The sequence below is a fragment of the Camellia sinensis genome, chromosome 11 (genome assembly GCF_055761805.1).
Source record: "Camellia sinensis isolate YWXY chromosome 11, ASM5576180v1, whole genome shotgun sequence".
NCBI lineage: Eukaryota > Viridiplantae > Streptophyta > Magnoliopsida > Ericales > Theaceae > Camellia > Camellia sinensis.
The window spans coordinates 98009618-98153796 of NC_138971.1; the positions used below are offsets into that span (position 1 = coordinate 98009618).

General features: G+C 42.1%; 1 protein-coding gene and 1 pseudogene across 1 annotated transcript; one reads left to right on the forward strand and one right to left on the reverse strand.

Annotated features, from left to right (window-relative positions):
* Positions 1-53272: 53272 nt before the first annotated feature.
* LOC145802496 (transcription termination factor MTEF1, chloroplastic pseudogene) lies at positions 53273-119559 on the forward strand (annotated as a pseudogene).
* Positions 119560-134469: 14910 nt separating this feature from the next.
* LOC145802497 (uncharacterized) lies at positions 134470-135894 on the reverse strand. The gene is made up of 2 exons (XM_082895221.1): positions 135514-135894; positions 134470-135018 (listed from the first exon to the last, which is right to left on the reverse strand). The coding sequence occupies exons 1-2, from the start codon at positions 135892-135894 to the stop codon at positions 134470-134472; spliced, it is 930 nt and encodes a 309-aa protein (XP_082751347.1).
* Positions 135895-144179: the final 8285 nt, after the last annotated feature.

Sequence of the window (144179 nt, forward strand, 5' to 3'; positions counted from 1 at the left end):
GCCTATCTTAGTTGCATTTTGCATGTGTTGCATTAGGCACTTCTGTATAGTTAGGATCATGCATGGATTTCTAACATAGCTTTTGTTTTGGCTTGGAGTACTCGGTAAGTGTTTATGCTTTAGCATCCTTGCATGTGTGTGAGTGACTGCCATGATAGTATGCTTACCATGAGGCTATATGCTTATGTGATATAACTGCCTGAATGCTTGTGGGTCAAGGTTGGATTATTTGAATTGGAATAAATGCATTGACTATGAGTTTTAAGCCTACTAGATAGTGGCAAAATCATGCTTTTCTAAGCCCACCCGAGGGTGGCAAATCCACGTCTTAGCCTACTTGCGGGTAGCACCATCAATCCACTTTAAAAAATAAACATGAAATGTTTTGTTCCAATTCAGACAATCCAGTCTGTACTTGTATGTTGTGCGCATCACATAGTAAATCTAGGCTAATAACCGGAATAAGAACGCATAAAGTTTTCAAAACTAGATATCATGGTTAGTAGAGGCCGATCTTTGATCGGGCGAGCGGGGGTGCTCACAAAGTGACCTTTCCCAATCGTACCCAAGTTCCCGAGCCGAGGCAACTTTGGTGATGACGGACATGTGGCCTTAGGCAACGAGTCAGGGTTTCCTAAATTTCCCAAAAATAAAATATTTAGGTGGTGAATCTGTACCTGAAAAAGCAGTCCATGTTTGGCACTTTTTTCAAAAAATCTGTTTTCTCAAAACGATTTGCCGGATTTGGACTCTTTGGTTCAGATTAAGAACCGTAACAATTTGAGTTCGAACTGTAGTGAACCCCAATACAAACAGAACGGGACCTCATCCTCCCGGGGCGTTCGGGGACGTCTACAGTTGGCAGCCTCGACCGCTCCATTGGTCTGCGGCGATATGTGGATGACTTATGAAAAGCCACGTTGTATTTCTCCAACAAGTCAATCATTTCCTTCTTGAAGTGGGAACCATTATCTGAGATAACCTCGTTCGGGACCCCATAGCGACAGATGATGTTATTCCTGATAAACTTTGCAACGTGCGACGCCTTTAACACCGCATAAGATTGGGCCTCAACCCATTTTTGAAATAGTCTATCGTGACCCGAATGAACTCATGCCCATTGGACCCCTTTGGAGTGACAGCCCGATCACATCGATTCCCCCAGCTGAAAATGGCCATGGCGAAGTCATATTGTGTAGCTTCGACGGCGGGATGCTCATGCGGTTTGCATGGATCTGACATTTGTGGCATCACCGAACAAAGCCGATACAATCCTCCTCCATGGTGGACTAGTAGTAACCCTGTCTGAGGATCTTCCGAGCTAACATTACCCCGTTCATATGTGCTCTGTATTCCCCTCCATGGATGGCCTCCATCAGGCGCTTTGATTCTTCGGCATCAACACACAGCTTATGCATTCCCAGATGACCCCTCTTATACAATTTACCCCCGCATATGATGAACTGAACGGCCATTCTTCTGATTGCCCTTTTATCCTTGGCATTTGCCCCTGGTGGATACGCCTCTTTTTCCAAGAAGTTCCAAACATCGTAGTACCAGGGGTTCTCATCTTGAACCTCATCTATGGCAGCAATCGACTCGTAGGCTGGCGCAAATTTCTGGTCAATGATGATCGGACGCATCCGGACTCCGAAAGGGATGTCTATCATGGAAGATAGAGCTGCTAGTGAATCTACAAACCTATTGTTCTCTCTTAACAGATGAGCAAAGTTTAGTTTCTCAAACTGATGAATTAACAAGTCCAAGGTCTGGTGATACATTAGCATCTTTTCTTCTTTGACTTTCAAATCTTCTTTCGCTTAAGATACAACATGGTTTGAGTCCCCAATGACGTCCAACCGTTTTGCCCCTAGTTCCAGGGCTGCTTCTAAACCAGCAAGGCATGTTTCATATTCGGCTTCATTGTTCGAAACTTTGAACCGGAGTTTGAAGGCTAGAGGGATACGGGAATTGTCGGGTGCTATTAGCAACACTCATATCCCATACCCGTATTGATTTGACGCTCCATCAAAGTACATCGTCCAAGTCTCATCTTCGATATGCAAAATGGCCTCATCTGGGAATAAGTACTCAACTGCTTCACCTCCTTCTACTAGATGATCGGCTAAGAACTCCATTACCGCTCTTCCCTTGATTGACTTGTACGTCACGTATTTCAGGTCGAATTCGGAAAGCAAAAGCAACCAATGAGCTAGCCTACCCGTAAGTGCCGATTTCTTGAAGAGATATTTGATGGGATCTAATCTTGAAACCAACATTACAGAGTGAGCTAACAGGTAGTGCCGTAGCTTCCTGGTAGCCCATACCAAGGCTAACCAAGCCTTTTCCAACAGTGTGTAGCGGATTTCATACTCCAGCATCTTCTTGCTCAGATAGTAGATAGCCCTCTCCACCTTGTCCTCAGACTCTTGTGCGAGCATGCAGCCCATTGTAGTCTCAGTTACAGAAAGATACAAAATCAACGGTTTTCCCGGCTCGGGCGGTGACAGCACGGGTGGGTTCTGTAAGTATTCTTTGATCTGTTCAAAAGCAGCTTGGCATCGGCCGTCCCATTGGAACTTCTTTCCTTTCTTCAGGAGGCCAAAAAGTGGTTCACAAGTCAAGGTTAATTTTGAGATAAACCGTCTTATGAATTGCACTTTACCCAGAAAGCCTCGTACCTCCTTTTCAGTCCTTGGTGGTGGCATTTCTAAGATGGCCTTGATTTTGGAAGGGTCGACTTCGATGCCTCTCTGGGTAATCAGAAACCCCAGCATTTTTCCTGCCGTAACCGAAATTCTCTGATCCTTTGAAAAAACTTTTGCAAGGCGGTGTAGTGGCCCTCTCTTTCTTTTGACTTGACAATCATGTCGTCCACATACACCTCAACCACTTTGTGGATCATGTCGTGCAGTATTGTGGTCGCGGCCTGTTGATATGTGGCTCCAGCGTTCTTTAACCCAAATGGCATCATCCTGTAACAATAAGTCCCCCATGGGGTGGTGAAAGCAGTCTTCTCCCGGTCTTCAGGTGCCATCACTATCTGATTATACCCCGAGAATCCATCCATGAATGAAAGCAAAGCATGCCCCGCTGTGAAGTCCACCAACTCATCAATATACGGCAAGAGAAAGTCATCCTTCGGACTGGCTCTGTTCAAATCCCTGAAATCCATGCATACCCGGATCCTGCCATCCTTCTTCAGCACCGGAACAATGTTGGCCAACCAAGTTGGGTATTCGGATACCAGCAAGAACCCTGCGTCAATTTGCTTGGTGACCTCTTCTTTAATCTTGAGGGCCTAGTCCGAGTGGATCCTTCTGAGTTTCTGTTTAACGGGTCGGGCCTCTGGGTCAAGAGGGATCCGATGCTGTACAATCTCAGGATCGATTCCAGGCATGTCTTCGTAGGACCACGCGAAAACATCTTTGAAATCTTTTAATAAAGCGACTAAGCGCTCGCGTTCCTCTGAAGACAACATGGACCCGATTTGGACCAGCCGTAGGTCCTCCTCAGTACCAACATTAACAGTAACGATTTCATCAACTAAAGGTTTAACAAATCTTTCCTGCTCTTGATCAATTAAGCGTTGCAAAACCGGAGGAATTTCTTCCCCTTCATTTTCATCAAAATTTTGATAGTCCTGATTAACACAATAAATCAAGGGCACAGAAAAGTACTCAGAAACCACATCCATTCCATTCTCATTAAGCATTTCCAAATTGTCCGATTCTTCTGTTACAACAGACTCAAAAGAGAATGAAAAAGACGACCTAGACAGGACGGTGCCCTCCGGGTTATCACCCCCAGAAATACCGAACTCAGACTCAGATGAGCTGGAACCTGATTCCGACTCCACAGACTCGGTGGAATCAGATTCCGGCTCACTACCTGACCCAGTGCTACTTGACAAAATTCCCTCCTCGTACTACCAGATGAGAGAGGGTGCGATGGATGCATCCAAAATACTTGTAGGTAGGCTCGCAGCCATTTCATTCCCAATCATGGACACCGAGAAGTTATCCCCCGAGCACTTCTGTACGATCGGAGGATCTGAAAATAGACAAACCAGTGCTACCCCCATTTCAATTTCAGCGCTCTCGGAATCCACATTTTTACACTGCTCCACCTCAGTTGATGGGTCTGTCTGTTCCTCGGCAACATCATCCCCGGATAATTGTAGGCCGAAGAAGATCTCAAAACCCGGCACGCGCTTCCTCTCCGCATTCAACCATGGCTCTGGGAAGCCGTAGAATGGAAAATCCTCCCCCTCCCGGACGAAGCGTCCGTTTAGGGTACCCTGAATGGGTCGGTGCATTAACTCATATGGCTTCCCTGCCTTCTTTGCTCTGGCCGTCCCAGCCATCTCCTTGCCCTTCCTCACCCAATCCTCTTTGGTGGGCAGATAACCCAAGCCAAAGGTATGTGGGTTGTGCGGCACTTTGGCCGATACTGTGATGCCTTTCCGACCACTCTTTCCCAATCCCATCCTAGGGATGTATTGAAGCTTGTTCATGAGGTATATTGATTGTGCCCTGACATACACCCCCTTATCAACAGCCAAGATGTTTTGCATGACCCGAGCCTCAGCCAGAGTAAATCCCGATAAGAACACATCCTTCGTGTCGTGCTCGATTTCCAAGACTGGTGTAGACACCTCCGGCGGCGGATGGATTGATGAATTTCCAAAAACTATAGCTACCCCCTTCCCGTGAGGGTATTTCAACATCTGGTGCAAGGTGGAAGAAATTGTTTTTACCTGGTGCAACCACGGTCTCCCCAATAGTAGGTTAAAGGTTGCGGGAATGTCCAAGACATGGAAATCGATCTTGTGTTGTCCTGGACCAACCTGGGTCTGAATTTTGACAGTCCCCATCACCTCCCTGCTTGTGTTATCATACGCCCGAATCACCTAGGCAGTTGGCACGAAGTCCGCGGGCTTCAACCCGATTGCATATGCCTTCCTTGACGGGCACACATTAATGACAGATCTCGTGTCAACAAGAACCACTGGTACCCACTTGCCTCTACATTCCACAGAGATGTAGAGAGGTTTGTTGTGATTTGCGCCCTCAGGCGGTAGTTCCTTGTTAGAAAAGGTCAACGTTGGGGAACCTCCTCCCGGAAAAACCAATCCAACTAGCTGCTCCGGCGTGGTGTCTATTGAGAGTTTGGCCTTGTCCATGGCCGATAAGACAGCTTGTCTGTGAACACGTGAAGCCATAAGCAGTCCCAAGATGGAGATGTCTGCTTGTATATTTTTCAATTGTTTCAGCACGGCCTCATCTTTGAGTTGCTTCTCTTTCTGTTTCTCTGCCTCCTTGTCCTTCCCGGATGCTTCTGGTTGATCTAGATACTGGGGCTTGAAATACCGCCCGCTCCTGGTCATATGATCGACTTCGCCGATGTACCAGGTATCATCAGGTTGATTGCTCCCCCAATCCTCATCCGTGTGGGCAAGACATAGATCATCGTTCTCCCACCACATTCCATCGGCAACCAACAGACACCTGTCCGGCTCCGTTACCACTGTCCTTGTACTCACGGTACCTTCTGTCCATGTGTTCACAGCACCCTCTGTTCTTGTGCACACAGCACTTTCAGTCCCCACAGGGGCCTTGGCTTTTCTGGCTCTCTCAGAGTCTTCAATTCCTTCCCGTTCTAACTGCGTCAATGCAGCCTGTTGTTTAACATCTCTTATATTCAAAATGCCCAGATCCCAAGCGAAATTCTTGGCAACGGCGCTCTCCGGCGATGCATTCTGATCCCCGGCCCTTCCGGCCACAATTGATGTCCTTGCCCTTGACGGGCCCTTTTCCAGCTGAGATTCTTCAACAACATCTGGTTGGTCGTCAAGCCACCCTGTAACCTCTGCTGACTCCTCAAAATTGAACCAGTTGACTATCATGTCCCCCGGATCTTGTTCGTTAAAAATCTGAAGGTTAGCAAAGTCCCCTTCTAGAGTTGCTAAGTCATCCTGCCTCTGATCAAGTCCATCCCCCCGTAGTACACAAATTTCACCCCCTACCGGTAATTCAACATCTGGCCTAAGCTGACTTACTGACGCAATGTAGCCACTCGGATTGTATCCCTCCTCAACAAAGCTTCCCAGTTCCTCAGTCCCCGAATCTACTGTACCACTTTTCTCCGAAATTATCCCTATTCTGTCTTCGACAGTGACCACCATTGGTTCAGGTTGGGTTTGGGAGATGCCCAACATGCACAAGTCAATGCTGTCGGGAATGAACACCTCTGGCTTAAGTAGGTGAGAAGGAGTGATATATATGCTAGGATCGTAAGACACGACCCCAGTCTGGATAAAGTTGATGCGTTTGGGAGGTGGGGCTTGGTTGTGTGATGGGAGAGGGTTGGTTCTGACGTTGGGTTTTTCTGGAGGCACAATCACCCTGTTATCAACGAGATCCTGAATCTCGTGACGCAATCTAAAACATTGGTCGGTGTCATGACCATGTTGTTGGTGATGTGCGTAGTACTTGGCTGGGTTATGGAGGGAGGAAGTGGATTTGGCAACGGCCTCGGCTCCAGGGGCTTCAAGTGCCCCTTCCTGATTAGTACCCCCAGAGCTTTAGACAAGGGCATATATAATGGGGTGAAGGTTCTTTGGCCTCGAGGTTGGTATTTGGTTGTTTGTACGTTACTTCCGAACGCATTGGAGAATGGTGTAGCTGTCGGGGTTCTTGGAGGTGTGGTGGTGACCATGCTTACTTCCGAAGCTCTAGCGGTTGCAGCATTGCTTGTGCCTGCATTGTTGTTTCGGTTGAAAGTTCTCCTGGGTTGCTCTTTGTCTTGGTCAATTAGACCCTGTTTTATAGCATCTTCAATTTGTACCCCCATCTCATGTAAATCTGAAACGGTGGGGAAGGGGAGTACGATCATTTTTTGTATGAGCTTAGGCTGGAGATTGCGTACAATCATCCGTATTTGATCTTTGTCAGTTGGCCTAAAGGTCATCATCGAGGCCTTGGCCCTTCAACGGGTTACGAATTCAGAGAAACTCTCGTTAGGCTCCTGCCTAGTCGTCTCGAGATCACGGGTTGTAATCTCGATTTACGTGTTATAGGAGTACTGTGCAATGAAAGCCTCGGCCATCTCATCCCAGTTCCGCTTGACATCGTCTTCCAATTTTGCGTACCAGATGGCTGCCACACCTGACAGGGTCCGGCCAAACAATGAAAGCTTCTGTAGTCTGGTGAGGCCCATCGGCCTTAGTATGTCCGAAAACAAACGTAGATGCACCATGGGATCCCCGGACCCGTCAAAGCGGTCGATTTTGTGGCATCTTGAATCGATCTGGCAGCGTCACAGCCGTGTTGGTATACCCGTCCTCAATGTCTGGGATGGACTTTACCCCTTGGGATTTCTTGAACAACTTTTCAAGCTTGCTCAACTTCAACACTGTAGGGTCCACCTCGAACTCAAAGGGAGAGTCCGATTGATTGATAGGCATAGGTGCCTTGGATAGTTGAGGTAGAATAGGGGGCAGAGCCGGCCCTGTCGGAATGTCCATCTCTCCCTGGACATTTGGTGCCTCCCCGAGTGTCGGAACTCCTGGTGGGGAAGGAGCTTGATGTGAGGCTGATGCTGCGGCTTGCTGTTGTAGCCGGGTAATTAGCTCTGTCTGTTGGGCCATGACAACGGCCTGCTGTTTGGCAAATTCGGCTTGACGAACAGCCTCCTCTTGCATGGCTTTCATGCTCTCCTGGAGCTGACGCACCATGTCTTCCATCCCTGACATACTGCCCTGATTTATCTGAACTGCCGGTGTATCTGCCTCTGTAGTAGACTCGAAAATCCCAACCTGGCCGTTCAAAGACCACTGATTTGGCAATCTCAGTACCAATACACTGTGCCTCACTGACCTCCGTCTAGCAACCGGGGGTAAAGAGTAGAACACTGGTTATCCATCTACCAGATCCTCAGATCAATGGAGTCGACGACCTCTAGTCCAGAGTGCTTGGGGAATATCTGCTTGGTCGGAAGCAATTGTGCTAAACTACCTAGCAAAAAGATAAATAAAGCGTAATAAGGAAATAAACAACCAGAAAAACGGACAGCATAACAGTGTAAATAAACACACAACACACAGTTGATAAGCTGAATAGACTGTTCTCAAACATTGATCATTGTTCCCAAATCACTGCCCCCAAAACTGAATCTGATATCCGCAGATAACTGACTTCCAAAATACTGAACTGATGCCCGCAGGCCTGATACCCAAACTTGTAAACTGATACATGCATTCCTGTAGAGACGCACTCTAAAGCATATAGTAAACAAGTGAGAGCCAAAAACACCCCTATGTTGGGGTAAGGCTTGCCTATCCTGTTTTGTCAGGAGCTAGGGTTTCACTACGCACACAGCGGTTTCAAACAACCTATAATCGGGTAAGCAATCTGTCCTAGCTTGGAATGGTCACTATGGATTCTGAATATGCACTAGGTCGAATGGTCAAAAAGGGTGCCCCGGTAAAACTGGGGATTGTGTTCCCGTCGTGGCGGAGCCCGTAACCGGTCATTCTTATGGCACGCTTCTCAAAGCGAGCCTTCGACAAATTGTTCAGGAATAGCAGACGGCAAACACTGTGTCCTAGGCGCACCAATGCACATGCAATGCAAAGAAACACATAAGTGTAGTCAAAATAAGATATCATAAGTTCGAGTCAAGTTCTCTAACTCCCCAACAGAGTCGCTAGAAACTATAGACGTCCTCGAACGTCCCAGGAGAAATCCCGTTTTGTTCATTAGGCTCACAACAGCTCAGGACTCAATGTCACAGCCCTGTATCTAATCTCGCAGAGTGCAATGCAAGGCCGATGAATCATCAAAGAGTCCAAATCCGGTGAATCGTTTTGAAAACCTAATTTTTAGAAAGAAGTGCCAAACATGGACTATTTTTCCAGATGCAGAGTCGCCACCTAAATATTTCATTTTAGGAAAATTTAGGAAGCCCTGACTCGTGCCTAAGGCCACGTTTTCGTCATCACCAAAGTTACCTCAGCTCGGGAACTTGGGTACGATTGGGGAAGGTCACTTCGTGAGCACCCCCGCTCGCCCGATCAAAGATCGGCCTCTACTATCCATGATATCAAGTTTTTGAAAACACATGTGCTCTTATTCCAGTTTATTAGCCTAGAACTACAATGTGATGCGCACAGCAAAACAAGTATAGACTGGATTGCCTAAGTCGGAACAAAGCATCGCATATCCGTTTGTTTCGAAAATGGATTGAAGTTTGCTACTCGCAAGTAGGCTAAAACACGAGTTTTGACGAATTATTCCAACTCAAGCAACCCAACCTTCACCCACAAGCATTCAGGCAGGTATATCACATAAGCACATAGCCTCATGGTAAGCATGCTATCATGGTAGTCACTCACACGCATGCAAGGATGCTAAAGCATAAATACTTACCGTGTACTCCAAGCCAAAATAGAAACTAGTTAGTAATCAATGCATGATCCTAATTCATGTTAAGATGGCTAATGCAATACATGCAAAAATGCAACTAGGATAGGCTCGGCTATTCTAAACATGGCATATGAAATGCAACAGATAACATGTATTCAACTTAGAATTGAAATACAATGCAGTTAGAATGATGCGCCGAGCCCGGTGCATGCAATACAGATGAATGATGCAAACATGCGAGCACAAGTATGCTAATTGAAACATGCCCTAAACTAACCATCAAAATCTAGTAAATAAAAGGGAGAAAGATGTGGGGTTGGAAGACATACATCACACACACGCACACTTATTACAACATTGCCCTCCTCGGAGGATCCGAATAATACAAAACCAGATGAATAATGAACTACAGCTGATAATTACATGACATTTAACTAATTAACAAACTAGCCAAGTAAGCATGTAAACTAAATGAATGTGACTTCCTCGGCTCTGTTTTGGATGACAATGGATGCATACATGCTCGAGTCGCCTCGTCGGGAAATCCATCGCGATGCTTCATGCTGCCTTTGTGTGCAATTTATTTCAGAAACTTGCACGAAGCTCTAAGAGGCTGAAACTCCACTCTGGGAAGTTGTGGGAGGGCTGCTGACCAGCCAATGGCATGAGAGACCACCTGCCAACCACCCCTTTGTGGTGGAGACCAAAAAAGGTGGTCGGCCTGCTAGAAAACCTAGTCGGCCGACCACTTTCTGCCCATGGATTCTGGTTTTCTGTAACACAAAGCAATAGGGAAGCATGGCAAAGTATTTTCAACAAATGTGTGCTCGACCACTCTCCCTGTCATAGCATAGGCTCTAGGGAGTGTAACCCTCGATCCTCGGACCACCAATCACGCATCTCGATGCATGATGGCTGAGGAGTCAGATTGCACGACTTAATGTGACATGAATGCACAAATAAGCATCTAAAGCCAACAACTCTATCACAGATAGTCAAGAGTGTCGGGGACCGGGAATCGAGGAACGTTTCATCACTTGGATTATGAAACGGTCCTGGTTTCCCGTGTTTGGACTAACTCCTATCCCAAACATGATGAAACAAGAATGGCATGCTCAATGCAACTTCTAGCATGCAATCCTAATGTAATGCAACTATATGATACGAAGATGCAAGGAATGACATGCAAGCATGGAAATGGCATACACAATGCTATGAACTACACATGACATACTCAATGCAGATGGACTAAACTATGGCATACACAATGCACATGTGAAGACTAACAAACACAATGAGATGAGCAAGGCATGCTCAATGCACTTATCAACTCATGCGACAACATGGACTATGTGGCATACACAATGCAAGATGGACTTAAACCAAAGTGAATGGGCCTCGGTCACACCCAAATCAGTGGCCAAACATGATGAAATCAAAGCAACAAGACACACATAAGCATGCACAATGCAAAGGCTCGAACCTAAGGCATCAAATGCCACTCTACCAAAGCATGGTAAGGGATGAAATATAGCATACAATCATACATTTTTCAGCTCTGAAATGATATGCAAGATGGTCCCGAATCATGCAAATATGTCACACAATGCATGCTAGATGGCCCGAATACCGAAACTAGTGAAGTGCGTTACACTAGTGGTATACAAAGCAATGCACAAATGGAAAAACTAGCCCCAAATAGACCCTAGGCAGGTCCAAGACAGTGGGAAAATGGCCTAAGATGATGGCTCAAAATGTATAGAAATGAAGCTCATGCTAAGGCTAAAAAATAAGGCATACAAGCACAACTCTCAAACATATTGAAGGAGTGATGAACATGAGAATATGGCAACGTTATATGCTCTGAAATATCATGCTTGATGATGCCAAAACATGTCAAGGGCCCAAACAACGCATGCTAGTGGATCTGATATGCAAAGCTAGTGAGCTTAAATTGAACTATGGCCATATACAGCAATGAATGCATGACCCTAAACACTTCAAAAAGAGCTAAGGCAGCCCAAAATATGAATAAAATTAGTTTGGATCATGGCGAAAATATGCTAGGAAAGAGGGTCAAAACATCATGCAATACAAACTAGTGAACCATGATTTACACTACACCCATATGAAGCACATGAGAGGCCACCAAACCAGTCAAACACAGAATCATGGCATGTCAAATGAAGCCCAAAAACCCACTGAAACTTGACCAATGCATGCAAGAATGATATGCCACTTTGATAGGCTATAAAGAGGGTTGTTCTACACATGGCAAAAAGGGCTTTGGACAGAGCCTATACAGGTCCTAAAACCCACCAAAAATGGCCTAAAACATGGCTTGGAAGCATGCAAATATGGGCTCCTTTGTTAGGCCGAATATGCTAGTAAACAAGACATGGGGTGAGAGGGTCACCCCTCTCTGATTTTGGTGCTCAAAACAGCATAATAACCACTGAAAATCTGCTAGATTTCAGTGGTCAAAAGGGCCAACAAAGCTCAACACAAAGGCTCTAATGCATGACTCAAAACAAGATGAAATGAAGCATACAAGGGGGTAGATGACCCCCAACAGAAAGATGGCCTTAGACAAACATGTTAAGGACATCAAGACAAGACTTTTTTTAGTTTATGACAAAACCCAAATATGCTCGCAACTATGGCTAAGAGATGAAGCAAAATAAAGACCAAAAGAGGGAAAGAAGTGTTACCCTTGAAGCTCAGCAAATCCAGCAGCTTTGAAGCCAAAAATTCAGACCTTAGGACCTCTCAAGACCTTCCAAGAAGCTTAGGTTGGTGTTGGAGGTGTTGGGCTAAGAGGTGTAGTGTAAATGTGCAAGAACCATGGACTTTAGAGACCAAAATAGAGAGATATAAAAAGGGAGGTGTATATGCCTTAGACAAATTTTCTAAACCTTTGCAAATGAGGGAGAGGGTCTCTCTTATAGAGGAACAAAGGTCTAAGCTTCTTGAGGAAGCTATAGCAAAAAGGGTCAAGCTTTTTGAGGAAGCTAGAGCCAAAGGGTCAAGCTTCTTCAAGAAGCTAAAAAAGGTTCAAGCTTCTCTTAGAAACTTAGAGCAAAGGGCCAAGCTTCTTCAAGAAGCTAAAAAAGGTTCAAGCTTCTCTTAGAAACTTAGAGCAAAGGGCCAAGCTTCTTTAAGAAGCCAAAACAAGGATGCCAATCCTCCATGTATGGAGGATGCAGTCTGTGCCTTCCAGTTGGCACAGCTGGCACACACTCACAGAGACAGAAAAGGGGGGAGTAGGCCGACCAGTTCAAGTGGTCGGCCGACTAGGGCAGGGTCAAAAGGTTCAAGCTTCAAAAGCTGGTCGGCAGCCTTTGGGGGTGGTCTCCCAACTCAATGCAAGCTAGTGGTATGGTGGGAGACCAGTAATTGTGGCTCAAAAGTCAGGGAGACCAGCTACCTGACAAGAAAAACCGGCCAGCTGGGAAAAGTGGTCTCCAAGAAAAAAAGGTGGTCTCCCACCCTTGTACCACCTTCCAAACAATGAAAACAACGTCCATGCAAAAAATGAACCAAGACGGATGCAAAACGAGGGTTCGGGCGCAAAAACGCACAGTCGGGTGCCCCAAAAACTGATTGTTAAGCATCGAAAGTGGCGTGCGACCACAAAGGTGGTCTCCCGGGCCACAGTGTCCCTCTAGAGAGAGGAAACAAGGTGTGTACCAAAAACCGGAGCAAACAGAGAAAGTTAGGCGGTCCTGAACCGAGGCGCACGGCCGACGACTCCGAAAACCAGAAACTGGTCTCCAAACGGGAACAGTGGTCTAAGACCATGAAAAGTAGCCTACGGCCACTGAGAGATGGTCTACGAGACCTCTCCCTCCCTTCGAAAAGAGAAAACGGAACCTGGTTTGCAAACCGAGGCAAAGCACAAAAGGGTCCCGAGGTCCGGGGGTAAAGCTTTCAGCCAAAACTCTGAACCCTTAGAACGAGCACAACATGCACCATCACCGAGCGCTCAATCGATGACGTCTGAGTCTTAAGGTTGGTCAAAAATGGGGTGTCTACACTGCCCACCACAACCTTGCAAGCAACCACAACCCCCACTTGTTCCTCAAGGCAACTCGGCCTTTGTGACTCAGGTGTTGAAGGTTTTTTCAGAGCTTAAGGGGTTAGCACCAGTAATTCACTCCCACACTCACTCCATTGCCAAGCTAGAGGACCAATTAAATCAAATGGCTAATAACATGAATATGAGACAGGAGGAAAAATTACCAAGTCAGATTGTGGCCAACCCTAATGGTCAATATGGGATAGAGGGGTCGAGTGGGAATGGAAAGCACCATGAACAAGTTCAAGCGGTTATTACTCTGAGAAGTGGGAGGAAGTTAGAGCCTCGGCCAGTTGCATCTGATACAACTAGGGCTAAGAAGGGTGACCACGGTGGTAAACCCAATGAGAGCATGGGTGAAGGAGAAACACGCAACGGGGATGACTTAGTCCCTAGTACTTAACATGAGTCTAAGGAACCATATGTACTTAAGGCACCCTTTCCTTAATGCCTTGATACACCGTCCATTTTTAATAAGAAGGCGGCATCCATAGAAGCAATGATGGAGGTCTTTAAACAGGTTAAAATTAACCTCCCTCTGTTGGAGGCGGTTAAACAACTACCCCCCTATGTAAAATTTTTGAAGGACCTATGTATGCAAAAGCATAAATCTAGGACAAACGTATCCTAAAATGTCATACTCACGGAGCAAGTAAGCTCTATCTTATTGAGTGACACACCCCCTAAGCTTAAAGACCCAGATGTCCCAACCATTGCATGCATTATAGGGGACCATTTCATTGATAGAACCTTGTTAGATTGAGGGGCCAGTATCAATTTGTTGTTGTACTTTGTGTACAAGAAATTCAGGCTTAGCGAGTTGAAGCCTACTACTATCACACTCCAATTAGCTGACTAGTCCCTCAAGGTGCCACGTGACATGATTGAAGATGTGCTAGTAAAGGTTGATAGGTTTTATTTTCCTGTTGACTTTGTGGTTTTAGATATGGAACCGATAGCCAGTTCTAGGAAACAAATCCCGGTGATCTTAGGCCGATCTTTCTTATCTACGGCCAATGCATGCATAAATTGTCGTACTGGGGTTATGGATGTTTCATTTGGGAATATGCAAGTGAAAATCAATATTTTCCAAGCATCTCAACAACCCCCTGAAAGAGAGGAGTTCTTATTTGTGGATGTTGTGGGTAGGATAGTGGATGAGGCTTTACCCTCCATTCTCATAGAGGACCCTTTAGAGGCTTGTTTAGCTCATTTTGTGTTTGAAGATTTTGATATTGACAGGTCACTTGAGGAGGTGAATGCCCTACTTGATTCTTCTTTTACACCAAATTTTCCTCCGTGGAAAGCCCAGTTTGAGTCCCTTTCCCCTCTGTCTAGAGAGCCTGCCATACCATCTTTAGTCACACCACCTACACTTGAGTTGAAACCACTCCCAGCTACACTCAAGTATGCATTTTTAGGGCCTCAAGATACTTTACAAGTCATTATTGCATCTTATTTAGTTGCAGAGCAAGAGAGTCAATTAATGAGTGTTCTCGTGGCATATCGGAGTACTATAGGGTGGTTTATGGCCGATTTGAGAGGGATAGATCCCTCTGTATGCATGCATCATATACATTTAGAGGACGCCAAACCTTCTCGTGAAATGCAATGGAGGCTTAATCCTAACATGAAAGAGGTAGTTAAAAAAGAGGTGTTGAAGTTGTTGGATGCGGGTATTATATACCCCATCATGGACAGCAAGTGGGTGAGTCCCACACAAGTGGTGCCTAAGAAATCAGGCATCATTATTGTTGAGAAGGAGCAAGGAGAGTTAGTCCCCACATGAACCACCACCAGGTGGCAAGTGTGCATTAATTGTAGGAGATTGAATTCCATGACTAGCAAGAACCATTTTCCATTGCCATTTATTGACCAAATCCTTGAGAGGTTAGATGGGTAGGGTTTTTATTGTTTTCTTCATGGTTACTCAGGGTATACTCAAGTTCCAGTGTGCCTCGTTGACCAAGAAAAGACGACATTCACTTGCCATTTTGGCACTTTTGCTTATAGGCGCATGCCCTTTGGGCTATGTAATGCATCGGTGACTTTTCAGCGGTGTATGATGGCTATTTTCTTCGATATGGTAGAGAAATTTCTAGAGGTTTTCATGGATGATTTCTCGGTGTTTGGACTATCTTTTGAGGAATGCCTTAGAAATTTGACTAAAGTGTTTGAACGATGTACTGAGGCAAACTTGATTTTGAGTTGGGAGAAGAACCATTTTATGGTTCGTGGGGATATAGTGTTGGGACACATTGTGTTTCCTTCAGGTATAGACGTAGACAAAGCTAAGGTTGACTCAGGTCTTCCTCCACCCACTTCTATGCGCTAAGTCTGATCTTTCCTAGAGCATACGGGTTTTTATCGTCAGTTTATCAAAGACTTTAGCAAAGTCCTTTGTGTAGTTTACTTGCTAAGGATGTACCTTTTATCTTTGATGATTCATGTGTGACAACTTTTGAAACACTTTGGGTAGCCCTTATTTCTGCCCCAGTCATGAAATCACCGGATTGGTCGCTCCCATTTGAAATCATGTGTGATGCCTCAGACTATGCTGTTGGGGCTGTGTTGGGCCAAATGATGAATCGAGCACCCTATGCTATTTATTATGCTAGTCGCACTCTCATAGATGCACAACTGAACTACACTACCACCGAGAAAGAGTTGCTAGCTGTGGTGTTTGCCTTAGATAAATTCCGGTCCTATCTCCTAGGTTCCAAGGTCATAGTCTTCACTGATCATGCCACTTTGAGGTACCTATTATCAAAAAAAGAGACCAAACCTAGGTTGATTAGATAGATTTTATTGCTTCAAGAATTTCACCTAGAGATCCAACATAAGAAGGGATCTGAGAATGTCGTGGTGGATCACCTCTCCCGAGTCCTCGTTGAGCACACTAGTGACCCTTTAACCTTTGCATGATTTGTTCCCGGACAAACAAGTTCTTGTGGTGTCACGAGCGAACCTCTCATGGTTTGCTCATATTGTGAATTACTTGGCTATTAGGAAAATTCCTAAAAATTGGTCTAAGCAAGGAAAAGACCAATTCTTTTCATAGGTCATGTATTATTTTTGGGAGGATCCGGAGGTATTTAAATATTGCCCTAATCAAGTGATCCGACGGTATGTGCCAGAGAGTGAGGCATAGCATTCTGACATTTTGTCATTCTTCTACATGTGGCAGTCATTTTAGTGGGCATAAAATAGCCACCAAGGTTTTACACGGTGGGTTTTATTGGCTCACCATTTTTAAAGATGCCCATCAATTGTAGAGAACTTGTATGCGCTGTCAACAAATGGGTTTAGTGTCTCGTCGTGATATGATATCAATGTCCCCTATTCTAGTGGTAGAAATTTTTGATGTATAGGGTATTGATTTCATGGGCCCTTTCAAGTCATCATTATGTTTCTAAATGGGTGGAGGATATAGCTACCCGAACAAGCGACCATAAAGTAGTGATAAATTTTTTGCATGAAAACATTTTTAGTCGTTTTGGGTTTTCTAGGGCCATAATAAGTGATCAGGGTGCACATTTTTATAATCAGTTCTTTGAGTCGGTAGTCAGGAAATACTTCATCACTCATAAAGTTGGCACTCCATACCACCCTCAAACCAGTGGCCAAGTAGAGGTATCCAATAGGGAGGTGAAGCACATTATAGATAAAATGGTTAGGTCAGATAGAAAGGATTGGTCAAAACGTTTGATTGATGCTTTATGGGCCTACCGCACTGCTTATAAGATACCCATTGGGATGTCACCTTATAGGGTTGTGTTTGGCAAAGTATGTCACCTCCCGGTTAAACTTGTGCACCGAGCGTTGTAGGCCATTAAGAAGGTTAACTTCAATATGGCCACAACTAGACTTAACTGAAAATTGCAACTCAATGAGTTGGAGGAGATTATAAATGATACATATGAGAGTTCAAAAAATTTTAAGGCTCAAACTAAAGGAATTTCGTGATAAGCACATTCATCGAAAATCATATGAACCCCCCAAAAAGTATGGCATTTTAATTCGAAATTGAGGCTCTTTCCGGGTAAACTTAGATCAAAATGGGATGGTCCCTTTGTGGTCATTGAGGCATTTATTCATGTTACTATTGAGGTGCAATATCTATGGAATGGCCACACCTTCAAAGTAAATAGCCAAAAATTGAAACCGTAGATAGAGGGGATTGGGAATGGTGATATGATTGAGTCCATTGCTTGGATGGACCCATTATATTCTGATTGAGACATGGATTTCTTATTCTATTTTCGTTGCTTTCTATTCTAATTTTTATTCTTGCTATTTTGTACATGATGTCTAGGAGCTTTAAATCCTCCAAACGTATAATTCATTTGGTGTTATCCGTGCCCGAACGACATCTGACGGTCTGGTATAGCCACCTAACTGTGTTTATAGTGAGTTCCTAGGAGACCAACTACGATGGTGGAAACTAGAGTTCGAATGGCAAAGCCTAGAATACAAAGGTTTGGAATATCTGAGACAAAAGTCTGGTTTCAATACCCAAGGGTGTGGGGATTGCTTCAAAACCACCCTGGCTTGAACTCTGTATGGCAGCCCCATACGTCGGGTTAGCTTTAGGCGCCTCGATTCTAGATACCAAATCAACCTATTCTGTCACCCTGTTAGAAAATAAGGAAGGTTACAAACATGGTTAAGGAGAAAACTAGTACCCGTGATTTTCGCGTGAAGATTGTACCTTTATTGAGCTTTTATATGTTTTCAAAGTGCTATTCTTATTTTGAATGTGAAATAAAGGTACAAGTTTGGCTAGGAGAGTAATGGTTATAACAGTGTCCTTTCTTAAAAAATAAAAAATAAATAAAAAAAGAAAGCAGATCGCACGTACGACCCATATCACAACACGAGTGTCCAGTCCATAAAAGCTACTGTTATCAGCCATTGGAGCAGCCCAAAATTCACCGCACGAGCAGCCCATGTCGGTGCACGCGCAGCCAAAAAAAAAGTGTGTGTGTGTTTTGTTCATCGCTGCCTCGCTAAATGTGCACGTACACTGTATGGTAATATTCCTCTCTCTCTCTCTCTCTCTCTCCTTTTATTGTCTACTTCACAGTTGCTTACATTGAGGACAATGTTATATTCTAGTTAGAGAGTGAGGGTGTATTTGTACTTGTTGCACTTGATTGCACCACTTCACTTGATGTTAGCTTTTTGCTAGTATGGTGGTGATATAAGCATATGTTAATTAGGGAATATAGTGGACTTGTATGAAAAGGGTTTATTGGGTAAATACTCACATGTGATGTTTGCACCAGGATAGTTGTTTGTGTTTGTGGTATTCATAGACTTGTTATGAGTACGCGTTGATTCACATGACCACACTATCATAGCAGTAATCTCTCTATTATAATCCATGGTGTACATCAATGACAATTGCTAGTGTTGCAGAAAAGTATAAATCAATAGCCTTGTTTCTCACACAACAAAAAAAAAATTCTTAACTTGTTTGGGTTCATAGCCTCTTTGACTCGAGTTATTAAACCCGTAGGGGTGTCTCTACACCTTGTGCCCTAAAACTATCTGGCTTGGGAGTCATTGGTCCAATACTTGCTACATGGGTTAATTAGAAAGCTTAAGCGGCCTAGACATTGCACAGTTAAGGAAAAATAATAAAAATGACTTGTTTAGATCCATAGCCTTTTTCAGCTCAAGTTATTAAGCTCGTAGAGGTGTCTTCACACCTAGTGTCCTAAAACCATCTGGCTTGGGTCACATGGGTTGCTTAGAAAGTTTAATGGATTAGGACATTGCACAATCTAAAAAAAAAAAAAAAAAAACGATCTTTTTTTTTTTTTTAGAATCAAGGTTACAAAAGTTAAGTTTTTTTTTGTATGTGTTGGGTGTTATTATGAGTTACACTGGGCTATTATAGTGGACAGTTAACTAGTTATTGGGACTGCACTTTACACCAAGGGCACTGATGATATATTTACTAGCATTCACAAGTACATGGGACTTAACTTTTGTAATACTGAATTGTGGTTCTTGCTCAATAGACTCTTTCATGCTTATCCACTGTGCCTTCAATGACTCATCATATCTTAATATCACACTGTAGTTGGCACATAAGTTAATTGTTAGGTGGAGTAGTGTGGTTAATTGTTGTTGGGTAGATGTGAATATGTTGATGGATATGGGTATCATTTCAGGAAGCCCTCACGAGACTATACTTATGCACTCAGGGTAACCTTGTGGTTTAAAGGCTTATTGCACATGCTAAATGCAATAGTCATCCCTACAAAAGTGGCTTAGAGGTATTTTGTTTTTCTTATTTCTTTTGTTTTGCTCGAGGACTAGCAAAATTTAAGTTGGGGGATGTGATGTAGGCCGAAAGGTACCACATTGAGGCCGATTAAGTTACATTTATTGTCTTTGAATTTTATTTATTTGGCGAAGATGATGTGTTTTGTGCACTTGTATAGATTTGGTAGGCAACATGAAAATTCAAGCGAAAAGTGGTACAAAAGTAGATTCTCCGCGCAAGCAGTGAAATTTCTCGGCATACCATCTCACTGCACGTACAACTAGACTTCACACACGTGCGGCCCACCACCACTCGAGCGAAAATTGTAGGTGCTCGAGCGGCCCACCTAGGGACACGTGCACAAAATTTCAAGTTTGTTCTATTGAGAATAAAAAGAGAAAGAATGGACTGCACTAGGGTTCCGAAATATTTCAAAAGAACGGAAGGGCTAGGCTTTGAAGGGAAGGATTCCAAGCTTCAAGAAAATCTTCCATTGTTGTGCTTTCTTCCTCTACCTCTTCCCACTCCTCCATGAGCGGTTAGTTCTTCTATTTCTAGGGTTTTGATGAAACTCTAGCCAAGTAAATAGGGTTTGCTTTTTGGTTTTGATTATGTAATGGTTTGAACAAGTTGTATGGTATTCAAGAAATTTTTAAATATATTCTCCATTATTTCTTTCAAGTATTCTACTTCTATGATTGTTGAATGCTTTCCATGCAATGATTTTCTTTTCTTTCATATTCAAGATATGAGACGAGCCATACTACAAGAGATGAGTCATATTGCTATCTTAGTTTAGAGCAAACGACTCGTGCTACTTGAGATGGTTTGTGCCTATACATTGAACGTGATAATTCTCTTGATCAATGCTTCAGAGTTGTAGTTGCAAAGTATCATTTGGTTCAAACCGTAACACAATTGATTTTCAAACTGAGACCTTATTTATGTAACTAGTGGTGAATTCATTACCCTAGGTTTTTTTTTTCCAAAATCATACCTTCATCTTTACTTTTAATTGCTAGTTTAATCTTTTTGTTTAGTTTAATTATCATTAGTTTATGAACAATCATCTCTTTGATCAAAATTAATTTAGGAATTTTAACAATTAAATTAGTTTAATTTCACATTTGTGGCTGTGGATCGATACATGGACTTACCATTATTCTAAGGAATTTGGAATAGTTTAGTGTTTATTTTTGGTGTGTAAAATAACCCATCAGCTCCTTTTCAATACCTCGTCTATAGATAGACATGTGGTAGATGTTTATTGCATTAAATAATATTTATTATGGATTTTTGTGAAAATCATGAAAGAGGGATCCAGGATTTGATACTTGCAGGTTGAAATAGTTCATTAGTAATTGTTTTGGTTAATTGGGGAGTAATTAAACATGTTTGTGTCAAGAAAGGGAAAAAGCCCTAATGTTCTGCAATTGGCTCGATTGGAAAAGGGGTAAAGTTAAAGTAATAGTTATGTTATGTATTATGTGGATTGTATTAATGTAATAACTGCTAAAAAGGGAGTTAACCGAGATATTGAGATTGTTTTGAGAAATATATTTGAAGTTGAGTTGGGTTGTGGTTTTGGTTAACCATGGATTTGGGATTCATAAAGGAAGAAAATGAATTATTGGAATATGGTTGGAGTATTGTGAATTGGAAAAATAAGGAAATTGATTTTGGGAAGAAAATTAAAATTTAATTTTTTTGTAAATTGAGAATAAACAGGAGATTGGACTTTTGAACATTTCATATATATTATTGTTAATGTTGGGCTTTTGTTCCATGAGATTTGGATGGTTGTAGTTATATGTGATTAGAGGTTTTGTCCTTGGTCATCGGTAGAGGATGACACTGATGTGTTAATAGATTATGTGTATGTATTAAACTTGTGTTATTATGCTTTTAGCATGTCGTGATGATTGGTAATGTATAAAATGCTAAGAATGAGATGTACTATTACCTTCCAGCTAGTGCATGGAGAATTGGCTGCGCTTAGAATGAGATGTATTAGTACCTTCCAGCTAGTGCCTGGAGAACTTGGCAGAGGTACCATTCCCTTCTAGCTTGTGTCTAGTAAATTAGCAAAGGTACCATTACCTTCCAGCTTGTGTTTGGTAAATTGGTGTTTCATGGTGGAAATATGTGTCCTTGACTTACCATGCCTGAGATAGGCAGAGCATCGATTGGGGTTTTAGTGTTGAACTAGTTTATCTGCGTATATTACATGTGGGCGGTTTGGTTGATAAGGTTGGGTTGTCTCATATCATTGTGTAATAGTCTTGGCATGTACATTATTTTCTTTTCGTGTTAAAGGTATCATATGTACATTTGTGTGTTGAACAGATTATAGAAATGTTTCATTATCCTTGGCTTAGGGCTTGGAAATGTGGTTCATGTATTAGTAATGTATGTTATGGGTTGGGAGTGTAAGGAATGACAAATAATTGGATTTTGTGAACACGTTATCGAAAACACGTTGCTAATATGTTTTTATTTTTTCTTTTATGAAATGGATAATATAAGAGAAGAAAGAGAAAACATTACGTATCGTGGAATAAATTGAACGATTTTTGGAAAATGTTTATATATGTGTGGGGGCCGAATAATCATATATCAAGGAAGGCCAAGATATTTGAAGACATCTAGCCGAAGTCAATTCGGTTATAATTTAAGGGCTCTTCAAGCCGAATGTACAGTCAGCCATATGAAGAGCCGAATGGGAACCAGTGTGCAATCAAAAGGACGAGTAAGCAATCAAGTGCGAGATTAAGAGTGGACCCAACCCTTGGGCCCAAAGGGTAATATAAAAAGAGGAACGTTAACCAAAGAGAGGTATGTGAGAATAGATAAAAATAACTTGAGATAGAAGTAAACTTGAAAGCATACTAACTTGTCTGTCGGAGTGCTAATTCCGGCACCTCCGACCGGAGTGTTTATCCATTTTTCAGGTAGCAATCAGAGGATCAAGGACGTCTGACTGGATCCTAAAGTATTTCCAAACCACATCTCCACAATTGGTGTCGTCTATGGGAATACTCAAGCACATCCATGGCGGGCGTAACAGATGATCCTCCGGTAGTCGCTGACGACATTACGCCAAGAGATGTTATCAATCCAAGAAACATGCTTGGACCGGAGAATATCACTACACGACGGGCCTTGAACTTCGACTCAATAGCCCAGACCTCACCCTGAACTTCGGTGCAAGAGACAATACAGACAATCATGGATAAAGTAAAGCAAAATGAATAGCGTCTGGAAAACATGATGGCTGAGAATGAGCACCTGTGCCAGGAGTTGACCCTGGAGCTAGCCAAATTCTAGCAGGCCGCATGCCATGACCAAGGTCGACTCCTAGGAAAGAAGGATAATCGACGACGTCGACTTTGAAAACACGATAATGATAGTGATTCTAACTCACCATCCCAGGAACCCAGAAACAAGGGACAAGTCTATATATCCAGCTCATCCGAAGGAAGTCCGTATGTACGACACAAGCGAGGGAAAAGAAGTGATGATTCGGAAGAAGAAGACAAGCATGACCCTTTTGTGCGACGAATCACAAGGGCTGTGCTACCCAAGAAGTTCAAAGTATCATCGTTCACTTGTATGACGGAAAATTAGACCTCACTAACCATATTCGTCATTATAAACAAGCGATGACACTGCATGCAGACGATGAAGCCCTCGCGCGTCGAATGTTTCCGAGGAGTCTAGGACCACTTGCCGTCAGATGGTACTATAAACTGGAGCCGACATCGATAAAAAGCTTCCATCAACTCTAAAAATCTTTCAGGGCAAGATTCATCACCAATGAAATCCAGCCAAAGCAAGCCGATTCTCTCTAGGCAATGCAAATTAAACCTGAAGAAACCCTTCATGAATATTCGGCATGCTTTGGGAATGCTTTAACCTGGTAGATGATGCCTGCAATGACTCCGTGGCCATCACCACCTTTAAAATGGGATTACATCCTGATAGTCCCCTCCGCAGTTCGTTGACCAAACGACCCCCCAAAATAGTTTGGGCGTTAATGAAGAAAGTTGAAGAATATTGTAAGGTGGAAAACGATGCCCTGCAGGTCAAAGCCGGACAGAAAGCCATTATAATGGCTCCGTCTGGAATCGTTCAGCCGATAAGCGTCATGCCATCAAGGAGCCCTAAACCGTGGTATCAAGCTAAACGAGACAAAAGGCGCGACTCGCGCCGATTAAGTGATCAGTGTTCACACCAATCAAATGGACAATATCAAGTGGATAGTAGGTGCACAAGACTCGCGGGCAAGAAGTACATGGAGTTAGCAGAGTCGATCAACAAGATTTTGTCAAAAGTTCAACACCTTCTGTTCTTTAAATGGCCGCCCAAAATGATGGGACCTCCCGATACAAGGAGAACGGACAAGCGATATGAGTACCACAAGGACCATGGTCATGACACCGATAGTTGTTATACACTAAAGGACCACCTGGAAGAGCTGGTACAAGATGGCCAGCTGGTGCAACACGTCTGAAAGAATAATCCATCGAACACGATAGCCCTATGGCTTAATTCACCTCTATTTGGTGCAATTCGCATGATATACAGCCTACCGTCGTCAGCCGAGGTACATACAATTCAGTTGCAACCTAGCCTGTATAGGCCAATCACACCAGTAAAACGGCCCCATGAAACTGGAAGGATTAGTTTCGACGACACCGACTTAGTTGGAGTAACTCTCCCCCACACCGATCCCCTCGTCATCGAGCTACGTGTGAATAGATTCACCATTGAATGTGTTCTCATTGATCAGGGAAGCACTTCGGAAGTAATGTATTACAAAACGTTTGTTAAACTCGGCTTCACTGACTCGGATTTGTCGCTGGCCGATTACCCATTATTCGGCTTCAATGTTAACCCCGAGTATCCTTTGGGCAAAATCACACTACCTGTTCGAGCGGGTGCCAAATCAGTAGACATAGAATTTCTGGTTGTCAAACTTCCTTCACCATACAATCTCATCATAGGAAGAACTTGGTTAAATACCATGCAAGCTGTGCCGAGCACCTACCATCAATTACTTCATTTTCCGACTGAGTATGGCATTGAACAAATTCGGGGTTCTTAGAAGTCGGCACAGGCATGCTACCTTGTTGCTACTACAAAGAGACCAAAAGATCTGGAAGTAAATTAGATTGAAGTATCGGATCAGGAGAGCCTCAAGGACAATGGGAAGATCCCTAGTAAAAAGGCAACTGGAGACCTGCATCAGGTCCAAATTAATGGGAGTCCTGACAAGTTTTTCGTGATCGGCACTTTCTTGAACGAAGTTGATAGGCACGAGCTTGTATCCTTCTTACTCGGCAACCTCGATGTGTTTGCGTGGACACCATACGTGATGCCAAGGGTGGATCCATCTGTGGCCTAACACCACTTAAACGTTGATCCAAAATGTAAGCCAATCATTTAGAAAAGTCGACAGTCAACCGCGGAGCATGCTTCGGCCGTTGTTAAAGAAGTTAACCGATTGCTTGATGCTGAGGCAATTCGCGAAGTAACCTATCCTACATGGTTGTCCAATACCGTGGTTGTAAAGAAGAAGAATGGATCTTGGCGTGTTTGTGTGGATTTCATGGATTTAAACAAAGCTTGTCCCAAGGATTGTTTACCCCTCCCCAGAATAGACCAACTCGTAGATGTAATGGCACATCATCAACTCATGAGCTTCTCGGATGCCTGCAGAGGCTATCACCAAATTGCCATGCATCCGGAGGATCAAGAAAAGACCGCATTCCTCACCCCAAGAGGAACCTATTGCTATAAGGTCATGCCTTTCGGGCTAAAGAATGCGAGGGCAACTTACCAGAGACTAGTTACTGCTATGTTCAAGGAACAACTCGGCCGCACCATGGAAGTATACATCGACGACATGGTGGTCCAATCCAAGGAAAAGCATACCCATTTAGTCGATTTGCCAAGTACATTCAGCATTCTTCGAAAGTACAAAATGAAATTGAACGCCTCAAAGTGTGCATTCGGCATCAGATCCGGCAAATTCCTCGGCTACATTGTTAACCACCACAAAATATGGGCCAACCCGAGCCCGATCACAACAATTCTAGAACTTGGTTCTCCTGTGTTGGTTAAAGAGGTTCAGAAGCTGATAGGAATGGCCGCCGCGCTCAACAGGTTTATCAGCTGTTCCACAGATCGCTGCCGACAATTCTTTCACACACTTCGGCAAGGCAAAGCTTTCGAATGGACCCCCGAGTGCCAGGCCGCTTTGGACGGCTTGAAAACTTACCTTCGATCAGTACCACTCTTGGCAACCCCCTCGGCAGGTGACCTGCTCATTTTGCATCAGGCGGTCAGAGCAGTACTTTTAAGGGAGGAACTCGGGGAGCAACAACCAGTTTACTATGTAAGCAAAACAATGGCTAACGTTGAAACACGTTATCTACCACTGGAAAAGCTCATCCTTGCTCTCGTTATGGCTGCAAGAAAACCAATGCATTACTTTCAGGGGCACACCAGAGGTGTACTAACGGACTATCCCATCTAGTTGGCGCTCCGTAGCGCTGAAGCATCAGGGTGAGTTTCAAAATGGGCTTTGGAACTCGACCAATATGATATCTAATTTTTGCCTAGAGCTGTCATCAATGGGAAAGTGTTCGCCAACTTTGTAGCCGAATTCACAGGATGCCTTACCGACTTCAAGTCCGAGCAAGTGCAACCTAAATCCAGCTGGCGAATATACGTTGGAGACATTTGGCAGTTGTACTGTGACAGGTCATCCAACCAACGTGGCAGTGGGGCAAGCATAGTAATCATGACCCCTGAAGGGGCAATAATCGAGTAGGCGGTTAAACTGGGCTTTGATGCATCAAATAATGAGACCGAATACGAAGCATTGCTAACCGGCCTTCGGAACACACTTCACCTCGGTGCGCGGCGGTTGCTTATTTTCTGTGACTAGAAACTAGTCATCAACCAGCTGAAATAGGAGTATGCAACTAAAAATAACCGCATGGCAGCCTACATGATAACGACGAATTCCTTACTCGCGAAATTTGACCACCACAAATTGAATCAAATAACCCGGTATCAGAACACGCATGCGGATCGCCTTGCTTGTCTAGCCTCTGCCATCAATTCAGAAATCAAACGGACAATCGAAGTAGGATTCATCCCTGAGCCGAGCATTACCTCTTCTAAACCAATCCAGATTAACGTCATTGAAACAGGACCAAGTTGGCTGGACCCTATCGTCGCATTCCTTTGCTCAGAACAACTCTTAATGGACAAGAAAAAAGCCCATAAACTGTGAAATAAAGCCCTGTGATACTACTTGGATCTGCATGGAAAGCTTTACAAAAAATTCCTTTCTAGGCTGTACTTGGAATGTGTTCACCCAGATAAAGTTGAGGAACTCTTAACTGAAATACATGAAGGTAGCTGTGGTGCCCATTCTGGAAGATGCTCATTGGCCCACTGAGCCGTAACACAGGGGTATTATTGGCCGACCATGCGAACAGATGCTGAGAATTATGTCAAGAAATGCGTATAATGCAAGAAATTTTCCCCTTTAACTCATCTGCCTACCGAGGAATTATACTCTATCACTAGTCCTAGGTCGTTCGCTCAATGGGGACACGATATCGTCGGACCACTACCACGAGCTCCAAGGAACAAGTGATTCCTGGTTGTTGCAATATATTATTTTTCAAAATGGGTTGAAGAAGAGGCCTTAACACATATTCGAGATGTCGATGTTAAGCGTTTTGTATGAAAAAACATCATAACATGATTCGGTATACTAAGAGCACTCATCTTAGACAACGACATCCAATTTGATTGTGGCGTATACCGATAATTATGCAACACGTATGGTATCCGGCCTTACTTTTCCTCGCCGGCAGATCCACAAAGCAATGGTCAGGCAAAGGCCTCCAATAAAGTCATCCTGGATGACATCAAGAAAAGGTTGGAAAAAGATAAAGGTAGATGGGTCGAAGAGTTGCCCAGTGTGTTGTGGGCTCATCGCACTACTCCAAGGCGATCCACTAGGGAAACACCATTCGCTTTGTGCTTTGGAACCCAGGAAATTATCCCCCTAGAGATCGGCCTACCCACGCTGAAATCCAAGGTTTTTGACATGGGCTGTAATGACATGATGTTGGCCTTGGAGTTGACTCTAATTGAAGAATGTCGAGATTGTGCCCTTGCTTGCATGGCACGGTATCAACAACAGCTAGCTAAATCTTATAATTAGCGCGTGCAGTTGCGTCGTTATACACCTGAAGAATTGGTCCTCAAGAAAGTGCTTCCTGCTACTAAGAATCCAACAAAAGGAAAATTAGGCCCCAACTGGGACGACCCTTATCAGGTTGATTCAATCGCCGGAACTAGGCATATCGGCTCAAAGACATGGCTAGGAGAAGTTTGCCACGCCCCTGGAATTCCACACAATTGCGCAAATTTTAACACTAAGCCAACTTGTACGGTATGCTAGTTTGTTTCGAATTTTTGCTGATATGTTATGCATACATCTTTCAATTTCCCAGTGCAATGCCCTTTCTTATCGCAATCTTGTTAATAATGGTTTAATAACGAATATAAGACTCCGAATTCGGAGTGCCCTTCGTGGATGTCATGTTTGGGCCGAATAAGCTTCCGAATTCGGAGCGCCCTTCATGGATATCACGGTTGGCCAACACAGTAAGCCTCCGAATTCGGAGCGCCCATCGTGGATATCACGGTTGGCCAACACAGTAAGCCTCCGAATTCGGAGCGCCCATCGTGGATATCACGATTGGCCAACACAATAAGACTTCAAATTCAGAGCGCCCTGCATGGATGTCATGTTTGGGCCGAATAAGCCTCCGAATTCGAAGCGCCCTTCGTGGATATCACGATTGGCCAACACAATAAGACTCCGAATTCAGAACGCCCTCCGTGGATGCCATGTTTGGGTCGAATAAGCCTCCGAATTTGGAGCGCCCTCTGTAGATGTCACATTTCGGCCGAATAAGCCTCCGAATTTGGAGCACCCTCCGTGGATGTCACGTTTGGGCCAAATAAGCCTCCGAATTCGGAGCGCCCTTCGTGGATCTCACGATTGGCTAACACAATAAGACTCTGAATTCGGAGCGCCCTCCGTGGATATCATGTTTGGGCTGAATGAGCCTCCGAATTCGAAGCGCCCTTCGTGGATATCATGATTGGCTAACACAATAAGACTCTGAATTCAAAGCGTCCTTTGTGGATGTTACTTTTGGGAAAAATAAGTCTCCGAATTCGGAGCACCCATCGTTTGTAAGCACGAACGGCCGAGTAATCCTCCGAACTCGGAAGGACCAAATTTGACAATACAATGGCATGGATCAATATACGATTGTCACAAGTAGATACAAACATTAATTGAAATGATACAACAAAATTTATTTCATTAAATAAGCACAAATACATGGCTTTTGATGAATTCAAAAGTACAATAATCTGTATTGATATCTAAATCTATTCGGTACCCTCTTCATCGTCGGATTTCTCGGCATCGTAAGCTTCAAAAGGAAATTTGTAATTCTGATACAAAGGTGACGCCGAATCAATACCCGCAGCCTGCAGAGCCTTAATCCATCCATGCTTAAATCCACGATTTTCGCACCAACAGACATCCTTAACTAATTTTTCCTTTGTCTTTTCAATACCAATTTTTCGGCCGTCATGAAAACCTTGTTTGTAGGCCTTCATTCTTATTGCTTCTTTTTTGAACATGCTCTATGTATCTCGATTGGCAATCGCATGATCCAGTAGACGCTGGTTTACTCTTTCTTCCACAATCAGGTTCATTTGACTCGCCGACTGCGTTTCGGAAGCCTTAGCTTTCTTCTGCTCGTTCTCAGCTTTCTCTGCACGAGCTTCCAAGCTCCGAATGCGGCTGTCTTTCTGCTCTATCTCTCTTCGCGTGACATGAAGATGCATGCCGATTTGATAGGAGGTGTATAGTCCTTTTACCGCTCCATGGACGCCCTCCCGAAAAATTTCGTAATCAGGCCGACCGACCATTGATTGCTGGACTTTGACCGGAAAAATCTGTTGAGCAAACTCAGCTGCCACATTTGGATCGCAGATAATCGAATCCGCTTTAGTCATCGATTTATTCCTAACGAAGACCAAAAAACTCAACGGGCATGGTGTCCTGGTGGTCTCATTTCGTGAATAAGGGGAGCTCCCTCATTGCTGCCTCTCCTTCTTGGGAGACTTCTCTACCCGGCCCTCTCTTGGAGACCTACTTCGACGACAGGGAGAGCGACGCCTCTCATGCTCCTCCGACATCCTGTTTCCCATTCACGTAGGTTCGCCACCTCGATTCATCTCTAAGTCTAGTTCAACTAGTGTCCTACCTTCCCCTCTGCTGTTGAAGAATATTCTTCTTGACATCCAAATTTCCTCAGTTTGACACAATGCTCCTTTCCCTCTCGCAATCTATTGAATTTGAACACAGTACAGAACCCACGACCAGCTAGCCCCCACCCTGCTTATTAATTACGGGTGCAGCATTCCCAAAGCGATTGCTTCAATAGATTGCGCCGACAAGTTACTGTGCCCCACCCAATCCATGCTCTATAAATATTTGGCAGTTCTGTTCATTAATCAGCTGGGGCAAGGGCAGATTCATCAATCTATTTGGCTCAATTGCAATGCATTGCGCTGACAAGTTACTGTGCCCCACCTAATCTATGAACTACAAATATTATGCGGTTCTGTTCATCAATCAACTGGGGCAAGGGAAGATTCATTAACCTATTCGGCCCAATTGCAATGCATTGCGCCGACAAGTTGTTGTGCCCCACCTAATCTATAAACTACAAATATTCGGCGGTTCTCTTCATTAATCAGCTGGGGCAAGGGTAGATTCATTAATCTATTCGGCCAAATTGCAATGCATTGCGCTAAGAAGTTACTGTGCCCTACCCAATCCATGAACTACAACTATTCAGCGGTTATGTTCATTAATCAGCTGAGGGAAGGGTAGATTCAGTAATCTATTCGGCCTCTATTGATAAATATATTAATAATGCCCCATCTGACGTTGCAAGCTACATGTTTTATTCGGCTTTTCAATGTTCAAATTGACACAAGACATGATTATTCTGCTTTGGAACGACTTGTCCATATGATTATGATTACATCACCCCACTTGGCCAGTCGAGTTTGGCATTAAGCCGTATATTTAATTCGGCAGATTATGGTATAACCGATTATTTTATTGTCGAATTAAGTTACATCACCGTACTTGGCAATTAATTAGCACATGAAGAAAGATTATATTATAGCCGATTATTTTATAGCCGAATTAAGTTACATCACCCTACTTGGCTATTAATTAGCACATGCAGAAAGATTATATTATAGCCTATTATTTTATCGTCAAATTAAGTTATATCACCCTACTTAGCTATTAATTAGCACATGCAGAAAGGTTATATTGTAGCCAATTATTTTATCGCTGAATTAAGTTATATCACCCTACTTAGCTATTAATTAGCACATGTAGAAGACAGACGAAAAGGTGATTTTCAGTAATAAATTGAGTACAAACAGTCGTCATTTTACATATGAAAATTGCCCTACATTTAACTTCCAAACAAAATAAATAAGCAAAAATCTACAAAAACTATGCATAGAAAACACCAAACAAAAAGAAAAATTACATTGACACTACTCATTCTTCAGGGTCAGACTCCAGCAGCTCAACCTCTAGCTGCTCGTATGGAATTGGATGCTCCAATGTCACATTAGCAGCAGCCAGGGCTTTAAGCCAGCTATGTTTGAAGCCTCGATTTTCAAACTTGGGTACTTCCTCCACGTATTTTTCTAAGGCGGCATTTTCTCCAGCTTGGAATGCCTTGGAGATCTCAGAGTCGGCGATTTCTTTTGCCTTCTTCGATTCTTCCAAATCGGCCTCCAGTTTGGCAATCACCTCCTTGGCCATCTTGAGCGGATCCTCACTTGTGTTTGTCCTTTCTTCGGCGGCCAGCCTGAGTTAATCAGAACATTTGGCCTACTCTTCCTTGGCATTGGCCCTTGCTCGCTCTTTCACTGCTATGTGCGCCTCAGATTCGGCTCTAAGAGAGGCCTCTTCAGCCTTGCCCTATTCAGTTTCAAGTTTGACTTTGAGCAAGTCGATTTGCTTGATAATGTCATAATGACGGCGACCGATTTCTGTGATCCTGCCCGCTGCCTGTGAACAAAGGATTAATAAGATAGGTGGCATAAAAAGGAATGAAATATTTTTTCAAAGTTACATACCAATATCTCTGATTGAGCGACTAACGCTATCGACACCACATTCGACTCTGCACGGAACACTACTTTGTCAATCGACAGAGAAATCAACAAGGCCACGCTTAATGCCACGGCGGCGTCCTTCAAAGCCGAAGCATCAGAAGCAACCGGCACGTTCTTTATTTTAGGTTGTATGATAAACGACGCAACCAAGTCCTGTGACTCTTCTATGCGCGGCCGTTTATTAGTTTGGTTTTTAGAAGAGTCCACTTCATGCTCGGCGGGGTGTTTCTCCTCCTCTGTTTAGCCACCAGATTGTCCAATTGATCAATGACAATTTGCTCCGTTTCGGCTATAACAATCTTCTCTGTTTCCTCAACAAGAGTAGGCGGCGAAGACTCAACCCCAACAGGAGCAGGTGGTAGGGGTTCAGACCTGGCAACTTCGGCCCTTCTTCGGGCTGCCATCTTCTCGGCATTTTTTCTTCTAGCCATCTACGCGAGCGACTCCCCAGCCATGTTCTCAGGATCTGTGCTTGGAAAGTCTCCTAAGTTGGTGAAAATATCGTCTTCTAATGATACGTCGACTCGGCCTAAAGTGGATGAAAAATTAAAGCCAGCTTCCTTAAAGGCCAAAGTAAGAGCCGCGTCAACTTCCTCTTCTAGACTATTAGATCTATCCAAGTTGGACTGATTTGACTGTTCAACGACTTGTTCGATGACCTGCTCGGCGACATGCTCTGAATTCAAAACTTCAAAACCAATCTTCCAAAGGTTCTTGAAATTTGGGAAAATGAGTGTCATGAGCTGATGTTCGCCCTCTGGAATCGGAATGTGATCAGCGGCCCTCCCTTGGTTTTGGAGTTTTGGACGGTCGAAGAATTGGAGCGCAGTTTTGATTTACTGGAACACAGCGTCTTCAGCCAAGATAAGTACTTTTTTCAAATCATTTCGTGCACATAGAAATGGGACTATACGGTCACCTGGTTCACCTTTTTGTCTAGGCATGGGATCTAGGCGATCTTCCCCTTTGCCGAATTCTCAGTTGCCTCGGACAACAACCATGACATCGTCAACACGTTTACCAGAGCTAGCAAGTATAGTCACCAGCTGGTGATCAATGTCCTTGGCGCTAAGAAAGTAGCATCCCTACCAACCAGATGATTTCGCCAAGGCATAACGATGCCGAATAGCAGGGATTCCTAGATTAATCCTAAGTCGGCAGTTTAATTCTACTATTCCCATTATGATTCGGTAAAAGTTTATGTTAGGTTGTGAAGGGAGTAGACCCCAGTAACGAAGGATGGCCCTCGAAAATGGATGAAGGGGGAAATAGACTCCACCCTCAGCGATTGACAAGAAATAAAAGATGATCATACTCTCATCAGTCCTCTCCATGTCGAGTACGTTATCTGCCAGTGGCGTTGAAAAGCGGAAACACGGTCCGCGAAAAGAAGAGCTTTCAAATGTTTCGTCATCCGAATCAGAATGGAAAATACGCTAAACTAAAAACAAACAAGAAAATGGGAGTTGGAATGAAGAAGAAATGCAAGGAAATGAAGAACGTATAGGGTAGAGAGAAAAGGACAATGGGGAGCAGATGGAAGTTGCAGAGGTCGTGAAGTTGCAGAGGTCATGAATTCGAAAGAGCTTTGCAAATTCAAAAAATATTCGAAGGGACAACGCGGCTTCATATCACATTAAATGAACAACGCGTACAAGGGCGGTAAATTGTAATGATTTCTAAACCATGGTCGTTCTGATGCTTTGGTATTGAAAGGAGTGCAAGCGCCGTATTTTTTACTTTCCATATATTAAAACCAAACATGCCGATTAATTGGCGTTAATCGGATATTTGAGAGGCAATTATGGGGGCTGAATAGTCATATATCGAGGAAGGTCAAGCTATTTGAAGACATCTGGCTGAAGTCAATTCGGCTATAATCTAAGGGCTCTTGAAGCTGAATGTACAGTCGGCCATATGAAGAGCCGCATGGGAACCAGCACGCAATCGGAAGGCCGAGTAAGCAATCAAGTACGAGATTAAGAGTGGGCCCGACCCTTGGGCCCTAAGGGTAATATAAAAAGAGAAATGTCAACCAAAGAGAGGTATGTGAGAATAGATAAAAATAACTTGAGATAGAAGTAAACTTGAGAGCATACTAACTTGTCTGTCGGAGTGCTAATTTCGGTACCCCCGACCGGAGTGTTCATCCCTTTTTCAGGTAGCAATCAGAGGATCAAGAACGTCTGACTAGATCCCGAAGTATTTCCAAACCACATCTCCACAATATGTAAGTATAGTTTGATTATAAACTGTCACATTATTTATATTGTATAATATAGAGCATCAATGATCATAACTATCTGTACGTTGTTATTGTTTAGGATCATGTTGGGATTTCTACTAGACTTTATGTTCATTCCACGTTGCTAATCCTTTTTCAGGTGACGTCAAAAAGTGTTTTAAGATTGAAGATCTTCCTTATGTGTTGGCCATGGGGCCTTTTGCTTGTTAGCTGAACGCTGATGTTATAAAAGGGTTTAACCCTTTCTCTTATGTGTAATAATGTAAGCCTGTGGGCAATTTATTTAATTGTAACTCATGTAGCATTCATTATGTATTCGAATGAGAGAATCTTTATGTTTTTTGTCCTTGTTAATGAATAGAATTTCCGCATGTGGTCTCTGGAATTGAATTATAATAATGAAATTGGTAATGGTATCCAAATAATTAAAAGTGGGGCGTTACAATAATGGTCCCAAAACCCCCTCAAATAAAATATATGATGAAAAGATTGAAATGCCCTTCCATATAAATGGGAAAATACGAAACAATTGAACCCTTTCTCTCCCCTCACTCTGTCTCATCGTTCAATGCTTGAAACCCTTCTCGAAAAACCCTTCTTTGAAAAGCCTTGCATCCAAAACCTTCATTTCACCACCGCATCCTCCACGTTGTCTTGTACAGAATTGCCATGAGCGACGATGCCATCAGCTTCTCCTCTAGCCGCCGTTGGTTTTCCACCACCTTATCCGACAGCCTTGGTCACCGTTGACGATGATATTCTAGCATCCCTACAGTATTCTCATTGCCTCTTCCCTTCCTTCTCTCTCTCTCTCTCTCTCTCTCTCTCTCTCTCTCTCTCTCTACATTGTTATATATGTATATATACATGTTTGTTCAATGTGTGTATTGTGATGATATGTGCAAATTTCATACTGAGAAGTGTAGTCTCTAACTCTATTACTTTTAGATGTCTTATTCAGAAGTCATTTCAAATGATGATATTTGAATTCATGCAGAGACTATTGTGCAATACACACTGTATTTGTTTTGTGCGCTACATAGAAAACCATTGGGATATATTGGTTTTTGGAAAGATTTAATAAATATGTTTGGTTTTGTTTTGTGGTAAATGTAGTAGTGTAAACAACTTGTTATTTTTAGGAATTATTATTGGTTCTAAAATTTTCGTAGACTCATGTGGATGGTTTTTGTTTATTTACTAGGATATATTGTTCAGAGTAAAATTTTACATCCAATTAAAGTAAAATTTTACTTTCAATGAGAGTAAAGTTTTACTTCTAATTAAAGTAAGATTTTACTTTCACAGTAAAACTTTACTGTTTCATTACAATGTTTGTGTGTTTTTATGCTTCCCCTTTCCACTCTAATTTTTTTTAAAATGATTTTTGCATTTTTCTTCATTTTTTTAGTGCTTATTGTTTTGTCACTTTGTTGGTTAAAGTAAAATGTTACACTGTTGACACAAGAAATTTTTTTAGTATTCTAAAATGGTTGTTACCAGAAGCAAACGCGGAGATGCTGTTGATGATATTTTAAAGTTCCACCTATGGTCGTACAAAAGAAGAGACTCCTTCAAAAACCTAGTGAAAGTGGTAAAAAAAATCCATGAGCACCACGGATAATGAATCTGATGATGATTTTGAGCTTCCATAAACGGAATTGAGAAAGGGCTCCCCTAATGAGGATGAAGGCTCTCGTGAAAGCAATCCAATGCCTTCAACAACAAAACCTTCAAAGTTGAAGATTGCACGTGGAGTACGGGAGGGGGAGAACTATGTGAAACAATATAGGTCGAATATTGTTTCATTGACAAACCTAATGCGAGACACAAAGTTCACTGAAATACACATTACTGCCCTCGAGACAACACCTTTTGGAATGCTATTCAAATCTTTTTGGAAGTGATGTTGAAAAAGTTCAAGAAAGTTAACGATAATGTCATAGATGTGATCAAGTCTTACGATTTTCATGCGAAGGAATTCAAGCTTGGGGGGAAATGTGTGACATACGGGATAGTGACGTTACTTTCATTTTTGGGATAGAATTGGGAATCGAAAAAGTAAATGTCTCATATGGGAAGAAACAAGAAACAACTTTTGTGCAGAGATGGTTTCATAAGATGTCAAGAATATCCGTAAAGATTTTACGAGAGGCTTTAGGAGATGCATTGCAAGGCACAGTGACAGTTGATATTGAAGATGTTGCATGAATAATGTGCTTATTCATTTTGGTAACTTTGTTAGTCCAAACAATCGGTCCAATAGTTGGATGGGCTTTTGTCGCCCTTGTAGAAGATTTGGAAATGATGAATTCATATGCATGGTCAACAGCAGTTCCATCCAAGTTGACTACTTCAATCCAGTCTTCATTAGGAAGTCCTAAAAATGTAACTAGATCAATGTGTATTTCTTCTTTTGGTAAGTAAATTGAACTACTTGAAATATAACGCAATCCATCTTTAAAGAATTAACTAGTTTTGATTTTTTATTTTACAATATTGGTTATGCAAGCACACTACCCTTATTCAACCTGAAGGAAAAAATTTGTGTCGAAGGCTCCTTCGACGGGACTTATCATAGTTAAGGAAAAAGTTGATGAAGAGGTCATTGCAAAAACTGAAGCCCGAATAGGTATCATTTTTTCAATCTCAGTCTTATTAGTTCACTTTGTTTAAAATTATACTTACATAATAAAATGTTACTCTTGAATAGAGTAAAATTTACTTATAATCAGAGCAAACTTTTACTTTCAAGTAGAGTAAAATTTTACTCTATCGAGTAAAGTTTGTTTCATTGCTGACTTTTTTTCTTTTCCTTTTTTTTCAAATGCAGGTGAATCATAATCAACTGAACCCCATTTCCAGAAATAAATGAACCTCACTTGCAATCATGAGGAAGAAGATGCAATGGACATAGAGGAAAATTTGGAGACTTAAGAAGATGAGTGTAAGGGAGAAAGTAATGATGAAGACCAAAATGATGGAGATGATAATAGGAATGGTGAGGAGGAAAGTGATCAAAATAATCAAACAGAAGAGCATGAACCTGAAGTTATAGAAGCTGATTAACCTCTAAAAGACTTCATTGATCTTGGAAAATTAGAATGAGTTAAAAAAATAAATAAATAAATAAAAAAAAAAGGCTGAAAAGTGAGAACATGGCATTGGTCGAAGAACTAAAGAAAATAAAGGAAACAATACAGGAGGATCAAGAGGGAAAAACAAAAGAAATGATGGGAAAGATAAGCACTACTGAGAAAGAAATGGAGAAACTGATAAAGGAGTTTGAAGTACTCAAATCTAAAAATAAAGAGTTGGTTGAACAGATTAAAGAAAATGCAGTTCATGCGGTTACCCAAGCTTTTGCTTCTAAAGAAATGCAATAAGCTAAAGAAGTGCAACAAGAGCAAAGCATTGGGATTTAGGCTACATTGAAAGAAACGTCTCTAGTCATAGAACCATTGCAAACATCCATGGTCAAGAAAATCAAAATCAAGGCGAGGAAGAAAAAAAAAGATGTACAATTTTGAATGTGAGACAAGAGAGACAAAGAAAAAAAAAGACCACAAAACAACAAATTGAAATGATATCAAATGAAATGATTTATGTTGAGAACTCGCCTCTAAGCTAACCAAAACCACTTGAAAGGGTTTTGTATCCAGATAAGGTCGCGATATGAAAATTGCTTGATAAGAATAATCAGCGTTGTAGACACCCAATTTTTGACCACCCCTAAGACTTGGGAGCTTCATTCTGAACACCAGATGATAAAACATTATGCCATGCAATTTTTTGAATCTTCAGCAAAGGAATTTAGTTTTGAGATTCAAACCCAAACCTTGCATCCCATTTGGACCAAAACTTGTTTTTCTAGCCTGACCACTCAAAGAGCAGCAAGACCAAAAGATGACGGGCATGGCACGTTTTTGGGTCGACCGTACATCCTCTTGGCTGGCCAGCCATGTTTAGAGCCAAAGATACTTTTGTAGTAGCTAACTGCTCCCATGCACAGGATTTGGCCGCTGTAGACCGCCCAAGAAATCCCGGCTCCCCGCGCGAGGGCGTGAAATCGTTGTTCTAGGCTACTACAGTTCGGACTCGTGTCACGGTTCTGAATCTAATCTCACAAAGTGCAATGTGAGACCGATAAATCACCAAAGAGTCCAAATCCGGAAAATCGTTTTGGAAAATCGATTTTAATAAAGAAGTGCCAAACATGGACTGCTTTTCCAGATACAGAGTCGCCACCTATATGTTTTATTTTTGGAAAATTTAGGAAACCCTGACTCGTGCCTAAGGCCACGTGTCCGTCTTCACCAAAGTTGCCTCGGTTCGGGAACTTGGGTACGAGAGGGGAAGGTCATGTAATGAGCCCCCCCGCTCGCCTGATCAAAGATCGGCCTTTACTAACATGATATGTTGTTTCTAAAAACACATGTGTTCTTATTCCAGTTATTAACCTAGAATTACTATGTGATGCGCACAACATACAAGTATAGACTAGATTGCCTAAGTTGGAACAAAACATTTCATGTTCATTTGTTTGAAAACGGTTTAGAGGTGCTACTCACAAGTAGGCTAAGTCATGGATTTTGCCACCCTCAAGTGGGCTTAAAACTTGCATTCCGATGAATTGTTCCAATTCAAGCAATCCAACCTTCACCCACAGGCATTCAGGTAGTTAAACACTTAAGCAGTTAGCCTCATGGCAAGCACGCTATCATGGCAGTCACTTACATACATGCAAGGATGCTAAAGCGTAAACACTCACAGTGCACTCCGAGCCAAAACAGAGAACTAGTTAGAAATCATTCATGATCCTAGTTCACGTTAAGATGGCTAATGCAACACATGCAAATATGCAACTAAGATAGGCTCGGCTATCCTAAGATGTCATGTGAAATGCAACTTGATAACATGTTGTTGAACACGTATTCAAGTAAATGTATTGAAATACAATGCAGTTAGTATGATGCACCGAACCTGGTGCATGCAATACAGATGAATGGGTGCACGCATGCGAAGCATAAGGATGTTAATTGAAACATGCCCTAAAACTAACCATCAAAAGCAGGTAAGTAAAAGGGAGAAAGAAATGGAGGTTGGAATACATGCATCACATATACGCACGCTTATTACAACAATGTGCCCTCTCGACGAAGGGTCTGAATAATAAGCTAATCTAAGCTAATTAAACTAATTATTACAAGCCAACTAATTAACTAACAAGTTAACTAATTATTACAAAACAAGCTAATTAACTAACAAGTTAACTAACTAGTTATTGCAACACAAATTAAATAGCTAAACGCATTAACTACTTAAGTACAAAACCAAAGCATAAGCTAGCTAAGGAAAGCATTTAAGTAAAGCAAATAGAAGGGGCCTCGGAGCGAGAAGCGCATGCATGCTTGGTCGCCTCGTTCGGAAATCCATCGCGATGCCCCTACTTGCCTCTGTTTTCAATTGTTCTCAGAACCTTGCACAAAGCTCCAGATAGCTTCTACTCCACCATGGGAACCTGTGGAGATGATACCGACCAGTTGTTGGTGTTACCGACCACCTGCCGGCCACCTACCATTGCTGTAGACCAGAAAAGGTGGTCGGCCAGCTAGTTTTTCTGGTCGGCCGACCAGTTTTGCTGCCACACTTCCAGTTTGCTGCAACAGAGAACAAGAAGGGACATGGCAATGTATTTGCAAGATATGTGTGCACAGCCACCCTCCCTATTATTTCCTGATCTCAAGGGAGTGTAGTGCTCGACCCTCAGGCCAACAATCACACAACTCAATGCATGATGGCCGAGAGGCCAAGATTGCACGAATCAATGTGAAATGAATGCACACATAAACACATAAAGCCTTAAACTCTATCATGCATGATCAAGAGCATTGGCGACCGAGAATTGAGGCACGTTTCATCACTTCAAGTATGAAACGTCCGTCATTTCTCGTGTTTAGACTAACACCTAATCCAAACAAAATGTAAAGCAACAACAAGCATGCAAACATGCAATGCAACTCAAACATACTAAACACATTGTAAGGCATGCATACTCAATGCAATGCAACATGAGCAACTTATCAATGCTAAGGACATGCATACTCAATGCAAGACAATATAAGCAACCTATCAATGCTAATGGCATGCATGCTCAATGCAAGGAAACATAAGCATTCAAACAACATGTAAACAAACATGCTCAATGAACTTAAACCGAATATGGATGGACCTTAGTCATGCCAAAACAGTGGCCATAATGCTGAAATAAAGGCATGAAAGCAAGAGAAATGCATGCACGTGTATTGGCTCACCAATTAGGCATAAGAACACAACTCTCACAAGTGCTTAAGAGGTGACAAATGTGGAAGTGTAGCAACACTATAAGCACTGAAATTAGGTATGAAATGATGCCAAATCATTCAAACAACATAAGCATGGCATGCAATGGTCCTTAAAGCACAAAGCTACCAATGAGGACTGCTCTAGAGACATGCAATACATGGCACAAATGCATGAACCAACCATGGACAAAGCTCAAATAGGTCAAAACAAGGACCAAATCATGCTGAGATGGGGGCTCAAATGTCTAGGCATGCATGCATGCACACTAAGCCACAAACAAAGCAATAATGCACAACCCTTAGAGGCACTCAAAGGGTGAAAGAAATGGGAACATGGCAATGCTACATGCTCTGAAATGTCATGTTAAGTGATGCCAAATCATCGAAACAACACAAATGAAGCATGCTAGAAAGCTCACAGCTTGAAACTAGCATAGGCACTTGCACTATTGCTATGCAATACATGAAGCATATGGAAAATACAACCCAAAACAGTCCTAGAGCATGTCAAAATGATGCTAAAACATGTATGGAAGGAAGCCAAAATTAGCTAGCATGGTGAGTATGAAGCATGAAATATGCGAGGCCAAAAGGGAGGATTACACTACACCTACTAAGACCAAGCATGAGATGGCTTTGCCAACAAAAATTAGAGTTATATCATGGAAAAATAACCCCAAAAACATACTGAAATGATAGCTCGCAAGCTTAGGCATGAAGGCATACACATATGCTCATACTTAAGGCATAAAGCACAAACTCTCCAATGCATTGAAAGAGTGACAAATGCGAGTGTATGACCACACTACATGTGCTAAAATCACATATCATATGATGCCAAATCATGAAAATAGCCCAAGCAATGCATGCTAGTGGACTCAATACACAAAGCTAGTAAGCTAGAATGCACTATGGCTACACAAAGCATGGCATGCATGACCAAAACAACATAAATCAAAGCTTAAACATACTAAAACATAAACAAAAGTTTCCTAGAGTTAAGCCAAAACATGCAAGAATGGTGGTCCAAACACATGACGCACATTAGGCTATTGAATGGAATTGCACTACAAGTGCATGGAGCATGCATGGGGCTATCAAACCAACCCAAAAAAGATCTAAGGCATGTTAAAACAACACCTAAAACCCATTGAGATGGACTCAAAACATGCTAGAAAGACATGTTACTTCATGAAGCACACAAGGCTAATTTGCAAAATTTACACTACAAGTGTATAAAGCATGCATGAGGTGACAAAACCAAATCAAAACAGTGGTATGCCATGTCAAAATAACCCCAAATACATGCTAAGATGGAGTCAACATAAGCTTAACAAACATGCTCAAACATGAGGCAAATGAAGCAAGCATACAAGACACAAGGAGAGGGGATGACCCTCTCCTATTTGGGACCTCAAAACACCATTTCCACCACTGAAATTCCTTTGGAATTCAGTCGTAGAAAAGTCAAAAAGAGGTGATCCCAATAGCTTAAAAGGAAAGCACAAAACAAGGCCAAACAAGGCACAAGAGGGGGTGGACCACCCCCAACATGAAAGAGACCATAAACAAACATTACAAACATGAAAAATCAAAACTTTTTGCAGTAGAAAGTTAGGCCTAAAACAACATGCAAGTAGGGCCAAAAGCTTAATCAAGAACAAGGGATTAAGAGGTTAGAAGTTCACCCTTGTAGAACCACTTTAGAGCAACAACTCCAGCAGCTATTTTGGATCAAAACCAGTCCAAAAACTCCAAAACCAACTTCAAGAAGCCTCAACAACAAAAGGATGGTGTTTGAGTGTGTGTTTATGTGCAATAGTATGAAGAATAAGCATTTTAAGGCACAAATATGAAGAGCAAGAGCAATATAGAGATAGATGGTATATGTATAGCTCAAGCACAAAATTCTAAACCTAAAACAAGGAGGAGGTTCCCTCTTATAGAAAAACAAAGTTTAAGCTTGTTGAACAAGCTTAAGGCTCTAAGCCATCCCTCCACACACGTGTATGGAGGATGATTTTTGTGCCTTCCAGCTGGCACAGCTGGCAAGAAAAGATCTCCAAAAACGTGCTGGAAAGTGGCTGACCACAGCTACTTCCACTGGTCGGCCAGCTACTTTTTCTGGTCTACCAGAAGAGAAAGTGGTCGACCAGTGGCTTGAAAGGCCAAAAATTGGTTGCTAAGTGTCCAAATTGAAGCCCCAGAAGTTAGCTTTCCAATGGCGCCAGCCTTGGATCAAAATTCTAACTGTACAAAAAGTTATGCTTGTTTTGGTGAAGCCGCGCAGTTTCAATCCAACCGGATTGATGCCCTACTTCAACCAACCATATCTCCCCCATCTAGACTTGGATTTAGGAGATTCTTGAGTGCAAAATGAAGCCCCGGAAGTAATATTAACAACGGTGGTGGCCTTATAGATGAAATCCAAGTATTCAAAAGGATAGGCCTGATTTAGCGAGGACTGCTCGATTAAAAAACCAGCTGGCCAACCAGAAAACTGGCTGGCAGGGAGGAAAAGTGGTTTCCAAGGGGAAGAACTGGTCTCCCACCCTTATTCCACCCTCCAAGCAAGGAAAACAAGGTTTTTAAGGAAAACAAGGTTTTTACCAAAAACAAACCAAAAAGGATGCAAGACAAGAGTCCGGGGGACAAGGCGCGCAGCCGGAAGCTTCGAAAACTAGTCTACAGGCACCAAAAATGGTCCACGTGGGAAAAGTGGTCTACGACCACAAAAGGTGGTCTCCCAGACCACAGTGTCCCTCTAGACCAAGGCAACGAGGCATGGTTCAAAAACCAAGCCAAACGGAGAACGTTAAGCGGTCCCGAGACAAGGCGTACGGCCAAAGACTCCGGAGACCGGAAACTAGTGTCCAAGCAGGAAAATTGGTCTACGACCACGAAAAGTGGTCTACAAGACCTCTCCCTCCCTCCAGGGAAGGGAAACAAGGCTTGGTCCACAAATCGAGCCAAAGCATAAAGAGTTCAGAGGCCCGGAGGCAAGGCACTCAGCCGAAAACTCCGAAAACTCGAAATGAGCACAACATGCACTATCACCGAGCGCTTAATCGATGACGTCTTAGTCTTAAGGTCTGTCAAAAATGGGGTGTCTACAGCCACCTATTCTCTTTTGAAGATATTTCCGACGTGAGAAGTTGAAATTCTATAAACACATCACCTCCCCTTTGAGTTTAGGGTTAGAAAAACTTAGTGATCATGCATTTGCAAAGGCGTACAAAGCATTCTTTACCCTCTTGAATATAGATATACTATATATACAACATTGAAGTTCAAACTTTAAGTTTTTTGCTGAAGTTTGTAACCTTATTTCAAATATTGGGGGTTGTTTGGAATCAAGTTTGTTAACTAAGAACTTACCTCTCTTTTCAAGAGGTATAACATTGCATCTTCTTCTTTACTTCTCTTTCACTCTCTTTCTCTTTTTTTTTTTTTTGTTTTTTGTTTTTTTTTTTTACACACTGTTTCTGAGTTGTTTTGAGGGGCTAAAATAAGTGATTAAAATTTACAAAGAGTAAATGGGTTAGCCACCTTTCCTTAGGCTTGATTACTATAACTTATTCCTTACTCTATATATATATATATATATATATTTTTTGCCTCTCTTAGTTTTAACACTTTTTTTTTTGGTGTTTATGGGTTGTTTCATGTTTAACTTATGCTTTGAATATTATAAATTGTACTTTTATAAGTCCTCACAGATTTGGCGTGCTTAAGATATAACGGCTAATCCATTTGAGTTGATCACTTTACTTTGATCCTTGTAGCTTTCTTTATGTATATTGGAACCTTGTGGTTGTGGGAGGGTTAAACTTAGCCACCCTGCCACAAGTTTGATTAACTAGCTATAAATTTCTAGCTTTCTTTATGTATATTGGAACCTTGTGGTTGTGGGAGGGTTAAAACTTAGCCACCTCGCCCCAAGTTTGATTAACTAGCTATAAATTTCTTGCTTTCATACTATTGTTGTACACCTTGAAGCTAGGTAGTAGCTTCCGTGTAAAAAATGTTGTAAGCTCTCTTCTAGTTCCATTTTTGAGATATGGAAATGGATTTTTCATCCTTATTCCATGACTAGAAAGAAGGGTTTACAACAATTTTTGAGTCATTTTTTATTTTTTATTTTTTTTTTAATCTTAGATGCTTCTATGATCATCACATACTATCTTGTGATGTTTGATGATTTATAAAGTATGTCCATCTCTTCCTTGAAGTTCATGATAGGAAAGAGGTAGGTAGAATAGTCTGTTTTTCATTGTGTTTAGTAAAGCCTTTTCCTATCACTTCTAAGATCATCATGCAACAACTCTGTGATAGTTGATGATTTGAGAAACAAATCTATCCCTCCCTTGAACATCTTCATGATAGGGTAGGACAGAAGGGATAAACATCCTTTGAAAATCTTTTGTCTTGCTCTGTCCCAGTTCTATTGTAGCAAGTTTTCCTCAAAAAATAGTGGCCGGCTGTCCATTCTCCTGTACGGCTGACCAGTTAATTAAGTTGGCCGACCAAACCTTTTGTATGGCATTGTTGGTTTTTCAACAAAGCAAAGCAGATCCTGAGGCTAAAACAGAACTGTTTTCTAGCTGCGAACAGGGCAATTTCTGGTAGCAAGCAGAGAAGTTTTCCAAATGATGTCCTTGTTTATGAGCACGCGATTCCTCGACTCTCTTTCAATTCCTTTAGATTATTTGCTTTGAAATTCATATTTGTAATAATTAGTTAATTCATTTGGGTATGTAATAATTAGTTAATTAGGACATTCAAACCCTCTTGTAAGAGAGCAAATTTGTAACACTTGATATATGTCTTCCAACCTCCATTTCTTTCTCCCTTTTATTTATATGCTTACCGTGGTTGTACAAAATATCATGCTTTTGTTTCATATCATTTCCATGCCTTGTATCCATTTTTCCATGCATTAAAGGTTTGGCTCATCATACTTGATGTTGTTATCAATTCTTACTTGATTATGTGCGCTACCTCATGCTTGGAGTTGATTCAGATATCATGTTAGTAGCCAAATTTAGTAGTTGTGTTTTTGTATGTGTTGCATTAGCCATTTTGTATATTAGGATCATACATTTTTTTCTAACCATCTTTTTTTCTTTTGCTTGCCACAGTGGAGTACTAGGAGAGCATTTTTGCTTTAGCATATCATATGTGTGTTTGTGTTACCATGTTGAGCATACTACCATGAGACTACTTACTTACTTGAAATATCTCTATGGATGCCTGTGGGTGAAGGCTATTTTTCTTAAATTGGAATGACTTTGATTATTGTACATATGAGCTCATTTTTTTCATAGAGTTGCACACATTCTAAACTCTTTCAAAAAAACATGAAATCAAAGCATTCCAAAGTAAGTGACGTGGTCTATACTTGTTTTCCTCGCTTAGTAATGTTAGCACATTAATAATCAAAATATGAGCATATGATGTCTATAAGATTCTCATCATGATTTAGTAGAGGCCAGTTTTTGATCGGGTGAGTGGGGTGCTCAATTCATGACCTTTCCCTCTCATACCTAAGTTCATGAACCGAGACACTTTGGTTATGATGGACAAGTGGCCTTTGGCACGAGTCACGGGTTTCTTAATTCTCCCAAAATTGTTAGGTGGCGATTCTGAAATCTGGCAATGCAATCCATTTTTGGCATCTCTTGTGATTAATAGATTTTCTAAGGATTTAAAGGATCAGGACTCTCATTCATTTTTCTATTTCATATGGCACTTGCGAAGCTAGATTTAGAGCCACTGGAGTCCGAACTGTAGGGAATCGCATCCGAGGAGACTAAACCCCTCTGAGGAGCGCAAAAAATCGGCTACAATTTTTGGCAACTCTACTGGGGATCTTAGAGAACTTGACTTAAACTTCATGATGTGAAGTTTTATCTGCATACGTATGTTCTTCGCATTGCATTTTCCTGGTGCTCATAAGTCACTGTGTTTACCATCTGATATCTTGGACAGCTTGCCAAAAGCTTGCCAAAAGGCTGTACGGACATAGGCAATGTCACATTGGGAATACTACCCTTGGATCTAGGTTACCGTCGTACCGTTTGATCCTATTTTCACTTTTCAGTGTTAGGAGTGAGAGGTATATTAGGTAATCTTTCTGAGGTATCCTTTTTGACCAATTGGCCTAGTGCATGTAGTAAAACTCTAGTGAACTTTCAAATTACGACATGATACTCTCCCATATTCAGGATATTGTGATACCACTTGTTTGAATAGTGAATTTGTAGATCACTCCAAAGCTAGGACAGGGAAATCCTAACCTCTCATAGGGGTGTTGTAAATGCTTTTGTGCAAAATATGAGATCTTTGGAAATGTATGATGCAATCCTTGGAGAGTCTTAATCTTAAGATGATTCCTTTCAAACTTGAGGGTCATATCAGAATCAGAATTTGGGTCAAAATCCAAGTGTTTGTGATTGATAAAGAGGGAAAAATATAAGGATCTAGGGATTGTATTTGAGTGGGTGAATTTTCAGCAAGACCAGAACCAAGGCCAAAAATTGTATCTTGCTTTGTTTTGACTGGCATACCCGGTACCCTGATCTGATGGGGCATTTTCTTTTAAATGTTGGGTTCGTCTAAGCCAAAAGAGTTTGATCCTACATTTTTGGTAGGTCGCCAAGAAGAAGTAGTAACCAATCCAGAAAAGGCCCAGCCCAATCCAACTCGGAAGAGCTAAACCCATCACAGTCCATCCAATCCCAGAAAAACCACTCAGCAATGGTCCAGTCCATCCAATCCCAAAAGATCCAAGGCCCAATTCAGTTAAATCCATCTATCTAATTTAGAAACGTCAAGCATAACCGGTTCAAAATCCTTATTAGTTGTCTCTCAGGTTACATCCATCCATTTCCCCAATTACCAATTCAACAGACCCGTGATGGCACAGAGTCCAGAAGAAGTTGTGGCCATGATGACATCATTTCAAAAAGCCATGGATACAGTGAACAACAGAATCACTGCTCATGAGGACACCATTACTGAAATGCGATGCCCATCTGGGGCATTTACCACATATCCAGTCCCGGCTACCCAGCTGAACCTTGATCCACCTCCCCTAGCTGAAGACTTACAGGATCCAAGTCCTTAAGAAGGATTGGCTCAAGCTTGAGTTTGCAGACCCCTGGTGCAGCCTAATAAGGGACTTTTCCCCCTTGATATTAATGATCTCGACCCGGCCTTGGTAAAAATTGCCAAACCTGAGAAGCAGTTCAAAAGGGCACAGAGGATCAACTCTATTCCAGACATTGAGGATGTGTACACAGAGGCTCCCGTAAGGTTCCCAGACAAATTCAAATGCCAAATATTAACCGTTTCGACGAGTCTGGAGATCCTATGGTATATATCTGACTTTTCCCGGACGTCCTAAAATTGATGGGTCTGACTAGGCCTCAGAAACTCTCTCTGTATGGAAGAACCCTATTAGGCATAGCAGCCACTTGGTATGCCAAGTTGGAGGATAAAGTGAAGCAAATTTGGAAGACTTGGCTCAGGCGTTTGTTAATCAGTATTCTTATAACACACAAATTCAAATAACGACCCGAGAGCTTGAAATAACCCACCAGAATCCTAAAGAAACTTTTGTGGAATTTGTTACAAGGTGGAGAGTAAAGACAACACAAATGATTGATCGACCTTCTGAGAGAGACCAAGTTCAGATAGTGGTACAGAATCTTGAGCCTGATATGTTACAAAAGCTAATAGTTGCTCCACTGTTCACTTTCAAAGATTTGCATGAATTCAAGGTACAGATTGAGAGTGCATTTAACAAAGGGATCCTTCCAAAGGGCATTTACCAAAAGTATCAATGCAAGTAGTAGCACTATTCCCAAACCCACTGAAATCAATACCATCGCCGTCAATACTAAAAAAACCAACCCCTTTGCCAATGCTAGCCCACAAACAGTCAGCCTGACCCGAGCTCAAGACAGAACCTTCACCCCCCTCGATATGAGCCTAACTCGTGCACTAAATGTTCTAATGAAAAAAGCGTATCTCAAACCTCTTGATCCCCAACCTCTTTTTGACCCGCTCCCTGCTAGACATAACCCCACCAAATACTGTGCGTACCATCAGTAGTGCAGTCATGACACCGATCACTACTATCGCCTTCGTCATGAGGTTTAGAATCTCATCATAAACCAGACGATAGCTCCACCTCAAGAACCAATGCTACCACTAATCCACTTCCCATCCATGACTAAGTACCTCCTCCTCACCTTAACCTCATCCATACACTACCTCTTACCTTCGACTGCAGTATATATATTACTCTATCCCATCTGCTCAGGCCAGAGGTGCTCATTTTTTAAAACACCGATTTGTGCATGATGGATGCACCCAATCTGGTTTGGATGCACCAAGAGTGCCAAATGGCCAAACCTACTACTGCTGAGATGTTGAGAATGATTAAAGACCTTCAAGGAACAGTGGCAGATTTAACATTTAGGGTTTTGAACCTGTCATTTAGCACACCTCATGTTGGGGATTTTGTACCAAAGAATTCTCCAATCTTGGGACAAGCCAAAAGAGGAATGGGCCAACCCAAAATTAAAATTGAGATGAAGATTGGTGGTGATAATAGAAGGGTAACCCAGTTAGGTACAATGTTCAAAGACATCTCAAGCCTAGGAGATACCATGTCAAAAGCAAATCAGCCTTGCCCAGATATAGCCGTTCAACTCTTAGACAGGGCCGAAACAAGTAGCAAGAATGAGCCTAGGGTGGCAATTGACCCTTGTGCACATCTCCGATGGGTTGTCGAAGCTCTGAAGACCAAATGCCTGAACAAATGGCAAGTCCTTGCAATTGTTGAAAAGGTTGTAGATGAAACTTTCGCCACTCAACACATCAATGGTCAAGTGGGGGTTACAATGGATGAATTCAATGAAAAGCCAGGTTGCGGGTACTTTGATGGGGGTTACTATGGATGAATTCAATGAGAAAAGCCAGGTTGTCGGTATTTTGAATCACAGGTTGGCAAACAAGGTAAGATCAAACAATGAGGAGAGATGTTTTACCAAAAACACCCATCCTCATTCTAGTCCCAAGCCCATGAATACCCAGCTAACACCCGCTGTGAGAACCTGAATATACAAATCATGTAAATAATTAAATAATAATAATTTCACAATCTCAAATATTTTGATGGTGAATCCTAAAGTGAAAATTAATTATTACTGAATGATCTTTTAATTAATTTTAAACTTAAAATAAATTTATGGTGAAAGTATTTAATTTAGAGGCAAGATTTATTATTTTAAAAAAAAAATATAGGGCAAGTTAGTAAGTATATTTTGTCATAATAATAGTCGTATTTTATTTAAATTAATGGGTTACAAAATAAAATAATATAAGGAGATAATAATTTAGAACCTTTTCTTTAGATATATAAAGTAACCCTAGGTTGCCTAATACAATATATAACAATAGCAACAGCAGCCATGGGGAGAGAAAGGTTGAGAGAGAAGAAGAAGAAAAATGGGTTGCAAACAAGGAAGAACTTGTGGGTGTGTGGTAGGTCTTTATGTTTCTTCTTCTCTTTGTTTTTGTTCTTTATCCTTACTCCATTATTATTTAGTTCATTGATGGAGAGGTTGTAGGTTTATGTATTTGTGTGTATATATATATATATATTGTTAAGAAATCTGAGGACTTAAATTCATGTATAAAGAATGGGTGTAATTCTTAGTCCAAAAATTCTGCACAAAATCACAAACTTTAAAAATCAAGAAACCATATCAAACGAATGAATTTTGAAGTAAAATTTTCACAGTATATTAATTACATATTGAATTGCATATCTGATTTTTCTCATAATTTTTGGGAGTCGAAATCTATATTAACTGGTGCATTCAAATCTGTCCAGAAAACTGGTTTAAAGCAGTAACTTCGGAAGTGTCGTTCTCTTTGGATATAAATCCAAAAATTATCAAATCAGCATCATTAGAACCGGTTACGAGTCTAGTTTCTTAATTTTGGCCTTGCATTGATTGCTCGTGTATACTAAGAGAACAATTAATTTCTTTAAAGTGCTGCAAAAAACAACCTATTTGGGTGTAATTAATTGTAAATAATTATTTTGATAAGCAAATCAAGTAAAACCAATTGGGTTTGAAACTTAGGATATATTAGTTGATATCTGGAGGGTTTTGGAATTTTTTGAATAGTGTGGAGTGGGTTTTATAATTTTCAAAGTTAGCGAATATATTGGGAAAACTTGTTTAAAACTCTGTTTTATCTTAAACTTACTTTTAGTTAAGTTTTGATCGGAGCCCATGTCTTGGGTAATTTTAGACCTTGAAGAACATTAACTTAGGTATTATTTAAGAGTAACGGTGAGTGGGGTTGAGCTGTGTTAGTACGCTTTAGTGTGGGGTACTTAGTTTATTATTCTATTTAGTATTTTTTAAATTAGTAGTGACGTATAGTCTTCATACTTGGTTCAGGGCACTAGTTGGACTTTCAAACTCTATTCGAGGATTATATTATTTCATTTTCAAGTGAGTAGTTTTATGCTACATATTTTTATAAATGTTCCCCTACCCTGAACTGTTGGAAAATTTAATTATTGTTTCAGGACTAAACTGTTTTGATAAATTATTATATTATCAATGGAATCAAATTATTTCTTAAACATGTGTGAACTTGGCATACTGTAAACTATTTGTTTTGGTCTCTTGTTTATAATGGTGAACTACCATGTTTTGCGAAACTGATGTGTATTGATTATTGGGACCATCTATATATTTTAGTCCAGGGAAGTTATCCCATTGTGTGTGGTGACTTTGGCCACTAGGGAATAGATTCGGGTTGGGTCGTAATGACTCTAGTGCTCAACAATTGTAAGGAAAAGACCTAGGTTAAGCTAGGTGACTTTCAATCGGATCGTTTTAGAGAAAAGGCCCGGGTTGCCACCTTGAGGATGACTTTTTAGTTCCATATTGGATCCAACGGGGCTTATAGCCTTGAGAACTGTGTGGCGTGTTACTTGTTATTTCGTGGTACCTAGAAAATTATTGGTGTTCATGTTGTAATCTGTTTTAAGTGGAAAATGTCATTTATCATATTCTTGAGAGACATGAGTATTTTAACTATTGAACTGTGAAACTTTCTTTTTGAAATAGATTCTCTTTACCAAACTGTATGCCAATCTAGTTTCTATGATATATGTCTTATTTTGGAATTGATCCCTGTTTTCAAAACTGTACATACTATCCATGTTGCTACTCACTGAGCTATCAGCTGACTTGGTTGTTTATCATTTCTGGGTATTAGAAGGACTTAGAGTGGACTCATGGCGTAGTGAGGACTCAATTGCATGGACCTCTAGGACATTCATTTATTTTGTTTTAGATTGTCATGTCCAGTTTGTGCATATTTATTTTTATTTTTATTGAGGTTCATTTAGGATTATTTTGATATGTGGGTTGTTTATATCCCATAAGTTTGGATGGTATTGATTACGATTGGTTTTTCCGTTTATACTTGTGACGTCACTAGATTGGGTTTTGATTTATTTATTTATGAGCTATCATCACATTTATTCTTCGTAATTTTGGGTTCATGTTTAGGCTTACGTGTGCCTTGGGCTAAGTCCTTGTGGGCCACGGCCAGTCATGCCCGAATTTGGGGTGTGACAATATTGGGGTGTGACAATTGTGGTATCAGGGCTATAGTTTATTAAGTTACATAACTTGCATTGCATCATTTAGACGAGGTCCGAGTCCCTATAGTCCTTAGTAGTGTGTGGTTGAGTTAGTTTTGTTTAAACTTATGTTGAATCTTTCTTGATTTAATTTTGAAGCTTAAGAGTTAGTATCTAGATATCTATTTGGATTGTCTATTCCTTGTGAGCCTTATGATGTTTGTATTGTTGTGTCTACTCCATTAGGAGAAACAGTAGTATTGGGAGATGTTTGTAGATCTTGTGAAGTAAACTTGGATGGTAGGATTGTTCTAGTGGATTTGATTTCCTTAGAGATAAAGGATTTTGATGTGATTTTGGGTATGGATTTGTTAACGAAGCGTCATGCCTCTGTTGATTGTTTTAGAAAGAGGTTAGTTTTTGCTATGCCGAGACAACTTGAGTTTTTCTTTCCGCGAGATGGGAAAGGGTCTTCTATCTGTTTTATTTCTTCCCTTCAGGCTAATCGAATGTTGAGAAAAGGGTGTCATGGTTATTTAGCTTGTGTGGTGAGTACTGAACAGCTAGAGCAGAAGTTAGAGAAGTTGCCTGTAGTGAGTGAATGTGTTGATGTTTTGTTTCTAGAGGATCTACCTGGACTTCCTCTAGATCGTGAGGTAGAATTTTCTATTGACTTGGTCTCCAATATAGCACTTATCTCTAAAGCACCCTATATAATGGCACCATTGGAGTTGAGGGAGTTACAAACTCAGTTACAGGAGTTGCTAGACAAAAGTTTTATTAGGCCTAGTGTTTCACCTTAGGGAGCACCTGTGTTGTTTGTGAAGAAGAAGGATGGGTCTATGAGATTGTGTATTGATTATAGAGAACCGAATAAAGTCACAATGAAGAATAGATATCCTTTGCCACGCATTGATGACCTATTTGACCAGTTGCAGGGAGCTCAAGTATTCTCTAAAATTGACTTGAGGTCAAGCTATCACCAGTTGAAGGCAAGGGATAAAGATGTTCCTAAGACCGCTTTTAGAACTCGTTATGGGCATTATGAGTTCTTGGTGATACCTTTTGGTCTCAGAAATGCACCAGTCGCATTCATGGATTTGATGAACAAAGTATTTAAACCCCAACTGGATAAATTTATGGTAGTGTTTATTGATGACATCCTAATTTATTCGAGGAGTGAGGAGCATGAGCAGCATTTGAGGGTAGTACTGCAGATCCTTAGGGAGGTGAGACTGTATGCAAAATTTAAGAAGTGTGAATTCTGGTTGAGCAGTGTATCCTTTTTGGGTCATGTAGTGAATAAAGATGGGGTATCTGTGGATAGCACGAAGGTGACAACAATTGTTGATTGGCCACGACCTACTTATGTGATAGAGGTACATAGCTTTTTAGGGCTTGCTGGTTATTACAGACGGTTTGTGGAAGGATTCTCCTGTATTGCTTTGCCACTTACCAATCTCACCAGGAAAGGGGTAAAGTTTGAGTGGAATAATGATTGTGAGCATAGCTTCCAAGAGTTTAAACAGAGATTGAAGAAGATAAAGGAAGAAAGAGAGAGACAAAAATAGAGGAGGAGAGAGATATGTATATGTATGTGTACGTATGTTTGAGTGTATTATATTATGTAGGTATATGTCTGTGTACATGTAACTATGTATATATTTTCTCCGTATATGTATATGTGTGCATCCGTATATGTATATAATTTTCCTGTGTGTATATGTATACGTATGTAATACGTATTTTGTATATCGTTCGTGTGTATATGTAACATTCACCCTCTCCGTATGAGATACGGTTAGGTATGCATGTTGGTTACACCACCTTTGCTCCTTTCACATGAAACGTGTTAGGATTTGATGTTTACCTGTTTAAAACTTTCCCCCTCTCCGTATAAGATACGGTCAGGTATGCCTGTTGGTTACACCACCTTTTCACCTTTCACGTGAGACGTGTTAGGATTTGAAGTTTACCTGGTTAAAACCTTCCCCCTCTCCGTATGAGCTACGATTAGGTCCACATGTTGGTTACACCACCTTTACTCATTTCACGTGAAACATGTTAGGATTTGAAGTTTACCTGGTTAAAACCTTCCCCTTTTCCGTATGAGATATGGTTAGGTATGCCTGTTGGTTACACTACCTTTGCACCTTTCACGTGAAACGTGTTAGGATTTAATGTTTACCTAGTTAAAACCTTTCCCCTCTCCGTATGAGATACAGTTAGGTACGTCTGTTGGTTACACCACCTTTTCTCCTTTCACGTGAAACGTGTTAGGATTTGATGTTTACCTCGTTAAAACCTTTCCCATTTTCGCATGAGATATGGTTAGGTCCGTTTGTTGGTTACACCACCTTTGTTCCTCTCACTTGAAACGTGTTAGGATTTGATGTTTACCCGATTAAAGCCTTCTCCCTCTCCGTATGAGAGACGGTTAGGTATGCTATTGGTTTCGCCACCTTTGTTCCTTTCACGTGAAACGTTTTAGGATTTGATGTTTACCTTCCTCCTCTCCGTATGAGATACGATTAGATATGCCTGTTAGTTACACAACATTTGCTCCTTTCATGTGAAACGTGTTAGGGTTAGATGTTTACCTAGTTAAAACCTTCCCTCTCTCCGTATAAAAATATGACTAGGAACATCTGTTGGTTGCACCACTATACCTTCTTCTGCGTGAAATGCGTTTGGATTTTAAGTTCATTATTTTCTCTTCTTATGTAAGATGCGTTTGGATTTCAAGTTCACCTATCATTTGTGTTATGGCACATTTGTATGTAATCTTGTGGCACATGTAATGCGATGCACCCCCTGTTATATTTCATATCATTTGCACGAAGCTTGCCTCTTATGTTGCCATCTTCATATCTTTATCATCACTCCATGACATTGCATTGCATTGCATAATCATGAATTTTCAAACAACTAGCTTCGCGAAGCGTGTAAGTCCAACTTTCAAACTACATTTTGAGCATGTCATTTGTATTATGTCCGTGGACTACGCTGGTTTGATTCCTTACAAAGGGATACATAAACAACCTTCGGGTTCAACCAATTGCATATGCATTTTGTTTGTTTGCCCAAGTCTTATGGCCTTGTCAAAAGGGTCGTCTTTGGGCTTTAACATTCACTCACGTCAAGAAATGACTTTGAGCTCTATCAAAGAGGGGCAACTGTAGACACCCCATTTTGACCGGCCCTAAGACTTTGGCATTTTTTTTTAATTACCCGATAATGAAACAAAAAGGTGTATCTCACAGAATTCTCAATAAGAAAACTTAGAATTTGAGCCCTATTTCCAACCCTAAATAGCCACAAAATTACCTTTCCAAGGGAATATTCTAACCTCACGATTGCATCCAGAATGGTTCGTTTAGTTAGGATCAACCTTCGCTGCACTTCTAAGGCCTGACTGAAAAATTCTCTTCAAATCTGGGTTACAGCACAAGTATTTGAAACTTTTGGGCCAAATTACAATTTTCAAAACTTAGGGAATATTCTGTTACGTGAGGGAATATTCCATCAATGCTGATTGTGACGCTGACTTGGCGATCTTGTTGACGTGGCATGACTGGATTGATCCTTGCTGATAATGTGGCGCTGACTTGTCAGTACCCAAAAAAATAAATTTAAAGAATGCTGGTGAAGGGGTTTGAACCCACAACCTAAGACTCCACACCCAACACCTTAACCTCTCTACCAAAGCTTTGCCTTGTGTTATATTTTCCCTCAAATAATATTTGATCATTTCAAACCAACAGGCTGAGAAGATGTATTTTTTGTATTTTTTTCTTGTGTAAGACACTCACTACCCCATTGGCCAACCCATATATCACCAAATAAATACCAAATCATCCTCCATTGTCAAAAAGAGGTTTTGTTTGCATCTTTAAAAGAGTATCCTATGCAACCACATTGAAAATTTGTCCTCCTGTCACATTCTTGTCTCCCACCTTCCTTTTGATCTTCACTCTCCCTCATTGCCTATATAGAATGATCATATTGTAAAAGAGAGGGAGGACCACGAAATTGAAGAGAAAAGAGTGAGAAAAAAAGTGAAAAAAAGAGAGAAATTTTGAGTTTTTGAGCTAAAAATACTCTTATCTTCCATATACACCCCATACCTTCCATACCAACTGAAATTTCATCTTTTCTATACCCAAAACTCCTCCAAAAATTCTGAAATACTTGAATTTCAGTAGATTTGATCAAGAGGAAGAATGGGTGTTGGTAAAAGTGAGCAAAAACAAGAGAGATAATCACTTTTCCCCACATACACCTCCAAGCCATCATTTTAGCAAGGATTCCAAGCTTTTAAATTGAGGATTGAGAACACACTTCCTAAACTTGAGGGTGATCAAGAGGAAGTTTGGAAATCAAGAAGTTCAATCTTTCTTTGGAAAGTGAATTTCTAGTCTTCCATTTTCTTATATTTTCTATCTCATATTTATTTTCTTGCTTCTTATTTCATAATGTTTTGTTATAATCCAAGTGGTTTGTTTATCTCATATTTATTTTCTTACTTTATATTTCATAGTGTGTTGTTATAATCCTAGTGGTTTGTTTAGCTCATAATTATTTATTTATTTATTTATTTTTATTCACTTGCTTTAATTTCATATTTGTGTTGTTATAATCTTGCATGTTCTATCTTATATTTATTTTCTTGTTTTAGTTTCATAGTAATTATGTTGTAATCTTGCATTTCCTAGGTTATATTTTTCTTGTATTAGTCTCATATTGGTTTTATTATAATCTTGCATGTTCTACCTCATATTTGCTTTCTTGTTTTAGGTTCATGTTAGTTTTGTTGTAATCTTGCAGGTTCTATCTTATATTTGTTTTCTTGTAATCTTGCATTTCCTAGCTTATATTTTCTTGTATTAGTCTCATATTAGTTTTGTTGTAATCTTGCATGCTCTATCTTATACTTGTTTTCTTGTTTTAGGTTCATGTTAGTTTTGTTGTAAGTTTGCACTTTTTTTTATTTTACATTTGTTTTCTTGTTTTTAATCTAACCGGTAGTTGTTAGTTGAGCCACCTACATATTTCTTGTTTGTTCATTTTCTTGGTTTTGCAATAAGACAGGTTTTGCTAGGCCTAGTTGGCCGGCCGACCTAGTTGGCCGGCTGGTGTAGACTTCCCCGAACGTCCCGGGAGGAGATCCCCTCCCCCCCCCCCCCCCGCCGTTTTGTTCATTGGGTTCACTACAGTTCAGGACTCAATGTCACGGTCCTGTATCTAATCTCGCAGAGTGTAATGCAAGACCGACGAATCATCAAAGAGTCCAAATCCGGTAAATCATTTTTGAAAACAGATTTTTTGAAAGAAGTGCCAAACATGGACTGCTTTGCCAGATACAGAGTCGCCACATAAATGTTTTGTTTTGGGAAATTTAGGAAACCCTGACTCGTTGCCTAAGGCCATGTGTCCGTCATCACCAAAGTTGCCTCGGCTCGGGAACTTGGGTACGATTGGGGAAGGTCACTTCGTGAGCATCCATGCTCGCCCGATCAAAGATCGGCCTCTACTAACCATGATATCGGGTTTTGAAAACATTATGCGTTCTTATTCCGGTTATTAGCCTAGATTTACTATGTGATGCACACAGCATACAAGTATAGACTGGATCGCTTGAATTGGAACAAAACATCTCATGTTTGTTTATTTGAAAGTGGTTTGCTACTCGCAAGTAGGCTTAAAATGCAGATTTTGCCACCCTCGGGTGGGCTTAGAAAACATGGTTTTGCCACTATCTAGTGGGCTTAAAACTCACAATTGATGAATTGTTCCAATCCAAATAACCCAACCTTCACCCACAGGCATTCAGGCAGATATATCACATAAGCAATTAGCCTCATGGTAAGCATGCTATCATGGCAGTCACTCACACACATGCAAGGATGCTAAAGCATAAACACTTACCAAGTACTCCAAGCCAAAACAGAAGCTATGTTAGAAATCCATGCATGATCCTAACTATACAGAAATGCCTAATGCAACACATGCAAAAATGCAACTACAATAGGCTCGGCTATTCTAAAGATGGCATATGGAATGCTACAGCTAACAAGTATTCAATTTGGAATTGAAATACAAATGCAGTTAATATGATGAGTCGAGCCCGGTGCATGCAAAACAGATGAATGGATGCAAACATGCTATCATACTGTATGCTAATTGAAACATACCCTAATCTAACCATCATAAGCTAGTAAATAAAAGGGAGAAAGACGTGGGGTTGGAAGATATACATCACACGCACGCACACTTATTACAACATTACCCTCACTTGGAGGGTCCGAATAAATAATATACAGTCCCAATAAATAGTACAATCCGAATAAATAGTACAGTCTGAATAAATACAAAAACCCTAATTAATTGACAAATTTAACTAGGAAAGCAGTAAGTTAGCACGCAAATCTATGGACCGCCTCGGCTCTGTTCCAAATGGTGGATGATGCATGCTCGAGTCGCCTTTGCGCGGAAATCCATTGCGATGCCCCAATTAGCCTCTGTTTATAATTAAGCCCGGAGTATTGCATGAAGCTCCAAAAGATTGTCGGTTTCTGATTTGCTGCAACAGAGAGCAAGAAAGGGGCATGGCTAAGTATTTCTACGTATGTATGCACGACTACCCTTCGGGGAGTGTAGTCCTCGATCCTCGTGTCACCAATCACGCATCTCGATGCATGATGGCCGAGGAGTCAAATTGCACGTCTCAATATGAAATGAATGCACATGAAAACACAACAAGACCTAAACTCCATCATGGGTAATCCGGAGTGCCGGCGACCAGAAATTGAGACACGTTCCGTTACTCGGAGTACGAAACGTCCCTCGTTTCCCGTGCTTAGGCTAACTCCTATCCCAAACACAATGCAATATGCATGACATGCATGAATGTAATCCTAACATGCAACCTAACATACACAATGCTATGGAATGGCATACACAATGCACGATGTAGAGAGACATACACAATGCTCTAACATACAACCTAGCATACGCAATGCTATGAAATGAAATGGCATACACAATGCACAATGGACTTACACCAATATGAGTGGATCTCAGCTACACTCACGTTAGTGGCCATTAGATCAAAATGAGACTATCGAAATGCGTTCACACATGCACGCAAACCGAGAACCAAACCTAAGGCATAGTATGCAACTCTAACAAGGCATGGCAAGGCATGAAATATGGCATACAAGCATGTAATTTCCAGCACTAAAATGTGATGCAAAATGGTCCCGAAACATGGAAACATGGCACCCGATGCATGGAATGGTCCCGAAACACAAAACTAGGCACATGCATTGACCTATAGCTCTACAAAGCATGCATTATTTGATCATGAAGCATGAAGACAGAACCAAGGCAGTCCCAAAACATGAACATTTCTAGTTCAAAGCATGGCTAAAAGATGCTAACAAGACGGACTAAAATAGCATGCAACTTTAACTAGCAAACATGGGTTACATGGCATGTGCATGAAGCAGGTGAGAACTCATCAAACCAGAAAAAATCAGTGAATAAAATGTGCCAAAATATGCCCAAATAAGCATGGAAATTCAGCCAACACATGCACAAACGAGGGGTTCCTTTGGAAGGGCATACAAGGGGTTATTAAGCACATACATCAAGGACACTTAGCATGGAAAAATTAACTCTGGAAATCAAATATTGTAGCCCTAAAACTTACCAAATTGGCCCTGAAATCAATCAAAAAAGCATGCAAGATAGGGCCTCTTTGGAAGGCCAAAATGACCATCAAACAAAACAAGGTGAGAGGGGGTCACCCCCCTCTGATTTCAAGGCTCAAAAATGCATCAAAGCCACTGAAAATCCATTGGATTTCAGTGGCTAAGAGGCCAAACCATGGCCAATTCAAGTGCTCTAATTCATAGCCCTAATCATGAAAGAATGAAGCATGCATAGGGGAAGATGACTCCAAAAAAAGAATGGACCTTAATCAAACATGAATATGATGTCAAAAAAAGACTTTTTTCAGTTTAGGTCGAGGTCCGAAAAGGCTTACAAACAAGGCTAATATATCATGCAAAAACAGCCCTAAAAGGGAGAATGAGCAAACAGGGTAGTAAATGATTTCAAACAAGAAAGATCCCTTCAACAAAGTTGAAGAGGGGCTCAATAAAAGATACTTTACAGTTTATAGAAAATCTCGAATATGCTCACAAGTAAGGCTAAAATATGATGCAAAAATAGCCCTAAAAGAGAGATAAAGGGAAAGGGGCAGTATCTGGCCCCAAACAGTGAAGAGCCCTTCAACAAAGTTGAAGAGGGGCTCAAAATAAGGCACTTTTCAGTTTGGTTCGGAGCCCAAAAATGTTCAAAATCAAGGCTAAAATATCATGCAAGAAATAGCCCTAAAAGAGAGATAAAGGGAAAGGGGTAGCAGGTGGCTTCAAACAGAGAAAAACCCTTGATCAAACATGAAGATAAGCTCAAAATAAGATTATTTCTAGTTTGGCTCGGAGCCCAAAAATACTTGCAAGTATGGCTTATAAATGAAGCAAAAGAATGTAAGTTTAAGGGAAATAGGTGCTTACCCTTGAAGAGCAGTAAATCAGCAACTTTTGGACCAAATTTCTGAACTTTCAACCTCTTCAAATGTCCTCCCAAATGCTGGAATGAGTGATGGAGGTGTTATGCTATGGGTTGGTGTGTAAATGGTGAAGAACCAAGGTGTTTGGAGGCTTGGATGAGAGAGAGAGGGAAAGTTGTATACAAAAGCTCCAAGAGGATTTTTTCTAACCTCTCAAAATGGAGGTAAGGTGTTGGCTTATAGAGGAGAGGCCAAGGGAAAAGGGGGGGGAAAAACCAATTCAAATTTTCCCCCAAAAGGGCAGCCCCTCGGACAGTGGGTCAAGTGTAGAATAGCTGGCACAGCTGGAACACACTCAGGAGGGCAAAAATGGCCGACCAGGTTCAAAAGGTTCAGGTGGCCGGCTGGCCAGGCAAGGTGGCCGGCCGACCAGTTCAGGTGGCCGGCCGACAAGGTCAAAAGGATCAAGGTGGCCGGCCACCCCCTAGGATGAAGCCCCGGAAGTTATCTTTCCAATGCCACAAACCTTGCATCAAAATTCCTCCTGTGCAAAAAGTTATGCCTGTTTTGGTGAAGTCGCGCAGATTCGGTCCAAACGGATTTCAACCAACCATATCTCCTCCACCCGGACTTGGCTCTAGGAGATTTTTTGAGTGAAAAATGAAGCCCCAGAAGTAAGTTTTCCAACGGTGGTGGCCCCATATCTTAATTCCCTCTGTGCAAAGAGTTATGCCCATTTTTCTAAAGCCGCGCAGATGTTTTCCTCCTTCCCAGATTCATGTTGAATCACTTTTGACCAAAAAAAGCTGGTTTTTCAGAAAAATTACTGGCCTCCCACTCTCCTACAACCTTTCTAACAATGAAAAGAAGGTCTCCACCAAAAATGAACCAAGACGGATGCAAAACGGAGGTTCGGGGGCCAAAACACACAGTTCGGGGCCCCGAAAACAGGCTGTTAGGCACCAAAAGTGGCTTTCGACCACGAAGTTGGTCTCTCGGGCCACAGTGTCCCTCAAAAGGAAGGAAATAAGGTGTATGCCAAAACCTGGAGCAAACGGAGGTGGTTAAGCGGTCCCGAACCGAGGCACACGACCGACAGCTCCGAAAAACTAGAAACCGGGCTCCAAACGGGAAAAATGGCCTACGACCACGAAACGTAGCCTACGGCCACTGAGAGATGATCTACGAGACCTCTCCCTCCCTTCGGGAAGAGAAAACGGAGAAAACGAGACTTGGTTCGCAAACCGAGGCATGGTATAAAAGAGTTTGGAAGTCCTGAGGCAAGGCTCGCAGCCGAGACTCCGCAACCTCAGAACGAGCACAATATGCGACATCACCAAGCGCTCAATCGGTGATGTCTGAGTCTTAAGGTCGGTCGAAAATGGGGTGTCTACAGTTTCCCCTCTTTGACAGAACTCAAAAGTCAAGAAGTGACAGGAGTGAATGTCAAAGCCCAGAGACGACCCATTTTTGACAAGGTCGAAGACTTAGACAAACATACAAAGTACAGACAAATACATGGTTGCGCCCGCAGGCTGCCTACGTATCCCTTTGTAAGGAATCAAACCAGCGTAGTTCAGGGGCAGGATAAAATGATATGCGGGAAGATTTTGATGATTGGACTTATACGCTACGCGAAGCCGGTTTAAAAATTGAGGATTTATGCGATGCACTGCAATGTAGTGGCTAAAATGCAATGTAATAGCTAAGAGGTGAAGGTACCTTACAGGGGCAATTAGCAATGACTTACCTCATGCCGCTGGGGATCTTTCGCTTCTTCTTGGTTGAACTGTAGGTACTAGTTTTCTCCCTGACTATGGTCGTAGCTTTCCCTATTCTCCAACAGGGTGACAGACTAGGTTGATTCGGTATCCAGAATTGAGGCGCATACATATGCTATCTCAATCTATGGGGCTGCCATACAGATTTCAAGCCGAGGATATACCCTTGGGTATTTAAACCAGACTTTAGTCTCGGAAATCCCAAACCTTTGCGTTCTAGGCAAGAGCCATTCGAACTCTAGTTTCCACCGTCTCAATTGATCTCCTACGAACTCACTGCTAACGCAGGCAAGTGGCCATACCAGACCACTGCAAGTCGTTCGGGCACGACAAACACCAAAGAAATTGCACCTTTAGAGGATTTAAGGTCTCCTAGACCCGGGAGTGCACAAGACAGTGCGAATAAAGATACAGGATTTAAGGTCTCCTTAGACCAGAGGATTTAAGGTCTCTTAGACCAGACAGTGAAATAGATACGATGTAATAGATGTGATGCAATAGATGCAAAGGGTGAACACACGCCAACCACGCTGGACTCGTGAGTGGAGGAAGAACAAAGAAAATCAATCAGGAGCGCGTTCCATGCAACCTAAGATAAATTTCAAACGCGCTGAAATTGTGTGAGGAAGGGGAGGCTCCAAAAACAACCCGCCCAGCGCGTCTACAACGCAACCTGGGATAAATTCCAAACACGCTGAAATCATGTGAGGAAACGAACACTCTAACCATGCTGAAATCGTGAGAAGAGGTCCGAAAACAGTTGCTCAAGTGCGCACACAACGCAACCAGTGATAAAATCCAAACACGCTGAAATAGTGTGACGAACGGGACACTCAAACCACGCTAAAATCGTGAGAGGAGGTCCAAAAACAACCCGCCCAGCGCGTCTACAACGCAACCTGGGATAAATTTCAAATACGCTAAAATCGTATGAGGAAGAGAACACTCTAACCATGCTGAAAACGTGAGAAGAGGTCCGAAAACAACCGCTCAAGTGCGCGCACAACGCAACCTGAGATAAAATCCAAACACGCTGAAATCGTGTGAGGCAAAAAACACTCTAACCACGCTGAAATCGTGAGAAGAGGTCCGAAAACAACCGCTCAAGTGCGCGCACAACGCAACCTGCGATAAAATCCAAACACGCTGAAATCGTGTGAGGAAGAGAACACTCTAACCATGCTGAAAACATGAGAAGAGGTCCGAAAACAACCGCTCAAGTGCGCGCACAACGCAACCTGAGATAAAATCCAAACACGCTGAAATCGTGTGAGGAAAAGAACACTCTAACCACGCTGAAATCGTGAGAGGAGGTCCGAAAATAGCCGCTCAAGTGTGCGCACAACGCAACCTGAGATAAAATCCAAACACGCTGAAATCGTGTGAGGAAAAGAACACTCTAACCACGCTGAAATCGTGAGAAGAGGTTCGAAAACAACCGCTCAAGTGTGCGAACAACGTAACCTGAGATAAAATCCAAACACGCTGAAATCGTATGAGGAACGGGACACTCAAATTACGCTGAAATCGTGAGAGGAGGTCCAAAAACAACCCGCCCAGCGCGTCTACAACGCAACCTGGGATAAATTCCAAACACGCTGAAATCGTGTGAGGAAAAGAACACTCTAACCACGCTGAAACCGTGAGAAGAGGTAAACAACTCGGGAGCGTGTTCCACGCAACCTAAGTTGAGTCCCGGGGGACAACGATCCTAAACGCTGCTCAGTGTAAAAGGATAAACAATAAGAGATAACACAAGATGCAAATAAATGCAATAAGTGTGATGATACGATACATGTTGCAAGCAATGCGGAGCGTGATGTTTAAGGAATGCAATAAACAAACAAAGCGACACTTTAGAAAGAACCTCATGGAGTGAGTGGCAGTAAACCATTTTACTCTCGCGGGGAATGGTACTCAGGGAAAGCACTTCGGATCACCATTCTGGCTTGAAATAGTGAAACAGTCAACACAGTATTCTATTCACTTTGAACACACAGCTCGTATCGGCATACTGCTTACTCTGAACACGCAGCTCATAACATAATATTCTACTTATTTTGGAACATACGGCTCACGCAGGACACCGCTGATTCTGAACACACGGTCCGTTCTGAACATAACTCATTCTGAACTCACAGCCCATAACACAGTATTTTGTTTATTCAGCACACAACTCATACAAGACACTGCTCATTCTGAACATACAAGATGCAATGACGAAACTTGCCGAAGTTGAAACAATCTCGGATGCCCGACATTTTCCCTCTTTTCTTTCGCTTTGTAGCCCGGAACTTTCATAGCTTCAGATGGGTCCTGGTTTTACTGTTTTCACATGACCTGGGTTGAATCCCACGGCTTTATGAAAGAACCAATCCTGATTTGCACAAATGTGGAGAACAACACGGCACTCTGAGCACAAAACGATTTTTGAAATTGAAATGAGAAAAGGGTTCTCAACCGGGTATTGAGCCTACAACTGACCACAGCCAAAATGACTCAACAATGGAAAACAAAGGTAGAACAACCTAAACACATCTATTGACACTTAAACGACTCAAAACAAGAATCGAGACAAACAAAACACACGAACACAACACTCAACTGTGTTACAAAGACAAGAGACCTCTTGGTGCACGAGGAGCCAGTTTCTCTGGGTATTATTTCCCACCATTTTCTTTTTTGTGATTCTCACATCACTCGGCCCTCAGGCTCTGTTTTTCTGAAAAAGCCCTTTCCTCACTTTTTCTCTCAGCGCACATCTCTCTATTCTTCAATCTCTCATTTTTTATCCCTCCCCTGGGTGGTTGATGGATAAACAGAAAGTTGTGGGCTCTTGCCCAACATAATCAGTTCGCGGCTATTTCCTCCAGTGACATCTGTCAATGCGCCGGATGAGGGAATGGAGTATCTTGATCCATTCCAATCTTGTGCTTCACACTTGGCTTGATATCTCGCTGCTTGGAGGATGAGAGAGCTTTCAGCCCTTTTGTTGTCGCCTTCAGTTGTGTCTTTTCTGGCAGGTAGAGTGCCCTTCTTGGCAAGTATGGCGCATTTTCTGGAATGTATGTTGACAATGGGGAAAAGACAGAACACCTGACTCAATTGTGCCCCTAGTTCATCATCTTGACCATTTTTTATTTTTGGCTTTCTACTAAAACAATTTTAACCAAAATGAGAGTTAGATTAACACGCTTGTTCGATTTTCTGATTCAAAATCATGCAAGTTAGGTTATGAGCACTGAAAATTTTCCTTTTTTGGCTCCAAGAAAAAGGTCCAGTTTTGGAAAAATGGAATAGTTTTCGAGAGAAGATCAGTTAACCTTAGTAAAAATTCTCAAAAACTATTTTTTCAAATGACCACTGCTCAACAAGCATAGAACCCACTCTCGAGATGCACAACCTCAGATTCGAAGGAAAATTGCCCCTTGCTTGAGGGGAGCTGCATGGCAACGGACAGTCGCCCCTTGTTTGAACGGCACTGCAGCGCATTGAACGGCAACGGAAAGTTGCCCCTTGTTTGAACGGCACCACAGCGCATTGAATGGCAACGGAAAGTTTCCCCTTGTCTGAATGGCCCCGCAGCGCATTGTAGTCAGTCCTCAGAGTGACGAACACAACCAAATTCTCGAATACAGAGAAAGCGAAGATGATCAAAACCATTACATGGGCACAATCAATTTGAAGTGTTTTACGGCTGGACTTCAGAATGAAGTTGCCTACGTATCCCAAAGATGGGAATCAAGCCTTACGTAGTTCGGGGTTAAGGTACACTCGGGTATTTAACCTCTCCTTTTTATGCTCTAACTTTTGCCAAGGCCACCCTTTGCGGGTTTTCAACCTTGCGAGCTATATTCTTTAATTCTTTTTCATTTCTTTTCTTCTTTTTTCCATCTTTTTCTTCTTTTCTTTTTTTGTTTTCATTTTTTGCATTTTCTTCATTATTTTTTTTTTTTTTGTATTTTTCTCTTTTGTTCTTTTCTTCTCTTTTTTCACGCTCTAACTTTTTCCTGGGTCGCCCTTTCGGGTTTTCGGCCTAACGAGCCTCTCAAGGGTAAAAGTGTAGCTTGGTCCATGTCAAATGGTTCTGAGATCTCGAATCCGTCTAAATCCAGGAGAGTGACTGTTGTTCGCTGACGATGTAGGAGTCCATCCCATGGGGGCTAAATTTCCCCTAGTGTTGTGGATAGGAACTCAGTTGTTCTTCAGCAATACTTTCTTCTTTCTTCTCTTCTGGGATTTGGCATTCTTGCCAGTCTTCATTGACTTGCAGGATGATCCATCTTCGGCTCTCCGAGCACATCTGACATTTTTCTGCCCCCTAGGTCGAGGGCTGCTTCGAATCTGGCCACACAGGCCTCACATTGCGGTTGACTGTTGAACATTCTGAGTTAAGGTTCAAGGTCGGGAAGCGAACGGGGGGTCGAGTCTCAAGGCTGAGAGCGATACTAAGCTGCACAATCTCAAGAGCGATTCCACACAGGTCATCGCAGGACTACGCAAAATATTTTTTTTTTTTTTTTGAAATCTTTTAAGAAAGCGACTAATCGCTCGCGCGAAAGACAATGTAGAACCAATCTGGATCAAGCTAGGATCCTTCTCAGTACTCACGTTAACAAACATGATTTCATTCATTAAGGGCATAGCATGCCTCTCTTTCTCTCAATTGATCAAATTTTTACAAATCCCGAGGAATTCTTTCCTCTTCGTTTTCATCACAGTGTTCAAAAGGTTTTGAAAAACTTAGGTCAATGTAATGAGTTCGAGGCACAGAAAAGTAGGCGAAAAGCATTGCCATTTCATTCAGAACTTCTGGCACAACTGGCACAAGGCAGAAGCGAACACAAGAATGTGAAAATCACCGCTGTTCATTCAAATCTGTTGGCATTACTGGCTCTAAGGCAAAAACAGACTCAAAAGAAAATGAAAAGACAAACACCAAACTAGCAAGTGATGTCCGAGGTAACACCCCCGAAATCACCCGACTCCAACAAAATAGGACTGACTCGGTACAACAAGACAGACCCAACTGACTCAGTAAGAAAAGACTGACTCTATATAAAACAACAAGACTGACTCAATGCCCAAGTTAGAAAGCACAAAAACTGGTGTTTGCGTATTGCTCAGAACAGTGCGTGCCATTTGTAGACGCGCCCGTGGGCCTCATGCTACAGTTCGGACTCAATTTGTGTCGCGGTTCTAAATCTGAACCAAAGAGTCCAAATCCGGCAAATCGTTTTGAGAAAACAGATTTTTGAAAGAAGTGCCAAACATGGACTACTTTGCCAGATACAGAGTCGCCACCTAAATATTTTTTAAATGGGGAATTTAGGAAACCCCGACTCGGTGCCGAAGGCCACATGTCCGTCATCACCGGAGTTGTCTCGGCTCGGGAGCTTGGGTACGATCGGGGAAGGTCAGCTATGAGCACCCCCTTTCGCCCGGTCCGAAGACCGGCCTCTACTAACCGTGATATCCATTTTTGAAAACTTTGTGTATTCTTAAACCAATTGTTAGCCTAGAATTACTATGTTATGCGCGCAGCAAACAAGTATAGACCAAATCGCCCAAGTTGGAACAAAACATTTCATGTTTGTTTTTGAAAATGGTTTGCTACTCGCAAGTAGGCTAAAATGCAGATTTTGCCACCCTCAAGTGGGCTTTTAGAAAAGATGATTTTGCCACTATCTAGTGGGCTTAAAACTCACAGTTTTAATGCATTATTCCAATTTAGGTAATTCAACCTCCATCCACAGGCATTCAAGCAGTTATATCACATAAGCAGCTAGCCTCATGGTAATCATACTGTCATGTTAACATTCACACGCATGCGAGATGCTAAAGCATAAATACTTACATTGTACTCCGTGCCAAAACAATAAACTAGTTAGCAAACATGCATGTCCCTAGTTCATGTTAAGTGGCTAATGCAACACAGGCAAGGATGCAATTTAGAGTAGGCTCGGCTAACCCTAAAATGGCATATGAAATGCTACAAGTAACATGTATTCAATTTGGAATTGAAAAGTACAATGTAGTTTGTATGATGTACCGAGCCCGGTGCATGTCAACAAATGCATGAATGCACGCATGCATAGCATAAGGTATGCTAAAATAAATGTGCCCTAATCTACCATCATAAGCAGGTAAATAAAAGGGAAGAAAGAAGTGGAGGTTGGAAGACTTGCACACCACGCACACACACTTATTACAAATTTGCCCTCACTCGGAGGAACCAAAATAATAATACAAATTAATTAACTACGCAAGCTAATTAAATATTACAAATTGCTTAATTAATTAACAAATTAACTAAACTAAATAAAAAACAGTAAACCGCCTCGGGGCGAGGGCCAGATGCAACACATGCTCAGGACTGGCTCGGAATCGCACTGCCATGCATAGTTTGCCTCTGTTTTCCCTGCTCTGCTCCTCTGAAAACTGCCAAAGTCTCAGGGATGCCTCTCAGGACATTGGGGGATATCATCGGCTGAGCAGAATTTCCACCGGCAGTATCATGTAGTCACCGGCACAAAATAGATCCACCGGCCATCGATTGACAGCCGGTCGGCACTAAATACTGCCGACCGGCAATAAATTCCTGCAGAACCTGCAACTCACAGCAGCAGAGGGCAAAATCTTGCATGGCAATGCAATTCAAACAATTTATGCACCAATCAGATTCCTTATCATGTTAATGACTCAAAGGAGGATGTGCCCCGATTCTCGGACCACCAATCACGCATTTCCATGCATGATGGTCCAAAGAATCAAGTGTGCAACTTCAAATTCAAAATGCATGCAAACCAAATAAACACACAAAGAGGCCTAACCTCTATCATACTCATCTCAAGAGGCAAGGTGATGCATGCAAGATGCAATGCAACTTAGGCATACGAGCTAAGGATGCGACATGCCGATACAAGCAAACATGCAAGGTGAGCATGCAAATAAGCAAAGGATGGTCTTAAACATGAATTAGGCAGCTCTAGTTAGGCCCAAAACAGTGGCCAAAAATGCTAAGTGCACGGAGGCAAATGACATGCAAACATGCATAGATACATGGTCCAAGACTTAAGCATAATGAAGCCGCTTTTCGACGCATTTGAAAGGCACAAACATGGACAATTTTCATGCGAATTTCAGAGGTGATAGGTGATGCAAAACAGCCCCGAAACATAACGAAACAACACTCAACGCATGGAATGAATCCCGAAATGCAAAATTAGGCATATGAAATGGCTTACAGCTATACAAAGCATGCATAATATGGACATGGAGCATGAAGACAGAAGAAAGACAGCCCTGAGACAAGCATTTTTACAGTTTATGACATGGCCAAACAGAAAGCAAAGATAGGGCTAAAATGGCATACAAAAAACGGGGCTAACACATGGATTTCAAAGCAAGTAGCACATAGAGTATCCAAATAGTGTTGAGCCCTTCTTCAATGTTGAAGAAGGGCTCAAAATAAGCAACTTCACAATTTATAATATGCCTCAAAACAGATCACACACAAGCCAAAAATATTATGCAAAATTATGGCATAAAGAGGGCTAATGAAGGAAGTGCTAGCTACTGTCCTCAAACAGCAAGAGGTCCTCAATCAAACATGAAGAGGACCTTAAAATATGATGATTTGAAGTTTGGGTCGGAGCCCAAAGATGTAACCACAAGGAGCTAAGATATAGGCCAAGAAAATGCACAAAAGAGGGAAAGTGGGACTCACCCTTGTAGAACCAATCTTTAGCAACCTTTGGACCGAGTTTGGGAGCTTTTAACCTCTGGAGGACAGCCTCAAGCTGCTGGAATGGGCATTGGATGCCTTCTGCTATGAGTTGATGAAGAAATGGCCCAAGAACAAGGGTGTTTGATGGTTGAATGGGAGAGATATAGAGAGAGATCAAGGGTTGTGTGGATGTATATCCGATATATATGGTATATCTCTGGTTTTTTTGCTTTTAAACCATCCAACCTAGACAAAGGGAGAGGAATGGTCCTTATATAAGGCAAGGGAAGCACTTAACTTACAAGCTAAGTAAAGGGAAAGGGTCAAAGGGGTTCAAGGGGGTGCAAGGCTTCTAGAGGAAGCTAAAACAGCTGGCCAAGCTTATCCAAGAAGCTTGGCCAAAGGGTTCAAGCTCCTAGAAGGTTAGGGGGGGTCAAAGACTCACAAGGTGCAAAACAACCACACATGTGCGTGGGGGATCGATTCTGTGCATTCCAGCTGGCACAGCTGGAATCCACTCAATCTGCAGAATGCTCCGGAAGGTCGTCGGCTAGCAAAAATTGCCGGTCAGCACAATAAAGTGCCGGTCGGCACAATAAATTGCCGGCCGGATAAATATAGTGCCGGTGGATGGCCGGTAAGGTCAAAAAACGGCCGATTGGTGTCCAAATTGAAGCCCCGGAAGTTAGCCTTCCAATGGCGCAAACCTTGCATTAAAATGCCTCCTGTGGAAGTTATGCCCATTTTTGTGAAGCCGCGTAGATTCGATCCAACCGGGATGATACCCAACTTTAACCAATCATATCTCCGCCCTCCGGACTCGGATTTAAGAGATTCTTGAGTGCAAAATGAAGCCCCGGAAGTCTTCTTTCCAATGGTGGTGACCTCATAACTAAACTCCAAGTGTACAGATAGATAAGCCCGATTCAGCGAGGGCTGCTCGTCCTTCTCTTAGCAATTCTTGCCTATCTTCTTCTCCAACTTGGCTTCTCCCCTCTTCTCCTCTTTTCTTCAACTCCAAAACCCTAAACAAAGTGTTTTGAAAGATTTGCCTCTCTTCTAGCCGAAGAAACTGATTCTTTGCCCTGCACAGCTCTCAACACCGAGCAAACCATCAGTGGTGCCCAAGTCTTAAGGGCGGTCAAAAATGGGGTGTCTACAGTTGCCCCTCTTTGACAGAACTCGAAAGTCATAACAATGATGGGAGTGAATGTCAAAGCCCAGAGACGACCCATTTTTGACAAGGCCGAAGACTTGGACAAACAAACAAAATACCGATAAATAAATGATTGTGCCCACAGGCTGCCTACGTATCCCTTTGCAAGGAATCAAACCAGCGTAGTTCAGGGGCAGGATGCAAATGATATGCAGGAAGACTTTGATAATTGGACTTATACGCCACGCGAAGCCAGTTTGCACTCACAACAATGCAATGTACTAACAAGTACAAGTGAGGTGCGCAAAATAGCGCGAATGTAAACTGCACAAAACAGTGCGATGCGCAAAATAGCGCGAATGTTGAACTGCACAAAACAGTGCGATGCGCAAAATAGCGCGAATGTAGCTGCGATGAAGCAATTATGCAAAATAAATGCAACATTTTAAGCGAATGCTATGCCAGCAAGTAGACATGAACCAAACTACATCTCATGTAGAAAGGATGTAAGAGAATTATGCAATTCTCACGAACATGTGCGTTAGATACACAAAAGTGAACGAAGTGTGATAGATACACTAAGTGGACAAACATGCGTGATAGATACACAAAAGTGAAGAGAGTGTGATGGATACACTAGGTAAGCGTAGTGTGATGGATACACTAAAGGTGAACACAAAGCGTGATAGATGCACCTAGTGAACAAGTATGATAGATATACTGAAAGCGAACACGAAGTGTGATAGATGCACTATGTGAATAGAGTGTGATTGATACACTAAAAGCGAACACAAAGTGTGATAGATGCACAGTGTGAACAAAGTATGATTGATATATTGAAAATGAACACAAAGTGTGATAGATGCACTATGTGAACAGAGTGTGATTGATACACTAAAAGTGAACACAAAGTGTGATAGATGCACAGTGTGAACAAAGTATGATTGATATACTGAAAATGAACACAAAGTGTGATAGATGCACTATGTGAACAAAGTGTGATTGATACACTAAAAGTGAACACAAAGTGTGATAGATGCACAGTGTGAACAAAGTATGATTGATATACTGAAAATGAACACAATGTGTGATAAATGCACTATGTGAACAGAGTGTGATTGATACACTAAAAGTGAACACAAAGTGTGATAGATGCACAGTGTGAACGAAGTATGATTGATATACTGAAAGTGAACACGAAGTGTGATAGATGCACTTAGTGAACAAGTATGATAGATATACTAAAAGGGAACACAAAGTGTGATAGATGCACAGTGTGAACAAAGTATGATTGATATACTGAAAATGAACACAAAGTGTGATAGATGCACTATGTGAACAGAGTGTGATTGATACACTAAAAGTGAACACAAAGTGTGATAGATGCACTATGTGAACAGAGTGTGATTGATACACTAAAAGCGAACACAAAGTGTGATAGATGCACTATGTGAACAGAGTGTGATTGATACACTAAAGGTGAACACGAAGTGTGATAGATGCACATAGTGAACAGAGTGTGATTGATACACTAAAAGCGAACACAAAGTGTGATAGATGCACTATGTGAACAGAGTGTGATTGATACACTAAAAGTGAGTGTGTGTGATTGATACACAAAAGTGAATGACCTTAAAACGGAACTTCTTTGAATGAACCGTGCATACAATATCGTGCATGACTGAGGAAGAAACTTTATAGGTATAATGCATTACAATGCAAGTGAAGTGGGTGCATAACAATGTAAGTGGAAGAGTGTATAACCTTGAAGCAGGATTGATCTTGCGCCTGAGGTAGAGGTACACTCATATTTCGGAGCATTGACAAGGCCCTGAAGAGGTACGTCCGGAGTACAATCACGGAATTTTCTGAAGTTGACACAAACTCAGATACTTCGATTTTCGCTCTTTTGTTTTTGCTTTGCAGTCTGGAACCATCATAGCTTCAGATAGGTTCTGGTTTCACCGTTCACACTTATCGGGGGTGGACCCTGCAGTTTTATGGGAAAAAGACTCTTGTTTTGCACAAACGTGAAGGATGGCACAGCACTCTGAGCACAAAACGATTTATTTTTGAAATTGAGAGATGAGTTTTCGACCAGGTATTGAGCCTACGACTGAACACAGTGAGAAAGACTCAACAACGGAAAACAAAAGGTAAACAACCTAAACACGTCGAGACACGCTCGGAATGACTCAAAGCAAGAATCGAGACAAACAAAACAAAAGACACGACACACAGACGTGCACAGGGAGCCTGTTTCACCGGGTATTATTCCCACCCTTTCTTATTTGTGATTCTCACATCACTCGACTCTCAAGCTCGGTTTTTCTCTCAAAACCCTTTCCTCGCTTTTTCTCTCAGCGCACATCTCTCTATTCTTTAATCTCTCGTTTTTCATCCCTTCCCTGGGTGGTTGATGGATAAGCTGGAAATTGTGGGCTCTTGCCCCTGGTATTTTACCAGACTCTTGTTCACAACAGTAAGTTTCTCCCATAGAGGGGTTGTGCTACAACTGGGTGTGTAGCAAATCTGCAGCTAACATTGGTTGATGATGCCCTGCTGGGGAGTTCGGACGTGGTTAGATCTGTCCAGATGAGGGAGTGGAATATCTTGATCCTTTCCAGTTTGTGCTTCGCACTTAGCTTGATACCTCGTTGCTTGGAGGATGGAAGAGCTTTCAGCCCTTTGTTGTTGACTTCAGTTGTGCCCTTTCTGGCAAGTAAAGTGCCCTTCTTGGCAAGTATGTTGAAAATGGGGGAAAAGACAGGAAGCCTGACTCAATTGTGCCCCTAGTTCATCATTTTGACCATTTTTTATTTTGTTTTTCTACTAAAACAATTTTGAACAACATGAGAGTTAGATTAACACACTTGTTCGATTTTTTATTTGAAATCATGCAAGTCAGGCTATGAGCACTGAAAATTTTCCCTTTTTGGGTCCAAGAAATGGTCCAGTTTTTGGAAAAGATGGAACAATTTTCCAGAAAATTAGTCAACTTCAGTAAAAATTCTCAAAAACTATTTTTGCAAACGGCCGATGCTTAACAAGCGCGGAACTTACTCTTGAGACGTACAACCTCGGATCTGGACAAAAATTGCCCCTTTGCTCGAAGAGAGATGCATGGCAACGGAAAGTTGCCCCTTGTTTGAACGGCACCGCAGTGCATTGAATGGCAACGGAAAGTTGCCCCTTGTGTGAATGGCACCGCGGCGCATTATAATCAGTCCTCGAAGCGATGATTGCAACCGAACTCTCGGATACAGAGAAGGCAAAGATTATCAGAACCATTACATGGACATGATCGAATTCGAAGTGTTTGTGGCTGGACTTCAAGATGAAGTTGCCTACGTATCCCGAACATGGGAATCAAGCCTCACGTAGTTCGTGGTTAAGGTACACTCGGGTATTTAACCTCTCCTTTTTAGGCTCTAACTTTTGCCAAGGCGCCCGATGCGGGTTTTCGACCTTGCGAGCTTTGTTTTTCTTTTCTTTTCAATTCTTTTCATTTCTTTTCTTTTCATTTCTTTTCATTTCATTTCCTTTTTTTTTTTTGATTTTCTTTTTTGTTCTTTTCTTTGCATTTTTTTCTTTTTTGTATTTTTCTCTTGCTCTAACTTTTGCCTGGGTCGCCCTTCCGGGTTTTCGGCCCAGCGAGCCTCTCAAAGGGTAAAAGTGTAACAAATCCATGCCAAATGGTTTTAGGGTTTTGAAGCCATCCGTATCTAGGAGAGTGGCTGTTGTATTGATTTACTGAAGGATCCATCTTCGGCTCTTCGAGCATATCTGACATTTTTGCCCCTAGTTTGAGGGGGGGCTTCTGATCTAGCTTTACAAGCTTCTTCTGATGAGGTCTAATCTTCTTGATCTGACTTTCTTGCCTCTTGTCCGAGGGCTGCTTCGAATCTGGCCACACAGGCCTCACGTTGTGGTTGACCGTTGAACGTTCTGAACTCAGGTTCAAGGTTTCAAAGTGAGGGGGTCGAATCTCGAGGCTGAGAGCGATCCTAAGATGCACAATCTCAAGAGTGATCCCACACAGGTCTTCGCAGGACTGCGAAAAATATTTTTTGAAATTTTTTAAGAAAGCGACAAATCGCTCGCGCCGAAGACAGTGTAGAACCAATCTGGATCAAGCCAGGGTCCTTCTCAGTACTCACATTAACAAGCATGATCTCAATCATTAAGGGCTTAGCATGCCTCTCTTTCTCTCAAATGATCAAAATTTTGCAAATCCCGAGGAATTTCTTCCTCTTCGTTTTCACCGCAGTGTTCAAAAAAAGTTTTGAAAAAACTTAGGTCGATACAATGTTTTCAAGGCACAGAAAAGGCAGGCGAAGAGCACTGCCATTCCATTCAATACTTCTGGCCCAACTGGCACACGACAGAAGCAAACACAAGAGTGTGAAAATCACTGTTGTTCATTCAAATCTGTTGGCACAACTGGCTCCCTGGCAGAAACAGACTCAAAAGGACAAACACAAAGCAAAATAGTGATATCCGAAGTAACACCCCCGGAATCACCCGACTTCTGTACAATAGGACTGACTCGATACAACAAGACAGACCCGACTGACTCAGTATGAAAAGACTGACTCAATACAAATTAAGAAGACTGGCCCAATACCCAGGTCAGAAAACACAAAAACTAGCATTCGTAAAATGCTCGAAACAGTGCGTGCCAAACGCCACATCTAGAGTAAACTGAGTGCCGCCCACAGGTGGTTCATCCCCTGATCACATATTCGTACTATCCCCCGAGTTCACTGATCCAGTGGTGATAGACTTTACTGAGCTGGTGCGGAAATGACCTTGTTGTCAAACAAATCCTGTACATCATGGCGCAGACGAAAGCAGCTATCGGTCTCATGACCGGTTTGTTGGTGGTACGCACAGTACTTAGTCTGGTCATGCTTTGCAGGTATAGGATCGGGTAGGGGCCGTTGTTCCAACGGTTTCAGATGTCCTTTCCGAAGTAAGACCTCCAGAGCCTTTGACAAAGGCATATGGAGTGGGGTGAAAATCCTCTTGACTCGAGGTGGATATTTGGTTTTTTGTGAGCTACTTCCGGACGCACCGGTGAATGGGGTGGCTGTTTTTGATGCGGTGGTGGTAACCATGCCCACTTCAGAAGATCTTGCAGCTGCATCACCACTGGTGGTCGCATTAGAACTGCGGGAAAACGCCCTCCTGGGCTGCTCCTTCTCCTGGTCAATGAGGCCCTGCTTCATAGCATCCTCAATTTGTACCCCCATTTCATGTAGATCTGAAAAGGTAGGAAAGGGGAGTACAATCATCTTCTGCATTAGCTTCGGCTGAAGATTGCGCACAATCATCCGAATCTGGTCCTTGTCCGTGGGCCTTAAGGTCATCATCGAGGCCTTAGCCCGCCATCTGGCTACAAATTCTGAAAAGTTCTCCTTGGGTTCTTGCCTCGTTGTCTCGAGATCCCGGGTCGTGATCTCGATTTGCGTATTGTATGAGTACTGCAGGATGAAGGCCTCAGCCATCTCGTCCCAACTTCTCTTGACGTCATCCTCTAATTTTGCATACCATGCGGCCGCTACACCCGACAGGGTCCGGCCAAATAAAGACAGCTTCTGCAGTCTAGAGAGGCCCATTGGCCTTAGGATGTCTGAAAACAGTCGTAGGTGCACCATAGGATCCCCAGATCCGTCAAAACGATCAATTTGTGGCATCTTAAACCGGTCTGGTAGCGTCACGGCTGCGTCAGTGTATCCGTCTCCAATGTCCGGAATGGACTTCGCACCCTGAGATTTCTTGAACAGCTTTTCAAGCTTGTGCATTTTCAATGCCACGGGGTCCACCTCGGACTCGAAGGGAGAATCCGATTGATTGATAGGAGTGGGTGCTTTGGATAGTTGAGGCGGGATCGGGGGCGGAGCTGGCCCCGTTGGAAGGTCGGTATCCTCCTGGACGTGGGTTGCCTCCCCGAGTATGGGAACTCTTGGTGGGGGAGGAGTCTGGTGCGAAGTAGATACTCCAGTTTGCTGCTCCAATCTGGCAATTGTCTCCACCTGTTGGGCTATGACCACAGCCTGTTGCTTGGCGAATTCTGCTTGACGGACAGTGTCTTGCTGCATGGCTTTCATACTGTCCTGGAGTTGGCGCACCATCTCTTCCAGACTCGACATATTGTTCCAATCTAACTGAGCAACCGGTATATCTGTGTCGGCAATAGGCTCGGAAATCTCAGCCCGACTGCTCAAAGATCACTGATCTGGTAGCTGTTGTACTGGTGGTCTGTGCCTGACTAGCCTTCTCTGGCCCTGATTACCCTTGAACTGAATCTCTGACCTGACAAAGTCTATCAGCACAAGTCCGATGAACCTCGGGGGATATCGGAGCCTTCTGAAGCTATGGTTCCAGGACTACCTTGCAAAAGGGAAAACAGAGAGCATCTCAGCCTAATTTCACTGGAACAGATTTGAGCATACTAGGATGAATGTACCCAATACTGATCACTGTTTCCCAAATATCTGCCTGTAAACTGATACCCTCAGGTAAAACTGATTCCCCAAATACTGATGCTGATGCCCACAGGCCTGATGCCCAGACTTGTAAACTGGTATATGCATTCCTATAGAGATACACTCTAAAAGCACATAGCAAGTAAGAGAGAGCCAAAACACCCCTATGTCGGGGTAGGGTTTCCCTGTCCTATTTTGTCAGGAGCTAGGGATTCACTACGCACGCAGCGGTTTCAAACAACCTATAAGTGGGTAAGCAACCTGTCCTAACTTGGAATGGTCACTATGGATCCGAATATGCACTAGGTTGAATGGTCGAAAAGGGTGCCCCGGTAAAACCGGGGTTTGTGTTCCCATACTGTCAGAGCCCATAACCGGTCAGCCTTATGGTCATGCCTTGACAAGACAAGCCTCCGGCAAACCGTTCCGGAATGGCAGATGGCAAACACTGTGTTCCTAGGCGCACCAATGCACATGCAATGCAAAGAAACACATAAGTGTAATCAAAACAGGATATCACGAGTTCGAGTCAAGCTCTCTAAATTCCCTAGCAGAGTCGCCAGAAACTGTAGACGCGCCCGCGGGCCTCATGCTACAGTTCGGACTCAATTTGTGTCGCGGTTCTAAATCTGAACCAAAGAGTCCAAATCCGGCAAATCGTTTTGAGAAAACAGATTTTTGAAAGAAGTGCCAAACATGGACTGCTTTGCCAGATACAGAGTCGCCACCTAAATATTTTTTAAATGGGGAATTTAGGAAACCCGGACTCGGTGCCGAAGGCCACATGTCCTTCATCACCGGAGTTGTCTCGGCTCGGGAGCTTGGGTACGATCGGGGAAGGTCAGCTATGAGCACCCCCTTTCGCCCGGTCCGAAGACCGGCCTCTACTAACCGTGATATCCATTTTTGAAAACTTTGTGTATTCTTAAACCAATTGTTAGCCTAGAATTACTATGTTATGCGCGCAGCAAACAAGTATAGACCAAATCGCCCAAGTTGGAACAAAACATTTCATGTTTGTTTTTGAAAATGGTTTGCTACTCGCAAGTAGGCTAAAATGCAGATTTTGCCACCCTCAAGTGGGCTTTTAGAAAAGATGATTTTGACACTATCTAGTGGGCTTAAAACTCACAGTTTTAATGCATTATTCCAATTTAGGTAATTCAACCTCCATCCACAGGCATTCAAGCAGTTATATCACATAAGCAGCTAGCCTCATGGTAATCATACTGTCATGTTAACATTCACACGCATGCGAGATGCTAAAGCATAAATACTTACATTGTACTCCGTGCCAAAACAATAAACTAGTTAGCAAACATGCATGTCCCTAGTTCATGTTAAGTGGCTAATGCAACACAGGCAAGGATGCAATTTAGAGTAGGCTCGGCTAACCCTAAAATGGCATATGAAATGCTACAAGTAACATGTATTCAATTTGGAATTGAAAAGTACAATGTAGTTTGTATGATGTACCGAGCCCGGTGCATGTCAACAAATGCATGAATGCACGCATGCATAGCATAAGGTATGCTAAAATAAATGTGCCCTAATCTACCATCATAAGCAGGTAAATAAAAGGGAAGAAAGAAGTGGAGGTTGGAAGACATGCACACCACGCACACACACTTATTACAAATTTGCCCTCACTCGGAGGAACCAAAATAATAATACAAATTAATTAACTACGCAAGCTAATTAAATATTACAAATTGCTTAATTAATTAACAAATTAACTAAACTAAACAAAAAATAGTAAACCGCCTCGGGGCGAGGGCCAGATGCAACACATGCTCAGGACTGGCTCGGAATCGCACTGCCATGCATAGTTTGCCTCTTTTTTCCCTGCTCTGCTCCTCTGAAAACTGCCAAAGTCTCAGGGATGCCTCTCAGGACACTGGGGGATATCATCGGCTGAGCAGAATTTCCACCGGCAGTATCATGTAGTCACCGGCACAAAATAGATCCACCGGCCATCAATTGACAGCCGGTCGGCACTAAATACTGCCGGCCGGCAATAAATTCCTGCAGAACCTGCAACTCACAGCAGCAGAGGGCAAAATCTTGCATGGCAATGCAATTCAAACAATTTATGCACCAATCAGATTCCTTATCATGTTAATGACTCAAAGGAGGATGTGCCCCGATTCTCGGACCACCAATCACGCATTTCCATGCATGATGGTCCAAAGAATCAAGTGTGCAACTTCAATTTCAAAATGCATGCAAACCAAATAAACACACAAAGAGGCCTAACCTCTATCATACTCATCTCAAGAGGCAAGGTGATGCATGCAAGATGCAATGCAACTTAGGCATACGAGCTAAGGATGCGACATGCCGATACAAGCAAACATGCAAGGTGAGCATGCAAATAAGCAAAGGATGGTCTTAAACATGAATTAGGCAGCTCTAGTTAAGCCCAAAACAGTGGCCAAAAATGTTAAGTGCACGGAGGCAAATGACATGCAAACATGCATGGATACATGGTCCAAGACTTAAGCATAATGAAGCCGCTTTTCGACGCATTTGAAAGGCACAAACATAGACAATTTTCATGCAAATTTCAGAGGTGATAGGTGATGCAAAACAGCCTCGAAACATAACGAAACAACACTCAACGCATGGAATGAATCCCGAAATGCAAAATTAGGCATATGAAATGGCTTACAGCTATACAAAGCATGCATAATATGGACATGGAGCATGAATACAGAAGCAAGACAGCCCTGAGAAAAGCATTTTTACAGTTTATGACATGGCCAAACAGCAAGCAAAGATAGGGCTAAAATGGCATACAAAAAACGGGGCTAACACATGGATTTCAAAGCAAGTAGCACATAGAGTATCCAAATAGTGTTGAGCCCTTATTCAATGTTGAAGAAGGGCTCAAAATAAGCAACTTCACAGTTTATAAGATGCCTCAAAACAGATCACACACAAGCCAAAAATATTATGCAAAATTATGGCATAAAGAGGGCTAATGAAGGAAGTGCTAGCTACTGTACTCAAACAGCAAGAGGTCCTCAATCAAACATGAAGAGGACCTCAAAATATGATGATTTGAAGTTTGGGTCGGAGCCCAAAGATGTAACCACAAGGAGCTAAGATATAGGCCAAGAAAATGCACAAAAGAGGGAAAGTGGGACTCACCCTTGTAGAACCAATCTTTAGCAACCTTTGGACCGAGTTTGGGAGCTTTTAACCTCTGGAGGACAGCCTAAAGCTGCTGGAATGGGCGTTGGATGCCTTGTGCTATGAGTTGATGAAGAAATGGCCCAAGAACAAGGGTGTTTGATGGTTGAATGGGAGAGATATAGAGAGAGATCAAGGGTTATGTGTATGTATATCAGATATATATGGTATATCTCTAGTTTTTTTGCTTTTAAACCATCCAACCTAGACAAAGGGAGAGGAATGGTCCTTATATAAGGCAAGGGAAGCACTTAACTTACAAGCTAAGTAAAGGGAAAGGGTCAAAGGGGTTCAAGGGGGGTGCAAGGCTTCTAGAGGAAGCTAAAACAGCTGGCCAAGCTTCTCCAAGAAGCTTGGCCAAAGGGTTCAAGCTTCTAGAAGGTTAGGGGGGGTCAAAGACTCACAAGGTGCAAAACAACCACACATGTGCGTGGGGGATCGATTCTGTGCATTCCAGCTGGCACAGCTGGAATCCACTCAATCTGCAGAATGCTCCGGAAGGTCGTCGGCTAGCAAAAATTGCCGGTCAGCACAATAAAGTGCCGGTCGGCACAATAAATTGCCGGCCGGATAAATATAGTACCGGTGGATGGCCGGTAAGGTCAAAAAATGGCCCGTTGGTGTCCAAATTGAAGCCCCGGAAGTTATCTTTCCAATGGCGCAAACCTTGCATTAAAATTCCTCCTGTGGAAAACGTTATGCCCATTTTGGTGAAGCCGCACAGATTCGATCCAACCGGGATGATACCCAACTTCAACCAATCATATCTCCGCCCTCCGGACTCGAATTTAAGAGATTCTTGAGTGCAAAATGAAGCCCCGGAAGTCTTCTTTCCAATGGTGGTGACCTCATAACTAAACTCCAAGTGTACAGATAGATAATCCCGATTTAGCGAGGGCTGCTCGTCCTTCTCTTAGCAATTCTTGCCTATCTTCTTCTCCAACTTGGCTTCTCCCCTCTTCTCCTCTTTTCTTCAGCTGAAGAAACTGATTCTTTGCCCTATACATCTCTCAACACCGAGCAAACCATCAGTGGTGCCCAAGTCTTAAGGGCGGTCAAAAATGGGGTGTCTACACCATTCCCACGTCTGGAGTTTAATCGAGTGCCACCCGCAGCTGGTTCATCCCCCGATCACACCAAGTTCACCGATCTAGTGCCGGTAGACTTTGCTAAGCTCGGCGGGAGGATGACCTCGTTGTCAAATAGATCTTGTACTTCATGACGAAGACGGAAGCAGTTGTCGGTGGTATGGCCAGTTTACTGATGGTACGCGCAGTACTGGGTAGCATCATGCGTAACCAGAAGAGGATTCGGGAGAGGCCGAGGCTCGAGGGGTTTGAGATGGCCTTGTCCAACAAGGATTTGGAGAGCTTTGGACAAAGGCATATAGAGGGCATGGAAGACCCTCCGACCTCGGGGTTGGTACTTTAGGGTTTGTGGATTTTTGCTGGACACACCAGCAAAGGGCATGGCAGGTGCTGGCCTGGTTTGTTGATCTCTTCTGAGTGCAGGATTATAGCTGAAAGGAACGTTTCTGATACAACGACCCTTCTCCCGGCTTGCCCCTTGATTCAAACTGCCCCCAACTTGAGTGGCGAAAATGTCATCCACAGTTTTTGCAACAACTGCGAGCACTTGCTCTTTGTTCAGTCCCTCGGCTTTCAAAGCCTCAACAGCCAACAGAAGATGTTCATGGGGATCCATGTCCGCCCCTATCTTGTTCTTTCCACTCGCCTCCACTTTGCCAAGGGATTGGCATTCCTCAAATACAGCCCGTTCCAAGACTGGGGAGCCTTTGGACATGAACTCCCTAGTATGTGATGTGGTTGATGACGGAGCTGATGTCCCGGAGGCCAAATTTGTCACAGTTCTCTGAAGATCTTCAATCATTCTCTTCAGCTCAGAAGTAGTGGGCTCACGGGTTTGAGATGATTGGGTTCCAGGTGCATCCATCATGCATAAGTCCATGCTTTCTGGAATGAACACCTTAGGCTTGGGTAGATGGGCTGGGGTGATGTATATGCTGGGGTCGAAGGTGGATGGTAGTGTATGAATGAGGTTGAGATGGGGAGGTGACGAATCAGTACTAACCTGAGGTCCTTTTGGTGGAGCTAGGGTCTTTCCGTCAATAAGATCCAGAATCTTATGACGGAGGCAGATGCAACGGTTCGTATCATGACCGTGTTGTTGATGATAGGCATAGTATTTAGCTGGGTCATATCTTGGTGGAAGAGGATTTAGAAGGGGTTGGGGTTCTAGGAGTTCTAGGTGCCCTTCTTCTTGCAGATTTTTCAAAGCTTGGGAGAGACTCATGTAAAGAGGATGGAATTTTCGGGCTTGGGGCCGAGTTGAAGTGGTTGGTTTTTGGTCATTGAGGGAAGTGGTGATAGTGTCTACTTCTGAGCATTTCGCAGCTGTGCTACCATCAGTAGTAGCATTGGAACTGCGAACAACATTCCTCTTCAAAGGCTCATTATCTTCTGCAAAGATCCCTTGTCTGATGGCATCCTCGATTTGAACCCCCATTTCATGAAGGGCTGGAAAGGTAAACAGAGGTAGAACGACCATCTTTTGCAGCAACTTGCCATGCAGATTCTGAACAATCATCCTGATCTGATCTTTGTCGGAAGGCCTTGTAGTCATCATTGAGGCCTTTGCTCTCCATCTTGTCACGAACTCTAAGAAACCCTCCTTTGGCTCTTGGCGTGTGACTTCGAGATCACGAGTCGTGACCTCGATCTGTGTGTTGTAGGAGTATTGAGCAATAAAGGCCTCAGCCAGCCCTTCCCAGTTCTGTTTCACAGAGTTCTCCAATTTTGCATGCCAGATTGCAGCTATCCCAGACAAGGTTCGGCCGAATAGTGACAATTTCTGGGCTGTGGTCAAACCCATTGGCCTCAAGATATCAGAAAACAGTTGGAGGTGCACCATTGGGTCTTCAGAGCCATCAAATCGATCGATATGCGGCATTTTAAACCGCTCCGGCAAGGTCACCACTAAGTCGGTATAACCATCCTCTATATCAGGAATAGAGCGGGCCTCCTGAGACTTTTTGAACAATTTCTCAAGCTTGCTCACTTTCAATGCTGTGGGGTCCGTCTCGAACTCAAAGGAGGAGTCTGGCAAGTTGGTGGGTGTTTTAGACAGCTGGGGTAGCACCGGGAGCGGAGCTGGCCCGCTTGGAATGTCCGTATCATCCTGGACGTGGGTTGCCTCCCCGAGTATGGGAACTCTTGGTGGGAGAGGAGCCTGGTGTGAAATAGATACTCCAGTTTGCTGCTCTAACCTGGCAATTGTCTCTGCCTGTTGGGCTATGACCACGGCCTGTTGCTTGGTGAATTCCGCTTGACGGACAACATCTTGCTGCATGGCTTTCATACTATCCTGGAGTTGGCGCACCATCTCTTCCAAACCTGACATATTGTCCTGATCAAACTGAGCAACTGGTGTACCTGTGTCTGCAGTAGGCTCAGAAATCTCAACCTGGCTGTTCAAAGACCACTGAGCTGGTACCTGCTGTATTGGTGGTCTGTGCCTGACCGACCTTTTCACCCTGCCTCTGGTAAAGCAACACTGATTGCCTTTGAACTGAATCTCTGACCGGATAAAGTCTATCAACACAAGTTCGGTGTACCCGGGGGATATTGGAGCCCTCTGAAGCTATGGTTCCCAGACTACCTAGTAAAAGAGAAAACATGCAGCATCTCAGCCCGATTTCACGATAACCCATATGAGCAGAGCTGAATGACTGTGCCTCCTACAGAATTCTGCCCAAAATTCTGCCCGTAAACTGATACCCTCAGGTGAACTGAATCCCAAAGTACTGAACTGGTGCCCACAAGCCTGATGCCCAAACTACTAAACTGGTGCCCGCAAGCCTGATGTCCAAACTTGTAGACTGATACATGCATTCCTATAGAGACGCACTCTAAAAGCACATAGCAGACAAGTGAGAGCCAAAATACCCCTATGTTGGGGTAGGGTTTCCCTGTCCTATTTTGTCAGGAGCTAGGGCTTCACTACACACGCAGCGGTTTCAAACAACCTAAATCAGGTAAGAAACCTGTCCTAGCTTGGAATGGTCACTATGGATTCTGAATATGCACTAGGTCGAATGGTCAAAAGGGTGCCCCAGTAAAACCGGGATTTGTGTTCCCATACTGGCAGAGCCCGTAACCGGTAAGCCTTATGGCATGTAGCCTCTGGCAAACCACTCAGGAATAGCAGATGGCAAACACGGTGTCCTAGGCACACCAATGCACATGCAATGCAAAGAAACACATAAGTGTAGTCAAAACCAGATATCATGAGTTCGAGTCAAGTTCTCTAACTCCCCAGCAGAGTCGCCAGAAACTGTAGACGTCCTCGAACGTCCCGGGAGGAGATCTCCCCCCCGTTTTGTTCATTGGATTCACTACAATTCAGGACTCAATGTCACGGTCCTGTATCTAATCTCGCAGAGTGCAATGCAATACCGACGAATCATCAAAGAGTCCAAATCCGGCAAATCATTTTTAAAAACAGATTTTTTGAAAGAAGTGCCAAACATGGACTGCTTTGCCAGATACAGAGTCGCCACCTAAAGGTTTTGTTTTTGGGAAATTTAGGAAACCCTGACTCGTTGCCTAAGGCCACGTGTCCGTCATCACCAAAGTTGCCTCGGCTCGGGAACTTGGGTATGATTGGGGAAGGTCACTTCGTGAGCACCCCCGCTCGCCCGATCAAAGATCGGCCTCTACTAACCATGATATCGGGTTTTGAAAACATTATGTGTTCTTATTCCGGTTATTAGCCTAGATTTACTATGTGATGCACACAGCATATAAGTATAGACTGGATCACTTGAATTGGAACAAAACATCTTATGTTTGTTTATTTGAAAGTGGTTTGCTACTCGCAAGTAGGCCTAAAATGCAGATTTTGCCACCCTCGGGTGGGCTTAGAAAACATGGTTTTGCCACTATCTAGTGGGCTTAAAACTCATAATTGATGAATTGTTCCAATCCAAATAACCCAACCTTCACCCACAGGCATTCAGGCAGATACATCACATAAGCAATTAGCCTCATGGTAAGCATGCTATCATGGCAGTCACTCACACACATGCAAGGATGCTAAAGCATAAACACTTACCGAGTACTCCAAGCCAAAACAGAAGCTATGTTAGAAATCCATACATGATCCTAACTATACAGAAATGCCTAATACAACACATGCAAAAATGCAACTACAATAGGCTCGGCTATTCTAAAGATAGCATATGGAATGCTACAGCTAACAAGTATTCAATTTGGAATTGAAATACAAATGCAGTTAGTATGATGCACCGAGCCCGATGCATGCAAAACAGATGAATGGATACAAACATGCTATCATACTGCCTGCTAATTGAAACATGCCCTAATCTAACCATCATAAGCTGGTAAATAAAAGGGAGAAAGACGTGCGGTTGGAAGACATACATCACACGCACGCACACTAATTACAACATTACCCTCGCTCAGAGGGTCCGAATAAATAATATACAGTCCGAATAAATAGTACAATCCGAATAAATACAAAAACCCTAATTAATTGACAAATTTAACTAGGAAAGCAGTAAGCTGGCACGCAAATCTATGGACCGCCTCGGCTCTGTTCCAAATGGTGGATGATGCATGTTCGAGTCGCCTTTGCGCGGAAATCCATTGCGATGCCCCAATTAGCCTCAATTTATAATTAAGCTGGGAGTATTGCACGAAGCTCCAAAAGATTGCCGGTTTCTGATTTGCTGCAACAGAGAGCAAGAAAGGGGCATGGCAAAGTATTTTCACGTATGTATGCACGACTACCCTTCGGGGAGTGTAGTTCTCGATCCTCGTGCCACCAATCACGCATCTCGATGCATGATGGCCGAGGAGTCGAATTGCACGTCTCAATATGAAATGAATGCACATGAAAACACAACAAGACCTAAACTTCATCATGGGTAATCCGGAGTGTCGGCGACCGGGAATTGAGACACGTTCCGTTACTCGAAGTACGAAACGTCCCTCGTTTCCCGTGCTTGGGCTAACTCCTATCCCAAACACAATGCAATATGCATGACATGCATGAATGTAATCCTAACATGCAACCTAACATACACAATGCTATGGAATGGCATACACAATGCACGATGTAGCGAGACATACACAATGCTCTAACAAACAACCTAGCATACGCAATGCTGTGAAATGAAATGGCATACACAATGCACAATGGACTTACACCAATATGAGTGGACCTCAGCCACACTCACGTTAGTGGCCATTAGATGAAAATGAGACTATCGAAATGCGTGCACACATGCACGCAAACCGAGAACCGAACCTAAGGCAAAGTATGCAACTCTAACAAGGCATGGCGAGGCATGAAATATGGCATACAAGCATGTAATTTCCAGCACTAAAATGTGATGCAAAATGGTCCCGAAACATGGAAACATGGCACCCGATGCATGGAATGGTCCCGAAACACAAAACTAGGCACATGCATTGACCTATAGCTCTACAAAGCATGCATTATTTGATCATGAAGCATGAAGACAGAACCAAGGCAGTCCCAAAACATGAACATTTCTAGTTCAAATAATGGCCAAAAGATGCTAACAAGATGGACTAAAATAGCATGCAACTTTGACTAGCAAACATAGGTTACATGGCATGTGCATGAAGAAGGTGAGAACTCATCAAACCAGAAAACATCAGTGAATAAAATATGCCAAAATATGCCCAAATAAGCATGGAAATTCAGCCAACACATGCACAAACGAGGGGATCCTTTGGAAGGGCATACAAGGGGTTATTAAGCACATACATCAAGGACACTTAGCATGGCAAAATTAACTCTGGAAATCAAATATGGTAGCCCTAAACCTCACCAAATTGGCCCTGAAATCAATCAACAAAGCATGCAAGATAGGGCCTCTTTGGAAGGCCAAAATGACCATCAAACAAAACAAGGTGAGAGGGGGTCACCCCCCTCTGATTTCAAGGCTCAAAAATGCATCAAAGCCACTGAAAATCCATTGGATTTCAGTGGCTAAGAGGCCAAACCATGGCCAATACAAGTGCTCTAATGCATAGTCCTAATCATGAAAGAATGAAGCACGCATAGGGGAAGATGACTCCAAAAAAAGAATGGACCTTAGTCAAACATGAATATGATGTCAAAACAAGACTTTTTTCAGTTTAGGTCGAGGTCCGAAAAGGCTCACAAACAAGGCTAATATATCATGAAAAAACAGCCCTAAAAGAGAGAATGAGCAAACATGGCAGTAAATGATTTCAAGCAAGAAATATCCCTTCAACAAAGTTGAAGAGGGGCTCAAAAAAAGATACTTTACAGTTTATAAAAAATCTCGAATATGCTCACAAGTAAGGCTAAAATATGATGCAAAAATAGCCCTAAAGAGAGATAAAGGGAAAGGGGCAGTAGTTGGCCCCAAACAGTGAAGAGCCCTTCAACAAAGTTGAAGAGTTGCTCAAAATAAGGCACTTTACAGTTTGGATTGGAGCCCATAAATGTTCAAAATCAAGGCTAAAATATCATGCAAGAAATAGCCCTAAAAGAGAGATAAGGGAAAGGGGTAGCAGGTGGCTTCAAACTGAGAAAAACCCTTGGTCAAACATGAAGATAAGCTCAAAATAAGACTATTTCTAGTTTGGGTCGGAGCCCAAAAATACTTGCAAGTATGGATTATAAATGAAGCAAAAGAATGTAAGTTTAAGGGAAATATGTGCTTACCCTTGAAGAGCAGTAAATCAGCAGCTTTTGGACCAAATTTCTGAACTTTCAACCTCTTCAAATGTCTTCCCAGATGCTGGAATGAGTGATGGAGGTGTTATGCTATGGGTTGGTGTGTAAATGGTGAAGAACCAAGGTGTTTGGAGGCTTGGATGAGAGAGAGAGGGAAAGTTGTATACAAAAGCTCCAAGAGGATTTTTCTAACCTCTCAAAATGGAGGTGAGGTGCTGGCTTTATAGAGGAGAGGCCAAGGGAAAAGGGAGGGAAAAACCAATTCAAATTTCCCCCCAAAAGAGCAGCCCCTCGGACAGTGGGTCAAGTGCAGAATAACTGGCACAGCTGGAACACACTCAGGATGGCAAAAATGGCCGACCAGGTTCAAAAGGTTCAGGTGGCCGGCCGGCCAGGCAAGGTGGCCGGCCGACCAGTTCAGGTGGCTGGCCGACCAGGCCAAAAGGGTCAAGGTGGCCGGCCACCCCCTAGGATGAAGCCCCGGAGGTTAGCTTTCCAATGCCGCAAACCTTGCATCAAAATTCCTCCTGTGCAAAAAGTTGTGCCTGTTTTGGTGAAACCGCGCAGATTCGATCCAAACGGATTTCAACCAACCATATCTCCTCCACCCGGACTTGGCTCTAGGAGATTCTTGAGTGAAAAATGAAGCCCCGGAAGTAAGCTTTCCAACGGTGGTGGCCCCATATCTTAATTCCTCCTGTGCAAAGAGTTATGCCCGTTTTGGTGAAGCCGCGCAGATGTTTTCCTCCTTCTTGGATTCATGCTGAATCACTTTTGACCAAAAAAAGCTGGTTTTTCAGAAAAATTGCTGGCCTCCCACTCTCCTACAACCTTTCTAACAATGAAAATAAGGTCTCCACCAAAAATGAACCAAGACGGATGCAAAACGAAGGTTCGAGGGCCGAAACACGCAGTTCGAGGCCCCGAAAACAGGCTGTTAGGCACCGGAAGTGGCGTTCGACCACGACGTTGGTCTCTCGGACCATAGTGTCCCTCAAAAGGGAGGAAATAAGGTGTTTACCAAAAACCAGAGCAAACGGAGGTGGTTAAGCGGTCCCAAACCGAGGCACACGGCCGACGGCTCCGAAAAACTAGAAACCGGGCTCCAAACGGGAAAAATGGCCTACGACCATGAAACGTAGCCTACGGCCACTGAGAGATGATCTACGAGACCTCTCCCTCCCTTCGGAAAGAGAAAACAGAGAAAACGAGACCTGGTTCGCAAACTGAGGCAAGGAACAAAAGAGTCCGGAAGTCCGGAGGCAAGGCTCGCAGCCGAGACTCCGCAACCTCAGAACGAGCACAATATGCGACATCACCAAGCGCTCAATCGGTGACGTCTGAGTCTTAAGGTCGGTCGAAAATGGGGTGTCTACAGCTGGTTAGCTTCTTTTGGACAAAACAGCGTTGTCTTACGATGGTAACCAACTTTCGGTGGTTTCCAAGGCACATGAAACCTTTTTTTTTATTTTGTTTATTTTATTTTGAGTGTATTGTGTGGTTTTTATTTTGTTGTAATATTTTCCTCACCCCTCTCTAATTTGGTTTGTAATAATTTATTCAAAGTGTTGTAATAATTTCCTGCCCCACTTCATTTTATCCCGTTCTTTTACTTGCTTTCCTTATTTGTGGATATGCATCATATTTATTTATTTTATTTTATTTTGTTATATCCATGCTTTGCATCCATGTTTCATGCATCTTGATTCGGCTAATTTTGCATTTGTAAATTTAATCAATTCCTATGTGATTATGTGTGCTACCTCCGGTTCTTGAGATGATTCACATGTCATATCTTATAAGCCAAATCTTTAGTTGCATCTTATGAGTGAATTGCATTAGGATTTTGTATATAAGATCATGCATGTTTTACTAACTTTGTTTTGAAGCTTGTTCACAAGACGTCAAACATGTAAGTTTTTATGCTTTAGTATCTCGTTTGTGTGTATTTTTCTTACTATGTTTAGCATTCTACCATGAGGCTATTTGCTTATGTGATATAACTCTATGAATGCCAGTGGATGGAGGTTGTGTCGGTTAATTTGGAATGATATTGATTTTCATGTTTGTAAACTCAATTTATTTGGGTTGTACATCTTCAAAACTCTTTCAAAACTACATGAAATCAAGTTATTCCAAAGTGGGTGACATAGTCTATACTTGTATGCTTCACATAGTAATTTTTTTAAGATTTATTAAATAATCGGAATATGACCATATAAAATAAATAAAATTCATATCATGGTTTAGTAAAGGCCGATCTTTTGATCGGGTGAGCGGGGGTACTCAATTAATGACCTTCCTCTCTCATACCTAAGGTTCCGAACCAAGACAACTTTGGTTATGACGAACAGTGGCCTTGGCATGAATCATAGGTTTCCTAATTTCCCAAAATATTAGGTGATAACTCTGAGATCTAATGGCGCAGTCCATTTCTGGCAAAATGTTTTTTTTTCTTTTTGCAATAAAATGGATTTTCTAAAATTTGCCAAATGTGGACTCTCGTCTATGTTTCATATTGCACTTGTGAGACTAGATCAAAGAGATCTCGGGAGTCCGAACTGTTTACGCGAGCGGGTACCTCCCGGGTATGTTACAAATGTTTTGATAAAATCTCGGATATCATTCATTCAAACCTTTATTACTTATATCATTCATTGAGTTTTAGCTCACCCCTCTCCCTTATATATGATGATCAAGAAAGCGATGTTGCCTCAGCTTTATTTGGAAGATTGTCTTGGTTTATGATTTGTAGCATCTTGAAGATTTGGTTTATGTTCAAATTTATATTTATCTGTTGAAGTTTTTTTCTTATCTATTCAATTTTTTTCCCTATATGTTCAAATTCTGTGGATTTCTCTCTATTTGTTTAATTTTTTTTAACTAACTATTCAATTATTTTTATCTATTTAATTTTTTAACTATCTGTTTGAATATTTTTTTGTGTTTAATTTTTTGTGAGAATCTATTTAAATATTTTTTTTATCTATTTAATTCTTTCGGAGCAATCTGTTCAAATTGCTTTCCAAGTCAAAAAAGACGGAACACACACCCACACACATAAATGATCCATTATCTGTTGAAAATATTCATTCTCACCCATACACCCACACACAATGATCGATTATCTGTACAAAATGAACCTATATGTTCATTTTTTTTTAACAGATTTCAGCTTTTTGAGCCTTTTGGAGTCAACTTCCTCAACAAACCCTACTATCTCCTATTTTTCCAATCTATTTGTTCAATTTTACCAGAAAAGTAGAGGCTGAGTAAGGTACAAAATGATCATATCTCCATATCTTCTATAGAGATCTGCAAAAAAAAAAAAAAAAAAAAAATGAAAAAAAAAACAAAACAAAACATAAAAAAAAGTTCAAAATCTTTCTCTTCTGAGGGGAATCAACCTCAGTCTTCTCAGAATCATGACGATTCCCAAACCTAGAGCTCGGACAACGATCGAAAGAAGAGCGAGTCTTGTGAGCCTCCCAATCAGTCACTAGAATAGCAAAATTGTCAGGTCTGGAAAGCCCCAAGTAGTTGTAAATTCGATCGATCTCACCGTCAATTCCTTCAATTTGGAAACTAAGAAGACTGGTCAAACAAGGAAGACATCGATGAAGACTAATTTCAAACTAGATTCGAGCTAGAGAAGACTTTACTCATGTAATGTCCCAAAATATTTTCTTTTAAATAGTCAATGCATAAATTAATTGAGTAATATTTGGATTGGAGTGTTGTGTAAAATTATATGTGAAAATGATTTAATTTTGTAATAATTTTTTTTTAAATTTAATTTTCGATCTCAGAAATTATGAAAATTTTTATTATGTTGTTCTTATAAGAGTCTAGCATGTTGGATAAAAATTTTAAAATTTAATAATGAGTATTTATTTTATGAGAATTTACAGACTGATTGGTGTTCAGTTTAATTTATAACAGAATTTGAAATTTGAGTTTTGGGTGCTTGGACCATGATTTGAGATAAATTATTGGATCTATTTTGGTATATAATTGGACCATGTTTGGCTTATGGGTGGGACCTATGACTTTGATTTAATTTAAATTGAGTTTGTTTAATAACCACCTTGGAAGTTGTTATCATTTATTATATAGGATTATAATAAATATTTGATAGTTGATTTTATAGTGTGTACTATATGGTGAAAAATTATATATTTTTATAGTAAATAAAATGGGTGTATATTTCGTAGTGAGCAAAATATTATATTTTGTGGTGTACAAAAAATGTTATATTTTGTGGTGAAAAAAATTATATCATTTTATAATTTATATTATAAAATTTTGAGGTATTATTACAAAATTATATTGTATTTTTTTGAAAAACCCATTTTGAAGAAGTGAACCCACGTGGGGTTATTCCCCATGCCTTCTTCCTGCTTCCTTCTTTCTTTTCCTTTCTTTTTCTTTTCTTTTCTTGGGCTGGTTTGGCAGAGAGCTCAGCACTCTCTCTCCCTGTTCTTTATTGATGCTCAATCTTTGAGCTTGAAATGGGAGTCTTTAAAGTGAGATTTTGCAAAAGTGTTGTAAATGGAAGTTGGAGAGCTCGTCGTGATCTTCGCAATGGTGGCTTGGATCCATGATCAGGCGATGTTTGCATTTTCGGATTTTCTTTTCTTCATATTTGAGGTAGGGACTTTCTTCATATTATTACATTAAAGGTATGTTAGGGTTATTTTGAGAAAATATATCATTATAGGAGGTATTACATATATATGTTTCTTAGATTTTTTTTGGGTTAATTTTTGGAAGAAAATTATGTTGAAATATTAAGAATGTTAATATCTTGAACTTGATTTGGGAAAATCATCTTGTGTTGGTAATTTTTTTTTAAAAAAAAATCTGAAAATAAGTATGGATTGTGTGTACATCATATTTTGATTAGAAAATTTATTTTGAGAAACATAAAGTCGAAATTTTTTTTTTTTTTATCTTTGATTTGGATTTTATTTTTGAGAAAAATAAATTAATGTTGATGAATATTTAGTAAATGCTTAAGTTGGAATTATAGAGTTATTTTGGGATTAAAAACTCTAAAAGTGTTATATTCATGATATTTTATTAAAGATGATATGTTGATGATTTAGTTGTGTTCATTTTTGTGAAAATAAAAATGTGAAATGTAAACTTTCAAACTCATAACCTTAAAAATGTTACTCTTGGGCATTTTTCATAATTTTTGATGTAAATATCATATTAATTAGTTAACTTTAGAAAGGTTGTGAAAATTGTTATTTGAAGAGAATTTGGGAAAGATTGGCTATTTGAGTAGCTTGGCATGAAATGTGATTATGTTTGAAAGATGAGTTGGGTTAAGTTATGTTTGGTATTATTTCTTTTGGAAAATGTGAAGATAATAAAATTAATAATTTAGTGGATTAAATTAGTTTGGTTAAAAGTGTGTCATTGAGATTATACCATAACTTTTAATATAGTAGGATGGAAATGTTAATATTTCATAAGTATGAGATTTTGGAGAAAATAAGTGAGATGAAGTTGTTTGGGTGTGAAACAAAGTTGAACTAAGATTATTAGTTAAGTTGAGGTGATAGTATTGGCCTCCTAGTTTTACTAGTTGAGTAATGTTATAATAATAATTTCGTACTTCAAAATTTTTATGAGATATTTGAATGGTTTTGGTGGTCTTTGACAAAAAAAGAAAATAATGTGATTTTAGCTCGTTTGGAGCAAAGGGATGAATTGGTTAAAATAAGAATGAGTCATCAAAACTTTTAATTATTTATTTATTTTCCTTGGTTTAAATCGATGGGGTTGATGTTGATAATTGGAAAGTGAACACTCGTGTTATATTTTATAATTATAGTCAAGAGAAAATTTTGATATAATTGATTAAGTGTTGGAATATTCACTTATATTTATTGAGAATTATGATTGAACTTGAAGATCCCGAGATTTCACTTGCATGAGAAAATGGAAATTTGATTCTATTTAATGTTTGGGATGGGGATGAGTTTTGGAAAGATTGTAATTACCTTTCATTGATAAAGTATGTGAGTTAAAAATTGATGAAACCTTGAAACCGCCTTGGTGTTATATGTTATTGCTATTGATAAACCTATTGTTTAAAAGTTTTGATTTTGGTAATCGGTAGAGGATTTCCATGTTGGTATTTAAATGAGAAGATTCTTGAAAAGATAAGAAAATGTTTGATTTTGGAAGTTTGTTTTACATAAAGAATATTGTTGAATTGTCTTGAAAAGACTAAGTTGGAAATTGTTGATTTATATGTGGTAAATATATGAACATTGACATTATTATATTATCTCTTGGGATTGTATCATGGTATTACATTGATAGAGATATGGAAATTGATCACAATGGAGCATTGTATGGTGGAATTGAAATTGAAAATCTTCTAATGCATTGTTACATATTGCATTGCCATTCTATTTCATTATTATTACGGATTTTGAATTGCAATTGAAAACTATTGTTTTGAGAATTGAATTGTTTTTGTGAAACAAGATCATTTGGATTTGTTTTGGATAAATACGTTGGTAAGTCCGAATAGGGGGTATAGTTTGATATTGGTTTAAGTTGACCTGAGTGTCCATGGTGAAAGATCGAAAACACGCACAGAGGAGGTACCATGTGCCTTCCGGTGAGAGATAGTAAAGTAGGGATTTGGTAGTGCTCGATCTGCCTACTTGCAAACACCAACTTAGGGATTACCTGAGTCGTATTTTCCACCTTGAAATTTTATTGAAATTGTTGGATTAATGTGTTTTCAAATTGGCATTGAGGATAAGATTTTCAAAAGATGAGAAAAATATTTTGAGCATGACATGGCATATGCATTTATCTCATAAAACTATATAAAATGTATTTAATGCTTTGTTAAATGTCATTATGAATTGTTTAACTATTTGATTGAATTGACAAATGGGTAATTGAATGAATTGAAAAGGATGTCATGATGCTATTGAAGCATGTTTATTTATTTAAGTTAACTAGTTGTGGTTAATTAAAATAAATTAGATTTAAGAAGTTATGTAATAAAATCATATGGTTTTGACATGATATGATTTCACGTATATGTACGAATATTTTGGTACCTTCATATCTTCTAACGTTATAATATGAGATTGTTTGGTGAGCTAGTGGTTGCTCACCCCTGTAACACGTCCGCGGGGGACCTCGCTACAGTTCGGACTCAATTTGTGTCACGGTTCTTAATCTGAGCCAAATAGTCCAAATCCGGCAAATCGTTTTGAGAAAACAGATTTTTAGAAAAGAAGTGCCAAACATGGACTACTTTGCCAGATACAGAGTCGCCACATAAATATTTTTTATGGGGGAATTTAGGAAACCCTGACTCGGTGCCAAAGGCCACGTGTCCGTCATTGCCAAAGTTGCCTCCGCTCGGGAACTTGGGTCCGATCGGGGAAGGTCAGCTATGAGCACCCCCTCTCGCCCGGTCTGAAGACCGGCCTCTACTAACCGTGATATCTGTTTTTGAAAACGTTATTTGTTCTTATTCCAATTATTAGCCTAGAATTACTATGTTATGCGCACAGCACACAAGTATAGACTAGATTTTCTAATTTGGGAATAAACATTGCATATCCGTTTGTCTTGAAAAACACTTTGGAATTTGCTACTCGCAAGTAGGCTAAAATACAGATTTCAACGAGTTTTTCCAACTCAGAAAATCCAACCTTCACCCACAGGCATTCAAACAGTTTATCACATAAACATCTAGCCACATCGGCATGCTGTCATGATAGCATTCACACGCATGCGAGATGCTAAAGCATAAATACTTACATCGTACTCCGTGCCAAAACAATGAACTAGTTAGCCAACATGCATGGTCCTAGTTCATGTCAAATTGCCTAATGCAACAGATACAGGATACAATCAGAGTAGGCTCGGTTAACCTAAGCATGGCATGTGAAATGTAGTCAATTGATGCATGTATTCAATTTGGAATTGAAGTACAAATGCAGTTAGCGTGATGTACCGAGCCTGATGCATGCAATACAAGATACATGAATGCACGCTTGCATAGCATAAGGTATGCTAATTTTAAATATGCCCTAGTCTACTATCATAAGCAGGTAAATAAAAGGGAAGAAAGACGTGGGGTTGGAAGACATACACACACACTCACGCACACTTATTACACAATTGCCCTCACTCGGAGGGTCCGAATAAATATTACAGTCCGAATAATAAACACATTAATTATTACAGAATTTCTAATTAACTAACAGAACGAATGCAAAAAAAAGAAAGGTGGCCACAGCCCCCTGCCTCGGGATGCACGAATGATGCATGCTCGAACCCGTCTCGCCCGGAAAGTCCGTACCATACCATTGCTGCCTCTGTTTTCACTGCCTTGCTTCTCTGAAAAATGCCAAAGTTCTGAGACAGGTTCCTTGCATGCTGCAGAATACCATCGGCTGGAGGAAATGCCCACTGACAATATATAATTTCCATAGGCTGCCGATGGAGTTATCGGCCAGTCACCCATTACCGGCCGGCACTGAATTCTGCCGGTCGGCAGAAACTTCCTGCAGAAGACAGTTTTGACAACAACAGAGGACAGACAGTATATGGCATGGGATTTCAGGCACATGTGAGCATGGTCATGTTCCCCATCATCTATTGAACTCAGGGAAGCATGGCCCTCGATCCTCGAGCCATCAATTGTACATGATAGCCTAAGAGATCAAGCTTGCCATTTGATGTAAAAATGCATGCAACACACAAATGAGGACCGAGACCCTATCATGTTGGAGTCAAGGGGCCCGGTGACCGAGAGTTGAGACGCATTACATCACTTATAGTATGAATGCTCCTTAACCCTCATACTTGGTTTGACACCCCAAACCAAGTAATGCAATGCATGTTATGCAAACATGACTCAAAGATACAACATGAGATTAAGATGCAAGGCATGCCAAATGCCATGCAACTACCATGGTAAGTATGCAATGCTAGGCATGCAAGATGCAAATGCAATGTAAACATGGGCGATTTAAGCAATAGGATCATCATGTTACAACTCCTAATGAAGCAATCATGCAACAAACATGAAACAAGCATGCAATGGTGGACTTAAACCATAAAGGGGCAGACCTCAATCCACCCCAAAACAGTGGCCAAAAGTGCCCAAAATGATGGACAAACACTCATGCCAACATGCAAGCCAATGGACCTAAGGCTAAGGCACAAAAAGGGGCACTTTACTTCTACCAATATGACCATTCATGGCATGAATTAGACAAGTGAAAACAGAATTTTAACACGCAAAAATGGACTTCAAAACCCACTAATATGGCAGCTTAAGTGGCTCCAATGAGATGCATGCACCAAAACTCATTTCTAGGCATAAAAAGGTACACCCTCAAAGCATGAAAGAGGTCACATATGCAAGCATACAAACATGATTTATGGACTGAAATACGATCCTAAATGATGCCAAATCGTGAGGATGGTCTAAGCTACGCATGCTAGAGGCCAACATACTCAAGGCTTACAAGCCAAAACACAAAGAGAGGACACCAAACATGGCAAGCATGACTAAAACAGATGGCCAACAGGTCTTAAACATGGTAAATTAATGCCAATATCTTCATGAAATTAAGCTAATACATGCAAGAATCATGACCTAAACACAAGATGCATTTCTAGGCCAAATAGAGGAATGCAAAGCAAGTATGTTAAGCATGCAAAAGGGTACAAATCCGACCAAAAACAGAGATGACATGTGACCTAAAAACACCAAAAAAACTCTGAAATAGGGCCAAAATCAATCAAGCATGCATGTTGCCCCTTTAAGCCAAAAGACACGGAAATGAGGCAATGAAGGGAGAGGGGTGTCCCTCCCCTATACAAGACTTCAAACCACCTTCCTCACCACTAAAAATCCACTGGTTTTCAATGGTGAGAAGACCAAGACACTCAAGCAAACAAAGCCTCACAAAGGAAGCACCAAAAAGGCCAAATAAGGCCTAAGAGGGTGAGTTCGAACTCAAACCACAAAACACCCTTAATGAAAGTTCTTAAGCATGAAAATATAAGCTTTTTTTATGTTATGCACAAAGCTTAAATCAGCAAGCAAGGTAGGTAAAAGACTAGTGCAAGTTTGGGGAAACTAAAGCAAAGTGATTACCCTTGAAGATCCTTTGAAGAACAATTGGTCTAGCCCTCTTCTTTTGATCAAAATCAGTCCAAAAGCTCAAGAATCAACCCTCAAAGCCTCTCAATCTCGGAGCAAGGTGTAATGGTGTGTGTATTAGTGCAAAAGTAAGGTCAAATGCACTTTTGGGCTATCAAACACACACTAAAGGAGGAGAGAGAGGGAAATATAAAGAGATTATGTATCTATATGTATAAGCTCTGGTTTTTTCCTTTAAACTTGCTAACCTAGAACAAGGAGGAGAGCCCTCCTCTTATAGAAGTCCCTCTTGCAAAGCTTACTCAACAAGCTTGCTTAGAGGGAAATCCCTCCATACACGTGTATGGAGGGAAACAGAGTGGGTGCCAGCTATCACAGCTGGCACAAAATATCTATATAAAGTAGATGAACAGTAGTCGGCTGCTCAAAATTGCCGTTTTGATAAAAATGAGTGCCGACCGACAACAAAGAATGCCGACCGGCAATATGCATTGCCGATGGCAACAAAACACCAGCCGGTGGCCTACGGCCATGGCCGGTGAGGTGTGGGGATGCCTCGCAAGGCATTCTTTCCCCCTCCAAGGAAAAACACAAGTGTTTGGTGCAAAACCAGACACTAAACAGTCGAGTTCGGAGATCCTGAGGCAAGGCGCGTAGCCGAGACCTCCGGGAACTCCAAACGAACACAAACATGGATGATCACCGGGTGTTCAAACGGTGACGTCCAAGTCTTGAGGGCGGTCAAAAATGGGGTGTCTACAGTTGCCCCTCTTTGACAGAACTCGAAAGTCATAACAATGACGGGAGTGAATGTCAAAGCCCAGAGACGACCCATTTTTGACAAGGCCAAAGACTCAGACAAACATGCAAGACAAACAAGGTATGCGCCCGAAGGCAGGGGCAAAATGCACGACAATGCAGAGAGCCAAACATAACTTATGATCATGCAAAGAAAGCTGTAACGGAGCACACATGCAACAGTTTTAAGCTAGCATAGGCCAAACTACACTACAATGCAGAGAGGGTGTAAGAGAATTATGCAATTCTCAATACGTTTCACTCGGAGGATACAATACCTGTGCGGCTTGTCTGGTTGCACCAACCTCAAATGAACCGTACATACAATATCATGCCTGCAAAGAAAACAAACTTAACAGGTACAATATTGTTAGCAACATGCATAATAGTGTACTTGAAATGCGTGACAACGCAAAGCAAGTGAGAAGCATAACAATGCTGCGAAGGTACAGACATGTAAGTGGAGCGCGCGGTCTACGCAGGCAACGAAATTGATCATAAACATGCGGTCTACGCAAGTAATGAAATTGAATGCAAACATGCGGTCTACGCAAGCAAAACATGCGGCCTACGCAAGTAATGAAGTTGATTACGAACATGCGGTCCACGCAGGCAAAACGTGCGGTCTACGCAAGAAAAGCATTGCGGTCTACGCAGGGAAAACATGCGGTCTACGCAGGGAAAACATGCGGTCTACGCAAATAAAACATGCGGGCTACGCAGGTAAAACATGCGGTCTACGCAAGTAATGAAATTGATTACAAACATGCGGTCTACGCAAGTAACGTAATTAATTATAAGCCTGCGGTCTACGCAAGGAAAACATGCGGTCTACGCAAGTAAAACATGCAGTCTATGCAAGTAATGAAATTGATTACAAACATGCGGTCTACGCAAGTAATGTAATTAATTATAAGCATGCGGTCTACGCAAGGAAAACATGCAGTCTACGCAGGTAAAACATGCGGTCTACGCAAGTAATGAAATTGATTACAAACATGCGGTCTACGCAAGTAACGTAATTAATTATAAGTATGCGGTCTACGCAAGGAAAACATGCGGTCTACGCAGGTAAAACATGCGGTCTACGCAAGTAATGAAATTGATTACAAACATGCGGTCTACGCAAGTAACGTAATTAATTATAAGCATGCGGTCTACGCAAGGAAAACATGCTGTCTACGCAGGTAAAACATGCGGTCTACGCAAGCAAAACATGCGGTCTACGCAGGTAAAACATGCAGTCTACGCAAGTAATGAAATTGATTACAAACATGCGGTCTACGCAAGTAACGTAATTAATTATAAGCATGCGGTCTACGCAAGGAAAACATGCGGTCTACGCAGGTAAAACATGCAGTATACGCAAGTAATGAAATTGATTACAAACATGCGGTCTACGCAAGTAACGTAATTAATTATAAGCATGCGGTCTACGCAAGGAAAACATGCGGTCTACGCAGGTAAAACATGTGGTCTACGCAAGTAATGAAATTGATTATAAACATGCGGTCTACACAAGTAACGTAATTAATTATAAGCATGCGGTCTACGCAAGGAAAACATGCAGTCTACGTAGGTAAAACATGCGGTCTACGCAAGTAATGAAATTGATTACAAACATGCGGTCTACGCAAGTAACGTAATTAATTATAAGCATGCGGTCTACGCAAAGAAAACATGCGGTCTACGCAGGTAAAACATGCGGTCTACGCAAGAAAAACATGCGGTCTACGCAGGTAAAACATGCGGTCTACGCAAGTAATGAAATTGATTACAAACATGCGGTCTACGCAAGTAACGTAATTAATTATAACCATGCGGTCTACGCAAGGAAAACATGCGGTCTACGCAGGTAAAACATGTGGTCTACGCAAGTAATGAAATTGAACAAACATGCGGTCTACGCAATCAAAACATGCGGCCTACGCAGGTAGTGTGTATGAGAAGAGTTGAATGTACACATGTAAGTAAAAACATGTCATTCGCGATGCTGGAATGTAAAGTACTGTAACACAGCATAATTGAAACGATTTGTGGAATTCACAAGACATGAAAAGGATACGGGACGGGACGTTCCTCGTACGTATCGAGCATTGCTCGCAGAAGTTGTGGCCTGAAGTCAACTAGAAGGTTCACGTTTCAAAAGTGTGCTTTCCCGCATTGTCTCGAGTGATGAAGGTGCCAAACCATGTAGTTAACCCGAACAAAGGTGCGGAAGGTGCGTTGACCGCAAGGGGAGTTTTATTGGTATCAATTCCGACACTTTGCTACCCTGCCATTCTATGCTTTACTTTCCTTTTTACTTGTAGTTTAAGCACATTGCACTGCCTCGGGCAGGTTTTATTTTTTTATTTTTTTTCAAAATTACATATTTTGCAAAACACGTGACGAGAATGAAACAACCATTTTGTTCAAAAGATGTTGCATTTGTAAACTTTCTATGCATCGCATCGCAAGGTACCACACCACAATGTGAACGAAATTGAACCTATTTTGAACACTGAATATTTGCATCGTAATAATCAGGTAGCGAACCGACTTACAACTCGATAAGAAAAACAAAGACATGATATAACCAAACAAGTGTGAGTACAACTCGATAAACAAATTAAAATCTCAAAGAGAGTGAAGTACAACTCGATAAGCAAATGTACAATAGCTTGATAAGCAGACAGGTGTGACTCCGCAAGAATCGATCACCGAGGGAGAGATCGGAGGTGGTGGAGCTCCCCAATCCTTAGCATAAACAGCTCAGGGAACCAGGAGGAAGCCCATCGGCCAAGGGTAGATGCCATCGGCCGCAAGGAATGGCCATCGGCCAAAAATTTGCTCGGTCGGCAAAAGGTAATGGCCGGTCGGCAAAATGTTTGGTCGGCCGGCTATGAATGAGGGAATCACCAGAATGTTGACACCTGTCCTCCACCCAACCTTATCTCCTACAAGAGACCCCAGCTTCGTAGTTTTTCTCAATTCCACACTGATTTGCTCTGATGGAAGAGTTTCTTGCTCAAAATCTCACAGCTTGGGTTGCTAGCTTGGATGGCTCGGAAAAGTTGAATTTTTGAGGTTTTGGCATAAATGCACTATTCACTCTGGGTCGTACCCCATTGCACCTCCCGTTCCTCCACGCCGCGGCAAGGTTTTGGAATCCGGTGACGCATGTCTTTAGCTTCGCTGGGCAAGAGATATGTCCTACCTTTGAAGATTTCTGAGCCTTAATGGAGTCCGAGCGCGACGAGGAGCTCCTGCCCCAACTTAATTTTGGCCATGCCCAATCCTTAGGGCGAATGTGTGGACTCAGTATGCGTGATGCTCGGTCTCTGATTTGTGACGGGATGTTGGACATTCCGAGTTTGGCCGATCAGTTTTCCGGTGCTGGTGATCGCAACAACCATCACTGGCAAGGCTTCCGGCGACACGCCCTCTGTTTGTGTATGCTATCCCATTTTCTATTTGTCTCAAGCTCCGGAGGGTCTAGTGTCCGGCTGACCGAGGTTGCCCAAGGCTTGAAGGAGGGCAAGAGCTGTATTGCGATGACTCTGGCTGAGACGTTGATGGGCTTAGACGCCTTTTATCGTCATGAGACGACCAGATTAGCAGGGAGTCCACTATTACTGCAGGTAATGTTTCCCACCCAACCTCTCATTTGCATTGCTCACATCACTCGGCCCTCAAGCTCGGTCTTTTCTCACAAAACCCTATTCTCACTTTTCTCTCCTCGTACATCTCTCAATTCTTTATTCTCTCATTTTTCATCCCTCCCCAGGTATGGTTGATGGACAAACTGCAGGTTGTGGACTCTTGCCCAGCGTATTCATCTCGCGGCTACTTCTTCCGGCACCGTTTAGTCAATGCCCTGGATGAGGGATGGTGGTTCGCTTGGATGTGTCGCTTGTCCGCAGACCGTATCGCTTGGCGGTGCCCTTGGCTGAGCCTTCCGGCAATGAGCTACAATATGCCCCGGCAGACTGGGATTCAATTAATTGGTCTCACTCACTGTGTATTCTACTTCCCATTTTGGATTCGACGCCAATTCGGCCGTGATCAGATTTGCCCGCCGGAAGAAATAGAGTATCCTGCTGCCTTCCCAACCCGAGGCGCACAGCTTGCTTGGCAGGCCACCACGTGGAGGACGAGAGAACTCCTGGCCCCCGCTTCTACTTTCAGTTGCACTTTGTCTAACGAGTGCTTGGATTGGCTTAATGAGGAGGCACAGGTCGGGCCCACCTTGGCATCAGAGGCTTCGACCAGCTCTGGGAGGGGGCGTAGGAGCACCTGACTTGACTATGCCCCGAATTTATTGCTTTATTGGTACTTTCAAGTTTTCTTTATGAATGTAATAAAAAGCAACTTCGATTGTATGCAAGAGCAGGAGAACTCTGTTTTGAAATCAATGAAATTGAAAGTTGTGGTACTGAAAATTTTCCGCTTTGGTCCAAAAATGGTCAAAGTTGTAAAAAGATTACTTTGAACAAAGTCAGCTTTTATTGAAACTTCTCAAAATCATTTTCGATGTGGATCAGAACTGGACACGCCTGAGATCTGTCACTGAGATGCACAATCCTGGATCCCTGCAACTGGAAAGTTGCCCCTAGTCTGAAGAGTACCGCAACACTGCATGGCAACGGAAAGTTGCCCCTATTCTGAAGAGCGCTGTACCGGAGATCATAACCGAACCCTTGAACGCTGAATAGACAAAGATGACCGAGATGATCAAATGGACAAAGTTGATCGGGGAAAAGGGTTATGGCTGAACTCCAGGATGAAGTTGCCTACGTATCCCAAAGATGGGAATCAAGCCTTACGTAGTTCAGGCTTAGGTTCACTCGAGTATTTTCACTCTCCTTTTACGCTCTAACTTTTGCCAAGGTCGCCCTTTGCGGGTTTTCAACTTTGCGAGCTCAATTTTTATATTTTTCAATTTTTTATGCTCTAACTTTTGCCTAGGTCGCCCTTTCGGGTTTTCGGCCTAGCGAGCCTCTCAAGGGTAATATTTCTTCAACTTGTCCATGTTGATCGGTTGGGAAAATTCAAGGCCATCTAGGTCCATCAGAATCACAGCTCCACCTGACCAGATAGCTTTGATGATGTAGGGACCAGTCCAATTAGGTCTGAACTTGCCCCTTGGGTCGTGGATGGGAGCTCGATTGTCCTTGAGCACCAAATCTCCTTCCTTTAAATTCCTGGACTTAACTTTCTTGTTGAAAGCCCGGGCAATTCTGCGCTGATAACTTTGAACATGGTACAGTGCTTTCAGTCTTCTCTCATCAAAGAGCATGAGTTCTTCAAACCTGCTCTGCTGCCAATCTACTTCGGCTATTTGACACTCAGCCAATACTCGTAATGACGGAACCTCAACTTCGATAGGTAGAACGGCCTCCATTCCATAAACTAATGAATACGGAGTCGCTCCGGTAGAAGTTCTAATCGAAGTCCTGTAGCCCCACAGAGCAAATGGCAGCTTATCTGGCCAATCCCGGTAGGTTTCCACCATCTTCCATAGTATATGCTTGATGTTCTTGTTGGCAGCCTCAACTGCTCCGTTGGTTTGCAGCCGGTATGTGGATGACTTATGAAAAGCCACGTTATATTTCTCCAACAAGTCAATCACTTCCTTCTTAAAGTGGGAACCATTGTCCGAAATAATCTCGTTCGGGACCCCGTAGCGACAGATGATGTTGTTTCTGATAAACTTTGCAACGTGCGACGCCTTCAACACGGCATATGATTGGGCCTCGACCCACTTTGTGAAATAATCTATTACAACCAAAATAAACTCATGCCCATTCGACCCTTTTGGAGTAACAGCCCCGATCACATCAATTCCCCAAACTGAAAATGGCCATGGCGAAGTCATGCTATACAGTTTTGACGGCGGGATGTTCATGCGGTTCGCATGGATTTGACACTTGTGGCATCGCCGAACAAAACTGATGCAATCCTCCTCCATGGTGGACCAGTAGTAACCCTGTCTAAGGATTTTCCGTGCTAGCATTACTCCGTTCATGTGCACACCGCACTCTCCCCCATGGATGGCCTCAATCAGGTGGTTCGATTCTTCGGCTTCGACACATAGCTTGTGCATTCCCAGATGGCCTCTCTTATACAGCTTACCCCCACAGATGATGAACTGAACGGCCATTCTTCTGATTGCCCTTTTATCCTTGGCATTTACCCCTGGCGGATATGCTTCCTTCTCCAAGAAGTTCCAAATGTCGTAATACCAGGGGTTTTCGTCCTGAACTTCATCTATGGCGGAAATTGACTCATACGCTGGTGCAAATTTCTGGTCTATAATGATTGGACGCATCCGGACTCCGGACGGGATGTCTATCATGGAAGATAGAGTTGCTAGTGAATCTACGAACCTGTTGTTCTCCTTCACTAGGTGGGTGAAATTTAGCTTCTCAAACCGAGGAATTAACAAGTCCAAGGTCTGGTGGTAAATTATCATCTTCTCCTATTTGACTTTCCAGTCTCCTTTTGCTTGAGACACAACAAGGTTCGAGTCCCCAATGACGTCCAACCACCTTGCCCCTAGTTCTAGGGCTACTTCTAGGCCGGCAATGCATGCCTCATATTCTGCTTCATTGTTCGAGACTTTGAACCGGAGCTTGAATGCTAAGGGGATACGAGAATCGTCAGGCGCTATCAGCAACACTCCTATCCCATACCCGTACTGGTTTGACGCTCCGTCAAAGTACATCATCCAAGTTTCATCTTCGACGTGCAGAATGGCTTCATCTGGGAACAGGTACTCAACCGCCTCATCCCCTTCAACCGGGTGGTCGGCAAGGAACTCCACTATCGCTCTTCCTTTTACTGACTTGCGTGTCACATACTTTAGATCAAATTCAGAAAGCAGCAGCAACCAACGAGCTAGCCTACCCGTAAGTGCCGGTTTCTCGAAAAGATATTTGATGGGATCCAAGCGTGAAACCAACATTACAGAGTGAGCTAACAGGTAGTGCCGCAGTTTCCTGGTAGCCCATACCAAGGCTAAACAAGCCTTCTCCAATGGTGTGCAGCGGGTCTCGTAATCTAGCATCTTCTTGCTTAGATAGTAGATGGCCCTTTCCACTTTGTCCTCTGACTCTTGTGCGAGCATGTAGCCCATGGTAGTCTCAGTTACTGACAGGTACAATATCAACGATCTCCCTGGCTCTGGTGGTGACAACACGGGCGGGTTCTATAAATATTCCTTGATCTGTTCAAAAGCCGCTTGACATCGGCCGTCCCATTGGAATTTCTTTCCTTTCTTCAGGAGACCAAAAAGTGGTTCACAAGTCAAGGTTAATTTTGAAATAAACCGTCTTATGAATTGCACTTTACCTAGAAAGCCTTGCACCTCCTTTTCAGTCCTTGGTGGTGGCATTTCCAAGATGGCCTTGATTTTGGAAGGGTCGACTTCGATGCCCCTTTGTGTAATCAGAAACCCCAGCATTTTTCCCGCTGTAACACCGAACGTACACTTCTGAGGATTTAGCCGCAACCGAAATTCTCTAATCCTTTGGAAAAACTTTCGCAAGGCGGTGTAGTGGCCTTCTCTTTCTTTGGACTTGACAATCATGTCATCCACATACACCTCAACCTCTTTGTGGATCATATCATGCAATATTGTGGTCGCAGCCCGTTGATATGTGGCTCCAGCATTCTTCAACCCAAACGGCATCACTCTGTAACAGTATGTCCCCCACGGGGTGGTGAAAGCAGTCTTCTCCCGGTCTTCGGGTGCCATCACTATCTGATTGTATCCTGAGAAACCATCGATAAACGAGAGCAAAGCATGCCCCGCTGTGAAATCAACCAACTCATCAATATGTGGCAAGGGAAAGTCGTCCTTCGGACTAGCTCTATTCAAATCCCTGAAATCCACGCATACTCGGATCTTGCCATCCTTCTTCGGCACTGGAACAATGTTAGCCAACCAAGTCGGGTATTCGGATACCAACAGGAAGCCTGCATCGATTTGCTTGGTGACCTCTTCTTTAATTTTGATGGCCCAGTCCGGACGAATCCTTCTGAGCTTCTGTTTGATCGGTTGGGCCTTGGGGTTGAGAGGGATCCGGTGCTGTACAATCTCAGGATCGATTCCAGGCATGTCTTCGTAGGACCACGCGAAAACGTCTTTGAAATCTTTTAATAAAGCGACTAAGCGCTCGCGTTCCTCCGAAGACAACGTGGACCCGATCTGGACCAACTGCGGGTCCTTCTCAGTACCAACATTCACAGTAGTGATTTCATCCATTAAGGGTTTAACAAATCTTTCCTACTCTTGATCAATTAATCGTTGCAAAATCGGAGGAATTTCTTCCTCGTCATTTTCATCAAAATTTTGAAAATCCTAATTTAAGCAATAAATCAAAGGCACAGAAAAATACTCAGAAACCACATCCACATCATTCTCATTAAATACTTCCAAGCCGTCCAATTCTTCTGTTACAACAGACTCAAAAGAGAAAGAAAATGACAACCTAGACAGGACTGTGGCATCCGGGTTATCACCCCAGGAATACCGGACTCAGACTCAGTTGAGCTGGAACCTGATTCCGACTCACAAGATTCGGTGGAATCAGATTCCGGCTCACTACCTGACCCGGTGCTGCTTGATAAAAATCCCTCTTCATATTGCCAGACGAGAGAGGGTGCGATGGATGCATCCAAAATAGTTTATGGTAGGCCCCCGATCATGCATACCGGGAAGCTGTCCCCCAAGCACTTCTGTTCGATCAGAGGATCTGAAAGTAGACATGCCAGCGCTACCCCCATTTCGTTTTCAGCGTCCTCGGACGGCACTTCCTTGCTCTGTTCAGCCTCAGCCGATAAATCTGCTTGCTCTTCGGCGATGTCATTCTCAGGTAACTGCAGGTCAAAGAAAATCTCAAACCCCGGTACGCGCTTCCTCTCCGCGTTCAGCCACGGCTCTGGGAAGCCACAGAACGGAAAGTCCTCCCCCTCCCGGATTAAGCGTCCGTTCAGGGTACCCTGAATGGGCCGGTGCATTAAGTCAAAGGGCTTCCCTATCTGTTTCGCTCTGGCTCTTCCGGCCATTTCCTTTCCTTTCCTTATCCAGTCCTCTTTGGTGGGTAGATAACCCAATCCAAAGGTATGGGGGTTGTGTGGCACTTCGGCCAATGCTGCGACGCCCTTCCAGCCGCTCTTCCCCAATCCCATACCGGGGATGTGTTGGAGCTTGTTCATAAGGTAGACTGCTTGAGCACTAACATATACTTCTTCATTAGCTGCCATGATGTCCTGTACAACCCGAGCCTCAGCCAAGGTAAAACCTGATATGAACACATCTTCCATACCGTGCTCGATTTCTAGAACAGACGTAGATACCTCCAGCGGTGGATGAATTGATGAATTTCCAAAAACAATGGCTACTCCCTTCCCATAGGGGTATTTCACCATTTGATGTAGGGTGGAGGAGACCGTCTTTACCTGATGCAGCCACGGCCGCCCCAAAAGCAGGTTAAACGTTACAGGAACCTCCAAGACATGGAAATCTATCTCATGCTATCCTGGCCCAACCTTTGTTTGAATCTTAACTATTCCCATTACTTCCCGGCTCGTGTTATCATACACCCGGATCACCTGGGCCGTTGGCACAAAATCCGCGATTTTCAAACCGATTGCGTAGGTTGTCCTTGCCGGACAGACGTTGATGGCGGACCCTGTGTCGACAAGCACCACGGGTATCCATTTATCTCTGCACTTCACGGAGATGTAGAGTGGCTTGTTATGGTTCGCACCCTCGGGTGGTAGTTCTTTGTCAGAAAAGGTCAGCATCGGGGTAGCTCCTCCCGAAAAGGCTAGGCCCACTAGCTGTTCGGGCGTGGTGTCTATAGAAAGCTTGGCTTTGTCCATGGCTGAAAGGACAGCCTGCCTATGTACTCGAGAAGCCATAAGCAGCCCCCAGATGGAGATGTCTGCTTGTATCTTCTTCAATTGTCTCAATACGGCCTCATCCTCGAGTTGCTTTTCCTTTTGCTTTTCTGCCTCCTTATCTTTTCCAGACGCCTCTGGTTGATCTAGGTGTGGAGGCTTGAAATACCGTCCACTCCTAGTCATGTGATCGACTTCGCCGATATACCAGGTATCATCTGGTTGGTTACTCCCCCAATCTTCGTCTGTGTGGGCAAGACATAGATCATCGTCTTCCCACCACATTCCATCTGCAGCCGACAGGCACCTATTCGGTTCTGGCGTGACTGTTCTCATACTCGCAGTACCTCCTATCACTATGCTCGCGGCATTTTCCATTTCTGTGTTTATAGCAATCTCAGTCCCCACATGGGCTTTTGCCTTCCTGATTCTCTCGGAATCTTCGAATCTTTCCTGTCCCGACTGTGTCAATGTAGCTAACTGTTCAATAATCCCCGTACTCGAAATGCTCTAATCCCGAGCAAAATTCTCGACACCGGTGCTCTCCGGCGATGCACTCTGTTCTCCAACCCTTCCGGCTGTTACTGATATTCTTGCCCCTGCCGGGCCTTGTTGTGGCTGAAACTCCTCCACCACATCTGGTTGATCGTCTAACCATCTCGTAGCCTCTGTTGATTCCTCATAATCGAACCAGTTGACGGCTAAGTCCTCTGGATCTTGGTTACTGTAAAACTGGAGCTTGGCAAGGTCCTCTTTCACAGCCGTTACATCATCCGTTCCCTGTCCCGGACTGTCCCCTTGGATCACACACAGCTCCCACTCTGTTGGTAGTTCCATATCTGGCCTGTCCTGGCCTATTGACAAAATGTAGTCACTCGGACTATAAGCATTCCCAACACCACTCGTAGATTCCGCAGACTCTGGCTCAACAACCCCCTTCTCCTTTGGAGTCTTCTCTCTCATGTTCTCAATAGTCACCACCGTTGGCTTAGGTTGAGTTAGGGAGATGTCCATTATGCACAAATCGGTGCAATCGGGAAGGAACACTTCCAGCTTAGGCAGGTGGGAAGGGGTGATATAGATGCTAGGATCATAAGGCACGACCCCAGCTTGGATGAAGTTGACTCTTTTGGGTGGTGGAGTTTGGTTATGTGTGGGGAGAGGGTTTGTAGTAACGTTGGGTTTCTCGGGAGGCAAAATCACCCCGTTATCGATGAGATCTTGAATCTCATGACGCAATCGGAAGCACAGGTCGGTGTCATGACCGTGCTATTGGTGAAATGCACAATATTTGGCTGGGTTGTGGGCAGCGGGGAGTCTTTCTGGTAAGGGCCGCGGCTCTAGGGGCTTCAGATGCCCTTTTCTGATTAAGACCCCCAAGGCTTTGGACAGGGGCATATAAAGTGGAGCGAAGGTTCTGGTGTTTTTGGGTGGGTATTTGACTGTTTGTGGGTTACTTCCGGACGCACCGGAGAATGGTGCGGCTGTCTTAGTTCTTGAGGGAGGGTTGGTGGTGACCATACTTACTTCGGAGGTCCTGGTAGTTGTAGCGCCACTCGGGCCTGCATTAGTGTTACGATTGAAAGTTCTGCGGGGCTGCTCCCGGTTATTATCAATCAATCCTTGCTTTAAGGCATCCTCAATCTGCACCCCCATTTCATGTAGATCAGAGAAGGTAGGGAAGGGGAGTACAATCATCTTCTGCATTAACTTCGGCTGAAGATTGCGCACAATCATCCGAATCTGGTCTTTGTCTGTGGGCCTTAAGGTCATCATCGAAGCCTTAGCCCGCCATCTGGTTACGAATTCTGAGAAGCTCTCTTTGGGTTCTTGCCTCGTTGTCTCGAGATCCCGGGTTGTAATCTCGATTTGTGTATTGTATGAGTACTGCAAGATGAAGGCCTCAGCCATCTTGTCCCAACTTCTCTTGACGTCATCCTCCAATTTGGCATACCATATGGCCGCTACACCCGACAGGGTTCGGCCAAATAGAGACAGCTTCTGCAGTCTAGTGAGGCCCATTGGCCTTAGGATGTCTGAAAACAATCTTAGGTGCACCATGGGGTCTCCAGACCCATCAAATCGATCAATGTGCGGCATCTTGAATCTGTCAGGCAGCGTCACGGCTGCGTCGGTATACCCATCTTCGATGTCAGGGATGGTCTTGACTCCCTGGGATCTTTTGAACATCTTTTCCAACTTACTCAATTTTGAGGCTGTGGGGTCCATTTCGAACTCAAAAGGAGAATCCGGTATATTGACAGGCGTGGGTGCCTTGGATAGTTGTGGCGGAATCGGGGGCGGAGCTGGCCCCGTTGGAAGGTCGGTATCCTCTTGGACATTCCGGGCATTCGGTGTTTCTTCGGGTATCGGAACCCTTGGTGGGGGAGGAACTTGTTGTGAAGCAGATGATTCGGTTTGCTGCTGTAACCTCACGATTAACTCAGCCTGTTCATTCATAACCGTGGCCTGCTGCTTGGCAAACTCTGCCTGCCGGACAGCATCCTATTGCATCACTTTCATGCTTTTTTGGAGTTGGCGCACCATCTCCCCTAGACTAGCCATACTGCTTTGTTCTAACTGAATTATCGGTATATGTTCCCTCTCCGTGGGTGAAACAGAATCCTGATCCCTACTGTACATAGGTGGGGTAGATAAAGCCCTCTGTACTGACTGTTGAATTGATGCCCTTTGCCTAGCTGTCCTCCGTCTAGTAACCGGGGGTAGAGAGTAGTACACTGGTTGTCCGTCTATCAGATCCTCAGATCGATGGAGCCGACGACCTCTAATCCAGAGTGCTTGGGGAATATCTACTGGGTTGGAAGCAATGGTGCTAAACTACCTAGCAAAAAGATAAATAAAGCAGTAAATAAACAAATAATCGGACAGCATAACGGCGTAAAATAAACACATATAAGGCACAGTTGGGTATTCATAATACACAGTTGGTAAGCCGAATACACTGTTCCTCGATACTGATCACTGTTCCCCAGAATCACTGTTCCCAAAAATTGAACCTGATACCCGCAGATAACTAATTCTCAAAACACTGAACTGGTGCCCGCAGGCCTGATGCCCAAACTCGCAAACTGATACATGCACCCTGTAGAGACACACTCTAACAACACATAACAGATAATTGAGAGCCAAAACACCCCTATGGAGGGGTAAGGTTTCCCTGTCCTATTTTGTCAGGAGCTAGGGTTTCACTACACACGCAGCGGTTTTTCAAACAACCTAACATCGGGTAAGCAACCTGTCCTAGCTCGGAATGGTCACTATGGATTTCGATATGCACTAGGTTGAATGGTCGAAAAGGATGCCCCGGTAAAACCGGAGTTTGTGTTCCCATACTGTCAGAGCCCATAACCGGTCAGCCTTATGGTCATGCCTTGACAAGACAAGCCTCCGGCAAACCGTTCAAGAATGGCAGATGGCAAACACGGTGTCCTAGGCGCACCAATGCAAATGCAATGCAAAGAAACACATAAGTGTAGTCAAAAACAGATATCATGAGTTCGAGTCAAGTTCTCTAAATCCCCAGCGGAGTCGCCAGAAACTGTAACACGTCCGCGGGGGACCTCGCTACAGTTCGGACTCGATTTGTGTCACGGTTCTTAATCTGAACCAAAGAGTCCAAATCCGGCAAATCGTTTTAAGAAAACAGATTTTTAGAAAAGAAGTGCCAAACATGGACTGCTTTGCCAGATACAGAGTCGCCACCTAAATATTTTTTATGGGGGAATTTAGGAAACCCTGACTCGGTGCCAAAGGCCACGTGTCCGTCATTGCCAAAGTTGCCTCGGCTCGGGAACTTGGGTACGATCGGGGAAGGTCAGCTATGAGCACCCCCTCTCGCCCGGTCTGAAGACCGGCCTCTACTAACCGTGATATCTGTTTTTGAAAACGTTATGTGTTCTTATTCCAATTATTAGCCTAGAATTACTATGTTATGCGCACAGCACACAAGTATAGACTAGATTGCCTAATTTGGGAATAAATATTGCATATCCGTTTGTCTTGAAAAATACTTTGGAATTTGCTACTCACAAGTAGGCTAAAATACGGATTTCAACGAGTTTTTCCAACTCAGACAATCCAACCTTCACCCACAGGCATTCAAACAGTTTATCACATAAACATCTAGCCACATGGTAAGCATGCTGTCATGATAGCATTCACACGCATGCGAGATGCTAAAGCATAAATACTTACATCGTACTTCGTGCCAAAACAATAAACTAGTTAGCCAGCATGCATGGTCCTAGTTCATGTCAAATTGCCTAATGCAACACATACAGGATGCAATCAGAGTAGGCTCGACTAACCTAAGCATGGCATGTGAAATGCAGTCAATTGATGCACGTATTCAATTTGGAATTGAAGTACAAATGCAGTTAGCGTGATGTACCGAGCCTGATGCATGCAATACAAGATGCATGAATGCACGCATACATAGCATAAGGTATGCTAATTTTAAATATGCCCTAGTCTACTATCATAAGCAGGTAAATAAAAGGGAAGAAAGACGTGGGGTTGGAAGACATACACACACTCACGCACACTTATTACACAATTGCCCTCGCTCGGAGGGTCCGAATAATAAACACATTAATTATTACAGAATTTCTAATTAACTAACAAAATGAATGCAAAAAAAAAGAAAGGTGGCCACAGCCCCCCGCCTCGGGATGCGCGAATGATGCATGCTCGAACCCGTCTCGCCCGGAAAGTCCGTACCATACCATTGATGCCTCTGTTTTCACTGCTTTGCTTCTCTGAAAAATGCCAAAGTTCTGAGACAGGTTCCTTGCATGCTGCAGAATACCATCGGCTGGAGGAAATGCCCACCGGCAATATATAATTTCCATCGGCTGCCGATGGAGTTATCGGCCATTCACCCATTACCGGTCGGCACTGAATTCTACCGGTCAGCAGAAACTTCCTGCAGAAGACAATTTTGACAGCAACAGAGGACAGACTGTATATGGCATGGGATTTCAGGCACATGTGAGCATGGTCATGTTCCCCATCATGCATTGAACTCAGGGAAGCATGGCCCTCGATCCTCGAGCCATCAATTGTGCATGATAGCCTAAGAGATCAAGCTTGCCATTTGATGTAAAAATGCATGCAACACACAAATGAGGACCGAGACCCTATCATGTTCGAGTCAAGGGCCCCGGTGACCGAGAGTTGAGACGCATTACATCACTTATAGTATGAATGCTCCTTAACCCTCACACTTGGTTTGACACCCCAAACCAAGTAATGCAATGCATGTTATGCAAACATGACTCAAAGATACAACATGAGATTAAGATGCAAGGCATGCCAAATGCCATGCAACTACCATGGTAAGTATGCAATGCTAGGCATGCAAGATGCAAATGCAATGTAAACGTGAGCGATTCATCATGTTACAACTCCTAATGAAGCAATCATTCAACAAACATGAAACAAGCATGCATTGGTGGACTTAAACCATAAAGGGGCAGACCTCAATCCACCCCAAAACAGTGGCCAAAAGTGCCCAAAATGATGGACAAACACTCATGCCAACATGCAAGCCAATGGACCTAAGGCTAAGGCACAAAAAGGGGCACTTTACTTCTACCAATATGACCATTCATGGCATGAATTAGACAAGTGAAAACAGAATTTTAACATGCAAAAATGGACTTCAAAACCCACTAATATGGCAGCTTAAGTGGCTCCAATGAGATGCATGCACCAAAACTCATTTCTAGGCATAAAAGGGTACACCCTCAAAGCATGAAAGAGGTCACATATGCAAGCATACAAACATGATTTATGGACTGAAATACGATCCTAAATGATGCCAAATCGTGAGGATGGTCTAAGCTACGCATGCTAGAGGCCAACATACTCAAGGCTTACAAGCCAAAACACAAAGAGAGGACACCAAACATGGCAAGCATGACTAAAATAGATGGCCAACAGGTCTTAAACATGGTAAATTAATGCTAATATCTTCATGAAATTAAGCTAATACATGCAAGAATCATGACCTAAACACAAGATGCATTTCTAGGCCAAATAGAGGAATGCAAAGCAAGTATGTTAAGCATGCAAAAGGGCACAAATCCGACCAAAAACAGAGATGACATGTGACCTAAAAACACCAAAAAAACTCTGAAATAGGGCCAAAATCGATCAAGCATGCATGTTGCCCCTTTAAGCCAAAAGACAAGAAAATGAGGCAATGAAGGGAGAGGGGTGTCCCTCCCCTATACAAGACTTCAAACCACCTTCCTCACCACTGAAAATCTGTTGGTTTTCATTGGTGAGAAGACCAAGACACTCAAGCAAACAAAGCCTCACAAAGGAAGCACCAAAAAGGCCAAATAAGGCCTAAGAGGGTGAGTTCGAACTCAAACCACAAAACACCCTTAATTAAAGTTCTTAAGCATGAAAATATAAGCTTTTTTTATGTTATGCACAAAGCTTAAATCAGCAAGCAAGATAGGTAAAAGACTAGTGCAAGTTTGGGGAAACTAAAGCAAAGTGATTACCCTTGAAGATCCTTTGAAGAACAATTGGTCCAGCCCTCTTCTTTTGATCAAAATCAGTCCAAAAGCTCAAGAATCAACCCTCAGAGCCTCTCAATCTCGGAGCAAGGTGTAATGGTGTGTGTATTAGTGCAAAAGTAAGGTCAAATGCACTTTTGGGCTATCAAACACACACTAAAGGAGGAGAGAGAGGGAAATATAGAGAGATTATGTATCTATATGTATAAGCTCTGGTTTTTTCCTTTAAACTTGCTAACCTAGAACATGGAGGAGAGCCCTCCTCTTATAGAAGTCCCTCTTGCAAAGCTTACTCAACAAGCTTGCTTAGAGGGAAATCCCTCCATACACGTGTATGGAGGGAAACAGAGTGGGTGCCAGCTATCACAGCTGGCACAAAATATCTACATAAAGTAGATGAACAGTAGTCGGCTGCTCAAAATTGCCGTTTTGACAAAAATGAGTGCCGAGCGACAACAAAGAATGCCGACCGGCAATATACATTGCCGATGGCAACAAAACACCAGCCGGTGGCCTACGGCCATGGCCGGTGAGGTGTGGGGATGCCTCACAAGGCATTCTTTCCCCCTCCAAGGAAAAACACAAGTGTTTGGTGCAAAACCAGACACTAAACGGTCGAGTTCGGATATCCTGAGGCAAGGCGCGTAGCCGAGACCTCCGGGAACTCCAAACGAACACAAACATGGATGATCACCGGGTGTTCAAACGGTGACGTCCAAGTCTTGAGGGCGGTCAAAAATGGAGTGTCTACAACCCCCTATTTGTACATGTGTAGAAGGAATGTTTTCGGATTTGAGGATCAAACACTTGGCATGGTTATAAAGTGGTGATGAGTTGTAGTGCCTTTAATTGTTTCTTTAGTTGAGCTCTTTGATTTGTAATGGACAACGCTCTCTTATTTATTAGAAGCCTTAGGGCATTTCTTTTGTTTGTATGTAAAAAATGTCATTATTGTATCATGAGAGGGAACATGTATATTTAATTATTCATCATTTTCATCAAAGGATGAATTGACATTTGTAAATGTATTTAACTAATGAATATTGGTAATGTTATCCGAGTAATAAAATACGAGGCGTGACAAATCAAGCCTTTCCAACATATATCCGAAAGATTCAAGACAAATCGGAGCCTACGAGGAGAAGGGTGTTGGGGATACCGCTGCGACCTTCGCCACCGCCTCTAGAGAAAACAAGGTAGTTCTCGATGGAGATTGGTAGTAGTGAAACCCTAACAACAAATCTCGATCGAGACAGAGCTCTAAAGCCATATGGTTAAACCTTTCGAGTTCAGGAACAAAGGGCGTATTAGAGAAAATCCAGAACATCGTTGTCATTCTGGACAACTACTTCACCGCCAACCTTGACCCGGCACCACGACGACGATTTCAAACATCAGTGATTTCAACCTTGGTTATAGCTTCTCAAATGAACTTGGATCTGAGATGCCAAGTGTTAATCTTTCTTAGATTTGAGACACCATTCGCGAACTTAGATCTAAGTTTTTAGTTGCAAAAGAGAGAGAAAGTGGGAAGAGAGAGGTAAAGGACGCAGACGAACCAATAGAGGTCATCGACGAGGAGAGTGGCAGTGTAAAAGATAGCGAAAGCGTCCATGATAGAGAGAGAATGATAGTGGGTTTGTAGGGAAGAGAAAGAGACAAATAGAGAAGGGAAGAGAAGAGAAAGAGAACGGTGGTATTGGAATGAAGAGAGAGAGAAGAGAGAGTTTTGATTCGATTTCACTCTATAGTATATATATATACATAGATAGTTTGATCATTTTACATGAGTTTATTCTTATGAACAATGTTTTTTGAAAGCGTAAACCTTTGGACAAAAAACATTTATAATTGAATTTATAGATCAAGTACCTTTTTTAAATTGTTTTCAAAACTAAATCAAACGTAACGATATTACCAATTGTTCTTATACCCAAATTCCATGCATAGTGCATTGTTATTAACAATTAGCCAATTGGATATTGCCAAGTGAGAAGTGATAACGGAATGAAGCAATGCCCGTATTCTCTGTTTTATCTCTGCCTCAAATCAATTGAACAAGAAATGATAATTCCACTGCAACTCCTTCCTCCTCAAACACAAACCCAAACCCAAACCCTAGCCCTTCTCCCCTCACTCAACCCTTCCCCAAAACCCCATCCCAAAACCCTCCTCAACTGCCTCACTCCTCTCCAAACTCCCTCTGTACTCACTCCCCACTTCACCTTCACTACCACCGCCGCCGCCACCGATCCGCTGTAGCCAACCTCCGAATCTGGCCTCCGCTTCCGTGAGAAGCTCATCTACCTCCAAACCCTCAAAGTCAATCCCTCCAAAGCCCTCCACAAGAACCCTAATTTCTGATCAGCCCCACTCGACTCCCTCAAATCAGTCGAGAAATGCCTCTCCTCCATGGGCATCGACTGCTCTGCCTTGGGCCGCATCTTCGACATGTACCCCCAGCTCCTCACCTGCGATCCCTACTCCGATCTCTACCCTGTTTTCGACTTCCTATTGAACCACGTCAATATCCCTTTCCCCGATATCCAAATATTGATCATTTGCTGCCCCAGACTCTTAATTTACAGTGTAGATCACCAATTGAGACCCACATTACATTTCCTAGAAAATTTGGGGTTTGTGGGGAAACACGCATTAACTTGCCAGACCACACTGTTGTTGGTTTCAAGCGTCAAAAACACGCTTATGCCTCAGCTGAATTACTTGCAAGATTTGGGTTTTTCGTATAAGGAGGTGTTAATGATGGTGTTTAGGTCACCGGGGTTGTTGACGTTTAGTATTTCCAATAATTTTGGGCCGAAAGTGGAGTATTTCTTGAAAGAGATTAATGGGGATTTGGCAAAGCTAAAGAGGTTTCCGTAGTATTTTTCGTTTAGTTTGGAGGGGAAGATAAAGCCTCGACACCAGCTCTTGGTGGAGAATGGGTTGTCTCTTTCGCTCCCGCAGATGTTGAAGGTCAGTGATGGGGAGTTCAATGCGCAGTTGATTGAGATGCAATTGCGATTAGTTGATGAGAGACAATCATTGGAATGATCTAAATAAGTGTACTTTTTTACTTTTTATGAAATATGGGTTGGGTTTGGGTTGGTTTTGAAGTGATGTGTTAGAGAGGTGATGTGACTTAAATAAGATGATACTACTTAAATAGGATAGTGACTTTTTGACCTTTTGTCTTTTTCAAGACATGCCAAAATTGGCCTAAGTTTCCTTGCAAGTTGCAACTTATATTATGTATTCTTTGCTTCGATAGTGAAAGTTCACAACTTATATGTGTTTGATGGTCAAATGTACATTTTTTGTCAAATATAGCATCTTTAGGCCATCTCCAACGGTTCATCAAACCTTGCATCAAATTTGAAATTTGGTGAAAAAGTCACTTTTTGGAGCTCCAATGGTTTCAGCAAATTGGTATCAAAATGAGAATGGAACAAAAAATTCATCAAAGTGAGAACAGGCTTCAGATTTCATTATTTTACTGTGCATGACCGTTAGGGGAGACCAACCAATCAACTAGCCGGTTGATCGGCCGGTTGACCAATCGATCGATCGGTTCTCTTTCAAATAGGTAGGTTCAAACCGGTCAAAAAGGTTCAAACAGGTTCAAAAAAAAAAAAAAATTAGCCTTACCGGTCGACCACTTCCCTTTTGATACACGGTTGGAGCAAGCCATATCAGATTGAGAAAATTGGCTTTTTTTTACTCAAATTTGGTGAAAATTTTGGTCCACCGTTGGAGATGCTCTTATTTATTCATAAGAGTCAATTGATTGATTCCCTCAATTGTTCTCTAGACATGAAGTGGAAGTTAGAAGTTATAGTAAGAAACCTAGTTAACAAAATTAAATTGGTCGTAATTTACGTTTTGCACTTGGTTAGAACTATCATAAATATCCAAATATGAGTTGGTGTTCCTGGCAAGCTTGAAATGAAATCAGTAAATTCTTTACCATTCAAGTAAAATTTAAATTCCTAGTGCCGATGGAAACCAGAACACTAATGATCAAGCATTACTGCTAAATTTGGGGGTGATAATGTAAGATAGTGGGACAGGAAAAAAGCCTTGTTTATCAGTTATTCAGTCTTATAGTAGACCCTTTGTTTTGAGACTTTCAGAAGGTTTGAACTTGATTCTGCGATTTATTCAACGCCAATATTCATTTTGTTAGAGGAAACTGCCATAGTGGATTGTCCTCAAGTTATGGACTTAAAATCATTTGCTTCTTTGATGCTTGAAATCTAGGCTTCAGTTATTAGGGAGTTGAATAATTGTAAGGGCATGTATTGGCAGTGATTGATAGGAGATATCATTTATGTAATCAAATGTTTAGAAGCTTAAAGCCCAATTCTATGGTTCTTGTTCAAATAATATTTGCACTCTGTTTTTTATGATAGGATAGCTAGAATTTCTATATGCATGTTTCCTCTCGCCAAAGAATAATTAATCTAAAAGTATCCACTATTTGTCACTCAAACTCCTATAGTCTGATCTAACTAGAATGGCCAATCTTTCCACATACCTGAACCTTCATCAGTAATCAATTGTCACCATATTGGTCTCTTGTACTTGACAGATGTATGCATAATGTGGCCACTTTATGTAAGGGCCCTATCATGGTTTTTGCCTGGAAAACAGAACACAATGTTGTTTATTAAAGCCTATAGCTTTTTCTAAATTTCAAGTAATGGTCCATCCTGCTCACGCTACACTCTTCCTTTTTGGGCAATCCTCAGCGGCATAAGCTAGCTAGCAAAGATTTAAACGGAGAGGAAGGCTTTGTTTGGTTCACTGATATACCTACTTGTATGAGCCCTCAACTTGTTGGCGATTGTTGAGGATGCAAGAAGGGTGTTTTATCCCAGATTTGCGTACTAAACTATGTTATTGGAGTTCCACTTACACAACAATGTTATCTCCTTGCACTCAGTTTTCTAAAATTCCACTCGTCCAAAATTAAAAAACTATCATTTTATCTCATTACGCCCTCCATAATCCCATATATATATACTAGAGGTTGTGCACACTCGCATGGATGTGCTTAAAATTTTCATTGTGGGTTGAAATTGGCTGTTATAAATTGAATAGGTAGTTACAGAAAACTTGTACTTCAATTCTTAGTTACAGAAGGGTGATTTGGGAATAAAATAGTGTGACACAAAAGTGTAAATGCCAACTTAGCCCTTTACATATATAATAGAATAGATATATATATATATATATATATATATATATATATATATATATATATATATATATCCATTGCTAACCTTTTATTTTTCTTTAGTTGTAAAAATAGTTTATTTAGCATTTAATTAGTTTTGTAATTGATTGAAATTTATGTGAAAGTAGTTTGATATATAATCCATCAAAATTTTAACTCCAAGGGGTTGGCTTGGCGGCAAGGCCTTGGGTCTTAGGGTGTGCTCCCTCCAAGGTTCAAGGATCGGAACCTCTTAGGTGCTAACAATTCTTTAGGGCCCATTGGATTGGGGGAAAACCATTGAATTAACCGCAATGCATTTGTGGGAAACTCCTTGTCGAGGGCTTGTGCACCCCTGGGAATTAGTTGGACTTTGATTCAGACATCCCGATGCCAATAATAAATAAATAAAAAAGAAGGTATTGTAGACACCCCATTTTTGACCGCCCTTAAGACTTGGGCGTTACTGATGGTTTACTTGGTGGAGACAGGTGTGCAGGGGAAATGTTCAGTTTCTTCGGCAAGGAGAGAGGCAAATCCTTCAAAACACTTTGTTTAGGAGTTTGGAGTTGAAGAAGAGAGGAAAGGAGAGGAGAAAACTAATTTGGGAGAAGTTTGGCATGAATCCGGGTAGAAGTGAGTCGAGCAGCCCTCGCTGAATCGGGCTTATCTGTCTGTACGCTTGGAGTTTAGCTATGGGGCCACCACCGTCGGAAAGCTTACTTCCGGGGCTTCATTTTTCACTCAAGAATCTCCTAGAGCCAAGTCCGGGTGGGGGAGATATGATCAGTTGAAGTCGGGCATCATCCCGATTGGATCGAATCTGCGCGGCTTCACGAAAAAGGGCATAACGTTTTGCACAGAAGGAATTTTAATGCAAGGTTTGCTCCATTGGAAAGCTAACTTCTGAGGCTTCAATTTGGACACCCACCGGACATTTTTTGACCTTGGCAGCACCTATCGACAATCTATTTCTCCGGCCGGCAATTTATTGTGCCGAACGGCACTTTATTGTGCTGACCGGCAATTTATGCTGGCCGACGACCTTCCGGAGCATTCTGCAGATTGAGTGGATTCCAGCTGTGCCAGTTGGAGTGCACAGAATCGATCCCCCATGCACATGTGTGGTTGTTTTGCACCTTGTGAGCCTTTGAACCCCCCCTAACCTTCTAGAAGCTTGAACCCTTTGGCCAAGCTTCTTGGAGAAGCTTGGCCAGCTGTTTTAGCTTCCTCTAGAAGCCTTACACCCCCTTGAACCCCTTTGACCCTTTCCCTTTACTTAGCTTGTAAGTTAAATGCTTCCCTTGCCTTATATAAGCACCATTCCTCTCCCTTTGTCTAGGTTAGAGATTTGAAGCAAAAAAACCAGAGATATACCATATGTATCTGATATACATGCATACAACCCTCCATCTCTCTCCATATCTCTCTCATTCAACCATCAAATACCCTTGTTCTTGGGCCATTTCTTCACCAATCCATAGCACCACACCCCTACACTTCATTCCAGCACATTGGAGGTCATTTGCAGAGGCTAGGAGCACCCAAACTTCAACCAAGAGGTGCTGGTTCATTGGTCTACAAAGGTGAGTCCTTTTCTTCCCTTTTCTAGCCTATTCTTGCATCATATCTAAGCCATAGTTGCTTGTATATTTGAGCTCCAGAAAAAACTGAAAGTAGCCTTTTTTTGAGCTGTATTTCATCTTTCATTAAGGGTCCTACCCTGTTTGATACCTCCATTTGGCACTTGCCTCTTTACACCTTTGTATGCCATCATTTTTGCATAGTATTTTTGGCCCATGTGTAATCTGTTTTGGAGCATGTTATAAACTGTGAATAGGCTTATTTTGAGCCCTTCTTCAACATTGAAGAAGGGCTCATCCTTGTTTGGGACCTCCATGTACCACTTGCCATTGTAGCCCTCTTTGGCCCCCTTTTTTTGCATAATTTATTAGCCTATTTTTCTTCTGTTTTTGTGGCTTGGTCCGAACTTAAAGTGGCCATATTTTGACCCCCTTGTCATGTTTCATTAAGGGTCTTTGGCTTTTTGATGAATATTTTGTGTACTTCATGTTATAGCCCTCTTGTGGCCTTAATCTTGCATAAATTGTTTGCCATGCTTGTATCTGTTTTCGAGCCTTGTCATCTACTGAAAAACATCATATTTTTGGTCCCTCTTAAGTGTTGTAGAAGGGTATTTTTCTGTTTGGGTTTTGCATCTACCACTTGCTTCATTACCTCCCTTGCGGAGCCGTTTTTGTATGCCATTTTAGCCCTATCTTTGCTTGCTGTTTGGCCATGTCATAAACTGTAAAAATGCTTGTCTCAGGGCTTCCTTGCTTCTGTATTCATGCTCCATGTCCATATTGTGCATGCTTTGTATAGCTGTAGGCCATTGCGTATGCCTAATTTTGCATTTCGGGTCGCATGTCATGCATCGGGTGCCATTTTGCCATGATTCGGGGCTGTTTCGGGTCATGTTTAGCTTCTGAAATTTGCATGCTAGCATATCATCTTGCCATGTCTTGTTAGAGTGGCATTCCGTGCCGTAGGTTCGGTCCTCGGTTTGCGTGCATGCGTGCACGTACTTCGAGAGTCTCATTTCATCTAATGGCCACTGGTGTGGGTGCGGTTGAGGTCCACTCACATTGGTGTAAGTCCATCTCGCATTGCGTATGCCATGTTTCAATGCGTTGTGCATGTTATGTTGTTAGCATTGTGTGTGCCATGTAATTATATTGCATGTTTGTATGTTTGCTTGCATGCTTAGGTCGCATGTGCATTGTTGTGGATTGCCTCACCTCTTGACCAATCATGATTGAGGTTGGGTCTCTTGTATGTTTAGTGTGCATTGCATTTGACATTGAAACGCATACTTGACTCTTTGGCCATCATGCATCGAAATGCGTGATTGGTGGCCCGAGGGTCGAGGGCCATGCTCCCTTGAGTCCATTACATGATAGGGAGTGTGTCCATGCATACATTTGCCTAAAAACCCCATGCCATATACTGTCTACTCTCTGTTGCTGTCAAAACTGTCTTCTGCAGGAAGCTTCTGCCGACCGGCAGAATTTAGTGCCGACCGGCAATCTTTGAAATGCCGATGGCCCAATCAACAGCCGGTGGAAGTTGTGAACTGCCGGTGGGAATTCTGTCTACCCGATGGTGCTCTACAGCATGCAAGGAACCTGTCCTAGGGTTTTGGAAATTTTCAGAGAGACAGGGCAGTATAAACAGAGGTGGCAGGGGTACGGTACGGGTTTTCCAGGCGAGCCGGGTTCCAAGCATGCATCATTCGCGCGTCCCGAGGCAGAGGCTGCGGCCATCCTCTTCTTTCTTTTGCATTCTTTCTATTAACTAATTAGAAATTCTGTAATAATTTTATTTGCTTATCATTCAGACTGTAATATTTATTTGGTCCCTCCGAGTGAGGGCAATTATGTAATAAGTGTGCGTGAGTGTGTGTATGTCTTCCAACCTCACGTCTTTCTGCCCTTTTTATTTACCTGCTTATGATGGTAGATTAGGGCACGTTTAATTTAGCATACCTTATGCTATGCATGCATGCATTCATGCATTTGTATTGCATGCATTAGGCTCGGTACATCACGCTAACTGCATTTGTACTTCAATTCACAAATTGAATATGTGATAGTTGGTCGCATTTCACATGCCATGTTTGGGTTAGCCGAGCCTGTCTAGATTGCGTCCTGTATGCGTTGCATTAGGCAAATTAACATGAACTAGGACATGCATGTTTGCTAACTAGTTTACTGTTTTGGCACAGAGTACAATGTAAGTATTTTCGCTTTAGCATCTCGCATGCGTGTGAATGTTAACATGACAGTATGCTTGCCATGCGGCTAAATGCTTATGTGTTAAACTGTTTGGATGCCTGTGGGTGGAGGTTGGATTGTTTGAGTTGGAAAAACTCATTGAAATCCGTGTTTTAGCCTACTTACGAGTAGCAAAATCTAAAGTATTTCCAAAGCAAACGGATATGCAATGTTTATTCCCAAGTTAGGCAATCTAGTCTATACTTGTTTGTTGTGCGCATAACATAGTAATTCTAGGCTAATAAATGGAATAAGAACACATAACGTTTTCAAAATCGGATATCATGGTTAGTAGAGGCCGGTCTTCGGACCGGGCGAAAGGGGGTGCTCATAGCTGACCTTCCCCGATCGTACCCAAGCTCCCGAGCCGAGACAACTCCGGTGATGACGGACATGTGGCCTTCGGCACCGAGTCAGGGTTTCCTAAATTTCCCCATTTCAAAATATTTAGGTGGCGACTCTGTATCTGGAAAAGCAGTCCATGTTTGGCACTACTTTTTCAAAAATCTGTTTCTCAAAACGATTTGCCAGATTTGGACTCTTTGGTTCAGATTAAGAACCGCGACAACAAAAATCGCGAGTCCGAACTATAGCGTGAGGCCCACGGGCGCGTCTACAGGTATAATCCATTAAAATTTTGTTTGAAACCTTGTTCAAACTTCCAGTGCAAAATAAACGTAAAATTTTTAAACTTACGTGGCCGATCAAATTTGAAATATTTGTATTTTTTCTGTTAAACAAAACTAATTTGTTCCACTTTTAAGCATTCAGCCAGAAAAATCCAAACAAATTAAGTTTGTTCATTTGTAAAATTTTGAACCAAATTTGAATCAAGAAAGGAAACTTTTTGTAGGTGGCTGATGGTGGGTCTAAATCTGATGACTTAAATCTTAAATTTTTGGGGCTTAAATTTAGTGGAATAAAGAGACAATGAAACTCGAATTTAGTTAGGGAAGCTAAATTTGTAGACAGTTAAGTTTTTTTTTTTTGGGGGGGGGGGGAATTTAGGTCTCCTACTATTGATGATCTAGCACCCCTGAATAGCACAATCTAGACTTTCCCAATCCACCACCTTGCGTGACCTAGTTCATCCCCAAAAACCAACATTGCGTACTAGAGAGAAAAAGAGAGAGATTCAAGGTAGAAGTAGAAAAATAAGATGGAAGAGGTGGGAGGTGACAACGATGAAGGGTAGGTGTTGAATTTAGGGAGTTGGGGAGGACGATTGGCGACGAGGGAGGGGCTAAAAGGGGGGTTGATGAAAGAGAGTGAAAAATCTAGAAATCCTCTAGATATTGATTTGTGATTATGTAACAATTTTAAACAGTGTATAACAATCCCAATACAACAATCAAGACAAATCAACACAACGATTTTAACGTGGAAAAAACCACAATTGGACACCTCCAACTATGATTAAAAAACCACGGGCAACAGCCACAAAACAGTCTACTAAGAAGATTTAAAGGAATTACACAGGTATACTCTCAATTACCTAGCGAATCCACGCCTAATTGAACCAACCTCTATGTGCCTCTTCCGACCCCATTTTCACCTCGGAATTGTCTTTACGATGAGCCACTCCAGAATCCACCGAAGCTTCAGGCTCGAATTCTTCAGAATCCACCGAAGAACAACTCTCTCTCTTGTGTATAACAAACAAAATCTTTGATGTACACTCTTTAAACCATGAGTTGAATACTCAACAAAACATCAAAGAAAACTAACAAAATTTTCCCATATATAAACCTTAGAATCCCAAAAAGAAGATCTGGAGGAGTTGAGGAGTAGTCTAGTTTTTGGGAGAAAACCAACTACTTATAGAAAACCAAAAGTAATCCTAGATTTGGAAGAAAACCCAATCTTTATTGAAATCCGAAAAACTGTGTTCGCGCGGTCCGCTCGAGCGCCCAACAGCCCGCTCGAGCGTCTTCAGCAAAATATGCGTGTGATATAACAGAGGTCCGCTCGAGCGCTAGAGAACCCGCTCGAGCGCGAAATCACACATCTCAGTACTTTTACAGGCGACCAAAACTGCTGGAACCAGGGATTCTCCGCTCGAGCGCCAGTATGTCCGCTCGAGCGGACAGGCAATTTTGAATGCATTTTTGCATTTTGCTTCGGGGGCGCTGCCCCTCGACCCCGCCGTGGCGCTGCCCCGAACACGCCAAGGGGCGCTGCCCCCTAGACCCCCGCAAGCTGACTGGGCAGCTCGATCCCCGTCATAATTAGCGAAGTGGCAATCTTGAAAGCATTAGCATCACAAACTTTTCTAAAAAGGCACAATTCGGGTTGGATTCGCATCTAAACACTCATAGCCTCATTGAAATAAAAGTGCGAAAATAAATACAACTGAATGGAGTTTTGTCAAACGGGGTTGCCAAGAATAAAACCTAACAGAGAGGAATGATAGGGGGAAGGGGGGATCGTGATGGTCGGAGAGGTGGGAGGTGACGACAATGAAGGGTAGGTGTCAAATCTAGAGAGCGTGGAGGAGCATTGGGGGGAGGGAGGGGGGGAGCATCGAGATGGTCAGAGGTGGCGACCGTGAGGGGGTGGCAGTGTCGAGGAGGTCACCGGTGGGAGCAGGGCTAGATGTTTGTGGTCGAGGATGGTGGCCGTGGTTGCTGGAGGTTATGATTGGGGGGGTGGGGTAGAGTTGGAGTTTGTTAGGTTTGGGATGCAAGGATGATGGTTGTGATTGGTATTATGCTGATTGTGAAAAGATAAAATCATAAATTTAAATTTTTGTACATGGTGTAACAAGAAATGGAGTGTAATGAGAAATTTTGTTGTGCAAGTAGAATTACTAAAAGCATCCCTATGCTATTAATGTTTTGTATTTGAAGTTTCAGTTTTAGCCCCCCAAAAGCATCAAGTTGCCCTCACCCTACATTGAAGTCCAATGCAGAAAACATTAGGCATTAACATCCCTGGTCTGGCTATAGGATATAGATCATAATGGGCCCAAATATCTAGAGGTGGTACTGTGATGCTCTACTTGATTTTTGCATCCCATCTGTTTGAAACTGATTTTGCCTTTTGCTCCTTTTATGGAACAATATATACCCCACTTAATGTAAGACATTGTTGACTCACTTCTCTATTACCTGAGGTAGTGTTTAATGGAATTGTAATACATTGTATAAGTGTATCAGATCCAAGTTGCAATTGCATACTATTTATGCCCAAGACTTTTAGATTCTGAGTGTCAATACAGTTGATTTAAGCCTAGCTAGTAGGATACTAAAAAAGAAATGCAAAAACATATGAGCTTTATTATAATTGATTAAATTCAATTAGGGTTGAATTATAATAATAAAAAGTTTAAATTTTCCCAGGTCATTATAAATTTGTAGTTATGTTTCTAAATTATTCAAATCCATATATATTTGTTCATTCTTTCTGAGGACATGTAGAAGAAAATTCTGGTTTTGGGATGTTTTTACAGAAGTAGGCTTAAGCAATTGTCAAAGTCTTTAAAAAAAAAATTATTATTTTCCCAGATCATTTTTGGATAAAGAAAAATGTTAGTGGTCAATGGTGCTTATTATCATTTTACGTTGGATCAAGTAAAAAAACTTACTAAATTGTAATCGATGTCATTTTGTGAGATACTATGGTGTTTTTCAACTCATTTGAAAAAATAAACTTTGAAAAAATCTCACATTTCAAAGTACTTCGATTATGCTAGTATTTGATAAAATTAAAATTTAAAAATTAAAAATTAAGTATTGAAAATTTAATGTTAATTTTTTTTTTAATTTAAAAAAAGAGTAAATTGGTGATAAATACAAATTAAGAATGGTATAAGGCATTAGGTTTAGTGGATTTTTTTTGTTAGTGAGAAGTCTATTTTTGTGAAATAATTTGGTAAGAAGTCTTTTTATTTGTTTTGAAGTATGTTTTGTTTTCAATTTTATTCCATAATTTATCTATTGAATTTTTTTTAATATGTTGACTTTTATTATTATTATTATTTGTTTAAATTATTTTTTATATGTTCAACTTTTTTTTGACTATTTCTTCTAATTTATGTCTATTGAATTTTTTTTCTTATCTGTTTAATTTTTTTCCCTATCTGTTCAAATTCTCTGGGTTTCTCGTTGTTCTTATCTGTTGAACTATGTGTTAATTCTTGTTCTATTTTTTATTTGTACAAATTTATCTGTCCAATTTTTTTATCTATGATCTGTTCAAATTCACACAGATCTTATTTGTTTGTTCTGTATGTTCATCAACAACAACAACAATCATCAGCAACAACAAAAAATAAATAAGAAAATAAATAAAGAAAAATAAATAAAAAAATGGAAACTCAGATCACACCACATACACACAAAAGAGAAGAGTGAATCTGTTCATCATTAATAGCATCATCATCAACATCAACATCAACATCAACATCATCATTTGAGATCATCATCATCATCCATAGATCCGGATTTACGGCAGCAGGTGACAATGAGGATTTTGGAGGAGCAAATCTGTTCATATAATTCACATCAACATGTGTGTGTATATATATGCATATGTATGTACGCACTGTCGACATCGTAAGGAGGTCTAAAATGGACAGTGGAGTTGGAGTCGCGAAGATGGTGGTGCCAGATCTTCGCTAGATCTCTAGGTTCACTCTAAAACCCACTTCACGGTGGCGATCTGATCTGATGTGAGGCAGCGTGGCGGTGAGGTGACGAGGTTACATTCGAGCTGAAGAAGAGAGAGGACCGAGAAGTGAAGAAGGATCGGGAATCGAACAGACGATGAGGATGAACCGAATCTGCGAAGGTTGACTTGTGTGGGAAGACGCGAATTAGGTGAACAAACCAACCGGTGGAGGAGAAACGAGCCCAGGGCACCGATGACGGTGGCAGAGGTAGAGAATTTGCGACTGATCTGAGATTTTTAGCCATGGCGATGTCGGAGAGAAGGAGGAATGACGACTGTAAGACCGCTGATATAAGAGAGAGAGAGAGAGAGAGAGAGAGAGAGAGAAGAGAGGGTTTGGGAAATGAGAATTGAGAGAGAACCGTATATATATATATATATATATTATGGGTATTTTGGTTATTTTGCGAGAGTTTGTCCTTATGGACAAAGAAAATCAACGCTTGAACTTTTGAACAAAGAGAATTCAATTTTGGACGGTTGGCCTGAGCGCCCTTTAAATTTTTTTTGGTATGTACTGAAATTTAAATACTGATTCAATTGAGTTATTTGATCTATACAAGCCGTTGAAGTCTGAAAATAATTAAAATTTTAACTTTTTATATTGAAATATTTAATTAGATATTTTTATCACACTAATATAATTGGTAAAAAAAAATATTTTAATCACAATTATAAACATTATATTTCAAAATTTAGTGGTGTTCTAGACTTACCTTTGGATGCCTCAATAGACGAAACTGGATTCCCTATAGATGAAATTGGATTTCGTAAGGCTATATTTAGGTCATAAATTTGGAAATAGATTTAGAAAATGAAATAGAAACAATGTGTGAAACGTAGGTAAAATTTAATTATATTTAATTCACGTTTCATCTATGTTAACGTTTGGTTTACTTTTTAAAACTTAACTCTGTTTTTAAATCATGATTTGAATGAAACATGTTAACCAAACATATTTTTAAAATACAATTCAAAATTACTTTTAAAACTCCTCTCTCTCTCTCTCTCTCTCTCTCTCTCTCTCTCTCTTTTAAATTATTATTAGTCAATCAAAATCACTTTTTCTTTCTCATCTCTCCTCTCACATTCTATCAATAAAATAAAATAAAAAGTAGAAATCATCTCAAAATTATTTTTAAAACTTATAACCGAACAAATTTTCTCTTTTTAATTCATGACTTAAAAATTTAAAATTTAAAATTCAAAATATAATTCCACACTCATATTATAATTTTAAAATTAAAGCAAACAGATTCAAATCTATGAACCAAACATGAAAAGTCAAGACACGGTGAGATAGTTTTGACGAGAAAAGCAAAGGTGGGTGACGATGCTCTGAGTTATTTCGGAACGAAATAGGAAGTGAAATAAGTTTTCTAAACCTAAATCAACGAGGGCATTAAGTGTTAAGTAATAAGTGGATTGTTTTTGACTGAAAATTTTAGGCATTTTTTAAGTGAGACATCTAAGTGATATAAGGGTGTTTTGGGGAGATATTTAAAAGTTAATTTTTTGATTTTTTTTGAAAAAATACGTAAAAAAATGTGAGAGATGATGTGACCGAAAATGATGCACTTCCCAAAAGTGGCCATAATATATGTATAATCAAACTAGATAAATTAAGTAATCAGCTAAATTAGATAATGAGACAACCTTATTGGATCAACATTTACTTAAGTTTTATCCCATTTTAAATGGGATTGTTTTGCTGTTTTTAAGAGCACGAATTATTCTATGGGATCAAAAGTTTCTTTTTTTCAAAATTATTATGATTGAAAACAAGAATAATTATCAAAATTTTGTTAAAATGAATTTAATTTTCCAAAATCTATACTAATCACTTTGAATTACAGAACTAACCATTGAAATACAATTACAAAAGAGAATATGTTGCTAATACAATATTGCCAACTCAAGTTAATTGTGTCTAACATCTAATTTTTAAAGCAATTTGCAAAAAAAAAAAAAAACAAAAAAAAAAATGATATCCTAAAAACTGAATATTTTGATGTGTTTACTTAAATTTGTATAGTTACTCATCAAAATTATTATTTTTTTCTTAACTTCTTTTTGAATTAAAAATATATTTTTAAATTAGTTTTATAGGTTTTTATTCTTTTACAATTTTTTTTTCTTCCTATTTTTACTTAAATGTACTTTTATACTTTCACTATATAATTATGCCACATTTATATAAAGAAAGTTTCAAATAGCATAGGAAGAAAACTAGTATTATTCGAAATTGGTCCATGATACCAACAATCCGAACACATATTGATTGCAACGGTAATATCATATTATACAGTGCCATTTGCCAATATAAATTTATACGATCATTGTTTCCCACTAACCTTACCATTTAAAATTTACTACCGTGTGGGTGGTGATATCACTATTATAAATATTTATTTCAACAATTGAGATTGTATCCAAAAACAAAGGGGGAAGCCTTCTAACTTAGGAGGTTTGGGGATGTAATTTTGAGTAGGACCACATGTGTCTAGGACCTTGGATATGTGGCATATGACCTCGAGTCAAGGTGCCATGTGGCGTGATAATATTGGCCGAGATTGTGGTATTGGTCAAACCCCAATTAGAGTATGACTCCTAGGTTATAAAATCTCAATAGGGATGTGACTCCTAGGTTGAGTAAGAATGAGACTTTTGAGAAGATTAAACCCAACCTAATTAGAAAGAGGAGTTCTAGATAAGAAACATTTGCTAAGCAAATGGAGTCCTAGATGAAAAATGAATCCTAAGATTAGGCAGGTCACTCCTATATAAAGAGCACAACTCTATGGGTTGAGATACGTATGTTCTAGTAATTGATTATAATTTTCAGTATTTGTACTATTGAGTATTCTCTAGAGAGAGAAAGTCATTGACGTAGTCTCAGGTTGGACGGGACACTGACAATTCTATCTTGCGGATTCTCAGCAGATTAATCTCTCAAATACCAATTACAACGTTTCCAAATATTCCGGCGGAGGTAATCTTCTCAAATTTGGTTGTGGTCAGATTTTAACTCACACAATTTGGATGTTTGTGGGAAACGAAGAAAAGATGGATGCCAAGGAGATCAACAAGAACAAGAGAAAAAAGTCAATGATGATACAAAAAAAACTTCACGATGGGGAACTAGTCCCCAAGAGAGAAGAACAAAAGTAATGATGATGTTGATGTCAAAGAACATGCAAAGAAGGTTGCAGTGAAGAACTCACTTGATAGGTAAGCAGATTCAATATGAGAAGAGCTCACCCTAGGTGAGAAGAACTGAGAAGAGAAGAGCTCACCTAAGGTGAGCAGAGCTGAGATGAGTAGAGACCACCCGAGGTTAGAAGATCTTGATGGCAAGTGATGTTTTTAAGTACACGGCAAAAGTCAAAACCGAGGTAACGAATACCATGTTTCAGTGCATTCGAAGGAACGTAAGGATGCTCAATATTCGGACAAGCTGAATTGGCACAGAATGGAGTTAGGTTCTTGAGTTAAGATAATATACCCTTTGAGGGCATTGACTGGAGTAATGTTCACATTGGGGAGCATGGTATCATGACATGCTCACGTTGAAGGGCATGAAAATTCAAAAGATGAAGGAAAACGACCTCTGTTAGGGGCAAATCATGAGGATAACTGTGTTTTCGAAGTGGTTGAGTTCAGTCAAAATGAAGAATTTGCATTCCTCTAAAGTTCTCAAGTGCAAGGAGAACTCAGGGACAGCTGTAGAGATGTACTTTTTTAGTAAGACCGTGTGGGCCCAAGATTTTGGGTACGTGGTATGACTTCGGGTCAAGGTGCCATGTGGCATGATAATATTGGCCGAGGTTGTGGCATGGGTTAGATTTCAGCACACATACGAGGCTATTGTTGTAATGTAACAAAATGCTTGTACGAGAATGCTTCAATAACAAACTAAAGCAACCCACCGCCGAACACAACTTAAGACTTGATACATTCGAGACAGTTTAGCAGTAATCACATTCACTAACCACTCAATTAGAGTGCTTACAATTATTACCCACAAGCACACATTTAATATTACAGAGAGAGAAAATGGGGAATGGGGAGTTTTATTCATCTTGCATATTTCGCTATGGCGTCGATGAAATGAGCAATGTTGCATTTCAATTTTGATACAACGAACATGTAAGGAAGCTTAAAATCTTATGCCTTTTCGACTATTTCTTCCATCTGAAAGCTTGAACATGCTCTAGCCATATGTGGTTTTCATCATATTTAGGAGGAGGGGAATTGTAAGAAAGCAAACAGAGTCACTAGTCCAAAGGACATTATGACCACTGGAGGAAGAATAAAAGATTGGCTTTCTTGGGCAAAGATGAGATATAGGGCAGAACTGAAAGCTATAATAGTGGATGTTATAGAGACAAACAGGGAAGTCAGTCCAATTATTAATCTATTAGGCAGGGAATATAGAAAATCAATTGCTGCATAGCGTGTAGTGAAGATGGATAAAAAGATTAAGAATGTGGAGATGGTCGAGTATAGAGCGACTTCATTTGATATGGCAAATATTGTGAAGTCGATTTTCTCATATAAGATTGTGTGGCCGTCACCATTGTTTCCCCCTGGCACTTGAATGGCTGCCGAAGATGCTATTGTGCCAATGATTGTTGTTGAAACAATGCATGCACTTGCCAGGCTTACAATCCATTGCTCTTCAGATTGGATCATACGACGATGGTTCTCTTCAAATACCATCATAGGTGTCTGTTTACCACGGTTCATTGTTGTTGTTGCCTGCTCCGACACAAGCTTTTCTACTTCCTACGCCATCAAGTTAGTTTGGAATGAGAAAGCAAGTTCATGGTGCATCCCTATAAATAATAGTCATGCATGCATAGAAAAATATCATTAAAAAGTGCACAAAAAATGTTCAGATTTATTCGGAGCACTAGTATTTATACTTTCCTATGCATGTAACATTACTAGGTACTGAAAGCTAAAATAGTTGACGGAATTCTATAAAAGCAAATGTCAAATAATGAAACAGAATAATCGCATGCTTCTATGATTCATTTGTATCCCCATAAAAGCTAGACAAATTTGGTTCCATATCCTTTATTTCGCTAAAAATCAATAATTTATTATTTGTTATATCTTGAGCTTCCCTATAGTTTTTTTTCCTCATTTTGTCATTTTCTTTTGTCAAATAGTTGGAGATAAATAACAACTCTTGTTTGTAGGGAATTCAAGAAAAAAAAATCAAGATGTAATATAAATTCGAGCACTTTTTGCCAAGACACAAAACAAATGTATTACCTGGTACCACTGCAATTCACGCTGCATTTGTAAAACTGCACCAGAAACAACTTCAAGTTGTGGTTGATATGGCATTCGTCCAACCAAGTGCAAGATATTGTTGCCTCCTTTGTCTACTTTCAACAATAACTTTTTACGCACTCCCATTTGTTGAATAATGAAATTGAAAACATGTTCACGACGGTACATGACTGCAAGATGGAGAGCAGAATGCTTCTCTTTGTCTACACAAGAAATTGCATCCGGAAATACCACTAAGATCTCTTCTACTATTTCTTGAATCCCATTTTTTGCCCCTAATAGAAAGGCATTTTTAAAGATTGACGAATGTTCTCGACTATCCTGAAGTTCTTGACTATCCTGAAGTTTCCGGCAAAACATTCTCACAAACAATTTTGTGCGATCATGCATTGATTTTATCTCTCGAATGTGCTTGACATATGGCACTACAATTAGAATGAAGTAAGTTTATAATCAAGTTTTGTGTGCAGTTAGTTGTAGCTACTGCAGAATTTCAACCATCTTTTGAACCATTTTTTGAGTATCAGTTGCTTGTAATTTACAGCAAACTGTGAAAGAAAGTAATCCAAACCAGTTAAGAACTAATAACTGACTTTCACTGACATATATATATATATATATATATGCTATAAACAATCCAAACCAATTAAGAATTAGAGGACAGTGCCAAACCTGTTGAGAATTAGATGACTATGCCAAGGTGATAGCGGGGTTCATACTAATTGTATAATACAACTGTCAGCAACTGTAAATGTAAATTCAATTGAATAATGATTGTTTTTCATCTTAAATTGTTATGCCCTTTGTTTTTGTAATTTTTGTTCTTTGTTCTTTGTTTTTGGTTTTGTTATCATTCTTAAAAATACGTGTTTTATGTCACTTTGGTTTTCTAAGTATATTTTTTGTGTCAATTTTGTCTCTAAACTTTCATATTTGAGTTAAATTGGTCCAATTTCAAATTTACCATCTAAATTGCATATATAGTTCCTAAAATATCTGTTTTGTGTCACTTTGATCTTCAAAATTTTAATTTTATCAATTTCTTCCATAAACATTAAGTATGTATTTCATTTTTAATTTTGTTAAGGTTTTATGCGAAATTTTGAAAATATTCTAGCTCCAGTTAATTAATGTGGACACTGTGAATTGTGGGATCATTTAAAATCACATTTTATACTTTATGTATCAAATTGACAAACTTAAAAAAACTAAAGAATAGAAGACCGTTTTAATTCCTAAAGTATGCATTATTTTTATTTTATTTTATTTTAGTTTCTTAAGTTTCAATTTTATCATTTTGGTTTTCAACGTTATCAATTTAAGTCAATTTGGTCTTAGGTCTAATGTTCGACTACATTAATAACAGAAATATGGATAAAAGACAATTGTGGTCCATAAAGTATATGTTTATTGTCATTTTAGTCCCTCAAATTTAAAATTTTGTTATTTTGGTCCTCAAAGTTATTAATTTGAGTCAATGTGATAACTCAAATTGACAACATTGAGGACTAAAATGACAAAATTTAAAACTTCGGGAACTAAAATGACAAGAAACTCATACTTTAAAAACCAAAATAATATTTTATCCAAGGATAAAATATTTTTCCATTATTCATGTAAACGGATGTTAAAGTGTGATAAAGTGGTTTGGAAATACTCTAGAGTCCTTTCAGACGTCTCTGATCCTTTGATCGCTACCTGAAAAAGGAAATGAACACTCCAGTCGAAGGTGCCAGAATTAGCACTCCGACGGTCAAATCCGTATTATCTCTAGTTTACTTCTATTTCAAGTTATCTTATTTATTTTCACATGCCTGCTTTAGTTGACATTCCTCCCTTTTTATACTACCTCTGGGCCCGAGGGACTGGCCCACTCTTGATCTCGCACATAGTTACTGTACGGGGAGCAAATATTCCGGCAAGCCCGTACTCCTTTCTTCCGAGCTCCGTCGATGTCCGATCACCTGCGAGCAAGTAACGGTGAGCTACCCGGCGGTGTGTGGTCGGAAAAACCCTCCGACGATCAAGTTAGCACACACCTTAGGATGGATAGAGAGAAGGGAGAGAGTGTTTGAGTGTAAGAATTCCTTACAGAGATGTTCGTGTGTCGCGTATGGGGGGCGCAGACATGCTTACATACCTTCTGAGCCCCATATCCACTCCCAGTCATCTCCTGACACGTGGCTCTGCTGTCCCATCTGTCAGCATAAACCTTGCCGATCATCACCTAATCTCAACTGCCTGACTTCACAGCTGGAGCTCGGCAGCCGAGCTGCTCTACCACGGCCATGCTATGCTTCATACCCAAGCGCCTAACTGGATAAACACATGGAGGACCAGGCTAGGCGGCATCCCGGCAGAGCCTAGCCCGGGCACCTCCTTTGGTCGGCCTTCCTACCGATCAAACAGTCTCCTCGGTTAACCACGCCTTTCCGGGCGCCGGTCACTCAGCTTGTCTAGCTTCAACCATCCCCTGATCAGGCAGCTCGATCCAACCAAGCGCTATCTAGCCGAGCTCCTTTTCGGTCCGGGGCGGCTCACACTTGGCCCAAGTTCTGCCCGGCCCAAGTTCTGGCAGCCCACTTCTTGGCGGATGGTCAATCATCTCGGCCCCATGCACCGTTGGGCTCTCAATCTGCTCGGCCGTTACCTCGGCCCAACTCCTGATCATAAATCACCCTCTCAATTGCCCCTTAATTCCGTCCGCGAAAGCGTGACTGGGATTACTCACTTCGACCGAGATAACATTTCTCCGGTCTTCAAGACGCCAAACCTCGACCGGGCTAGTTAACATAATTGTCTGCAAACTTGCCCGGTTATATTCCTCGGCTGACATCCTCTTCGCTGAAAGTAGCTCGGTTAGCTCTTCGTCTTTTCAACCCGTCGTTTCAGTCCTGACGCAGCCATAAATGGGGACACGTGGCGGGCTGCCATTGGTCATCGGGCAGCCAACCCGCCGTTTTTGCCAGAATTTGAATTTGGGCGGACTCCCTCTTGCCTATACATACAAGACCTCCCCAAACTCACTTTCCTCCTACTGCCATTTTGCTATTCGACTCCAAAGCTCTAGTATCTTCATCCAGACTTTGCTGCCATTCTTCGTGCTTGAAGGAGCAGTTTCTGCCTTTCACAGATAAGACCTTCAACCCATCTATAGTTGCTGTTTTCTTTCATATTATACACATTAGGGCACAAAAACGTAGCTCTTAGGGCATAGGCCATAGAAAACGTCCCAAACCTCCCACTGTTCTTGGTGTTCTTCGTCTTCCTGAAGAACACTGAAGAACTGGGGCGAACCGGGCTCTGGGTCTTCTTTTGATCCAAAAAACAAACCAAACCGGGCAAACAACATGTTTGTCTCAACCACAGCAAAAACCGAGATAACAAAAGGACTTGGTTGCTCAACCGGGCTAACATCAGGTCTGCTTGGGCGACCGAGCTCCTTAGTTAGACAACCGAGGTGGTTTGGCACTCTTAATGACCGAGCTGAAGTCTAGCTCCTTTTGCGCAACCGCGCTCACTTACACTTGCCATCCTTTTCCTGTAGAGTCCAAGGGGACCACTGTCATTCTTGAGGCTCTCAGGATTGAGCAGCAACCAATTACCACCGTGCCCAACCCCTCAATCGGGCTATAGTAAGCCGGCCACAAATGGAGAAATTCCGCTTCCTAGTGGATACTCCGGCCGCGCTAGCCGCTTTCAGAGAGGAGTACGGCATCCCGGCCGACGTCCATCTCGAGCTGGCAGAAGAGGAGACAACGCCTTGGGGTAGGGAGGAATGCCCCTTCACCGTGCTGTCCATTGTCGAAGGGGGCCTTCGTTTCCCACTTAATCCACTGATTACCGAGTTCTTGCGCCGAACTGGGCTAGCACCAACCCAAGTGTCCACCAATACTTACCGGATAATAAACGGCGTTCATGAGCTAAACAACCGATTAGGCATTAGCCTAGGTCTAGCCGAGGTCCTACGCCAATACACCTTGGGCCACACCGGCGACGGTCTCGCCTATTACCTCAAGATTAGACCGGGCAGAGAGAAAATCGTGACCGGCACACCACACAAGGATCTTCACGACGATGATTTCTTCTGGGTGTCTGGTAACTACGAGACAGCCGAGGTACCGGGCTGGATGATTAGCAAAAATTTTGGGAGCACATGTAAGCCGCGCAAACTATCTCGGTTTATACACTTGATGTTTCTGTAGATTAATCATTCTCTTGTTTCTTTTGCAGCCATCCAAGCCTTGCAAGCCAACTACAATTTCCCCAATGTAGAGGCAATCAGGACCGCGCTTCGCTATCGCGATCGAGATTGTAACCAACTGCTTGGCTACAGTCCCACATATAGATACTCCGCTCCCCGCCGGAGTAAGGTTACTGACTTCCTCCAAGCTCCAATACCTCCACCGGATCCTACTCTGCCAGACGTTCCCCTCATTCGCCTGACCGAGGAACAAGAGATGGCTAAGCGCAGCAGAATCAAGAACCTACTCACTGCCACATCCGCCGAGCTGCCGAGCGTTGTAACTCGCTCACCCGTCGCCGGTCAATCCAGTGGCGCTGTGGTCGCCCTTGCCTCTCAACCGACCGGGCAATCCAGCCGAGAACCCTCTGCACGGCGCGCCAGAAAAAGAGCTCGGGCAGACCCATCCGCCGAGTTAGTCGCCGAGCTAGCTACCGAGCATCCAACTGACGCCCCCGCCCCAGTACCGGCCTGGCGCCCCCAGTTGAAGCACCGGGGTCAAGACATCCCGGCAACGGCTTCGATCAAGGCTGACAAAGAGCATTTGCTCGCCTTTGATCTGTCCAAAGCATTCCTACTACCGAGCGACGTGGTCGGCAGCGACCACGTCCCTGACACTCGGTTGGTCAAGTCATCAGTGAAGTCCATGGCCAGGGTAAGTCAATGCAGCTCTGAAAATTTTCCCAAGTGTTTGCCCGGTTCCGTTTCTAATCAACTTTGTTTCTTGCAGGCCATTCAAAAACAACACCTGGTTTTGGAGCGCATCCACCGGCTTAAGCAAAAGGCAAACGACACAGCCAGCCAGGTCGAGAGCCTTCAAGCCGAGCTCGGCTGGGCTAAGGCTTCCCTTGAGATGGCCAACGCTGATAATAACAGACTGCTCGGTCAGCTGAATGTGGCCGAGAAAAAACAAAATGAGCTCCAGACCGAGGTGGACACCCTGAAAAAGTCGAAAAAGAAAGCTTGCCGGGCTGCCAACAACGCGGGTTTCAACGAGGCCGAGCAGAGCTACAAGAAGCAAGTCTTTGCAACACAAGACATATACTTCAAGGCTTTCTGGAAATTCGCTTGCGAACACCTCGGCCAGGGCTCTGACACCGACGTATTTGCCAACCCTCCTCCAGCTTCGCTACCGGTCTACCTCGTGCCTTATGCAAACGACGTCTTCAGCGCTTTGCAGGCTGAGGTCGAGGAAGGACTTGAAGAAGGAGACGGGGAGACAAATTCTGAGGAAGAAGAGGCCGAGGTGCAAGAGCAGCCCGGCAATGAGGAGCCCGGTGCCCAAGATACCAGTCCAACCATTAACCTGGATGCTGGCGAGGACGAATTCACCAATCTATCCCCCTTAGTTTAGTTTTCTTTTCTTTTTTGTATTTTTGCTTTCAACACTTTTGATGTAACCGGGCTCTGTCCCCACATTTTGTAGTGATTTTCTTATCAATGAAAAATTCAAATTTTACCAAGTGTTTGCATGGTTGTCATCCAATCTATCTTCAGCAAAACATCTCGGCATAAATCATTGTTTGAACGAAACACCTCGTCGACCGGAATTCCTACTTCGGTTGAAGCACTTAAGCAGAACAAAACAACAAATTCATAAACCGAAATAACCATCTCGGTTGGTAATCCAAAGTTGGCCAAAACACCAACTCTTCCGACCGGAGTACATCATCTCGGTGAGGAATCTGAAGTTGGACAAAACACCAACTCTTCCAACCGGAGTACATCATCTCGGTTGGGAATGCGAAGTTTCCGACCGGAGTACATCATCTCGGTGAGGAATCCGAAGTTGGACAAAACACCAACTCTTCCAACCGGAGTACATCATCTCGGTTGGGAATGCGAAGTTTTCGACCGGAGTACATCATCTCGGTGAGGAATCCGAAGTTGGACAAAACACCAACTCTTCCAACCGGAGTACATCATCTCGGTTGGGAATGCGAAGTTGGACAAGACACCAACTCTTCCAACCAGAATACATCATCTCGGTTGGGAATCCGAAGTTGGACAAGACACCAACTCTTCCAACCGGAGTACATCATCTCGATTGGGAATCCGAAGTTGGACAAAACACCAACTCTTCCAACCGGAGTACATCATCTCGGTTGGGAATGCGAAGTTGGACAAGACACCAACTCTTCCAATCGGAATACATCATCTCGGTTGGGAATCCGAAGTTGGACAAGACACCAACTCTTCCAACCAGATTACATCATCTCGGTTGGGAATCCGAAGTTGGACAAAACACCAACTCTTCCAACCGGAGTACATCATCTCGGTTGGGAATGCGATGTTAGACAAGACACCAACTCTTCCAACCGGAATACATCATCTCGGTTGGGAATCCGAAGTTGAACAAGACACCAACTCTTCCAACCGGAGTACATCATCTCGGTCTGTAACATTAAAACAACAGTCCAAGTGCTAAAGCAAAATTACTTCTATAAATTGACAAAAAGAATTGCATGCTGTGGTGCAAGCCAAAAAATTTCTTTGCACAAGAAAAGAAAGTAAAAGCTTAAAAATAATACAGTTTCAAGTTGGCCGCAGTCCATGGCCGGGGTATTGCTCTTCCCTCTAAATCCTCCAGGTGGTAAGCCCCCTTGCCCGCCAGACCGGTGATCTTGTAGGGTCCTTCCCAATTTGCCCCTAGTTTGCCTTCTCCTGGCACCAGGGTGTTGCCCATAATCTTCCTTAAAACCCAATCACCAACTTTGAACGGTCTGGGGTGCACCGTCTTGTTATACTTCTTTGAGAGCTCTTGTTGGTAGGCGGCCACATGGATGAGGGCCTTCTCCCGACGCTCTTCCACTAGGTCCAGCTCCAAGGCAATAGCCTCAGCGTTCAGCTCGGGCTCAAAACTCTCGCTTCTAAGGGTGGGCATTCCAACTTCCAAAGGTATGACCGCCTCCATACCGTAAGCCAAAGCAAATGGAGTTTCCCCGGTAGAACGTCGCGGGGTTGTTCGGTATGCCCAAAGGACGCTGGGTAATTCCTCAGCCCATTTGCCCTTGGCCTTTTCCAGCCGTTTCTTCAACCCATCCAGTATAGTCTTGTTCGATGCTTCGGCTTGACCATTGGACTGCGGGTAAGCCGGGGTGGAGTTGTAGAATTCTATCTTCAAATCTTCACAAAATCCTCTGAATAGGCGACCGTCAAACTGGGTGCCGTTGTCAGAGATCAAGATCTTGGGGACGCCAAACCGCGTGACGACGTTCTGCCAGACAAACCACTTCACGTCTTTCTCTTTAATGGTTGCCAAGGGCTCAGCTTCAACCCACTTTGTGATGTAATCTGTGGCCGCGATGATGAATTTTCGGTTGCCCAGTGCTGTTGGCAGTGGTCCCACTATATCTAGCCCCCACATGGCGAAGGGCCAAGGACTGGTGAGGGGAAGAAGTTCCCTGGCAGGCTGGTGGATCTGATGGGCGAATTTCTGGCATTTTTCGCACTTGCGGACATATTTTTGTGCGTCGGCCTGCATGCACGGCCACCAGTATCCCTGCGAAATAGCACGGTAGGCCAAGGACCTGCCTCCTATGTGGCTGCCACAAATGCCTTCATGAATTTCGTACAAGAAGGCCTCCACACTATTCGGGTGCACGTACTTTAAATAAGGACCAGTGAAGGACTTCTTATATAACACGCCAGATGAAGAGAGCCAAAACCGCTCTGACTTCACCCGGATTTTGTGTGCTTCTTTCTTGTCAGTTGGAAGAGTCCGGTCTCTAAGGAACAAGATCAAGGGGTCCATCCAGGAGGGACCGAGCGCGGCGCAAAGTACATCTGTCTGCCCGGCGTGTTCAATGCTTGGCCGCGGAAGAAAGTCAATCAAAAGAGGGTTTGGAAAAGTATTATCCACCATAGAAGCGAGACCGGCCAGTTCATCAGCTCGGCTGTTTTCTTCCCAGCCAATCTGTTGGACTCTAATTGCCTCAAACTGCTTGATATGTTCCCTGACCAGAGCTTGGTACTTCGCCATCCTTTCGTCCTTTGCTTCATAAATCCCAGAAACTTGGTTAACCACAAGCTGGGAATCACTGTACACCAGGAGCTCAGCAGCCTTCATTTGAATTGCGCTCTTGAGCCCGGCGAGAAGTGCCTCGTACTCAGCCTCGTTGTTAGATGCCGGGAAGCCAAGCGTGATAGAATGTTCAATGGTTAGGCCATCCGGGGAGATAAGAACGATACCTAGGCCGGCACCATGGCGGTTGGACGCTCCATCAACAAAAAGCTTCCACATGTCCCCCACAAAAAGCTTCCAGTAGTCGGATGGGTCCTGAGAGTTGCGAAGGGCAATGGGATCACAACTGCTCGGCTGTGCGGTGTCAAGTTCAGTGTTGACCGGTTCAAATTCAGTGCCCCTTGGTGATTCGACACCAGACTCAGCAAGTTGTTCTGT

Bases quoted from the DNA above. Each gene is read 5' to 3' on its own strand.
- LOC145802497 (XM_082895221.1), bottom strand. From the start codon at position 135,894: ATGTTTTGCCGGAAACTTCAGGATAGTCAAGAACTTCAGGATAGTCGA. The intron at 135,019-135,513 runs GTAATACATTTG...TTGATGGCGTAG, and splicing joins GTGAATTGCAGTGGTACCAG to GAAGTAGAAAAGCTTGTGTC.